Below are 144,179 nucleotides of genomic sequence, written 5' to 3'. Positions count from 1 at the left end.
TGGCGCCACCTATTGGATGGTAATACTGTGGAATTTATTGCCACAGATGACTGTGGAGGCGAAGTCATTGGGTATTTTTAAAGTGGAGATTGACGAGTTCTTGATTAGTAAGGGTTTCAAAGGTTATGGGGACAATGTGGTTGAGTGGGAAAGATAGATCAGCCATGATTGAATGGCAGAGTCGACTCGATGGGTCGAATGGCCTAGTTCTGCTCCTGTGACTGATGAACCCTTCGATATGGCTTTGGTCCTGATGGGACACTTTCCTTTGTGCTTTGTATGGTCATGCAGTTGTAACATAGAGTGCCTTTTCCACAACCCTGTAACTTCTTAACTTGCACTTGTAATCTGTGCCTCTGTCTCCCTTTTTCAGAAACCTCCATGTTGCAAAAGTTTTTGGCTCACACCACACATGAGAAAATTCAGTTATAGAGTCATTGATTCATACAGTGTGGAAACAGGCCCTTTGGCCCAACATGCCCACGTCAACCAACATACCCCATCTACACTGGTTCCACCTGCCTGCATTTGGCCCATATCCCTCTAAACATATCTTATCAAAAACTGTAAATTGAATGCAGAGATACTAATTGAAGCAGGAAAACGTCCTGGTTGATTAATCTCTGTTCTCTGTACTGGTTGAGACACATTTAAGTGAAATGGAAGTCAAATGAAGCGTTCGACATAGACACAAAGTGCTGGAGAATGCGAAGGGTCTTGACACAAAACATCACCCATTTCTTCTCTTCCGAGATGCTGCCTGTCCTGTTGAGTTACTCCAGCATTTTGTGTCTATCTTCGGTGTAAACCAGCATCTGCTGTTCCTTCCTTCCATGGGATCTACTGTGGAGGGAGTGCTGGTCTTTCTGCAGATAAGTGAAGGAACCCCCTGAAAATGAAGAGATGATAGTTATGGAAACATCAATATCCTTGTCCTTGTTGTAATAGATGTGGAAACATGTTTGTGCAGTCCCTTCAAGGAACAAGCTTCCCTTTGCAACCCCTCAATGAGTCAAATCAAATCAAGTTTATTGTCATATGCATTGGTACAGTGATGTGCAGGTGCAATGAAAATCCTGCTGGCTGCAGCGTCGTAGATCAGGCAACATACAAAAACATTATACATTAATTGCATATAAATCGCACATCAATCACACACAGATTGCACATAGTATTGCACATAAATTGCACACAAACTATACACAAAATTCCACACACATTGCACACATGTTACATCTAAATGGTACGAATCAGTGAAAAGACTGTGCATGATTACATTCAAGCCGTCCACAGTGTAGTTTAGTTTTGAGATACAGCACGGAAACAGGCCCTTCGACCCACCGAATCCGCACCTACCAGCAACCACCGCACATTAACACTATCCTACACATGCTTGGGATAATTTACAATTCATACCAAGCCAATTAACCTACAAACCTGTATGTCTTTGGAGTGTGGGAGGAAACCGAAGATCTTGCATAAAACCAACACGGTCACGGAGAGAACGAACAAACTCTGTACAGACAGCACCCGTAGTCAGGATTGGATCCGGGTCTCTGGCGCTGTGAGGCAACAACTCTACCACTGTGCCATCCTGCCGCCATGTACCGATGCAGGATAAAGGGAATAACATTTAGTGCAAGATAAAGTAGGGAAAAGTCCAATTAAAGATAGTCCAAGGGTCAGGTCCACTCTCGATTTGGTGAGAGGATGGTTCTGTTGCCTGATAACAGCCAGGAAGAAACTGTCCTTCAATCTGGAGGTATAGTTTTCACAAAAATATAGTGATTCCCACTCCATAAACTGAAAGAGGTTTGTGATTCAACGTGAATTAATACCTTTTTTTGGTTATATGTCAATTTTCCATCAGACGGCAGTAATTAATGACATATGAAAGATGGCTTTACTGACGTGTAAAGATGTGTATCAATGGAGTTTTAAAATAGGATGAAAATACTGCAATAGAATTGTGCAAGGAACTATCCATTTCGTGGAAACAGCAGTGCTTTGGACAATAGACAATAGACGACAGGTGCAGGAGTAGGCCATTCGGCCCTTCGAGCCAGTACCACCATTCAATGTGATCATGGCTGATCATCCCCAATCAGTACCCCGTTCCTACCTTCTCCCCATATCCTTTGGCTCCACTATCTTTAAGAGCCCCATCTAGTTGGACTTGGAGTTTAGAGTTGCTATGTTGAGATTTTAAGGTGAAATCAAAAGATTGCAAAGACCTTATATCTATGTCTTCAAAAGGTCTTAAATGACAACGTGATCCAAAACATTACCTTCAACAAGGCCAGCAGTGAGTCTTTGTTGACTGAACAAAAGACTGTTCAGCAGATACACGATTGTGAAATCTTGTTAGTTATAAAAGACATCCCTGTTGAATCCGTCCCACAACATAATATATGGGGAGCAATTTGTAGCTGTAATGATATGACTGCGGCAGTAATGATGAGATTACAGTCAATGCAGTAAAATGTGCAGAGGCTAATTTGTAACAGTAATGACACTGCTATTGGTAGGTCATCTTTAAATAACTGTACATATATTTATTAGCTCCCGCAATGAAGGTAACACCACCTGCCTCTTATCAATCATCCAATTGTGCCCATCTCTCGTTTAAGTCGGTACTTATTTGTGGCTCGGGTTTTGAGGACCTCAGAATTATTCATGATATTTCTCTGATTCTGCATGCTCAGTGCATGATTGGATTCTGAAGGGTGCTTTTCATATAGTTCTGGGTCACTGGCTAATGCTAAAGATCAGAAGTGACCTGAATTGCAACAGTTTTCCTGCACAGCTGTGGAAATGATCTGCAGATACCAGCAGGTTACTGAAGTCAGCACATTACATGATCGCCAGGTAGCAGACTTCCAGATTACAGATCTCCATGCAGCAGTCAGTTCCTGAAATCAGCAGATCATATGAGCAGCGGGGAGAACAAAACTGTCATTTTTAAACCAACTTAGTTCTGAACGTCTATTGCATGATTGTGTGTGTATAAATATATGTGTTTGTGTGCACATGTGTGTGTGCACGCAGACATGTATATGTGCATGTGTATGTATGTGTGGGTGTGTATGTTTATGTATGCTCACATGTATGTATATGAGCATGAGCGAGTGTTTGCATGTACATGTGTGTATATGTATGGGCAACTGTGTCTGAAAAGATAAGACATTTGATACAAGTGCAAAAATTATGTTCAACAATAAAGCTGTCTGTCCAGTTGGCACATTCTCCCTGTGATCGTATGGGCTTTCTCCGGGTGCTCCAGTTTTTTCCTACATGCAGGGAAGTGGGAGAAAATCCATGCAATCACATGGAGAACATACAGACTGCACCCACAGCCAGGATCGAACCTGGGTCTCTGGCGCTGTGAGGCAGCAACTCTACACTGCTGAGCCACTGTGCCACCCTGTAAACCAAAGATACTCAAAGATCTTTGCTGTAAACTAATCTGACCACAGAAACTACATGTAGATGTAGCTAAGTTTCACAACATGTTATTTGTTCTCATTTGATCAGTATGTTACCAAAAAGAAACTGTTACAAATGTGAAGTCTCAGTCCTCCAGTAATTGATTGTCGATGGAGTTTTTAATGATGTTGGTCAGGGTTTGCTTTGCAACTGAAATAGATTAGGGAATTGCAAGCTAACTTGTGACCAGCGCAAATCGGGTTTCTGTCACCTTTCCTGCTTAAATCTTGCTGGATTCCAATCTTTAAACCTGAACCTAATTCTTCAATTTCCTTTCACATCCCAAAGATGGATTAAATTGGATGCTCTAAATTATCCAAAATGTGTAAGGAATAGAATCAAAAGGGAGTTGATGGGCAGATGAGATTGAATAAATTGCAGGGCTTTAGGGAACATAATACGGAGATTATGTTCCCTAACAGGACAGAGAGGCCAGATTTGGAATGGGAGGGGGAGTTGAAGTGCTGAGCCACCGGGAGATCAGGTTGGTTAATGCGGACCGAGCGGAGGTGTTCGGCAAAACGATCGCCAACCTACGCTTGGTCTCACTGATGCAGATACACCTCCGCTCGGTGCAGTTGCAGGGAGAACGTACAAGCTCTGTTCAGACAGCATCCGCTGTCAGGATCGAACCGGGGCCTCTGGTGCCGTGAGGCAGCAACTCTATCACTGCACCACCCTGCCGCCCACCCTCCTGTATTTCACAAGCTGCGAACTACAGATGAATTTGACCATTCATTCTTCATGGGGTTGCCAAACTGTGTGCACGTATATACTGCCTCACAATTATTTTTAGTCTTCTCAGCTTGAGATGCTCATTAAAACGCACACCCCGAAGATTCCCATGCTTTGCACATTTGAACTGGTTGTGGAAAGATGTCCCCTGATAGTTAAATAAGCAATAAAAGTGTGGGTTAGTGTACGATACAGGAAGCAGAAAAATGCTGATGGAAAATAAATATAAAGTGCCTATTAGTGGGTGGTCAATTATTTTTGGAGATATTAAAAATAAACGGGCAATTTGAAACTTTAGAGCAAGACTATGCAGTGGCATACAGTGTGGGTAGCACGATGGCGCAGTGGTAGAGTTATTGCCTCACAGCGCCAGAGACCCAGTTTCCTGACTACGGGCGCTGTCAGTGTAGAGTTTGTACGTTCTCCCAGTGACCATGTGGGTTTATTCCGGGTGCTCCAGTTTCCTCCCACACTCCAAAGACATGCTGATTTGTCATAAGGTCATAAGGGATAGGGGTAGAATTAGGCCATTCGACCCATCAAGTCCATTCCGCCAATCAATCATGGCTGATCTATCTCTCCCCCTCTTAAACCCATTCTCTTGCCTTCTCCCCATAACCTCTGACACATGTACTAATCAAAAATCTATCTATCTCTGCCTTAAAAATATCCATTGACTTGGCCTCTACAGCCTTCTGTGGCAAAGAATTCCACAGATTCACCACCCTCTTACTAAAGAAATTTCTCCTCATCTCCTTCCTAAAAGAGCTTTTAATTCTGAGGCTGTTACCTCTAGTCCTAGACTCTCCCCACCATCCTCTTCATATCCACTCTATCCAAACCTTTCGTAATTCTGTACATTTCAATGAGGTCCCCCCCCTCATTCTTCTAAACTCCAGCAAGTACAGGCTCAATGCTGACACACACTAGGTTAATCTACTCATTCCTGGGATCATTCTTGTAAACCTCCTCTGGACATCTCCAGAGCCAGCACATCCTTCCTCAGATATGGTGCCCAAAATTGCTCACAATATTCCAAATGCTGCTTTACCAGCCTCAGCATTACATCCCTGTTTTTGTATACAAGCCCTCTTGAAATAAATGCTAGCATTGTGTTTGCTTTCTTTACTACCGATTCGACTTGCAAATTAACATTTTGGGAATCCTGCACCAGCACTCCCAAGTCCTTTTGTACCTCTGATTTCTGGATCCTCTCCCCATTTAGAAAAATAGTTTATAGTTTAATTGGCTTCTGTGACTTGTCCCTGATGTGTTGGATAGAACTAGTGATGGCAAGTCAGCGCAGACACTGAGCTGAAGGGCTTGTTTCCATGCTGTTTAAATTAAACTAAACTAAACTATGTTCTTTGGTTGATTTGAGGAACACACAAAGTGGTTGCTTCTGGATATTGACCACCCCCAGACAGTGACTGCTTCTTCGACAAGGTCCATCCACGAGAGTGTTTGGCATAGAATGGGAGTGACCCTGGACAATGACACATTTCAGAAATATTTATTCATGTACATGAATATGACAGGTCTAGAGAGATATGGGCCAAATGCAGGCAAGTGGGACTAGTGCAGATGGGACATGTTGGTTGGCATGGGCAAGTTGGGCTGGAGGGCCTGTTTGCATGCTGTATGACTCTTTCACTCTGTAATGAATGCCTGATGATGAACAGCGAGGAGTCCCAGATGTAGAGTGATTGTCGGTTCAGATCTTGAGCAGCCCTCGAGGAGATTTGCCCAAGAGTGCGAGAATCCATGAAGAGTAGTCGCAAGCGGAGAGACTTTAGACTTTCAACTTTCGAGATACAGTGTGGCAACAGGCCCTTCGGCCCACCGAGTCCGGACACACCAACGATCACCCCGTGCACTCGGACTATCCTACACACTCGGGACAATTTACACAAGCCTCAAACTTGAGATCGGCTGCCCAGGCACCACATTTTCAGCGGGACTTCTGGGGGGATTTCAAATGCTCTCTCGTAATTTTGTCTGGATTAAAGGACATGCTGGACGCCCAGTTTCCAGAAAATCGGTGGTGAACCTGTAGTACCGCCACCAGCAAATATAATTCCTCTGGTTAGTTGCGTTGTAGGTTAAGGAAATGATTTAGAAATTCTTCCCTCAGTTGATATAGTCTGTAAACATGTTACAGTTTACATATAAAGGAAATCATATCAAAAACTCGGTGAGATAAATTTTAATGCATGTAATCATCCCCTTACTTATTACGACCCTTGTCAACGTTGTCATGACTTCCCAAATCTCTCACCACGTTGCGAATCATATGGGGTAAAAAAACAAGCTTTACCTTTTGATCTTAAGAATGAAAAAAAAATCACTGGCATTGGTAGCGTTGGCATGAATTATTTATCAGATCGTCACTGACACTGAACACTTCTCACTTGATTATTCATTAAAAGTCGTCGGCACTAATGTGTAATAGATTACATCCAAGGCATTGTTGTGTGCTCTAAGATTTAAGCAGAAGCTGCTGCAGTGTACATTTAGTTAGGCTGGAGGAGATGTAATGCAGCCAATTTTCAATGTAACAGTTGGAAACTTGATCAGTTCCCTTCAGCCTCCTTTAACACTGTAGTTGCCCTGCTGCAGCTTCACATTAAACGAGTATCAAAGCTTGTCAAGTGTGTTTTATTGTCATGTGGCCCAAACAGAACAATGAAATTCTTCCCGTGTATGAAGGAACTGCGGATGGTGGTTTACACCGAAGATAGACACAAAATGTGGGAGTAACTCAACGGGACAGGCTGCATTTCTAAATAGATGTAATGGTGATTTCTGATCGAGATGATTCTTCAGACTGAGAGTCAGGGGAGTGGGAGGCACAGAGATATGGAAGGGTAAGGTGTGAAAATTGAGATATCAAAGACGATGAAAGTCAAGGAAAATGTAGAATAGATCATAGTTAATCATCACGGGAACATTACCATCTGGTTTGGGAATTGCTCTGCCAAGGACAAGAAGGCTCTGCAGAGAGTAGTGCGTTCGGCCGAACGCACTATGGGAACTTCACTCGCCCCCCTGCAGGAACTATACAACAGGAGGTGCAACTCCAGAGCAAATAAAATCATGGGAGACCCCTTCCACCCCTGCAACGGACTGTTCCAGCTGCTACGGTCAGGCAAACGCCTCCGTTGCCATGCGGTGAGAACGGAGAGGTTGAGAAGGAGTTTCTTCCCAGAGGCAATTTGGACTGTAAACGCTTATCTCACCAGGGACTAACTCTACAGAACGCTTTTCCTTCCATTATTTATTATGTAAAAGAATATGTGTGTTATGATTGTGTTTATAATTTGTTTGGTTGTTTTGTTGTTTGTCTTTTGCACAAAAGTCCGCGAGCATTGCCACTTTCATTTCACTGCACATCTCGTATGTGTATGTGACAAATAAACTTAACTTGACTTGACTTGAAAAAAGTTAGCTAGGGGATGAAGACAATGAGGCATATAAAGATAACATTTAATCAGATAAATTCTTACTTGCAGCTGCAAAACAGAATTTGTAAACATAGTACTCTGTAATGTAATACACAAAAGTAAAAGTTCAGTTTATAGACAGTACCCGTAGTCAGTCTTGAACCTGGGTCTCTGGCGCTGCAAGAAGCAACTGTACTGCTGCGCCACCGAGTGTGAGCAGGACTTGAAACCAATATGACCCTTGGAGTGAATTAAGCCTTATTGGGGCCTAGATAGAGTGGATGTGTAGCTCATGATTCCACCTACGGGAGAGTCAAGGACCAGAGGGCACAGCCTCCGAGCCTTACCTTTCAAAAGGAGAAGAGGAAGAATTTATTTCACCAGAGAGTAGTGAATCTGTGGAATTCATTGCCATAGCCAGCTGTGGAAACATAGAGAAATAGGCGCAGGCCATTCAGCCTTCGAGCCAGCACCGCCATTCAATTTGATCTTGGCTGATCATCTGAAATCAGTACCCCGTTTCTGCTTTTTCCCCATATCCCTTGATTCCTTTAGCCCTAAGAGATAAATCTACCTCTATCTTGAGGCCAAGTCATTGAGTATCAAAGGTTATAAGGAGAAGGCAGAAGAATGGGATTCAGAGGGAAACATGGATGCACCATGATGGAAGAGCGGAGCAGGCTCGATGGGCTGGAATGCTTATTTCCGCTCCTATGTATTCATTGGTTCAATGCTGCTTTATTGTCTCACGTGCAAAGTGCAAACGCACAGTGAAATACTCTTCTTATAAACAGTCCAGTGGAGTATTGCCATACCTCAGCACATCCCCAATTAGCAATTGTGTTGTAATAGTCCACTGATCAGTCCTGCATGCAGGCAATGCCATATTTTGGAGCCATTTCCCGTGTCCAGTCCACACCTCTAGTTGTTATGAGCTGCGTTTCTGCGGGCCTCCAGCCGTCGCTTTCCTTGGTTGACCAGCGAATCGACGTCTCTCTCCCCGCCCGTCTTCTTTGTGTCCCAGGAGGGGTCTCCCGCAGCCGACCTTGAAGGCGCGGTGGACCAGACCCAGGTTCCCTCGTCTCTCCTATGTCTCATGATTGGTTTTTTGATTAAATTCTATTTCACAGCACACAGAAACATTGTTGTGTGTGATAGAATTTCCAGGGTCAGGCGTTGAAATGCCTTATAATATAAAATCACACTCCTCCTGCATAAAGCTGGAGAACGTCTCATTTAAAACCACACTAACAGCATGACAATGACAAGATTTATTCACAGATGGTTAAAACTGTTGTAATTATTATCATTGTCGCTGAATTATGTCCAGTGTTTGAGGGTATATTTTGATTTATTTTTTAATTTATTCAGTGAATTTGAGGCTGGCTGCCGAGTTAAGGTTGACAGAAATATAATTACTTTGACCGTTTAAGCCTAATCGTCCACAATCCACGCACTAATTCTGTCAATCCGTTTCAGCTTCTGTCTTCCGACTGTTCTCGATTCTTGAAACTTAACTTTAGACTTTAGCGACACAGTGTGGAAATAGGGACTCAGGCCCTTCAGCTGACCATGTCTGCACTTGACCAGCGATCACGAGCACTATCCAACACACTAGGGTCAATTTACAATCTACAGAAGCCAATTAATCTACAAACCTGTACATCTGTGGAGTGTGGGAGGAATCTGAAAAAAAAACCACGGGGTCAAGGGAGAACGTACAAACTCTATACAGACAGTACTTGTAGTGAGGATTGAATCCGGGTCTCTGGCACTGTAAGGCAGCAACTCTACTGCTGCGCCATCATGCTGCTCATCAAATGTTTTGAATTGCAGCTTTGGTGAGACTTCCAGTGTCATTATAATTATCTATCTCAATCAGCATGCTTGCATTATCTGGTGATAAACATTAAAAAATTATCTTACCGTTTCAATTAATATGGTTTAAAATAATCTTCAGCATGCAATTTGGAGAAAGTCGACAGGTTTGAATTCCTGGCGTGCATATCTCTTAAGATCTTTCCTGGACTCAGAACATTGATGGAAATGCATCGACACGTCTACTTTGGTTTAACATACGTTGAGTGTTTGACGGCGCTGGGTCTGTACTCGCTGGAGTTGAGGATGAGTGGGACCTCATTGAAACTGACCGATAGTGAAAGGCCTGGATAGAGTGGATGTGAAGAAGGTGCTTCCATTAGCAGAAGTGTTTAGGACCAGAGGGCACAGACTCAGAACAAAAGGAGACGAGGAGGATTTTATGTACCCAGAGGGGGACGAATCTGTGGAATTCAAAGCACAGATGGGGGTGGAGATCAAGTCAATGAATATTTTGAAGGCGGATATTGACAGAGTCTTGATTACTCTGGGTGTCAGGGATTACGGGGAGAAGGCAGGAGAATTGGGTTGAGAGGGAAAGGTAGATCAGCCATGATAGAATGGCGGATTAGACTTGATGGGTCAGATGGCTTAATTCTGCTTCAATAACTTATGAACTTACTTTGTCAGAAGATTGTGGAGATTCTGCATGTCCTACTCTACACTATCGAACATCTACCAGAGTATGATTGAGAGAATACTGGTTGCCTCATGGCTTGGTTCCATTACTTGAATGCACAGGAGCGAGGGAGCCTGCAGAAAGTTGTCGACATGATCCAGCCCTGGTCACATCTATTGACCTCATTGATCTCACACCATTAAGGGGATCTTCAGGAAGCACAGCCTCAAAGAGGCAGCTGATAGCACCAGGGATCCACACCACCCTGGCCACACTATTAGCTCACTGCTACCATTGGGAAGAATGTACAGGGGCCTGAGTATTGTGACTTCCACACCAGTTTAGATAGATGCAAAGTGCTGGAGTAACTCAGTAGGCCAGGCAGCATCTCTGGAGAAGGACACAAAAAACTGGAATAACTCAGCGGGACAGGCAGCATCTCTGAAGAGAAAGAATGGGTTACATTTCGGTTCGAGACCCTTCTTCAGCATCTCGAGAACATGGATTTTATATTTGCATTCACTGTTCACTTCACATCCTTGTAACCCTGTCATTAACACATCTTCCCCAGCCAGCAATGGCCCATTATGGGCTCCACCCTTCCTGGGGTCATCTGTTGCCAGTCCTGATTTGTTCTAGCTATCTCTATCTTTAAGTCTGAAGAAGGGTTCTGGGTCGAAACGTCACCTATTCCTTCTCTCCTGAGATGCTGCAGCATTTTGTGTCTATCTTTGGTCGAAACCAGCATCTGCAGTACCTTCCTACATATTCAAGAACAGCTTCCTCCCCTCAACCGTCAAGCTCTTTAGTTCAGTTTAGTTCATAGCTACGGCATGTAAAAGGGCCCTTCGGCACACTGAGTCCGTGCCAACCACTAACACTATTCTACACACATTATGGACCATATAACAACCATATAACAATTACAGCACGGAAACAGGCCATCTCGGCCCTACAAGTCCGTGCCGAACAACTTTTTTCCCTTAGTCCCACCTGCCTGCACTCATACCATAACCCTCCATTCCCTTCTCATCCATATGCCTATCCAATTTATTTTTAAATGATACCAATGAACCTGCCGTCACCACTTCCACTGGAAGCTCATTCCACCCCGCTACCACTCTCTGCGTAAAGAAGTTCCCCCTCGTGTTACCCCTAAACTTCTGTCCCTTAATTCTGAAGTCATGTCCTCTTGTTTGAATCTTCCCTATTCTCAAAGGGAAAAGCTTGTCCACATCAACTATGTCTATCCCTCTCATCATTTTAAAGACCTCTATAAAGTCCCCCCTTAACCTTCTGCGCTCCAGAGAATAAAGTCCTAACTTATTCAACCTATCTCTGTAACTTAGTTGTTGAAACCCAGGCAACATTCTAGTAAATCTCCTATGTACTCTCTCTATTTTGTCGACATCCTTCCTATAATTGGGTGACCAAAATTGTACACCATACTCCAGATTTGGTCTCACCAATGCCTTGTACAATTTTAACATTACATTCCAGCTTCTATACTCAATGCTCCGATTTATAAAGGCTAGCACACCAAAAGCTTTCTTTACCACCCTATCTATATGAGATTCCACCTTCATTATTTATAATTTTACCGAAACCAATTAATCTCCAAACTTGTACGTCTTTTGCGTGTGGGAGGAAAATTCACGCGATCACAAGGAGAGTATAAACTCCATACAGACAGCACCTAGAGTTAGGATCAAACTCGGATCTCTGGCGCTGTAAGGCAGCAATTCTACCGCTCTACCGCTGCGCCACCGTGCTGCCCAACACTTGAACCACTCCGCACAACACGAACCCACCTCAGCAAAGATTGAGTAAATACTTTGGTTTAATTGCACTACCCACCTCAGCATGCACTGTTCTGGTTTCCTAATATTACTGATAATTTATTGTATTATTGATTATTGTGTGTTTATGTGTTGTGTTATTGTTTTAATGGGCTTGTAAAGCTGCAGCAAGCAAAACTGTCATTGTTCCATTCCGGTGAAAATGCCAATTAGACGCTCTTGGACTTGACTTAATCTGATTGTCATCTGCAAACTTAAAAAAAGGAAGAAAACAGGATTTAAAACAAAGTCTCATCCATTGGAACTGTGAAAGTCAAAATACCTTCTGTTCCTATGACTCACCCATTTTGCACTGCGTGATGGAAAGCTGTGAACTGCGGTTGAAATTGTAGTGCATTCATTTCAATCATACACTTTGAGGGGTTAAAACAGAAAATATCTAAATGCATTCAGTGGACAGAACGCATCTATGGAGAGCAAGTTGTCAAATTAATCTCTCAGTTCGGCAACCTTTTCCACTTTGGGTGCAATTTGTAAGTGCTTTTTGTCAAATTCCTTTACATGAACCAACAATTACAAATATTTATATATTTATTTTATGATGATAAATACCTCAAGGTATTTAATGATAAAGAAGGCGTGACACAGTGGCGCAGCGAAGGATGTTGCTGCCTCACAGCGCCGAGAGCCTGGTTCGATCCTGACTACGGGAGATGTCTGTATGGAGTTTGTACGTTCTCCCTGCAACGCATCAGTCCGTGGGGTAGAGGGACCTACCATGCACCCCCCACCATGATCCTACTTCTTGGGTGTCATTTTGATCATTGGTATCTCTTCTGATGGAAAAAATTATGTTCCCAAGAAAAAAACTCATTTGAACTATTTTTTTAACTCTTATTTCAATATGTCAAAATTGTGTTTTTTCACACTTTGTCCTCTTTCCACTGAAAGCCACATGAATGACAACTTTACCTTGGACAGGGACATGGATAGGGAAGATTTAGCGGGATATGGGGCAAATAGATGTTATTGGGTCTAACGTAGGTGGGGCATCTTGGTCAGCATGGACTAGTTGGGCCAACGGGCTGGTTTGCATGTTACACAAAAAAGCTGGAGAAACTCAGCGGGTACAGCAGCATCTATGGAGCGAAGGAAATAGGCAACGTTTCGGGCCGAAACCCTTCTTCAGACTGATCGGGGACGGGGGTGGGCGGGGACAATATAGGGAAAAGGGGGAGGAGCCCGAAGGCTGGGGGATGGGAGGAGACAGCAGGGGGGCTGAGGAGGAGGAGGAGACAGCAAGGACTAACAAAATTGGGAGAATTCGATGTTCATGCCCCCGGGATGCAGACTCCCCAAACGGAATATGAGGTGCTGTTCCTCCAATTTCCGGTGCTGCTCGCTGTGGCCATGGAGGAGACCTAGGACAGAGAGGTCGGAGACGGAGTGGGAGGGGGAGTTGAAGTGCTGAGCCACCGGGAGGTCAGCTTGGTTATTGCGGACCGAGCGGAGGTGTTCGGCGAAACGATCGCCCAACCTCCGCTTGGTCTCACCGATATAGATCTGCTGACATCTAGAGCAGCGGACGCAATAGATGAGGTTGGAAGAGATGCAGGTAAACCTCTGTCGCACCTGGAACGATTGCTTGGGTCCTTGAATGGAGTCGAGGGGGGAGGTAAAGGGACAAGTGTTGCATCTCTTGCGGTTGCAAGGGAAAGTGCCCGGGGAGGGGGTGGTACGAGAGGGAAGGGAAGAATTGACAAGGGAGTTATGGAGGGAGCGGTCTTTGCGGAAGGCAGATATGGGGGGAGATGGGAAGATGTGGCGAGTGGTGGGGTCACGTTGGAGGTGGCGAAACTAACGGAGGATTACTTTTTGTATGTGACGGCTGGTGGGGTGAAAGGTGAGGACTAGGGGGACTCGGCCCTTGTTGCGAGTGGGGGGTGGGGAGAGAGAGCAGTGTTGCGGGGTATGGAAGAGACCCTGGTGCGAGCCTCATTTATGGTGGAGGAGGGGAACCCCCGTTCCCTGAATAATGAGGACATTTCAGATGTCCTGGTGTGGAACGCCTCATCCGTGGAGCAGATGCGGCGTAGACGGAGGAATTGGGAGTAGGGGATGGAGTCCTTACAGGAAGCAGGGTGGGAAGAAGTGTAGTCCAGATAGCCATGGGAGTCAGTGGGTTTGTAGTGTATGTCGGTCAGAAGTCTATCACCTGCAATGGAGTCGGTCAGAAGTCTATCACCTGCAATGGACAGTCTGTATGGAGTTTGTAGGGCTGGTTTGCATGCTGTATAACCCTGTGACTCTGTGACAATTGCCTATTCTGTAAACTTTGTCTGGGCTGTATGATCTACGGTATTCAATGAACAAAGGGCAGCACAGTGGCACAGCTGGGGGAGGCGTGGGTTCAATCCTGACCTTGGGTGATGATGACAATGTGGAGTTTGCACGTTCTCTCTGTGAGTGCGTGGGTTTCCTCCGGGTGCTCTGGTTTCCTCCAGGTGCTCAAGTTTCCCCCCACATCCCGAAGGCGTGTGGGTTTGTAGGTTAATTGACCTCTGCAAATTGTCCCTAATGTGTTGGGAGTGGATGTGATAATGGGTTAACATAGAACTAGTTTGATCAGGCAATCGATGGTCAATTTGGACTCAGTGGGCCTGTTTTCCTGATCCTCTAAACTAATACAAAACTAAAAATGGGATACAATATATTTCACATATGTGTTGTCAAAAGACATTTTCCTCATCTCAATGATATCCTCTGGTGTATTTTATTAAAATAATCTTTTTTTTTTCTCGGGCTTCGCACTCTTTCTCAATTTTAATCCCTTGTGCTTTGGCAGCTGGCAAAGTTCTAAGCTCTTACATAGAAACATAGAAACATAGAAATTAGGTGCAGGAGTAGCCATTCGGCCCTTCGAGCCTGCACCGCTCAATATGATCATGGCTGATCATCTAACTCAGTATCCCGTACCTGCCTTCTCTCCATTCCCCCTGATCCCTTTAGCACAAGGGCAACATCTAACTCCCTCTTAAATAGAGCCAATGAACTGGCCTCGACTACCCTCTGTGGCAGAGAGTTCCAGAGATTCACCACTCTTAAATCAGTTCCCTGAACAGCTTTATCTCTCTCTCCCTCCCTCTCCCTCTCCCGTCTCTCTCTTTCTCTCTCTCTCCCTCTCCCTCTCCCTCCCTCTCCCTCTCCCTCCCCACCCCTCTCTCTCTCTCTCTTCCAGATTCCAGCATTAGTCGTTTTTGCCTTCATCTCTCTTTTTTTTTGCCGATCTTCCGTTTGAGATGCTCCATAAAACCTACTTTATTGACCAAGCTGTTAGACATTTTGCTTAATATCTCCTTACAATGCTCACATAATTTTTCCTCTTGTCCTCTCAATGTGATCTTTATGCACAAAAGAGCGAGCAAGTTCACTCCCATTACAGGAAAGATGTGAAGGCTTTGGAAAGGGCTCAGAGGAGGTTTACCGTTGGACAGACTTGGATTGTTTTCTCCAGAACATCAGATTCGACCCGCATTCCTGGTGCTGCCAGCATGGAGTTTGTACGTTCTCCCATGACTGTGTGGGCTTTCACCAATTGCTCCGGTTCCCTCCTATCCTCCAAAGACATGCAGGTTTGTAGGCAAATTGGCTTTCCTGGTGTATGGGGTAGAACTGGTGTACGGGTTGATCGTGGGTCGGTGTTTACTTGGTGGGCTGAAGGACCTGTTTGCACACTGTAACTCTCGACTTAACTAAACTAAACTAAACAAAAAATAACAATCTCAACATTTTCTCTGGCTCTCCATTTGCAAACATCGACTGTGGAAATCTCTTGTAACATTGCTCTTGATCAGATTCACACTTACTTTTGATATATTTTTGGAACCAAGTTGACTGCTATACGTTCCCATCAGACTGGTAGTGCTGCCTTTAAATTAATCAGATTGGAACAAATATGTTGGGGCCCTCCAACCACCCACGGCACGGTGGTGCAGCGGTGGAATTGCTGCCTCACAGCGCCAGAGACTCTGGTTCGATCCCGACTACGGGTGCTGGCTGTACGGAGTTTGAACGTTCTCCTTGTGGGCGTGTGTTTTTCTTCCGGATGCTCCGGTTTCCTCCCACATCTCAAATATGTGCGGATTTGTAGGTTAATTGGCTGCTGTAAATTGCCCCTCATGTGTAGGGGCCATTAATGGTTGTTGTGGCCCCTACATACGAGTGGGCCGAAGGGTCTATTTCCACAGTGTATCACTGAAGTAAACTAAATTACATCTGGCCTGACAGGCTGCAGCACTGCCTTTCAAATTATTTAAGGGATTTCAGCCAATCATCTTTTATTCTCAGAGAATAAAGCATTTCATATGCAGCTTACAATCTTTAAGTGTGACTTTTATACTTTGAAGATTCCTTTCCATTTTATCCATCTGGTCTATTATTTCCCTGCTGCCGACAAACATATATTTCCCTGGTGCAATGAAAATGCTGAGAGACTTTCTCTCCACATTTGCAGCGTGCCCATCATTTGCTTCCCCCTTCATTTGTGCTGCAGTTTCTTGGCTGATTTTGTGAAGGCACCTTCTAAGACAAGATTGCAAAGGGAACATCTCTTCCCACATCATCGTGCACCCATATCTTCTCCATCTCTGATCGTGTCGCCCTCTGTCGGTACAATAGTGCCCAAATTATCCATTTAATGCTTGGACTGCAATGCAAATCAGAGACCTTGTAAGTTGGAGAATAGGAAAACCAATGAATGGAAGGGTTCTCAAACTAAGTATTATGGTACGCAAAGCTTGGTTTACTCGGAACATGACAAGCTTTAGAGCAAATTCCAATGATCTTGCTGTCAGCTGGTTTAATCAGTTATAGAAAACTGCAGCTGAATTATTTCCAATATGGTTTTCACTGGTAAATGCACACTTTTACCCAGCCTAACCAATAATTTGTATGGGAAGGAACTGCAGATGGTAATTTACACTGAAGATGGACACAAAGTGCTGGAGTAATTCGGCGGATCAGGCAGCATCTCTAGAGAACATGGATAGGTGACATTCCAACCCAAAACGTCATCTCTTCCAGACCCGTTGAATTACTCCAGAATTTTCTGTCTATCAACAATTTGTGCAAATGTTGCCAGGATTCGCGGGCCTAGGCTACAGCGAGAGGTTGAATAGGCTCGGACGGTATTCTCTGGAGCGCAGGAGGACAAGGGGTGATCTGATAGAGGTGGAAAAGATCACAAGAGGAATAGATAGTCTTTTTCCCAGAACAGGGGAATCAAAAATCAGAGGACATAGGTTTAAGGGGGAGGGGGGAAAGATTGAATAGGAACCTGAGGGGTAAGTTTTTTACACAAAGGGTGGTGGGTGTATGGAATGAGTTGTCGGGAAAGGTGGTTGAGGCAGGGTCTATCACAACGTTTAAGAAACATTTGGACAGGTACATGGATAGGACAGGTGTGGTGGGATATGGGTCAAACGCGGGCAGGTGAGACTTGTTGCTTGGTTTGGGCAAGTTGGGCTGCGGGGCCTGTTTCCATGCTGTCTGACTTCAGGATTCTACATTGGGTGGGAGCAGTACCTAAAGTTTCAAAGCAAAATACCGCAGATGAGAGACAAATAGAAAGGAAATAAAAATGGACCTTGCTGGAAAGAGTTAGTAGATCAAGAGTGTGCGAGAGAAATAAAGAGAGTTAATGTTTGGGGTTAGTGATATTCTGCACCCAACCAATATATCCCTCAGAATGCAAGAGAATTTCTGAAAGTTAAAAAAAGTATTCGAAAGGCTGGAGTAGCTCAGTGGGTCAGGCCGCATCTTTGGAGAACATGGATAGGTGACGTTTTGGCTCGGGCCCACTGACTGATTATGGTAGTAGAGGAAAAGCAAGGAGGCGGTGGGGACAAAGCTTGGCAAGGATAGAGATACAACTGAGGGGGATACGTATTGTGATACCGGGGGGGGGGATGTGGATTGCAGGCTGTACAGATGGTTGGACAAAAGCTCAGAGATGAGACAAAACAAGGGGGATAGGGAGAGAATGGTACGTATTGTGATACCGGAGATGTGGATTGTGTACCAACAGCATTTGAGACAAGGGGAAGGGGAGAAATGGTTATGAATCCAATCGTGAGACAGGGTAAAGAGAGGACAAAAAGGTGGGAGGGGAGGTGTGGGGAAGAAGGGGGCGTTGATTGTACTTTAGCTACCCAAGATTGGAAAATTAAATTGTCATATGTTAGAATTTACCAGAGATGCTGACTGACCCTTTGGACTTTAGACTTTAAACTTTGGAGATGCAGCATGGAAACAGACCCTTTGGCCCACCAAGGTCACGCTGACCAGCGATCACCCTGTACACAAGCACTATCCCACACACACTAGGAACCGTTTTGAACAACTGATTAAAGCCAATTAACCTACAAACCTGTACATCTTTAGAGTGCGGGAGGAAACCTGAGCACCCGGAGAAAACCCACAAGGTCAGGGGGAACGTGTAAACCATGCAGACAGCACCCGTAGTCAGGGTGGAACCCGGGTCTCTGGCGCTATAAGGCAGCAACTCTACTGCTGCACCACCATGCCACCAAGATTACCCACATGGAATTTGAGGTGCTGTTCCTTTGGCAATAGCACGTGTATACCTAATTGACCTGGAATCCTCACATTATGACCATTACGAAGTCTCCACCCTACCTGACATATTCCCCCATGCAGAAAATGCTGTCGGATTTGTTGAGCTGTCGTTCATTTCGTCTGGGAATTAATAGCTTGTAAATAAATAAGGATCGGCCAGTTCAAGCCCAGAACAAAGAGGGAGCTGGCTTTTGGTGGGGGGGCACTAGGAACAGAGGGAGCTGGCATGGGGTCTCAAAAACAGAGGGACTCTAATAAGTTGTTTTGTAACTTTGTCAGCGTCAGATACCTGGCAACTCTTTGTGTACTTTGTCAGTTGTACGCAAAAACAAAGCATTTCACTGTACCTAAGTACATGTGACAATAAATTGATTCATTGACTCTTTTTAAAGAAAGCATGCTCTATTGAGGTGTGTTCTCTGTTGAGGCACAGCGGAAAATGGATTCAAGAGTCAAGAGTGTTTTATTGTCATGTGTCCCAGATAAAATAATGAAAATCTTACTTGCTGCAGCACAACAGAATATGTAAGCATGGGACACTGCAAACAATATGTTAAACGAGAGAGAGAAAAAAATCAGTGTGTATATACACACACACTCACAAGTGGGGCTCAGTGGAGAGATAACGATTGCTAAAGATAGGCACAAAACGCAGGAGTAACTCAGCGGTTCTGGCAGCATCTCTGGAGAAAAGGAATAGGTGATGTTTTGGGTCGACAGACTGAGAGTCAGGGGAGGTATAAGAAGATGTACAAATAACAAATGAATGAAAGGTACTGTATGCAAAAGGACAAATCAAAGCCAAAGTTTGATTGTATTCGGTAGTTCACTGCGCTGCTGAATAAGCGGAACAATCTTTCACAAAGACTGCTCAATTTCTTTTTTCATACGCTCACCATTCAACAATGGTTGATTAGAGATTTATCACAAGTGACCAGCTGAGTTCAAAAGCTCACAAAGACGTTAGCTTGGAAATGTGGGAAGACACATTTCATCCTGCCACTTGAGTATAAAGGAGATGACGATGGAAGTAAATTGGGCTTCAGAGGTTCATGAAGTAGACACATACTGTACATGGGATGGAGTGGAGGGAGAGGGCACGGCAGAGTTACTCATAGTCACTCTGCCATTTATTGCTGCAGTTACACATTATAAATTGAGCATGTAGAATAAATAAGCGATAGTTGGTTTAGTTTATAAATACAGCACAGAAAAAAAGCCAGTCTGAAGAAGGGTCTTGCAACGAAATGTCACCCATTCCTTCTCACTAGAGATGCTGCCTATCCCATTCAGTTTTTGAGTCTATTGTCATTTTAAAGCAGCATCTGCAGTTCCTTCCTGCACATAGAAAAAAGCCCCTCAACCAACCGAGTCTATACTGACCAATGATCAGCCATTCACACCAGTTCAGTCCTACACACTAGGGACAATTTACGGAAGTCAAATAACCTACAAACCTGTCAGTCATTGATATGTGGGAGGACACTGGACAAAACTGGTCACGGGGAGAACGCACAAACTCCGTACAGACAGCACCCAGAGTCAGGATCGAACCCGCGTCACTGGCGCTACAAGGCAGCAACTCCACTAGTGTGTCACCGTGCCACCTCAAAGCTTGGCTATAAAGCTCACTATCCCCTGTATGTTCTGTATTCATCCCAATGGCTGCTTATTTTGCCTCGGTCTTCAGAAGTCAATCCTTTCTTTCTTTCTATAAAACCAATATCTTGCAACATAATTGAAGAAAATTACTACCCTCGGTTATTATACAATCCCCCATAGCCTTTCACGTCAGCATTTCTCTTTGTATTGGGCATTATCACATTGAGAACTACCTTAAAGTACACTTTACTGCCTGATAGTGCACTAAACAAGATTATTGCATTTCATGGTATTAGCTGCTAATAGGAACTCAATGCTCTGTACTCTGATCCTGTGCCAGAGAAAACCAGAGTCTGTGCCTATGTGCTAAGAGAATGAGTTGGACTAAGTTCGCCTTCATCACATTGAATATAGAAGTTTGGACGTCATGTTGCAGTTATATAAGTCGTTGGTGAGGCTGCATTTTGAGTATTGTGTTCAGTTTTGGGCACCATGTTATAGGAAAGTTATTGTCAAGTTGGGAAGTGTACAGCAAAGGTTTACAATGATATTACCAGGCCTTGAGTATTTGAGCTGTAGCGAGAGGTTGAGTGGGCTGGTACTCTACTCCTTGAAGTACAGGAGGATGAGGGGTGATCTAATAGAGGTGTACAAAACCTTGAGAGGATTAGACCGGGTAGATGCACAGAGTCTCTTGCCCAGAGTCAGTGAATGGAGGATCGGAGGACACAGGTTTAAGGTGAAAGGGAAAAGATCTGAGGGGTAATGTCATCATGTTTTAGAACCAGTTAAACAGATTCATGAATAGGACAGTTTTGGAGGGATATGGGCCAAACATAGGCAGGTGGGACTAGTGTAGCTGGGACATTCTGGCCGGTGTGGGCAAGTTGGGCTGAAAGGCCTGTTTCCATGCTTGTATGACTATGTCTCTCAATGAGAAAGTGTTACCCGATCTATAAGAAACAGAAGGTGTTTATATCCTGCATATACACACTGCTTGTAGTGGTGGTGGGAGACAGATAGGAACGTGGCATTTAAGAGGCTTTTGGATAGGCAGGAGGTTATGCAAGGAATTGAGGGACATGGATCACGTGCAGACAGATGAGATTGGGTCTTGGCATCATGTTTGGCACAAACATAGTGGGAGAAAGAGCCTGTTCCATTGCTGTGCTGTTTTATGTTCTGTGCAGCAGGCAGTAAGTGGGATATGCATTATGTGCAGACAGATGAGAATTGGTCTTAGCATCATGTTTGGCATGTACATTGTGGGCCGACTAGACTGTTCCGATGCTGTCCTGTTCAATGTTCTCTGCAGGGGCCACCAAGTCATTTTCCAGCTGCAATGTGGCATGAACTTTTGGTTTCCTATGGCTTTTGCCTGTGGCCATTTGCCTTTTGCCTTTTCCTATGGCCTTTGCCTGTGTTTTCCACTGACCCTTCCTCAAGTTCCATGCGGCACAAGGGGCACCGACTCCATCCATTCAACAGCAGAATGGTGGTGCAGCAATAGAGCTGCTGTCTTACAGTGCCAGACACCCCGGTTCGATCCTGACTACTGGTACTGTACAGAGTTTGTACATTCGCCCAGTGAACGCGTGGGTTTCCTCCTGATGCTCCGATTTCCTCCCACATCCGTGTATTTTGCAGGATAATTGGCTTCAGCAAATTGTCCTTGGTGTGTAGGAAAGAACGAGTGTAGGGATGATCATCGGTCAGCGTGGATGCAGTGGGCTGAAGGGCCTAATTCCACACTGTATCTCTAAACTAAAGTAAACTAAACTAAACTAAACTAAATGACTGAATTGACTGAATGGCTGAGTTTGGAAGTAAAGGACGGACAACATTTTGTTTGGTCCCTCTTCGATGCTCAACAGTCATTACGAATCCAGCATCTGCAGTTCTGCAGATGGCGCTGTTCATTCTCTTGTGCCTCCGCGATCATTGATGTTACTGAATGTTTTAAAGCACCTGTCCCACTTGGGCGACCTAATACGCGAGTTCTGGCGAGTTTGCGCTCGACTCAAACTCGCAGCATGGTGGAAACGAGGTTGTAGGAGGTCTTCGTAACTCTCCGTCATGCTCGAGAGTGGTCTCCGCGTACTCGAGGCCTCAGTTAGGTCGCGGCGTTTTTTTCAATATGTTAAAAAAATGCCCACGAGTAAAAAAAGGTCGTCATGGAAAAAATCGATACTTATTTTACTCATACGTTTAGTCGTAGTAGGTCGACATGTTAGTCGTAGGTATTCAAGGGTAATCAAGGGTAGTCGAAGGTAGTCGTAGAAAGTCTTCATCATAGTCGAAGGGAGGTTGAAGGAGATCGAAGGAGTACGTCCTCACTCTCCATTATTCAGTCCAATTTTCCTGAAGTTAGTTGTAGCTAGTCAAAGCTGGTCTTCAACATAGTCGAAGGAGGTTAAAGGAGGCCTTCTACATAGTCGTAGGAGGTCTTCGACATATCAAACTGAGGTCTTCAGACTGAAGAAGGGTCTCGACCCGAAACGTCACCTATTCCTTCGCTCCATAGATGCTGCCTCCCCCCTGGGTTTCTCCAGTATTTTTATCTACCGTTGATGTTACTGATGCTTGTTTCAGTTTCCAGTTGGAATTAATATTAAATGTGTGGTTTGTGTTATCATGAAGAAGTCTGAAGAAGTGTCGCTTCCACCTATATTTGTTCCTCTGGCTTCACAGTTCCGACCTCTTCTATTATCTTATGTACAAACATGGAACCGCACGTGCTGGTTTACCAAGGAAAGAGAAATAGTGCTGGAGTAACTCAGTGGGTCGGGCAGCATCTGTGGAGAAAATGTATGGGTGACGTTTTGGGTTGGAACTCCATGTCACCCACCCTTGTTGCCTGACCCGCCAAGTTACTCCAGCATTTTGTCCCTAACTTCAATCAATTAGTTCCACTCTTGGCCATGAGGAAGTTATTGTGATTGTCGGAAACATTACCAGCAGCTATATAAAATAAACAGCAGTGCATTGTCTATTGACAGACGTATTTTGGCCAAATTGCATCATAAAATGGTTGCTTGAGGGTGCCATCCACTGGAACATTGGTTTATTAGCAATGCAACCTTGCTTAATGTGACATTGAATGGTTCAAGAATTGCAATTAATATGTATTCATAATTAGTGTGCAGCAGAAGTTGTATTGAACAGCCTGCTAAGGTGTTTCGCAGCATGTGTGGATGACAATTTATCTTAGTTTTACAAATATTTGGCCATAATTAAGCTACAGAATTATTTGATGAGGTCATGTATTTATACAAAGTGAATTGTAATGCTATGAAAATGCGCTGCAAATTTCATTGTATAACAATTAAAAGGCCGTATATGCATGATGGGACAAGTATAATTCTTTGCAAGGAAGGTATTTGACACGTTCTGTGTGTTTCGAAAGCTTTGAAAGGTTTATACTTCCAATAGTAACTGCACCAACCGCTGGTGAGTTGAGACCGAAGATACTATATTGACCTGAAGAAGAAAAAGCAAGTGAGTCTGAGGTTCCAATAGCAACTGCATTTCTCTTGTTTGCTTTGTAACCAGGTGCCAGAATGAAACCTTATCCATTGCATCCACTGTTCCAAATGTAGCTTTAAACTTTAGACTTCAGACTTACGGCACAGAAATAAGGCTTTTGGCCCACCATGTCCGTGCCGACCAGCAATCACCCTGTACACTAGCACCATTCTACACACTGGGGACAATTTACAATTTGCCGAAGCCAATTAACCTACAAGCCTGCACATCTTTGGAGTACAGGACGAAACCGAGAACCCGGAGAAAACCTACACGGTCACAGGGAGAACATGCAAACTCGGCACAGACAGCACCCGTAGTCAGGGTTGAACCTGGGCCTCTGATGCTGTAAGATAACAACCATTGCGCCACTGTGCCGTCCTAATTCTGCAATTGCTGTAAAGATTCTTCCTGAAGATGGGGACAGCCTCAAGATAGAGGTTAACATCAGCAGCTTACCATAATTGAGAAGGCAAGTATGTTTGCAAAAAGCATGCATCACTGGGACCAATCAAATGTGATATGATGTTAGCTTCAACAGGGGTTTCCATTGTCAAGGAATGGTGGATCACGGATCAACGATCACGTTTATTATATTTGACTGGTCTCACTGATGCTTTTTTAAAATAATTTGTTGTCGATAAGCAAGAACCAAGAGTGTTTTATTGTCACAAACATGGCTGAAATTCTTACTGTGCACGTATGTGATGTACGTATGTGATATATATATATATATATATATATATATATATATATATATATATATATATATATCACATACGTACACACCGACATACATATCTACACACTCATAAAATAAACAAACAGTAAGACTAAACCAATGCCCCCAAGTCGGCTTATTTGAGGTTGTAATGTTTAATAGCTTAATGGCTGTGGGGAAGAGGTTGCTCCTGGACCTGGATGTTAGAGTTTACAGGCTCCTGTGCCCTGCTTGCTGATGGCAGGGGTGAATTGAGTGTGGGGCCAGGGTGGTGTGGGTCTCTGATGATGCTGGCTGCATTTTTGATGCGGCGACTCCCGTAAATCCCTTCGATGGTGGTGAAGTCAGAACCCGTGATGGCCTCCCAGTGTTCACCACCTTTTGCAGTCTTCTTCGCTCTTGGGCATTTGAGTTGCCGAACCAGGCCATGATGCAACCGGTCACAATGCTCTCTGCTGTACAAAAGGCAGTTTGAATGCAATGCACTAGTCCAATGCTATGCAATGTCAGCATAAACACGAACACTGCCATCGCCAAGGCATGGTGGTCCATGGATCAATTGCTGATCAATGGGATTAGTGCAGATGCACACCTTGGTATTAGCCAAGGCATTTGTCGTCTGATGCACGATTCTCCTACTCTGGGTAAAAGACTGTGCATTTACCCTATTTATTCGTCTCATGATCTTACACACTTCCATAAGATCACTCCTTATCCTCCTGCGCTCTACGGAATACAGTCCTACCCTGCTCAACATCTCCCAACAGCTCAGGCCGTCGAGTCCTAACAACATTTTTGTAAATCTTCACTGTACCCTTTCCAGCTTAAATAAATCTGTCCTATAACTTGGTGATCAAAACTGAACACAATATTCCAAATGCGGCCTCACCAATGTCTTGTACAACGGTATCATAACCTCCCAACTTCTATATTCATACCTTGTCTGATGAAGGCCAATGTTACTATCCTAATACAAAATATATACCACTTCAGTATCACTTCAATTCTGTGAAATGGCTGTTCTTGCTTTTTGTAACCAAGACTGATTATTCGAATGCTGCTTAATCTGTGCTCACTCGGTCGTTAGTAGCTGTGTCTGGCAGATCAGCAAACCCTTGTCTGTGCTGAGTTTCTTGATCTCAGCATGAGTGGATGCTGAGATGTTACAAAAAGTATCAGTGCCCCTGAAATGGAGGAATGGGGTGGAGGGAGGGGGGGCTTATTTGGGGATAAATCCCACGTGGGGGAGTTGTGCCTTACAGCGCTTGCAGCGCCGGAGACCCGGGTTAAATCGGGTGCTGGGTATGGTGTTTGTACGTTCTCTCCGTGACCTGCATGGGTTTTCTCCAAGGTTTTTGGTTTTCACCCACACTCCAAAGATGGACAGGTTTGTAGGTTAATTGGCTTGGTAAATGCAAAATGTGTGTTGGATAATGTTAATATAAGTGGATCGCTGGTCGGCGCGCAACTGGTGGGCTGAAGGGCCTGTTTCCGCGCTGTATCTCTAAACTAAACTAAACTAAACTAAACTAAACACACTATAGAAGTTGGGGGGATCATGTTACACTTATATAAGATGCAGCATTTAGAGTATTGTGTTGAGTTTTGGGAACCATGTTATGGGAGAGATGTTGGCAAGCTTGAAGGGTTCAGAGAAGATTGATCAGGATGCTGCCAGGACTTGCCAGAGCTGTTGGAAGAGGTTGAGCAGGATGGGATTTTATTCCTTTGAGTGCAGCAGGATGACTGGTGATCGTATGGAGGTATAAAAAATCATGAGAGGAATAGATTGGGTAGAAGCCCAGAGTCCCTTACCCAGAGTAGAGGAATCGAGAACCAGAGGACACAGGTTTAAGGTGAGGGGGTAATGATTTAACGGGAGCCTGAGGGGTAACATTTTTACACAAAGGGTGGCGGGTGTTCGGATACGAGCTGCTGGAGGAGGTAGTTGAGGCAGGGACTATCGCAACGTTTAAGAAATGTAAAGACAGGTACATGGATAGGACAGGTTCAAAGGGATATCAGCCAATCGCAGGCAGACGGGACTAGTGTAGATGGTGCATGATGGTCGGAGTTGGCAAGTTGGGCCGAAGGACATGTTTCAATGCTGTAGGACTCTGTGACACTATGAGTGGACAGGAATCACAAGCAAAGAACCCCATGGTCAGAACAATATGTTTTTATGTACATGCGACTCTGCTGAAGTCAATTTATTTATGTTCATAAGTTGTGGGAGCAGAATTAGGCCATTCAGCCCATCAAATCTACTCCGCCATTCAACCAAGGCTGATCGATCTTTCCCTCTCAACCCCATTCTCCTGCCTTCTATCCATAACCCCATGACACCTTACTAGTCAAGAATCTGTCAATCTCCGCCTTAAAAATACCCAATGACGGCCTCCAGTGCCGTCTGTGGCAATGAATTCCACAGATACACCCACCCCTCACTAAAGAAATTCCTCCTCATCTCCTTCCTAAATGAACGTCCTTTTATTCTAATATTGTGCCTGCTGGTCCTAGAATCACCCACTAATGGAAACAATCTGTCCACACCCGGGGCGCATCAGGGGTGGCACGGTGGCGCACTGAGTAGAGTTACTGCCTCAAAGTGCCAGAGACCCGGGTTCGATCCCGACCATGGGTGCTGTCTGTACGGAGTATGTAAGTTCTCCCTGTGACTGTGTGGGGTTTCTCTGAGATCTTCAGTTTCCTCCCGCAGGTTAATTGGCTTGGTGTATGGGTAAATTGTCCCTAGTGTGTGTAGGATAATGATCGTGTGTGGGGATCGCTGGTCAGCAGGGACTCGGGGGGCTGAATGGCCTGTTGCCGTGCTGTATCTCTAAACTAGACTAATCATCCATTCTATCCAGGCCTTTCACTATTCACACCACACAGATGAATGTTGGGCGTCTGCAGCAGGAGTCCAGACACTGAACTCCACGGAAATGCTTGAATCAAAGACATGCATACAAACCCATCAGAGTCAATAACAGCATGGCCTTATAAATATTTACATCATGCTAATGAGCCATTACACCCCATGGTTTTGCTTGAATTTGTAGCTTTGATCCCCCTTTCATAGGTGAACATTAATTAAATATGTTACAGCTTATCGGGCTACTTGAGATGGGAGTCCGAGGTGAAGATTAGTGACACACACAGACACACAAATGAAGCGCAAATCCGTCAGCATCTTCTCAACATTTTATCTTAGCTTCTTGAGGAGTGAAAGGAGCCATAAACCCTAATTACAGTCGCACATCAAAATATATTATTCTTCCAATTAAAGCTGTCCAATTTCTAACGCTCTGACACTGATTGTTTGTTTCCATGTGAACGTATGTATGTTTTTATGCGTATGTGTGTACGAATGTGTACACACACACACACACACACACACACATACATATATATATATATATATATATATATAAAATCAAAACTAAATATATACTTATATATATATATATAATCTATATCAGTGGTTCCCAACCTTTTTTTGGCCATGCCCCACCTAATCACCTCTAAAATCATGATGCCCCCCCCAATGTGGCGATATATAATTCCTATCATTTCAATACCTTGGTTTAAACAAGCTTCAAAAGAACATGGTTCAATAAATAAGGTTCTCCTATGACCTCGTGCGCTTCGTGCGACGTGCATGAAGAGCGATGGCGCGGTGATTATGTAATAACTACACAATAAAGACATTTTTTACCCCAAAAAAAATATTTACTCAAAATAACATCTGAAACATAAACTACATATGTTTACCTGATGGAAAATCCAAAAAAATAAAAATCGAAAATTTGGACCCAGACCGCCTCAGGTGCATTCAATTGCCCCCCTTAAAAATCAAATTGCCCCCCTGTGGGGCGTACGCCCCACGTTGGGAACCACTGATCTATATCTATCTGTGTGTATGTATATATATTTTAGATACAGTCAATATCTTAGTTTTGACCAGATATACAGCGCGGAAATAGACCTTTCAGGCCACAGAGTCCGCACCAACCAGCGATCACCCCGTACACTAACAAGATCCCACACACTAGGAACAATTTTTTCCGAAGCCAGGTAACCTACAAACCTGCACGTCTTTGGAGTGTGGGAGGAAACTGCAGCACCTGAGGAAAATCCACGTGGTCACAGGGAGAACGTACAAACTCCATACAGACAGCACCCAGAGTCAGGATTGAACCCGGGTCTCTGGTGCTGTAAGGCAGCAACTCTACCACTGTGCCATTGTGCCGCCCAATATATGCACACAATTAACTTTTTGTTTTGTTTATTATATTAAGCAGAGCAGCCACCTCACTGCGATCTATTGAAAGTCATACCACAAGTCAACGTTTGTACACAAAAAGGGCGGCACAGTGGCTCAGCGGTAAAGTTGCTGCCTTACAGTGCTTGAGACATGGGTTCAATCCCGATTGTGGATGCTGTCTGTATAGAGTTTGTATGCTCTCCCTGTGACCACGTGGGTTTTCTCCGGGTGCTCTGGTTTCCTCCCTCTGTAAATTGTAAATTGTCTCTTGTATGTAGGATGGTGTTCGTGTGCGAGGTGATTGCGGGTTGGCGCGGACTCTATCGGCTGAAGGGCCTGTTTCTGTGCTGTAACTCTGAACTAACGTTTACAGAGTACTATGTTGTCATATTCTGTGGTGCTGCTGTAGGTAAGGATTTCATTGTTCTGTCTGGGACATATGACAGTGAAATACTCTTAACTCTGGACTCAACAGGTGTCAGTTGTACTCAGTGTTAACAGCTTGTCACTCTTGTTCCTCAGCCAGTGCAGTGATTCTCTGGATAAATGTTCTGGCGAGTGTGGTTCATCCCTGCAGATCACTAATTACTGGACCATGTGGAGCCATTTAAAGTCAAAGTTAGACACAAAATGCTGGAGTAACTCAGCCGGTAAGGCAGCATCACTGGAGAAAAAGAATAAATGCTGTTTTGAGTCGAGACCCGTTTTTTTAAAATCAGTTGGAGCTCCAGTAGGGAAGCAGTTAATGCTTGTGGTTCAACCGATAAGGAGGAACTAAAATGATTTGGCATTTTCCCACTTAGAACATAGAACAATACAGCACAGGAACAGGGCTTTTGGCCCACAATGTTTGTGCCAAACATGATGCCAAGTTAAACTGACCTCATCTGCCTGTACATGATCCATATCCCCCCTATTAACTGCACTTCCAAATGCTTATCCAAAAGCCTCTTAAATGCTACAATCGTATCTGCCTCCCTCACCACCCCTGGCAGTGAGCTCTAGGCCCCCACTACTCTCTGCGTAAAAATATTTATGTGCACATCTCCATTTAAACTTTCCCCTCTTGTATCTTACATAGAAACATAGAAAATAGGTGCAGGAGTAGGCTATTCGGCCCTTCGAGCCAGCACCGCCATTCAATATGATCATGGTTGATTATCTAAAATCATTACCCCGTTCCGGCTTTGCCCCTTCTTAAGGGGTTGGACAGGCTAGATGCAGGAAGATTGTTCCCGATGTTAGGGAAGTCCAGGACAAGGGGTCACAGCTTAAGGATAAGGGGGAAATCCTTTAAAACCGAGATGAGAAGAACTTTTTTCACACAGAGAGTGGTGAATCTCTGGAACTCTCTGCCACAGAGGGTAGTTGAGGCCAGTTCATTGGCTATATTTAAGAGGGAGTTAGATGTGGCCCTTGTGGCTAAGGGGATCAGGGGGTATGGAGAGAAGGCAGGTACGGGATACTGAGTTGGATGATTAGCCATGATCATATTGAATGGCGGTGCAGGCTCGAAGGGCCAAATGGCCTACTCCTGCACCTAATTTCTATGTTTCTATGTTTCTATGTCCCGATATCACTTCATTCCTTTAGCCCTAAGAGCTAAACATAACTCTCTCTTGAAAACATCCAGTGAATTGGCCTCCACTGGCTTCTGTGACAGAGAATTCCACAGATTCACAACTGTCTGGCGAAAAAGTTTTTCCTCTTCACCTTCTTTGGCAGCTAATTTGATGGAGTTTTGAGTTCACTCTTCAATGGGTGACTGACTGTGTGTGTCTTTGCACATGACAAAGAACGTAACTCAGGACATGTACAGCTCAGTTTAATACACTCAGTACAGCTCAGTACAAGTACAGCTCAGTACAGCTCAGTTACAGAACAGCTCAGTACAATACACTCAGTGCAGCTCAGTACAATACACTCAGTGCAGCTCAGTACAATACACTCAGTGCAGCTCAGTACAATACACTCAGTGCAGCTCAGTACAATACACTCAGTACAGCTCAGTTACAGCTCAGTACAGCCCAGTTACAGAACAACACAGCTCAGTACAATACAGCTCAGTACAGCTCAGTAACATGGAACAGTACAGCTCAGAACAATACAGCTTTGGCCCACAGTGTTTGTCATAAACATGATGTCAGGTTAAACAGCATCTCTGGAAAACATGAATAGGTGACGTTTCAGGTCGAGACCTTCTTCAGACTTCTGCAGAATGATCTCAAGCCAAAAACATTACCTATTCCTTTCCTTCATAGATGCTGCCTGACCTGCTGAGTTACTTCAGCTTTTGGTCTCTGCCTTCGGTGTAAACCAGCATCTGCAGTTCCTTCCTACACATGATGCCAGGTTAAACTGATCCCACCTGCCTGTACATGATACTTATCCCTCTGCTCCCTGCACTTGTTTATGAATCATTCTCATGATACCTGGAATGCTGTTGATGTCCACTCTGTCCTTTCCCTTCTGCTGCCACAATTTAGTTTAGTTTATTGTCATGTGCAGTGAAAAGCTTTTGTTGCGTGTTAACCAGTCAGCGGAAAGACAATACATGATTACAATCAAGCCATTTACACCGTATAGATACATGATAAGGGAATAACATGTAGTGCAAGGTAAAGCCAGTAAAGTCTAATCAAAGCGAGTCAGAGGTCACTAATAGGGTAGATAATATTTCAGGACTGCTCACTAGTTGTGGTAGAATGCTTCAGTTGTCTGATAACAGCTGGGAAGAAACCACCCCTCAAGTTCAAGTGAGTTTGTTGTCATGTGTCCCTGTATAGGACAATGAAATTCTTGCTTTGCTTCAGCACACAGAACATAGTAGGCATTTACTACAAAACAGATCAATGTGTCCATATACCATAATATAAATATATACACACATGAATAAATAAAGTGCAAATAACAGATAATTGGTTATTAATAATCAAAGTTTTGTCTGAGCCAGGTTTAATAGCCTGATGGCTGTGGGGAAGTAGCTATTCCTGAACCTGGTTGTTGCAGTCTTCAGGCTCCTGTACCTTCTACCTGAAGGTAGCAGGGAGATGAGTGTGTGGCCAGGATGGTGTGGGTCTTTGATGATACTGCCAGCCTTTTTGAGGCAGCGACGGCAATATACACCCCTGTATCTGAAGGTGTGCGTTTTCACACTTCTATACCGTTTGCCCTCAAAAGAATGTCTATAGAGAAAGACGTCTGCACCAGAATATCTCCCGGACAGATAGCAAGAACATGCGGCTTTCACTCATACTGCTCAGCTACTCTTCTGCAATTCCTGAAAACATTCTTCCGAAGGATTAGAACACAGTACAGCACAGGAATGGGCCCTTCGGCCCACAGTGTTTGTGTCACTGGGGAAGAAGAATGGGTGACATTTGGGTCGCGTCAGGTTTGAGGAAGGATCCCGACCTAAAAGGTCACCTGACTTTCATAGATGCTGCCTGACCTGCTCAGCTACTCAAGCACTTTGTGTCTATCTTCCTTGACTAAAAATTCCTTAAACCTCTTCACCGTCCCTTTTTTTTAACCTTTCCTAAATCCTCCTTTTAGCCTCCCTCAAGGAAAGCATAATTGCCGACAAGCAGCGCCAGAGACCTAGATTTTATCATCATTATGCCCGCTGTCTATGTGGCGTTTGCACGTTCTCCCTGTAAGTTTTCCCTGTGGATTTTCTCCAGGTTCCCACATCCCAGACACCTACACATTTGTAGGTCAATTGGCTTATTTCCATTGTATATTGTCCACAGTGTGTAGGATAGTGCTAATGTATGGCGTAATCACTGGTCGGCGCAGACTCGGTGGGCCGAAGGGGCTGTTTCCATGGTGTCTATCTAGTCTAAATACAGCCCCTCTCTGAAATCCTTACCAAGCATTCCAATTCCCACTCTCCCAGCATTATTTTGCATTCTGATGATATCTCCATGAAACAACTCGGGAATTTTATTTTTCCCCCCTAACAGTGGAAGTTTTTGTAAGCTTTCAAAGGCAGGTTGTAGATCTGAACCCATGTGGACTGTCAGCAGCTGTATAAAATTCAGTGCTCAATAGCCTGACTTGAAGTATTGCTGGAATAAACCGCCTAACATGGTAACACAGTCACTGAGGCATCAAAGTGTCTGATTGTGACACCGGGAAGCATTTTAGGACAAATTATTTTGACATGGTTTTTTTTCCCCAAGCTGCACAAGTGTAGAAAGATCAGCATATCTGAATGTGTGACTGAAATTTGCTAAAGGTATTGCCCATCAATCAGTGAACCAGGACATGTGAAGTGTCCAACTCAAACATATCGCATATTTGATAGAATGTTCTCCTAAGTTACTGTTTACTTTAGACTTTAGAGATAGAGCGTTGTTACAGGCCCTTCAGCCCACCAAGTACTCGCCGACCTGCGATCGTCCCGTATACCAGCAATATTCTACACACTAGGGGTAATTTACAATTTACTGAAGCCAATTAACCTACAAACCTGCACATCTTTCTGCACTCGCGATCGAAACAGCTCAACACCCTTAATTGCAAACTTGTGTTTGGGGGTCCGTTGAGATCCCGGACGAGCCCCCAATGTAAATAGCTTGTTCTAAGCTTCCCCCAGTCTAGTTTCAGTCAATAAGATACCAAGTCAAGCATTTGCACATCTAAACTTTATTTTGGAAAAACACAATAACAGTTCCCCACTACTCGACCTAACCACCGCGGGTTCGATCCTTGTATCTGCTTGGCCACTCCTCGTGCAAGCAGGGACACTCCAAAAGGTCACGCAGTCCCAAGCATTTTTCCAGAAGATCGACACAGGACCTCGTGGGAGCTACCTTTTATAGGTCCTCGAACCTTGAGAGTCCAATAACAGATATCGATTAATACTGTACATGATAGACACTTCACTAACCCAATAATACAATAACCAATACATTGTATTCAAATGGAGCTTCAGGAAGGAAGCAAACATAGCAACATTTGACCAGATATTCAAGAAACCTAGACAAGGCTCAACACTTAACCCAATCAACATCCAGCAAAGTAAAGCTTTGCAACAATATTTACAAAGTGTATGTGTGGTTAGCATTCACCCAATCTGTTTCATGCAATTTACACCTAATTGTAAGAATCTACAGTTGTCCCATTCTTTCCCCGCAACTCTTATCTAGGCTCCAGACAAGCTGGCACCATTCTGCAGCTTGACCCATGTCTGCAGAAGGCACATTTAAATTAACCAAATGGACTAGCAGCAGAGAAGCCTTTACTCAGTTTTAGTATCGTGGCATCTCCAATTTGACCAGAATTAACAATTTCAGATGAATTCTTGTGATGCAACACAGAGCTTCTTTGCTGACTCTTGGAATTTAGCTCAACCTCTGCAGAATCCCTGCGGGATGTGTATAATAACATGCCCTGTTTACATTTGGCTTGCCCTGGTGTATCTGCAAATGACTATTAGCTAAGAAACATGGTCGTTTATGTATGCATTAAATCAGATTAAATAGGATTAGATGGTTGAACCTTGCACTTACCATCTTACCTGCATTTATCAAGGTGAATTTTTGCTGAGCTCAACACTGGTTATAGCACATATAACAACTTTATAAAAAAGATCTCTGCCTTTGTTGTTTGACATAATCCAGTAGCTTTTCTGTAAGTGAGACTGACTGAAGCACAGGGAACTATGAACCTTCCCTCCCCCCTCCCCCCGCCACTATTCTACTATTCTACTGGCCAATGTACGGTCTCTTTGGTCGGCACGGTGGCGCAGCGGTAGAGTTGTTGCTTTACAGCGCCAGAGAACCGGCTTCGATCCTGACTGCGGGTGCTGTCTGTACGGAGTTTGTACGTTCTCCCTGTGACCATGTGGGTTTTCTCCGGGTGCTCTGGTTTCCTGCAATGCTCCAAGAACGTACGGATTTGTAGGTTGTTTGGCTTCATTCAAATTGTAAAATTGTCTCTAGTCTGTAGGTTAGTGGCAGTGTATGGGTACTACTGGTCGGTGGGCCACGCTGTTTGTCTAAAGTCACAAGTCTAATAAAGTGGAGGACTTAAGGGCAAGGCTGCTTTATCAAAGGGAGATCAAGGAATGCTGTGCAGTCTGTTTCACAGTGACATGGTTCACCCCCCAACTTCCCCAGACTCAACATTCCAGCCCGAAGGTATCTCCATCCATCGCATGGATAGAATAGAGGCATCGGAAAAAGGGAGAGGTGGGGGCATCTGCCTCATGGTAAACTCTTCATGGTGCTCAGATGTTGTAGGCCTGCCCAACTCCTGCTCCCCGCACCTGGAACACCTGCCGGTAAAATGCCGTCCCTTCCACCTCCAGAGGGAATTCACCACCATCATCATGAACACGTTCTACATCCCACCCCAGGCAGACGTCATCTAGCACTGGAGGAGCTGCACGCCGTGATCAACAAACACCAGATGACATACCCCAACTCCTTTCCTATCAGAGCTGGACTTCAACAAGGCCAACCTGAAGAAATCTCCCCCAAACTACCACCAGTACATGTGTCGGATGGAACTGTAGATGCTGGTTTAAACCGAAGATAGACACAAAAAGCTGGAGTAACTCAGCGGGACAGGCAGCATCTCTGGCGAGAAGGAATGGGTGATGTTTCCCAGTCCCTTACCAGTACATGTCCTACAGCACCTGAGGATCAGACACTATTGCTATTCCATCTTCAATGATGCCAATATCTCCATCACAGGTCCTGACCCAACCATCGATGGGATCTCTAAGAGGCACCATCTCAAAGAGGCAGCCAGCATCATCAAGGACCCACGCCACCCAGGCCATGCTTTCATTTCTCTCCTGCCATCAGGAAGGAGGTATAGGACTATAATCTTCTTGATTATGAAGGGCAACAAAGGTTACGGGGAGAAGGCAGGAGAATGGGGTTGAGAGCGAAAAATAGATCACCCATGAATGAATGGAAGAGTAGACTTAAGGGGCTGAATGAACTAATTCTGTTACTATGTCTTAAGATCTGAAAACCATACATTCAGATTCAGGAACAGTTCTTCCCAATGACTATCAGGTTATTGAACACCACAAACTCCATCTAAATGCCGAACAACGAACTGCTTTAGTTCGGCGTGCGGTGACACGGTGGCACAGTGGTAGATTTGCTGCTGGTTACAGTGCTTGCACTGCCGGAGACCCGGGTTCGATCCCGACGGCTGCCGTCCGTAAGGAGTTTGTGCTTCCTCTCTGTGACCGCGTGGGGTTTCTCTGAGATCTTCGGTTTCCTCCCACACTCCAAAGACGTACAGGTACGTAGGTAAATTGGCTTGATAAATGTAGAAATTGTCCCTTGCGTATGTAGGTTAGGGTTAATATGCGGTGATCGCTGGTCGGCGCAGACCTGTTGAGCCGAAGGGCCTGTTTCCACACTGTATCTCTAAACTAAACTACACTAAACAAAAAAAAGTTACACTAGGGTGTCTTTGGGCTTTGTTTTGTTTTTGCACTATATTAGATTTATTACCTGTATTCTCTTGTTTGCTTATTATATAATCTATTGATTACAACTCTGTTGTGCTCCTGCTGGAATTAAGAATTTTATAGTTCAGTTTTGGTGCATAATGGCAATTAAACACTCTTGAATCTCTCTTCTCTTTGAAACACCAGTGATTAGCAGTGGAAGGTACACAAAAAAGCTGGAGAAACTCTGCGGGTGCAGCAACATCTATGGAGCGAAGGAAATAGGCAACGTTTCGGGCCAAAACCCTTCTTCAGACTGATCGGGGGCGGGGGTAGGCGGGGACCAGAAAGGACAAAGGAGGAAGAGCCCGAAGGCTAGGGGATGGGAGGAGACAGCAGGGGGACTGAGGAAGGGGAGGAGACAGCAGGGGGACTGAGGAAGGGGAGGAGACAGCAAGGACTAACAAAATTGGGAGAATTCGATGTTCATGCCCCCAGGATGCAGACTCCCCAAACGGAATATGAGGTGCTGTTCCTCCAATTTCCGGTGCTGCTCGCTGTGGCCATGGAGGAGACCCAGAAAAGAGAGGTCGGAGACGGAGTGGGAGGGGGAGTTGAAGTGCTGAGCCACCGGGAAGTCAGCTTGGTTATTGCGGAGTGATTAGCAGTGGGTGCACTGTTTTGGAATGGATGCATCAGTTTGTGAAGATGTGCTGGTTGTGAATGATCAGACTGCTGTTGGATCACAGTGACCACCGAATGATGTTGCTTAAATGAATAATTTGGATTCTTTTCAGATGTTGAAAACAGACAGGGTCACTTTGCCAGAGTCCAGATTAATTTGCAATAATGGCATACATCCAGCAATCCTTCCCCATTCAGAACTATTTGTGATATGGAGAGCAGCTGATTCAATGTCATTTTCTCGAGCCTTACCACAGGGCAATGCAACGCATCGAAATCAAATTGAATGATTGAAAGGTTCACACCAGTTCTATGTTATCCCACTTTCTCCCATTTCCTGCACACTAGGGGCAATTTACAGAGGGCTGGTTAACCTGCAAACCCACGGTTCTTTGGGATGTGGGAGGAAACCGGAGCACCCAGAGGAAGCCCACGCGGTCACAGGGAGAACGTGCAAGTACCATGCAGACAGCACGAGTTCAGGACTCAACTCAGTCTCTGGCGCTGCGAAGCAGTAGCTCTACCAGCTGCTAAAAAATATAAGAGGGAGAAAAGATTTGTGCAATATCATGGAGTATATATTCGCGAAGGACTTGATTTTTTTTGTGAACTATAGCTGGCAGGTTCCATTAATTCCACATTATTTTTACAGTTATTTTTGTGCTCAAATGTAGCTTTGGGTCATAACATGTTGAATTAGCCGCTGCCTGATATGTTTGTTGAATAGATGGCCTGCACCAGGAAACAGCCTGTGGAAACAAATAAAATAATGCTGGGTGCCTCTTGGAAATCAGTGAGGTTTGTGAGACGGTCTCTGGTCTCCAAATGTATTTAAGATGCTCGTGCTATGGAGAAGCGAGATCGTCAATGACCACTGTTGAGCGGGAAGTATGGAAACTGGAGGAAAGTACAACAGAGCTAGCATTTGGGACAGGATATGGAGCGGAAGTGTTTAGTCTAAGGTGGTCACACAACTACAGTATGGGAAGGATGGCACTGAGCTGGAAATGGTGCCGAAAAAATTGAGGAGGATGTTTCGATTTTGGTTTATTTCAGTCATGTGTACCGAGGTGCAGTGAAAAGCTTTGTTTTTCATGCTGTCCTATCTGATAAGACTGTACATAAATATAATCATCAGACTCAAGTACAATAGGTAGAGCAAAGAGGAAGATACACTGTGCAGGATATAGTTCTCAGCTCTAGTGCACCAGTTCCAATCTTTTGTCTTCCCTACTTCCAGTCTTGGTCACATCTGACTTACCTGCCAGTCAACTTCCCCATATCTGGCTCCATCTATCACTTCAGTTTATTACTGTCACATGTACCAAGGTGTGTGCTGTCCAGTCAGCAGAAAGACTATACATGATTACAATCAAGTCATCGACAGTGTGCAGATACCAGATAAGGGGAATAACATTTAGTACACGATAAGGTCCAGTAAAGTGTAATTAAAGTTAGTTTGAAGGTCTCCGATGAGGTTGATGGTAGTTCAGGACCACTCTCTAGGATGGTTCAGTTGTTTGACAGCAGTTGGGAAGAAACTGTCTGAATCTGGAGGTGTACGTGTTCACACTTCTGTACCCCTTGCCTGATGGGAGAGGGGGGAAGAGGGCGTGACCAGGGTGAGAATGGTCCTTGATAATGCTGGTGGCCTTGCCAAGGCAGCGTGAAGTGTAGATGGAGTCAATGGAATGGTTTAATTGAGTTTGAGCTGTGAGTTTAGTTTTTTGTCACGTGTACTGAGGTACAGCGAAGAGCTTTTGTAGTGTGCTAACCAGTTAGCAGAAAGAAAATACATGATTACAATCAATCCATCCACAGTGTACAGATACATGATAAAGTTTAGAGTCTGGTTTGTGTGATAGTCTGGGTTGGATGGTGAATATTCAATGAAGGAAAACACATCAGGAAACAGGCCAGAGCTCCTCCAGCATCTGTACTTACTGTCATTGAGTCATAGTATGAAACAGGGTGGAAACAGGCCCAACCTGCCCACGCTGCTCAATGTCCCATCAATTTCCCTCCTGGGATAAATAAAGTTATATCCTATTGTATCTACATTAGTCTAACCTGCCTGCATTTGGCCCATATCCCTTTTAACCTGTCCTATCCATGTACCAGTTTCCATCCATTCAGGGATGTTCACGTCCTCAATACATGTTCTGGTGTACTTCCAGTTAACTGCAGCTTTTTGTTGCTTCAATATGAAGCAAAAAAAAAAATCACTTGACCTTCTCACTGAGTAGAACTATCAGAATGAATGTGTGACAGTGATATTATGTAGTACAGCTTCAACTCACTCTGGTGCTCTTCATTCTGTGGTGTGGGTTCAATGTCAGACAGTTGGGTTGGGGGTTTCTTTCTGACTGGACCAGTAGAATGCCACAGGGGTTGATTGCTGTTTTTGTTGTATACGTTCATGATTTGGATGATAATTTACTTTAGATTTTAGAGATACAGCACGGAAACATGCCCTTTGGACCACTGTGTTCACGCCGACCAGCGATCACCCCATACACTCGCACTATCTTGCACATCAGGGACAATTTTCCATTTTTTACAGAAGCCAATTAACCTACAAACCTGTAAGTCTTTGGAATGAGGGCGGAAAATGGAGCACCCGGAGAAAACCCACGCGGTCACAGGGTGAACGTACAAAATCCATACAGACAGCACCCATAGTCGGGATGGAACCCGGTTCTCTAGTGCTGTAAGGCAGCAACTCTACCGCTGCACCACCGTGCCACTAACAATGTCGTTAACATTGATAGTAGTTTCGCTGTTGCCACCAAAATTGGTCGTATAGCAGACAGTGAGATACGATATCTATGTTTACAGCAGCATCTAGATCTGTTGGGAAGGTAGGCCAGGAAATGCCACAAGTAATTGAGCTGACAATTGTGAAATGTTATACTTTAGTATGTCAAGCTCCGGCAGAACATCCGTAGTAAATGGTCCATATCTCGAATGAGCTACCAGATGAAGCTATGGCATTGGATGCAATTACAACTCTTGATAGGCTTTTGAATGGATATATGGATTAAAAAGGTTTATAGGTATGGGCCAAATGCAGCTAAATGGGAATATCCAAGTAGCCAACTTGGGCGGCACAGATGGGGTGAGCCGAGGGGCCTGTTTCCTTGTTGAGTCCCTGAATGAATATGAGTGAGTAACAAGAGAGAATGTAGGAGAAAGCTCAGTCTGTCAGTCAGCATCTGTGGAGAGGGAAACAGAGTTAATGTTTCAGATCAAAGATCATTCATCAGGACTGCAAATATAAGAAAACAGCAGTGTTTTAAGGTGCAAAGAGGATTTACTGGAAGAAGAACAAAATAAATGCCTGTTCATCTTTTCCCTGGAATGTTTAGTCTTGAAACAGACCCTTTGGCTCACCAAGTCCACGTCGACCAGCGATCACCCTAAACAAGATCTATCCTGCACACTAGGGACAATTTCCTGGAGCCAATTGACCTTTAAACTCACACCTCTGGGGATATGGGAGGAAACCGGAGCACATGGAGAAACCTCACGCGGTCACAGGAAGAACGTGTAAACTCCACACAGACAGTAACTGAGGTCAGGATGGAACTGGGATTTCCAGCGCTGTGGGGTGGTTGTTCTGCTCCCTGTGCAGCTTTGCCCCGTATTAGGTGGCACAGGGATGCAGCTGGAAAAGTTCTCTCTGCAGATGCTGCATGGTTTGCTGGGTATTTTCAGCATTCTTTTATGTTTCCTATTACCAGCAACTGGTGTGTCCTCTTGCTTGGTTTCAGTCTTTGTTTTCTTCGTTATTCTGGTCTTGTTTACAACCAGTAGTGCATCACTCGGACGATCTTGTTATCCGTCTTCTCAAAGACTGAGCTCATGATGCATTGATGGTAAAGCCATTGATTAATAAATGAACAAGGCCAGATAAATATCAAGAATAACAAAAGAAACACGTTAGAACTGAACGAGGGAATACATATGTGGCTGGAAGTATGGAATAACAAAAAAATGCTGAAAACATTCACCTGATTATTTTAGTTCAGAGTCACACAGAAACAAACGATATGGAGGTAGGCCCTTCAGCACCTTGCCCACATCGACCAACATACCCCATATGCAGTAGTCCCACCTGCCTGCATTTGACCCATATCCCTCTTAACCTATCCTATCCATGTACCTGTCTAAATGTTTCTTAAGTGTTGTGATAGCACCTGCCTCAACTACTTCTTCCGGCAGCTCGTTTCATCCACCCACCACCCTTTGCATAAAAGAGTTACCACTCAGATCCCGATTCAATTTTCCGCCCTTACCTTAAACCTATGTCCTCTGGTTCTCGATTCCCTAACTCTGGGCAAGTGACGCTATGCGTTTACCCAATCTATTCCTCATGATTTTGTACACCTCTATAAGATCATCCTTCATCTTCCTGCGCTCCAAGGAATAGAGCTGTAGCCTGCTCAACCTCTTCCTGTAGCTCAGGCCCTCAAGTCCTAGCAACATCCACGTGAATCTTCTATGCACCCCTTCCAGCTTGACAACATGTTACCTATCACATGGTGCCCAAAACTGAACACAATACTCACGTTTTACTCACAAGAAAAAATGTGGCCTCACCACCATCTTATATAACTGCAACATAACTCCAACTTCTAGTTTATTATTGTCACATGTATCGATGTACAGTGAAAAACTTTTTCTTGTGTCCTATCTAGTCTTACCTAGACTACCATTATCCGATAGGTAGGCGGCGCGACTCTCGTCAGCAGCGGCCTCTGCAGCCCGTCCGCGTTTTTATTATTTTCTGTCTATGTTTCTATGTAGTTTTTGTTATTTTTTGGTGGGGTGTGTGTGTGGGGGGGGGGGGGGGGGGGTGGGGGGAGGGAGGGGGAAACTTTTAAATCTCTCCCTGCACGGGAGACCCGACCTTTTCTTGTCGGGTCTCCGTTATCGTTGGGGCTGCAACGAGGAGCGGCCTCCAACAGGAGAAGACCGGGGACTCTTGTCTTGACGACTCACCTCACCGTCGTGGAGCTGGCCGAGTCCGGAGCGCTGCTGCTGCTGCGGCCCGACCTCCGGAGATTCGGAGGCTGCAACTGCGGGTCTGGCGAGACGGAGGCTTCAACTGCAGGTCTGGTGGACGGCGGGAGGGAGACCACTTTTCAGGGCTCCTGCAACGGCGACTTCTCCCGCCCGAGTTGCGGGGTCGAAGAGCTCCTGGAGCGGGGCCTGACATCACCGCCCCGCGCGGCTTGGAATGGCCGCGGGACTCTGTGAGCGCACGCCGGGGGCTCCAACGCCAAGACCCGGTGTGCGACCTCGCACCACCCGGCGTGGCTTTAATGGCCGCGGGACAATTGCCATCGCCAGCCGGGGGCTTTGACTTTGACTCTGACATCGGGGGGGGGGGGGGGGGGGGGGGGGGGAGTGCAGTGGAGAGATAAGTTTTTTTGGCCTTCCATCACAGCGATGTGATGGATGTTTATGTAAATGATGTTGTGTCTTGGGTCTATTTGTTTGTAATGTAATGTATGGCTGCAGAAACGGCATTTCGTTTGGACCTCAAGGGGTCCAAATGACAATTAAATTGTATCTTGTATCTTGTAGTCAGCGGAAAGACTATACATGATTACAATCTAGCCAGCCACAGTGTCCAGATACAGAAGAAAGGAAATAACGTTTGGTGCAGTAAGGTCCAATTCAAAATAGTCCAAGCGTCTCCAATGAGGTAGATGGTAGGTCAGGGCCGCTCTCTATTTGATGATACGATGGTTCAGTTGCCTGATAACTGCTGGGAAGAAACTGTCCCTGAATCTGGAGGTGTGCGTTTTCACATTTCTGTACCACTTGTCTGGAGAAAAGGGAGAACTGGGATCCTTAACATAATAGCTCTATTGGCATAATGGGTGTACAGATACTGGTTTACGCAGAAGGACACAAGTTTCTGAGGTAGCATATGTGGAAAGCATAAATAGGTGCTTACAGGAGGTTTGTTTCCTGAGAAATTGGTCCTTATCACGAGTTTCTATAACGTGAAGCCTGCTCATCTGCTCAGGTTTAGTTTAGTGATACAGCCGGAAACAGATCCTTCGGCCAACCGAGTCCATGCCGACCAGCGATCTCTGTACATTAGCACTATCCTACACAAATTATGGACAATTTACAATTTTACCAATCCAATTAATCTCCAGCCTTCCTTCACCTTACCTTGGACACATGGATCGTCCAGCGAACTGACGTACCTCTCCTCGCCCTTCCACTTTTCTGCTTCAGGGCGCCTCCCGCAGCCGACCTCGAGGGCACAGTAGGCCAATCCTCGGTTCCCTCTCCTCTCCTTCCAGCCTCGGTTTAACCGTGACCTTTCATTTGCCTTCCCATCAGATTTGACCTCCCAAGGTAGTCCTCAGACCACTTAGATAGGATGAAAGCAATTTGTCAACTTTAATTTAGGAACGGTATGAAACCTTGTAAGCCAAGGCAAGTTTGTAGACTTTGACTAATATTGAGTGAACTAATACTACATTTGAAAAAAAATAGTGAATTTTGTTCTCGCTTTACAGCTCCTGCCCACTCACACTCTGTGACGTGTATTGAAAGCTATTTTAGATTTTTGAATAGGGCAATGTGACACTTTGTCAGTGAAGGCTGAAACCAGTGTTGATCTTGGAACTTTTCTGTTCTTCTTGTGTGGTGTAGATGGTCACATCCCCCCATGGTTGGAGTATCAAAGCAAGAGGGCATTGGTTGAAGGCAAGAGGATGAATATTTACTGGGGGTTAGTGTGGAAAAGATTTCACACAAAGAGTGGTTGATATCTGGAATTTGCTGCCAGAGGAGGTGGTAGAATCACATAGGATTACTCAGTTTCAGAGGTATATAGACTTGAGTAGGCAAGGGACAGAAGAATGTGGAGCTCACACAGATAAGCGGGATGATTGTCAATGAACAAATAGGTTGACATGGCTAATTTGGGCTGAAGGGTCCATTTATGTGCTGTACGACCCTAGCACTCGACAAGTGGCTGACTAATATCCTATTGCTATGGAAAGTTTTAAAAACATCACACATCAGATTCTGCAGGGTGCCATCTTTGATATCAAGTGCTTCTTTTGCCATCTTATTCACATCTGATGTTCTTGTAATTAAAATGAGTATGTAAGAGATAGAAGGCATTGACTTCAAAGCATAATTTTAATTCCCATAATTTTACCAAGGCAAAGTTGCAGAAAGCAACAAAAGAGGCTTAGTCCATTAATCCCTTTAATATACTTATTCTTAATAAATAAGATTATGTTAACTGCAGTTGAAATTGCTTTCTTTCAAGCCTATGCTGTTTCAGAGACAAATGTGCATCTTAGACTGTTTTTGTATTTTTAATCTCATCTCTCACTATGTCATTTTGAATGGATGAAGACATTTGAAGGAGTTTTTGAGCAGTGTGTACAGTACAAAGGAGTGAGCATAATACTGTTGATGAAGAAGAAAGAGGTCATAAATTTGTCCAGAATGTTATCACCAAGTTTAATGTGCATCCCTTTAATAGCATGTAAATAACTCAGGATTCGCGGTGAGGATGTGATGGGGCTCGTGTTGGGAATTGTTTTGACATGTAGGTTGTTTCATGTGGTCCTGTCTTTATCGCCTTACATCAGAGAACTTGGCCTCACACTTTCCTTCAATTGTGCTTGGTGACTTAATAGCATAGTGGCGCAGCGGTAGAGTTGCTGCCTCACAGCACCAGAGACCCAGGTTCAATCCTGACTTTGGATGCTGCCTGAGCGGAGTTTCTACATTCTCTATGTGACGGCGTGGGTTTTCTCTGGGAGCTCCGGTTTCCTCCCGCACTACAAAGACGTGCAAGTTTGTAGGTTAATTGGATTCTATAATTTGCCAAGAGGGGGGAAATGTCAATCAGAATATGTAAAAATGTAATCAGTGTAAAGACAACCACATATACACATATATATACCCGCACATATACACACACATCTACACACTTCCAAGATCGGATTTTTAATAAGTATATGATGATGACTAGGCAAAAAATATAAATATAAATAATGATTTCAAACGTTTCCCTTTCCATCTGTCTCTCTTTCTTGATCCAATCTTACTGTCACTCGCATTTTGTTTTCTGTATCCAACTTGACCTTTTGTTTAGTTTAGAGATACAACATGGAAACAAGCCCTTCGGCCCATTGAGTCCGTACCGACCAGCGATCCCCACACATGAACAGTACCCAACACACAATTTTACAATTATACCAAGCAAATTAATCGACAAACCTGTAAGTCTTTGGAGTGTGGGAGGAAACCGGAGCACCCAGGGAAAACCCAAGCGGTCACAGAGTGAACATACAAACTCAGTGCAGACAGCACCCGTAGTCAGGATTGAACCCGGGTTACTGGCACTGTAAGGCAACAACTCTACGGCTGTGCCACTGTGCCGCATTTCAATTCAAGCTTTCCCCTCTCTGTCAGTCTATTGTTTATTCCTCAGTGTGTCAGGTGTAAACACTGAATTCTCCAATTTTAGGTAACCACCTCTCTGCCCATACTCTTCCTTGTACCAATAAGACTCAGCGCAGAATAATCAAGGGTAGCAGTCTCAATTGACTTTTCTCTTCCCAAACCACAGTGAACTAAATCCCTCTGTGCTCTGATTTTCCTGGCTATGAAGCAAACCCTCCAAGCTGAAAGATAATGAAACCAGAGATGACACAGAAGGTGAGCGTTTGAAGGCTTCGCTGAAGTTTAGAAGGATGAGGGGATATCTCATTGAAACTTACCGAACTTACCGAAACTTACCGAACTGCCTGGATACAGTGAATGTGGAGAGAACGTTTCCACTAGTGGGAGAGTCTTGGACCAGAGGGCACAGCCTCAGAATAAAAGGATGCACCTTTAAAAAAGAGACGAGCAGGAATGTCTTTAGTCAGAGGGAGGTGAATCTGTGGAATTCATTACCAAAGACAGCTGTGGAGGCCAAGTAAAGGGCTAATTTTAAGGAAGATATTGGCCGATTCTGTATTAGTAAGGGTGTCAGGGGTTATGGGGAGAAGGTAAGAGAATGGGATTGTGAGGGAAAAGATTGTAGATTAGCCATGATTGAATGGCGGAGTAGACTTGATGTAGTAAATGGCCTAATTCTACCCCTAGAACTTATGAAACCAGCCTGGAAGCCAGATGTACAGCTGCTGCAGGTCTGGGCTTTAGATGACAACTTCCACTGCCCTCTGGGCATGATGGTGATTAATTTTTATCTTTGAATAAAATCATTCATCATTTTGTTTTTAAATCTTTCCCTGGTGTAGAAAATGCATTGTGATTTTTTTTGTTCAAATTATCATAGCAGGACACATTTAATTCCATGTGGAGTTAAATAGTCTTTATGGAGCACTTCACAGCTTTGTGCTTTACATCAGTTTAGTTTAGTTTAATTTAGTGTAGTTTAGAGATGCAGTGTGGAAACAGGCCCTTCTGCCCAACGAGTCCACAATGACCAGTGATCAAACATTAGCACTATCCCACACACGGGACAATTTACAGAAGCCAATTAACGTACAAACCTATACGTCTTTGGGATGTGGGAGGAAACTGGAGCACCCAGAGGAAACCCACTCGGCCACAGGGAGAATGCAGAAACTCTGTACAGGCAGCACCCATAGTCAGGATCGTTCCAGGGTCTTTGGCACTGTAAGGCAGCAACTCTACCGCTGTGCCACTGTGCCACCTAACACCAACTACAGTTACACTTACAATTTTACTAAATGCTAGCAGCACTTGCAGTATTATGTACAGTTACATAGAACATAGAACCATGTTATAGGTGGCACCGTGGTGCAGCGATAGAGTTGCTGCCTCACAGCGCCAGAGACCCGGGATTGATCCTAATTACGGTTGCTGTCTGTACGGAGTTTGAATGTTCTCCCTGTGACCGCGTGGGTTTTATTCGGAATCTCTGGTCTCCTCTTACACTCTAAAAACGTGCAGGTTTGTAGGTTAATTGGTTTCTATAAATTGTCCCTTGTGAGTGGGATTGATCTAGTGTACAGGGTGATTATTTTTTGGCATGGACTCGATGGGCTGTATCTCTAAAATAAACAGTACAGGACAAGAGCAAGCCTTGTTCTGCCTCTTCTGAAGTCAACAATCATTGTGATTTACACTGAGACTCTAGTGCATGATGGTTTGCGTTCGATGTCAAAGGGACATGATGTTGTTACGTTATGAAATTCTGACAGATCTGCAGTTGGATGTCATTGGGACCATTTGCTTCCATACCAGGGAGAGCAAAAATAACAGAGAAATAGCTTGTGGCAACTTCAGTCAAGACCGGAACATTGAGCTCAAATGGAAGACTCATAGCAGGTTATTTGCCCAGACCAGTGGGTGCAGTTGGCGGTTAAGAGCTGAAGGGTTTATTGAGCAACAAAGTGAGATATGTAATGAGACATGACAACTGCAGAATTAAGGAATTGAGATATTCAGCGTTGATTTTTTATTAATTTTGTGTTTGTCACATCTCATTTCATTTTTCCACTTCTCCCTGTGGCAGTCCAAAAGATCTTTTGCAAGAAACACCATCTGATTTTTAACATCTTTGACTTTTCATGTTGTGAATGTCTTCAACCAGACAGCGTTCCATGAACTGAAATTTGCTTGTCAGGTCTCTGGTTTACAGTGCCTGAACCCAAACTGTTCATTTCCTTGACTTCAGACTTTAAGTGATAGCTTGTTCATTTATTCTGCAAATTGTTCCTCTGATCAAGAGATTGCATTTTAATCAATTGCGATGGTTGATGTTATGCTTGATATACTTCGCCTGTTCACATCTTTCAACTGAAGCTAATGATTTTATTTTCCTCATTTTTATTTGTTATTGGTATTGATATTGGATTATTACTGTCACGGCATGTGATGCAGTCAAATGATACGAGACATGAATACAATCACGGAATACGGCGGCAGAGTGGTGCAACGGTAGAATTTCTGACTCAGCGCCAGAGACCCTGGTTCGTTCCTGACTACAGGTGGTGTCTGTACAGAGTTTGTACATTCTCCCACGTGGGTTTTCTCCGGGTTTTCCGGTTTCCTCCCGGCTTTGGCTAATTGGCTTTGGTAAAATTGTAAATTGTCCCTAATATATAGGATATTGTTAGTGTGCGGGGTGATCGCTGGTCGACACAGACTAGGATGGGCCAAATGGCCTGTTACTGCACTGTATCTCGAAAGTCGAAAACAAAGTCGAAAGTCAATACATAAGTGCAACAGAAAAGATTACCAGAGTGGTACAGTTCAAGCATAACAGCTACAGAGAAAGTGCAGATAAAAAAGTGCAGGGACGGAGTGAGGTAGGTTGGGAGATCGGGACTACACCCTTAGCTTACATGGATTTAGCATGGACGCTTTGTCTGATTGGTCACAACAACTTCTTTTGTTCATTCAAAGACGAAAGCTAACATTTTGTATAATCAGAGCACATCTTTCCAGGTTCAGAGATGTGAATAAATTGGGAGAAATTACTTTAAGAAGTCAAAGAATACCATGAAATAAGGTGGGTTATGAACAGATGATTGACAGTTGGTATGGAGTGGGTGGGATGAAGGTCTTGTTTCCAAGCTGTGTCTTTCAAACGAACAGCAATTTTTCCACTTAAACGCCCAGAAGGTAGTTTGATGACAAAGTGAATGAGGAGATAAATCATTTGGAAGTCCAATTCCACCATTTGAAAGGGAAACAGAACTTTAAAATGTTCCAAAATGAGAATCTCACAATTACATAGTATGGGCAGGAACTGCAAATGCTGGTTTACACCGAAGATAGATACAAAGTACTGGAGTAACTCAGCCAGGCAGCATTTCTGGAGACCAGAAATAGGTGATGTTTCGGGACGAGACTGTAGAAGGGTCATGTCCCAAAACATCATGTATTCCTTTTCTCCAGAGAGGCTGCCTGATCTGTTGAGTTACTCCAGTAATATCTATCTATATATGTATCTATCATAGAACAGTACAGTATAGGAAACAGGCCCTTTGGCCCACAATGTCTGTGCCGAACATGATGCCAAGATAAACTAATCTCCTCCACCTGCATTTAATCCATCCATTTTCCACCTATATCATGTGAACTTTAATTAAATTATCCTGCTGGGTGCTATCTCAACGAAGATATCACATTGTGGCACCAACAAGTGTAGAGGTACTTGAAAAGCAGGAGGAGATAGCACTGAAGATAGACATAAAGTGTTGGAGTAACTCAACGGGTCAGGCAGCATCTGTGTAAAAAAGGGAATAGGTGATGTTTCGGGTGGGAACGAGAATGCACCATATGGATCAAAGCACTCCAAATGTTTCCAATACTCTTCTCCCGATTTTTAGTTTCGAAGTCAAAATTGCACCATTAAAAACTGAGACCCTCACTCTGGGACCAGGTCTGTTCCTAAAGACACGAGAAACCGAGAAGATACATTAAAAAAGAGCGGCAAGTTGGAGCCACAGTTGAGTTGCTGTCTTACAGCACCAGAGGCCCGGGTTCCATCCTGATCTCGGGTGCTGTCCGCGCGTAGTTTGTATGTTCTCCCTGTGACTGCGTGGGTTTTCTCTGGGTGCTCTGGTTTTCTTCCACATGCCAAAGATATGCAGATTTGTAGGTTAACTGACTTCAGTAAATTGTCTCTAGTGTGTAGGAAGGGACTAGCGAAAAGGTGAATATGCTGGCTGGTCGATGCAGACTCAGTGGGCCGAAGGGCCTGTTTCCATGCTCTATCTCTAAACTGAACTAAAATGAGATCAGAAATAGCATTGAGCACTGGGAGTTGGAGGGTCGGGGAAGGAACCAGTTAGAAGAAATAAATTACAACTGAAACTTCTATGTTTTGTTATGATTGACTAACTTCGAAAATGTAAAATGTACAGAAATCGGTTATTCGTGTAAGCTCTCCCAAATTATTGCTTTCTCAAAATTCAGTAATGTAACAATGTTTGGTTTCAACGAGGGAAGTATATTTATAATTGACTTAATTTGCATGTACATTATATCCAATTATCAAAATTTATTATGTCATTTGTCTTACAATTGTGCTTTCCATGTTTTACAATAATAAGTTTAGATTTATTGCTTTGGGTTATAAGAGAAAATCTATTTTTGAATTAATTTACGTGACTAAGTATTCTGAATGAACAATTCCATTTTTATGTAATTTGCATGATCAAGTAGCAAAGTGTTTGAAGTTTTTGCAAGGATTGCACACGCACCCTGATCTGAAGGCAGAAGCCGTCAAAGCAGGCAAATTAGTCTTTAATGCAGTCTTAAATTTAATTAACAGTTGCAGTTAAAATTTTGGTGAGCTTTCCGAGTTCAACAATGCAACATGGTTTTCTTTTATCTCCCTCTCATTACAGCGTAAGATGGCTGGGTGCCAAGATAGAGGAAAGGATTTAGCAACTGCTTTGTGGTTGTTCTGTGATTTTGCAGCCTTGGTTAATATTTATTTAGAGTTGAGAGGCACAACATAGAAACCGGCCCACCGAGCCCACTTTGACCATCGATCAATCACGCCTTCACACTGCTGCAGCAACTCTACCGCTGTGCCACTGCGATGCCCCTGGGATTTGGGAGTCGTGACCCAAAAGTGCCTTGTGGGATAATATAACACCAGATCAGGGGTGACAGACATGGTGGCACAACAGTAGAGTTGCTGCCTCACAGCGCTTTCAATCCCAACTGCCGGTGCTGTGTGTACGGAGTTTGTACGTTCTCCCCGTGGCTGCGTGGGGTTTCTCTGAGATCTTCGGTTTCCTCCCACACTCCAAAGATGTGAAGGTTTGTAGGTTAGTTGGCTTGGTATAAATGTAAAATGTAAAAGGACTTGGTGGAGGGCCCGTTTCCGCACTGTATCTCTAAACTAAACTAAACAATTAGCTAAATCACAAAATCTGTGCCAATCACAATAGCACTTTAAATTAATCCCATCTGATTACACGTGGCCCATTTTGATCCACTCTCTGCCTGATAATGTGCGTGTCTAAATGCCTCTTAAATTTTGTTTCGGAAAGAACTGCAGATGCTGGTTTAAATCGAAGATCGACACAAAATGCTGGAGAAACTCAGCTGGACAGGCAGCGTCTCTGACGAGAAGGAATGGGTGACGTTTTGGGGTCGAGACCCCACTTCATACTGATCTTGTTATCGTATCTCCTTCTTCCGATTCTCCTGGCACCTTCCATGCCCTGTGTAAATCAAAAACTTGCTTTGAACACCTCCTTTAAACTTTCTCCAGTGGTGCTGCCTGTCCCACTGTTACTCCAGTACTTTGTGTCGATCTTTGGACAGAGTTGGATTGTTTTTTTCAGGAATACTGGCGGCTGTGGGAGACTTGATAGAAGTATAAGAAATTATGAGATAGGGTAAGGTCGGCATAGATAGGGTAGGCAGTCAGAACCAGGGTGGAAAAAACTCAAATACTAAAGGGCATAGCATTAAGGTGAGAGGCCAAAGTTTAAAGGGGATGTGTGGGACCTGTTTTTCCACAGAAGAGTGCCTGGAATGCACTGCCAGGGGTAGTGGTGGAAACAGATACAATAGTGGCATTTAAGAGACTTTTGAATAAGCAGGGATATGGAGGGATATAGAAACATAGAAACATAGAAATTAGGTGCAGGAGTAGGCCATTCGGCCCTTCGAGCCTGCACCGCCATTCAATATGATCATGGCTGATCATCCAACTCAGTATCCCGTACCTGCCTTCTCTCCATACCCTCTGATCCCCTTAGCCACAAGGGCCACATCTAACTCCCTCTTAAATATAGCCAATGAACTGGCCTCAACTACCCTCTGTGGCAGAGAGTTCCAGAGATTCACCACTCTCTGTGTGAAAAAAGTTCTTCTCATCTCGGTTGTAAAGTATTCCCCCCTTATCCTTAAGCTGTGACCCCTTGTCCTGGACTTCCCCAACATCGGGAACAATCTTCCTGCATCTAGCCTGTCCAACCCCTTAAGAATTTTGTACGTTTCTATAAGATCCCTCTCAATCTCCTAAATTCTAGAGAGTATAAACCAAGTCTATCCAGTCTTTCTTCATAAGACAGTCCTGACATCCCAGGAATCAGTCTGGTGAACCGTCTCTGCACTCCCTCTATGGCAATAATGTCCTTCCTCAGATTTGGAGACCAAAACTGTACGCAATACTCCAGGTGTGGTCTCACCAAGACCCTGTACAACTGCAGTAGAACCTCCCTGCTCCTATACTCAAATCCTTTTGCAATGAAAGCTAACATACCATTCGCTTTCTTTACTGCCTGCTGCACTTGCATGCCTACCTTCAATGACTGGTGTACCATGACACCCAGGTCTCGCTGCATCCCCCCCTTTCCCAATCGGCCACCATTTAGATAATAGTCTGCTTTCCCGTTTTTGCCACCAAAATGGATAACCTCACATTTATCCACATTATACTGCATCTGCCAAACATTTGCCCACTCACCCAGCCTATCCAAGTCACCTTGCAATCTCCTAGCATCCTCCTCACAGCTAACACTGCCCCCCAGCTTAGTGTCATCCGCAAACTTGGAGATATTGCCTTCAATTCCCTCATCCAGATCATTAATATATATTGTAAATAGCTGGGGTCCCCAGCACTGAGCCTTGCGGTACCCCACTAGTCACTGCCTGCCATTGTGAAAAGGACCCGTTTACTCCTACTCTTTGCTTCCTGTTTGCCAGCCAGTTCTCTATCCACATCAATACTGAACCCCCAATGCCTTGTGCTTTAAGTTTGTATACTAATCTCTTATGTGGGACCTTGTCGAAAGCCTTCTGGAAGTCCAGATACCCCACATCCACTGGTTCTCCCCTATCCACGCTACTAGTTACATCCTCGAAAAATTCTATGATTCGTCAGACATGATTTACCTTTCGTAAATCCATGCTGATTTTGTCCAATGATTTCACCACTTTCCAAACGTGCTGCTATCCCATCTTTAATAACTGACTCTAGCAGTTTCCCCACTACCGATGTTAGACTAACTGGTCTGTAATTCCCCATTTTCTCTCTCCCTCCCTTCTTAAAAAGTGGGGTTACGTTTGCTACCCACCAATCTTCAGGAACTACTACAGAATCTAAAGAGTTTTAAAAGATTATTACTAATGCATCCACTATTTCTGGAGCTACTTCCTTAAGTACTCTGGGATGCAGCCTATCTGGCCCTGGGGATTTATCGGCCTTTAATCCATTCAATTTACCCAACACCACTTCCCGGCTAACCTGGATTTCACTGAATTCCTCCAACTCCTTTGACCCCTGCTATTTCCGGCAAATTATTTATGTCTTCCTTAGTGAAGACGGAAGATGGATTATGTGCAGGCAGATAAGGCAGACACCATGGGCCGAAGGACCTGTTATTCAGTCCGTCTGAACCTACCTGATCTCCCGGTTGCTAAACACTTTAATTCTCCTTCCCATTCCCACACTGACCTTTCTGTTCCAGGTCACTTCCATTGTCAGTGTGAGGCTAAATGCAAGTTACTTTTTTGCATATCTTTCATTCATTTTTCCACATCATCATCTATATCTCTCGTTTCCCTTTCCCACGACTTTCAGTCTGAAGAAGGGTCTTAACCTGAAATGTCATCCACTCCTTCTCTCCAGAGATGCTGCCTGTCACGCTGAGTTCCTTCCAACACATTTCGTCCTGTTTATGTGCAGTACTATTCAATGGTCTATGTACGATCATGGTCCTTACTGTGATGGGCAGCCTTTGCTGTATTGCATGTTAATCAACAGCAGCTAAGGATTAATTCCACCTTGTTAATCTCAATTTTACCTGAAGAAGTCCTGAAAAAAAACCCCAAATACATAGAAAAGTACAGGCCCTTTGGCCCCATAATGTTTGTGCAAACCATGACCCCAATTTAATCTAATCCCAATTTAAACTAAGCCTGTTCATAAAGAGCACTCCCACAGAAGTAAACGCGTTCACAAATGCAATCCATAGGGGAATGCTGTAAAAGCCCTTAATTGTCTGTGATCCTTATTAGTGGGCCTGTAAACGAGTTAGCCTACAATGGGAGATTAGTCCATGTCAGTAAGGCAATCGTATCCAAGGTTTATTTATCTTGCAACTAAATAGGCTCAGTGGCAGAAATGTTGTCAATTAAGATCCTCAAACCTAATCCTCCCGGGTCATATCCTGGACTGCTGGCTTGCACCTCGAGCAAGATTATATTTCTGTTGCAGTGTGTATGATTAGTTGCTGATTTTAAAGTATCCTGTTGATGGCTAAAGCTGACTCAACCCTTAGCATTTCATCTTTCCTGGTTTTTATCCTTCTTACTTCCGGAGCAGAGCTGCAGAGATTTCCTTTGGCCAGGTACAGAAATTGGATAGAATAGAAATTCCAAATGTCAAGGGTATTGTCCATGTTTAACAGAACAGTGAGATTCTTAATTGCTGCAGCTTAACAGGCTCAACACAATAACATGCAGATAATGTGTAATAATCAAAAAACCATAGATTAATGACAAATAATACTATTTAATTGCCATTTACTATTTACCGTTTACCGTTTAGTTACTATTTACTATAATAAGACCACAAGAAATTGAAAAGAATTGTGGACGCAGCCCAGACCATCACACAAACCAGCCTCCTATCCATTGACTCCATCTACACCTCCCACTACCTCGGCAAGGCCAGCAGCATAATCAAGTAGTCATAGAAACATAGAAACATAGAAATTAGGTGCAGGAGTAGGCCATTCGGCCCTTCGAGCCTGCACCGCCATTCGATATGATCATGGCTGATCATCCAACTCAGTATCCCTTACCTGCCTTCTCTCCATACCCCCTGATTCCCTTAGCCACAAGGGCCACATCTAACTCCCTCTTAAATATAGCCAATGAACTGGCCTCAACTACCCTCTGTGGCAGAGAGTTCCAGAGATTCACCACTCTCTGTGTGAAAAAAGTTCTTCTCATCTCATCCCACCCAGACCACTCCCTCTTCCAATCAGAAGAGGTACCGAAATGTGAAAACGTACACCTCAGGGGCAGTTTCTTCCCAGCTGTTATCAGACACTGAACCATCCTATCACCAACTAGAGAGCAGACCTGAGCTACTATCTACCTCATTGGAGACCTTTGGACTATCTTTAATGAGAATTCACTGGACTTTATCTCACACTAAACGTTATTTCCTTCTTCATGCATCTGTACAATGTGGACGGCTTGATTGTAATCCTCTTTAGTCTTTCCAATGACCTTTGATAACAGATGTCTAGATACAATATGCATATCAATTTAATTGTATTTAATATTTAGCAAATTGACAATGTTAACATGGTTGTTGTGGTGTCCTTTGCAAGTTCATGTCTTGCCACGGAACTCTCATCCTTAAATGACTTTGGAAAGAACATGATGGTTGTTAAGCAACAGGTTAAACAGTTGCAGGAGTAGATAGAAATGTTACAATTTGTTCAACCGTGGTCTTAGTGATAGGTAGTGTAGACTTGTGGTTCCAAATGGTCTCCGCCTGCCCCAAACCTGTATATTCATTAATTTTGTAAATTTGTATTTATATGCTTTTTCTCCCCCCCCCACACCACACCCCACCCATGCCCCCGAGGCTCTTTCTGCCGTGAATCCAACCTGCAACAGGATTGGTGGTAGGAATCCGTCAGGTTTCATGAGTTGCGATTTTCCATCTGGTATTGCCATTTCAAATGCCCTATTGCCATTTGCAAAGAAGTCAGTGATTTTATGGAGCTAGGAGAGAAAGACACCACAATGAAATAGCAATAATCAATAGCTTTATTGCTTGGAAGTAAATGGATTTTGATTGAATTGGAGATTTTAAAATTATTGATTGAGAGATGACAATCAGAGCAGTTTGTGCCTTTCCCCAATCTTAACATTACTCCCTTCTCAATCTCTTTCCCTCACCGCCAGACAAATTAGCACTTGATGGATTCTTAATTATACTGTACTGTGACCTCCTTGACAATAGAATCACAACTTCTGTGTTTACATGTTCTTTGTCTCTTAACCAAATAAATGATAGGAGTAGAATTAGGCCATTCGGCCCATCAATTCAACCCAGCCATTCAATCATGGCTGATCTATCTTTCCGTCTCAACCCCATTATCTTGCGTTCTCCCCATAACCCCTGACACTCGTATTAATCAAGAATCTGTCTATCTCTACCTTAAGAAATACCCAGTTGTGCTGCAGCAAGTAAGAATTTCATTGTCCTATCTGGGTCATAAAACTCTCTTGACTTGAATCGGTATAACGTTTTATTTGCAGATGTATATGAACTATTTTCCAGTGGAGCTGTTATGTAATAATTATTTCCAATTGTTCCCTTTGTTTAGTTTAGAGATACAGCATAGAAACAGGCCCTGTTTCCTCTGGGTGCTTTTTCTCCACTGTGGGGTTTCTCTGGGTGCTTCTGTTTCCTCTCACATCCCACCTGTGGGGCTGCAGACAAATTGCCTTTTTAAGCCAGAAATTGATAGATTCTTGATTAATAAGAATGTCAAAGGCACCCTTTGTATCATTCAAAATCAAAACATGTTAGAGTCTTAGGTTAGTTTTATTTAGTTTAGAAATACAGTGAGGAAACAGATCCTACAGAGACCTCACCAGCCAACGATTGCCCGTATACTAGTTCTATCCTACACACTAGGGTCAATTTACAGAAGACAATTAACCTACAAACCTGCACGTCTTTGGTGTATGGGAGGAAACGGGAGCACCTGGAGAAAACTCACATGGTCACAGGGAGAAGGTACAAACTCTGTATAGACAGCACCCGTAATCGGGATTGAACCCGGGTCTCTGGTGCGTAAGGCAGAAACTCTACCGCTGGGCCACCCAGCCTGTCTATATTTAAATAACTAGGCTGAATTACACTTTAAAAAACAAATGGGTATATTAAATATAAACAACTATGCATTTAGTGAGAAAGGAAGGTGCCCACTTTCTCATAGGGTTTGTAGATCAGTCTGAAGAACAGTCTCGACCCGAACGTCACCCTTTCCTTCTCTCCAGAGATGCTGCCTGTCCCGCTGAGTTACTCCAAGTATTTTGTGCCCACTTGGACATTGTTTTGACACCAGATCAAGGATAGATATGTTTTGACATTCAACGGAGCTGTTTGCTTCAAGAGGCAGTTGCATAATGAAAGAACTAAGTTGCTATTGACGTATCTGGAACAGCTATTGTTGTTTTTCTGGCTTTGTGGCTTGCTGCGCCAGTGGGGCAGAAAGCAATAGAATTGGAACTAGAATTACTCTGGGATTCATTAATAATCCTGACAATGCGGCCCTCTCCCCTGAAGCTATATGTGAGGTATTGTTCATTTTGTTTCCGAGGAGACACGCATTGTGGAGACTTCACGGTAGAAAGAGGATAAATGCGATGGTAATTAACTTAAAAGAATTTCAGCATTGTGTACTTTTTAGCAATAATGACGTATAACTCCAAGTCACTGAAAAGCACAGCAGATGTGACAAAGTGATATTTTCACTACTACTACCTGCAAAACAATTGTGTGCTATTTTCTGAGAAGACCTTCCAAGAAGCAATGCAAAATAATTAGAACCATAACATGTTTTGAAAGGACTTCTAGTTTCTGATACTTAACAATGGAGTTGTTACCATTGGGGTCCAATGGGGTCTGCAGAAGGGTCCAGACCCAATACGTCACCTATTACTTTTTCTCCAGAGATGCTGCCTGACCCACTGAATTATTGCAGCGCTTTGTGTCTGTCTTTGGTAAAACCAGCATCTGCAGTTCCTTAAGGGCCTGTCCCACCATACGAGGTAATTCAAGAGCTCTCCCGAGTTTAAAAAAAATCAAACTCGTGGTAAGTACGTAGAATGTAGGTAGCGGCTACGTCAGAGCTCGTGGATGTCACGTGGCGGCTCATAATGCTACTCTGGAAATGCGGTAACTCGTGAAGTATTTCAGCACTGTTAAAAATGTCCACGAGAGCCCCGAGTACCTACGAATGGCTATTACCGTAATTCTCCGAGTTCGAATCAGGGGAAACTCGGGAGAACTCTTGAATTACCTCGTACAGTGGGACAGACCCTATAGATAGACACAAAGTGCTGGAGTACCTCAGTGGGCCCAGCAGCAGCTCTGGAGAAAAAGGATGGGCGACGTTTCGTGTCGGAACCCTTCTTCAGACTGAAAGTGGAGCTCACAGAAATGCTGTTGGAGAGAGAAGGAGAACTTGTTCAAAGTTGTTCAAAGTTGGAATGCTTTGAGGAGATTTTATAGTGGAGCAGACAAAATATGTGGGAATGTGCAGATACTGGTTTACCTGCTGTTCCTTTCTACACAATGCAGTTTTTTTCTTGTTATTTTTATACAGCGCCAGGGATAAGATGTGTTTCATTCAACGCTAAGATACGTCCCGAGCTCCGACGCACTCGCTACGTGCATTCTACATACTTAACACAAGTTTGATTTTTTTTTTTTAACTCGGGAGAGCTTTTGGGTCAACTCGTATAGTGGGACAGACCCTTTATTTCCCTGCTCTATCTCGAAACCAAAGACTGAACGAAATTCCCTTTTCTCTCTGGATGTAGTGATCTGCCGATTTCAATATTTAAAACTGGCATACTGCTGTTTCAACTGAGCCAATCGCACGTTAAAACATTAAAGGCTCTTTGGCTTTATAATTGAAGCAACTTTTATGACACATAAGATGTTTTTGGGCTCCCTCGTGAATTTTATTTCATAACACGGTGCAGTAAAGTGCCTGTATTTTATGGTCTTCTGTTGTAGGCTTGATGGTTCCACTGGGAGTTTTGTAAATGTAAGAAATATAAATATAAAGGTCACTTGGGCACTTTGCTTGATCAATAAAGGCACTGCATTATTATTAATGAGTGCCAAACATCATATGTGCTTTTGCAGTTCATAACTGCCAGAGCACACCTCTTAAAAAGCAGTGATTTGGAATTACTCTGGTTTGACATTTAATAGAGAATAGTTGCAAAAATCAGCGAGGTGTTATTTCCAGTTGATGCTATTTATTTCAGAACAAGGATTTGGGCAGCAAGGCAGCGCAGCGGTACAGCGCCAGAGACCCGGGTTCGATCCTTACTTATGGGAGCTCTTTGTATGGAGTTTGTATGTTCAAGTTCAAATTCAAGTCAGTTTATTGTCATGTGTACCTGTATAGGACAATGAAATTCTTGCTTTGCTTCAGCAGACAGAAAATAGTAGGTATTGACTACAAAACAGATCAGTGTGTCCATATACCATAATATAAATATACACACACATGAATAAATAAACTGATGAAGTGCAAATAACAGATAATGGGTTATTAATAATCAGAGTTTTGTCCGAGCCAGGTTTAATAGCCTGCTGGCTGTGGGGAAGTAGCTATTCCTGAACCTGGTCGTTGCAGTCTTCATGCTCCTGTACCTTCTACCTGAAGGTAGCAGGGAGATGAGTGTGTGGCCAGGATGGTGTGGGTCTTTGATGATACTGCCAGCCTTTTTGAGGCAGTGACTGCGATAAATCCCCTCGATGGAAGGAAGGTCAGAGCCGATGATGGACTGGGCAGTGTTTACTACTTTTTGTAGTCTTTTCCTCTCCAGGGCGCTCAAGTTGCAACCAGTCTGCATGCTCTCTACTGTGCACCTGTAGAAGTTAGTTAGAGTCCTCCTTGACAAACCGACTCTCCGTAATCTTCTCAGGAAGTAGAGGTGCTGATGAGCTTTCTTGATAATTGCATTAGTGTTCTCAGACTAGGAAAGATCTTCAGAGATGTGCACGCCCAGGAATTTGAAGTTCTTGACCCTTTCAACCATCGACCCGTTGATATAAACGGGGCTGTGACGTGTCTGGATTTTCACTGGGTCATTCCTGTGCATTGAAATAGGTGAGGAAGGCAAATGCAACCAGCCAGGGTACCTTGCACAATGTTTTTGTAGTCGTTTATTACATTATTCAGTGACAAGCTGGAAAAAGGTGCAGAGAAGATTTTCGAGGATGTTGCCAGGATTTGTGGGCCTGAGCTATAGGGAGCACTGTTGAGCAGGCTGGGACTCTGTTCCATGCAGTGCAAGAGGATGACATGTGATCTTATAGAGGTGTACAAAATTGTGAGAGGAACAGATAGGATAAATGCACGTCTTTCACCCAGAGTATGGGAATCGAGAACCAAAGGACACAGGTTTAAGTCATAAGGTCATCAAAATAGTAGAATCAGGACATTCGGCCCATCAAGTCTACTCTGCCATTCAATCATGGCAGGTACGATCACAACATTTAAGAAACATTTAGACAGGTATATGGATAGGACAGGTTTAGAAGGTTATGGGTTAAAAGCAGACAGGTGGGACATGTTGGTTGGCACTGGTAAATTGGGCCGAATGGTCTATTTCCACTCTTTGACTAAGACTATGCTTCTTTGTTCGAGTCCACACACAAGATTAGAAGTTGTTCAGCCAGAGCTGAACACACATCTCGGCATCTGCAGACAATGATATCTGGCTAGTGCTTCTTGTGTGTGGTGGTGGAAAGATTAGTGGAAACAGGGCCGCGGCAAAAACGGCCTTTCCTTGACTCCTATGACTATGCTGAATCTCTTTAAACATTCAAGAAAGTGGAGGTACTGCAAAAAACCTTCTCCGTGATTGCATCCATAAGCAGGGCCCAGGACAGGGCATCTGACTTTCAATTTCGGCTCTCTTGCATTTGAAATTTTTCCGAAGTACATATTCTTGAAGGAATGTCTGAGTATGTTTAGATTTGTGCAAGAGTTGAGGTGCTGTTGTTTTATTTGTGCTGAAGAGGCAGCATTCGTGGCTCATTGATTCAATTACATTCTATTAGTTGCCATGAAGTGGAAAATTAAACGACGTCTCCAAAAGATGTGGGAACTGCAAGTCTTTATGAATGCAAAGCGGAATAGAATGTCCTTTGCTATTATGGGCACAAATTCATATGAAATAGGTTGTTTTATGTTTAATCAGTGAACACGAGTCGAGTTAAATATTGGGAGGCAGAACTTTCAAAGATCAAGACAAAATAGCTAATTTCTCAGAGAGGAGAGATGGCCATTTGAAATGTTAAATTATGGACCAAGTCACGGATTCGCAGCGGTAGAGTTGGTGCCTAAAGGGGCTGTCCCACTGCGGCGACCAAATTTGCGAGTTTAGAAGAGTTTGCCCTCGACTCATACTCGCAGCATGGTCGACACGAGGTCCTAGGAGATCTTTTGTAGCTCTCCTTCATGCCCGAGAGTAGTCCCCGCGTAGTCGAGGCCTCAGCTTGGTCACGGCTTTTTTACAACATGCTGAAAAATACCCGCGAGTAAAAAATGGTCGCTAAGGAAAAAAATCGTAGGTTTAGTCGAGGTAGGTCACAGTAGGTGGGCATGCTATCCTAGGTAATTGAAGGCAATCGATGGTAATCGAAGGTAAATCTCGTTGAGAAAAAAAGAGGTAAGTAACATGTTAAATGCCTGCTAAACTTTATTAAACGTTGTCTGGCTTCTTAAAAGTGTCTCCACTCTTTCTTCCCCTCCCCCCCCCCCCCCCCTCTTTCTCCCCTTCTCCCCCCCCCTCCACGCCCCCCCCCCCCCCCCCGCTCTCTAAAGGACTTACCGTTACTGTGCAGCCGTTTATCTTCCCCTTCATCGCGGGTGTGAATTTCAGACAACGCTCCCCCGCTCTCCCTGGCCCCCGCCTTTGCGATGTGTTTGTGTGTGTGTGTGTGTGTGTGTGTGTGTGTGTGTGTGTGTAGACGGTCGATCCAGCTTGTGGTTTCATCGCTGACGGTCGATCCGGCGAGGTTTTTCAGGCGTGCCCTCGAGCTTGAAGGTCAAAGCCAGTCGCTGAAAAGTCGCGTCAGTGGGACAGGCCCTTAACAGAGCCAGAGTCCCAGGTTCTATGCTAACTATGAGTGCTGTCTGTACGGAGTTTTTATACATTCTCCCCGTGACCTGCGTGGGTTTTCTCCGGGTGCTCCGGTTTCCTCCCACATTCCAAAGATGTACACGTTTGTGGGTTAACTGACATCCATTAAAAAAATTGTAGATTGTCCCTGTAGAATAGTGTTAGTATGCGACGATCGCTGGTCGGTGTGGACTTGGTGAGCTGAAGGGCCTGTTTCTGCGCTGTATCTCTGAACTAAAAGCGAAACCAAACCAAGTATGGCGCCATTTCCAAAGTCCAGTTCTCGCTCTAGGTATTAAGAGCGGTGCCCGTTCCAGGCGAGCCCCAGGCTGTTGCGGGTCTCCAGCCGTTGCATTCTCTGGAACGTGTGGATCGACCAGCGAACCGATGCCCTCTCCACACCTGTCCACCTTTGTGCCCAGGGGGAGCCTCCCACAGCCGAACTCGAGATTTTGTGAGGCCAGACTCCGGTTCTCTCTCCTCCCCTCTTGGCCTCCTTGTCTCCCGTCAGGTCTGTCGTCGTTGCCGGCTCCTTCACCCTAGTCTGGCCAAGCAGGGGCCAACTCACTGGTCTCCCCCTTCCAGGCCACTTTCCACTGGGTCCTACGAGCAGGGACATGCTCAACAGCGCCTCCTGCAGGCCGCGATCCATCGGGTCTTGTGTTCGGCTATGGGGGACCGGCTCGGCACCTCCCCTTTGCAGGCCACTCCCCTCTGGGAGCTTGAAGATTCAATGTCAAAATAAGGGGCTGGTCATATAAATCTGATTATGTGTGTGGACATTCCTTCCTTCAGGAGAGTGCTCTCTGAAATTCTCTGCCCCTGAAGATAGTGGAGGGTAGATCATTGTAGGTGTTTAAAGTGGAGACTGATAAACATTTGAAAGATTGAGGAATTGAGTGTTATGGGGAACTGGGACAGAAGGGGCCACACAAGTGGCTTTCTCATTTGTCCACTTTCATCTCAACGACGCATTTGTTTCCCCACCATGAACCCATAGTCCACCCCTACTTATTCTGGATGTCCCATTTTTCTTTCCCCTCTCTTGTACCCCCCGACCCTCCCCCGGCTCAACATTTAATTTCCCAATTTCCTTCCTTACCAGATTCCACACCCTTTGTTCATAGTCTTACAGCGTAGAAACAGACCCTTCTGCCGAAATTGCCCATGCTGACCTACATGCTCCATCTACACTAGTCCCACCTGCTTGCATTTGGCCCATCTCCTTCTGAACCTGTCCTATTCATTTGTCTTCTCCACTTACCACCACCATCCTTAGCTTCTATCTCCACGCATCTCTCCCTCACCTGCCCCATGCACCAATCCACTCTTCCTTCCCTGGACCTTCCTATCCTTCAGTTCTTCCTCCGCACCCTTCCCCTCACCTCGTTCTACCAACTATCTCCCCTCGACTCCATCATTCTGAAGAAAGAAATGTTGCCAGTCCATTTCCCTCAGCAGATGCTGCCTGACCTGTTGAGTTCCTGCAGCATTTTGTGTTTTGGCTCAGAAGGGGAGTTTAGGCCAGTGTCAATCAGCCATGATTGTATCGAATTTTGGGACTGGCTTGAGGGGTCGAGCGGTCTATTCCTGCTCCTAGTTCCTTGTGTTCCTGTGTTATATAGGGGGCACAACAGATCGATATTGCAGCTGGATCAATATTAAATTAAATATTGATGCCAGATACATTGCATGTGTGGGTCAGAACTTGCCAAAGGTAAAATGAAAGATATCAACAGATGTCTATTGCATCGGGAGTCTTGTTCTTTTACCGTGTGAAGTAGTGCAGACAGGGTAATGGGAGGGAGGGAGGGAGGACAGAGGTCTTTGCTGATCGAAATGGCTGCAGATTTTGGTCCTGGTCTGATTTCATTTGCCCAGTACGACTCAGAAATGGAGACACAAGGGACTGCTGATGTTGGTTCACCAAAAAAGGACACGAAGTGGTTGAGTTACTTCGAACTTAAGGCAGCACCTCTGGAGAACATGGATAGGTGACGTGTTTGGGTCTCAAGAAGGGTCCCGACCCTACATGTTCTCCAGAGATGGTGCCTGATCCACTGAGTTATCCAGCACTTTGTGCCTTTTCCGGGACGGAAGAAGGTCTTGATCCGAAACATCTTCTATCTGTGTTCGCTAGACATGATGCCTGACCCGTTGAGTTACTCCTGCACTTTGTAATTTCTTAGATTAAATATGGTGGTTGAAATAACAAAAGTGATCACTTTCACGTTCAATACTTTGAGTTACTTATGTAAGGAGTTAATACAAGTGACACGGGCGCGGCAGCCTTGCCAGCAGCTTGTCCCTCATTTCATCCTTTTGTTATTTTTTTTAGTGTGTCAAAAGTATGTTTTAAAAGATTTCTTAGATTTTTTATGTGGGGGGGAGGGGAAACTGTTTCCCAGTCACTTCCTGGTCGAGGATGTGTCTTTTCCCGAGTCGCATCTCCGCCCCTTCCTCGCGATCTACCAACTGGATTGGCGCGGCCTTTCCTGTCGGAGACTAGCCAGAGCTTCAGCAGCGGTGCGGTATTGAATGACCATCGCGGAGCGGGACGATGCCTTACCAGGGATCACCTGTTGAAGCTCCGGAGTGTTGGGCCTGCTGCTCAACACTGTGGAGCTGTGGTTTGCAGAGCTTCCAGCCTCGGGCAGCGCTGGCATTAACATCGCAGAGTCCTGTGATCATTTGCCGAGGGTCACCAATGTTCGAGCTCCATCCAGCTCGGCCTGTGGGCCGGGAGCCACAGTCTCCGGTAGGAAGTGGCCGATTCGGAAACTCCAAGCGCTGAGTGTGTTCAGTACAGAGACAACGAGCGCTGAGTGTGTTCCAACGTCGGAGTTCCATATCCCGGCGAGAGGGCCTGACACCTGGCCACCGTAGCGACGACTGCGGAGGGCTCAAAGGCCCCAACCAAAGGGGAACAAAGAGGAAGATGAATGAACTTTATTGCCTTCCCTCACTGTGGGAAACGTTGATTCCGTTGTGTGGGGATGTTTTTGTTGAAGTCTATTGTGTATTGTGTTCTTTTTTATACGTATGGCTGTATGGTAACTCAAATCTCACTGTACCAATTGGTCCATTTGACAATAAATGTAACAAACTTGAACGAATACAGTCTGAAAACGTTGTATCTGAAGAAAGGTCCTGACCCAATGTTTTCCAGAGATGCTGCCTAACCTGTTGAATTATTCCAGGACTCTATATCTTTTTTTACGGCTCTGGAATGGACAGGGTGGCTGATGGGTGAGAGCACTATCATTTAACAAGGACCAACAAGTTAGCATTGACAATAAAGCAGGCCAAGGAGAGGGTCTAAAATCTACCTCTTTGCATTCATGTGGAAACAAAGAACTGCCGATGCTGGTTTATACTGAAGATAGACACAAAGTGCTGAAGTAACTCATCGGGTTAGGCAGCAACTCCAGAAAAAGAGGATAAATGACGTTTTGGGTCAGGACCCTTCTTCTGACTGAAGAGGCTGAAGAAGGGTCCCGACCCGAAACGCCACCTGTTTTCTCTGGAGATGCTGCCTGACCCGCTGAGTTACTCTAGCATTTTGTGTCTATCCTTGCATTCATCATCAATGTACGTAAAAAACCCAACTGGGGTTGGTGCTGGGCCCACAGTCATTTGATATCTACATTAATAATTTGGATGACAAGGTGTTTAATATTGTTACTAAATGACACTAGATGTTTTTCGATGAAACAATAATTAGTGGTACAGTGGACAGTGTGGAAGGATATGTACATTTACAACAGAATCTAGATCAGTTGGGAAGTTGGGCCAAGGAATGGTTCTCCAATATTTCCTCCCACACTCCAAAGGCATGCATGTTTGTAGGTTAATTGACTTCTGTAAATTGTCCCTGGCATATTGGATAGTGCTAGTGATCGCTGGTCGGCGCTGACTCGGTGGGCTGAATGTCCTGTTTCCATGCTGTATCTCTAATCTAAACTAAACTAAAGGTTGAGCTGCAGATGAGGCTGTTTACTTCACTTCTATGCTAGGCTTTGGTAGAATTATAACTGACTTCGCTGGAATGGGGAGACGAGAGCGGTGGAGGGATGAAAGGAGCAGGTAAGCGGAGGATTGCTGTTAAGCTTGCAGCTAAAATGGATTGGCTGAAATAAACTTCCCTTTGGGTTCTGAAACAAATGATTATCTAAAGAGATTTATCAACTAATCTTAATTGTGAATTAGTAGAGCTTGTACATTCTGGAGTTTAGAAGGATGAGAGAGGATCTTCAAGTTCAAGTGAGTTTATTGTCATGTGTCCCTGATAGGACAATGAAATTCTTGTTTTGCTTCAGCACACAGAAAATAGTAGGCATTTACTACAAAACAGATCAATGTGTCCATATACCATGATATAAATATATACACACATGAATAAATAAACTGATAAAGTGCAAATAGCAGAAAGTGGTTATTAATAATCAGAGTTTTAACCGAGCCAGGTTTAATAGCCTGATCTTATTGAAACATATAAGATTATTATAGGTTTGGACACGCAAGAGGCAGGAAACATGTTCCCGATGTTGGGGGAGTCCAGAACCAGGGGCCACAGTTTAAGAATAAGGAGTAAGCCATTTCGAACAGAGATGAGGAAACACTTTTTCTCACAGAGAGTTGTGAGTCTGGGGAATTCTCTGCCTTAGAGGGTGGTGCGGCCGGTTCTCTGGATGCTTCCAAGAGAATTCTCTGCCTTAGAGGGTGGATGCGGCAGCAGTTCTCTGGATGCTTCCAAGAGAGAGGCTAGATAGGGCTCTTAAAAATTGCGGAGTCAGGGGATATGGGGAGAAGACAGGAACGGGGTACTGGTGCTGTCGGTGCGGAGATTATACATTCTGCCTATGACTGTGTGGGTTTTCTCCAGGTGCTCTGGTTTCCTCCCGCATTCCAAAGGCGTACAGGTTGGTAGGTTAATTCAGTGAAATTGTAAACTGTCCCTTGTGTGTGTAGGATGGTGCTCGTGTGTGGGGTGATCGCTGGTCAGTTTGGATTCGGTGGGCTGAAGGGACTGTTTGTGCTGTATCTCTCTAAAGCCTTTGATAGAATTGTCCCTAGTGTGCAGGATAGTGTGACGATCTAAAGTGTAAAGCGTGTAATTCTAAAAATTCCTCATTTTTACAAAGCAAATACCTTTTAGGCAAAAGTGTCGACCCAAAACATCACCCATTCCTTCTCTCCAGAGATGCTGCCTGTCCCGCTAATTTACTCTACCTTATCTACCTTTTAGACATATCAGTCTTCTCCTTACTGATATTCTGCAAACACATTATTTCATTCATAGACACAAAATACTGGAATCAGGCGTGTTGGGTGTGGAGGAGTCAACTGTGCGGGTCAGGCAGCATCTCTGGAGAACATGGAAAGGTGACGTTACGGGTCGGGAACTTTCTCCAGAGATGCCACAGACCCTCTGTTACACCAGCACTTTGTGTCTATTTTTGGTATAAACCAGCATCCGCAGTTCCTTCATATTCCAAATTGTTTCACTTTATTTCCTCTACTCGTTGTCCCCCTCACACTAGACCTTCTGTCCTTGTTATTAATGAAGCAGCAGGTGATTCATCTCATGATGCAACACAATGGTAGTCAGACGAAATGTCCGTAAAGAGCCTGTCCCACTTAGGCAATTTTTTAGGCGACTGCCGGTGATAGTCACAGTCGTAGCGGGACGCTGAAATGAACCCACCCCACGACAAGCTACCACCTAGTTGAAGTCAAGCTATGACAAGCTACGTCAAACAATGACACAATTCCTCGCGACTTGGGACGTCCACCCATGACCACAGCTACGACAACCTACGAAAAAATCTTGAGAACCAAAGCTTTTACAACAATTGCTCATTAGGCTGTTAACCTATAGTTCTTACAATCATATCATACAATTTATTTACTCTGAAAATCTTTTGTTGCGTGCTTTCCAGTCAAATGTACAATTACAATCAAGTTGTCCTCAGTGTGCAGATAAAGAATAAGGGGAATAACATTTATTGCAAGATAAAGTCCGATATAAGATTGAAACATGGAACTGCAAATGCTGGTTTATCTCGAACTGCTGGAGTAACTCAGCGGGCCAGGCAGCATCTCTGGAGAAAAAGGATGGGTGACGTTTCGGGTCTGGACTTCTGATGGCCGTCCCCCCCCCCCCCCCCCCACCACAAAAAATCAGTTTGAAGAAGGGTCTTGACCTGAAACGTCACCTATCCATGTTCTTCAGAGATGCTGCCTGACCAGCTGAGTTACTCCAGCACTTTGTATCTTTATTAGATTAAATATAGTGGTTGAAATAACAGGTGATCACATTCATATTCAGTACTTTGAGTTACTTAGTGGTTTAGTGGTTAAACATGGAAATCCAAAAACTGCTGTTGTTAACTTCCAACTAATCACAAACAAGACTTTTTTAATCACCAAGAGATTAAATTGCACAAATAAGTAGATAAACATGTAAATGTGGAAGCTGCTGTCAATTCTGCCACAGGCTGCACTGTTTTATATTCCTCTCCGGAATGCACTGAACCATTTGTAATGCAAGGTAATGCAATGAAATATTTACATTGCAAAATTCCCTGAAAATGTTAAACTTGGTTACACCAAGTTTAAGTAAGTTATCACTACAGCTGCAACTTCTTAAACCTAAAAATAACCAAAATTTTATATGTGGATAGTAATTCTTTCAAAGAACCTTTTCAATTTTTGTGTCTCTCATTTTGAAAACCATGTTTGTGATATTTCATGTATTATTTCCTAATATAGAACCATTCGACCCATCGAGTCTACTCTGCCATTCAATCATGGCTGATCTATCTTCCTTTCTAATATGGAGAGATAGATCAGCCATGATTGAATGGCAGAGCAGACTCAATGTGTCGAATGGCTTAATTCTGCTCCTATGATTTATGAATTTATGAACTTATGACAGTATTTTTCAATCTTGACCTACCTGTGTTGCACCACTATGCTGCTGGTAACCATCTCTTGATTTTTAAACAAGCTAGATCTGCAATGAATCCAAAGTAAAACATTGTCTGATGTGCGTTGTATATTTTATGGAGGAATCAAAGATTATCTCAGTCACAGTGACATCATTTACACTTGTTATGTGGAGAACTAATATTGGTACAACTCTCATCTTTATTTTCTATTTCAAAGTGCAGAAAGCAAGAAAGGCCATACAGTGGCACAATGGTAGAGTTGCTGTCCAACAGCACCAGAGATCCGGGTTCATTCTTGATTACGGGTGCTGTCTGTACAGAGTTTGTATGTTCACATTGTGAATGTGCAGGTTTCCCCCGGGTGCTCCAGTTTCCTCCCACATCCCAAAGACGTGCAGGTTTGTAGGATAATTGCCTTCTGTAATTTGACCCTAGTGTGTAAGATGCAAAAGTGCAATAACATAGAACGAGCGTGAATGGGTGATCGGTGGTCAGCGCAGACTCGGTGGGCTATGTCTCTAAACTAAACTAAACTAAACTAAACTAAACTAAACTAAACTAAACAAGTGTGTCTGATGAGAGGGACGAGAGATACAGTACTGTGTTCTTGCCTTGAGCAAGAAGCATTGCTCAGTGGTAGACTACAATATAAAGTGTTGATTTTACAGTTCCCCTAAGGCATCGTGCATCAAGACCAAGTGTGGTCTTCAGCCAAAATTGGTGAGGGAAGGGATGATTTCTCTCCTGTTAATGGAATCATTGATGGGAGGAGAGTAGAGAAAGGTTCAAAAGACTGACATGTCAAGCATGTCTAACACTGCGGGCGGAGGGTCTCAGATAAGAAAGATGGACTAATAAGTTACTTTCAAACAAAGCTTTATCATTATACCTCTCACAAATTAATATCAAATAGTTTCTGTGGGAAACACAGTTCCTGCAGTCCAGTCTGGTAACATCAGTCTTGGAAATCTTTAGACTCTGATCTTTAGACTTTAGAGATACAGTGTGGAAACAGGCCCTTCAGCCCACCAAGTCTGCGCCGACCATGATCCCTGCACACTCACACTCTCCTACACACTAGGGACAATTTACAATTCTACATAAGCCAATTAACCAACAAACCTGTCGGTCTTTGGAGTGTGGGAGGAAACCGAAGATCCCAGAGAAAACCCATGCGATCACAGGGAGAACGTACAAGCTCCATTCAGACAGCACCCGTAGTCAACATCTCTGGTGCTGTGAGGCAGCAACTCTACCGCTGCACCTCTGTGCTGCTCACTGCGTGTATATAATAGATACATTTTGTGCTCATCATCTTTTCAGATTTTTAAGAATAAAACTATACTTGAAAAATTCAAAGCATTCCATCAAGCAATACAACTTAAATGCAACTCCTTGCTTGGTTTTGAATTTGTAGTTGTTAGATTAGATTTTTAATAAGATACGAGGCAGGATGCGCTGAAACATTTCCGAAAGTGAATGCAATGGAGACTGCTCACCTTGTGATCCCCATTCTCCAGTGTACTCTGTGTAATCATAGCCTTCAAGTCAGTCCTACCAGATCGTTCCGCGCAGGCCTTTGTTTAATATATACCTTGAAGCCTGGAGTGGATGGAAATCCAGATTGCATTTCCGTAGGGGGAAGAAAAATGCACTGGAATTAAAAGATCCAACGAGGTGATTGAATGTAAACTTTGGACGAACTCTCCGGTTTATTAAGTCAGAAATTGTACCAGCTGGTGATGGACTGAGGAAGATACATCTGGATACCACCCATATTTAACTCTTGCTTTACGCCAGGCCAGTGAATTGTAACAGAAGCTGATTTAGCTTAGTTTAGAGAAACAGCGCGGAAACAAGCCCTTTAGCCCACCGAGTCCGTGCCGACCAGCGATCCCCACACATTAACACTATCCTACACACACTAGAGACAATTTTTCAATTTTTACCAAGCCAATAAACCTGCAAACCTGGACGTCTTTGAAGCGTGGGAGGAAATATGAGCACCCGGAGAAAACCCAAGTGTTCCCGCCACGGTGCTCCGGTTTCCTCCCATCCTTCATGGACGTGCAGGTTTGTAGATTAATTGGCTTCTGTAAATTGTAAATTGTTCCTAGTGTGTAGGATAGTGCTTGTGTACAGGGTGATCGCAGAGTCAGTGGGCTGAAGGGAAAATTGACAATCTGGGCTAATTCCAATTGACCAGAAGGCACAACCCCAGAATGGAAGTATTTTATTGTCATTGGTCCCAAAATGGAACAATTAAATTCTTACTTGTAGCAGCACGCTAGATATGTAAACATAGTACTCTGTAAAGGTTAGAATGGAGATGATGCAAATGGGATTGAGATTAAAAAAAGATTGAATGGCAGAGTAGACTCGATGGGCTAAATGGCCGAATTCTGCTAGTATGTTTTATGAGTGTGCATTTGGCCCATAGTCGTCTAAATTCTTCCTATCCATACTTCTGTCCAAATGTATTTCAAAATCAGAATAACATCCATTTCTGCAGCTTCCTCTGGCAGCTTATTCCAGATAAGGAATATCTTCTGAGCAAAACGGTTGCCCATGAGTTTCCTCTTAAATTACTCCGCTTATGCCTTCTGCTTTTCAGAACCTCTCCCCCCCCCCCCCCCCCCCCCCCCCCCCACCCCCCCCATGAAGGAGACAGTGAGCGTTCACTTTATCCATGCCACGCATGATTTTGCACACCTCAATAAGGTCACTCTGCAGTCTCCTCCCTGCTGAGAAAAAAGTCCCAGCCTATCCAACCTTTCCCTATAACTCAAATGCACAGGTCCAGGTGAGAGTGATGGAGAAACCAAGGCATGTTTTGAATGAGAGAGCACGGTATATTCTGTACAGCTCACTTGTGTTACCGTATTTAGATTACTGTGTGGAAGTATGGGGAAACACCTACAAAACCACCTTACAATCACTAAGCACAACAACAAAAAAGAGCTATTCGTATAGTAAACAATGTAGGATATCACAAACACACCAATATACTGTATTTAAAATTACACACCTTAAAGATTAAGGATCTGGTAGAATTTAAGACTGCACAAATAATTTATAAAGCAAAAAATAAACTGCTACCTGTAAACATACAAAAACTGTTCAAAGACAGAGAGGGGGGTTATAACTTTAGAGGGAAACTAAACTCGAAACAGCATTATGCTCGGACCAATTTAAAAAGTATGTGTATTTCCATTTGTGGGTTGGTTTTGTGGAATGGTCTTGACGAAAAGATTAAACAAAGTATGAATATAATGCAATTTAAAAAAATGTACAAAAGATATATCTTTGAAAAGTACAGTAATGAGGAAGGAGAATGTAAATCTCACAGATGTTAATGGTGTTTGTTCTTTTTGTTCTTTTCTTTTTTTGTTCTTTTTTTTTAATAGCTTGATTGGAGTAGTTTTATTTGAATTGTTTGTTTAGTTTATTTTATTGAATTTTGCATTTGTTAATGGTGAAGAATGGGGGTAGGACTTGACAAGCATAGGCTTCTTCCTATCCCTTTTCGAACGAGTCTAATGTGTATTATGTACAAATTGGCTTTTGATTTTCTAATTTATGTATGCACATATATGTTATGTATGTGTGTATATGTGTGTATATATACATACGTGTATATGTGTATATATGTATATGTGTATGTGTATATATGTATATGTGTATGTATGTGTGTATATGTATGTATGTATTGTATGTGTATGTATGTGTGTATATATGTATATATATGTATATATATAATTTTCCTTTTATTTATTCATTTCATCTTTTCTTTTCTTCTTTTTTTTAATCGTTCGAAATAAAGATATCATTCACCATTCATTCAGAGTGGCACAATGGCGCAGCGGTACAGTGAAATTTGAGTTACCATACAGCCTTACCAAGTGAAAAGCAACAATGCACACAGCCACATGAAATAAAATGTATTATAAACATCCACCACTGTGGAATCCACATTCCTCACTGTGATGGAAGACAATAAAGTTCATTCATCTTCCTCCTTTGTTCACCCGTGTTCGGGGCTTTTGAACCCTCCACAGTTCGCCGCTGCCGTCGGTCCGATGTTCAAGCTCTCACGTCGAGATGATCGAAACTCTGGCATCGGGACGGATCGGAACACTCCGCGTCGGAGCTTCCGAGTCGGCCACTTTGTAGCGGAGATCGCGGCTTCACGGTGTTCACAAGCCCCGCGACCGAAGCTTCACGGTGTTCACAAGCCCCGCGATCGAAGTACTTTTGCTGGTGATCCTCGACAAAGGATCGCCCGCTCTGCGATGTTAAAGTCTGCGCCGCGCTTGCAGCTTGAAGTTCCAGGCCGTCCTCCAGGAAAGGCGGCACCACTCCATGTTGTTAGGCCGCAGGGGGGGGGGGGATACGACACGGAGGAAAATCACATCTCCGTCGAGGTAAGTCACCCGCCCCAATTCCCTATATAAAACATACCAAGAAACATTGAAACATCCATTCAAGACTTACTTAAAAATATAGAAACAGAGAAGGGACGAGACAGACTGTTGGCGAGGCGAGGTTCAATCCTGACTTAGGGCACTGTCTGTGTGTGGAGATTGTACATTCTCCCTGTGAGCATGTGGATGTGGAAAATGGTGCCAAGCATGGCGCCTCTTGTATTCAGGCCCAGTAAACTATTTCTGTACAATTACTAATCACGGATGGTACGGTGATACTCTACTGGGCTGATTGTAAGAAAGTAATTTCACTGCACATTTGCATTTTGCACATGTGACCACAAAGCACCATGGAACAAGACAATTTGGGTTGATCACATCACTTTTGAATCTGAAATGGGTTTGACATCAGATGGGATTAGGATATGAATTAGATGTTTGTCTTGCTGCTTGTGACAGATCATTGATAATCGTAAGAAACTCAATAGCCAGTGAATCCATTGGGATGAGCTGGAGAACCGAGTAAAGATGACAATGGATTTTGTTTCTCACATCAGATTACTAGCTGATTAGTTTTTCACAAACTACCAACCAACACGTTGAAAAAAAAAAACAAATAAACACATCCTGTTTTCATTCTCAAAATATGATGAATGATTTCTCAGTTAATCATAACATAGCCACATAAACCCCCAATACAAATAAATCCACAAAAATGGACAAGGTCTGTAAAAAACTGGAAGATGTTTTTGCAACCACAGTTCCAATCCAATGCCTCCAATTGCGTTAATGTATAAGGAAGTGTTTTACTTCCTCAAAGCAATGTGTAATGCCTGTTTGCAGATATTTGTGATATAGATATAGATAGATAGATAGATATGCCATTTATTGTCACTATACATGTACAATGAAATTAAAAGCTGCTCGTACTCAGTGGATACATATAATTTAGTACAAAAAACAAGAAACAGAAAAACAAAAACAGAAGGGAGAAGGGGGGGGGGGGGGGGGGGGGGGGGGGGGATAGGTGCACAATTCTGCGGCGCTATATACATATATACAGATGGAAGTCCGGGTGTTGGGCTGTGAAGTCAGTGCATGTGTGAATTTAAGAGTAGTTATAATTTTCGGAAAGCAACTATTCCTGAGTCTATTTGTCCTGGATTTGATGCACTGATATTTTGATATTTTGCAATGTTAGTTGTTTGGACTTTAGACTTTAGAAAGATACAGCGTGGAAAGAGGCCCTTTGGCCCACCGAGTCCACAGTGACCAGCAATCACCCATACAATAGCACTATCCACCACAAGCTGAAGCCAATGTACTAACAAACCTGCACGTCTTTGGAATGTGGGTGGAAACTGGAGCACCCGGAGAAAACCCTCGCAGTCACAGGGAGAATAAGCTTTTACCAGGTGATAAGTTAAAATGCTGGTGTCTTGAGCAAAACACAAAGTACTGGAGTAACTCAGCAGTTCGGGCAACATCTGTGCAGGGAATGGTCAGACGACGTTCCGAGTCAAGGTCCTTCTTCAACCTTGAGGCTGCAGAAGGGTTCCGACCCAAAACATTGGCTGTCCATTTCCTCCACAGAAGCTGCCTGACCTGCTGAGTTTAGACATTACTCTAGACTTTAGTGATACAGCATGGAAACAAGCCGTTTTGTCCACCGAGTCAGCGCCGACCAGCGATCACCCAGTACACTAGCACTATCCTACACACTAGGGACAATTTTTACCAAGTACCATTAACCTAAAAAGCTATACGTCTTTGGAATGTGGGAGGAACCCAGAGCACGCTGAGAAAACTCATACGGTCACAGGGAGAAGGTCGAAACGGCGTACAGTCAGCACCCGTGGTCAGGATTGAACCTGGTTCTCTGGCGCTGTAAGGCAGTGACCCGACTGCTGTGCCACTAGGCGCTGGAACTCCCATCACTTTGTGTTAAAACACTTTTCCTATGAATTGTTTCTGGCAAGGTGTGCTGAATGAATAAATAGCTTTTCCTCTGAATTGATTTTGTCAAGTGGAATCATTAATCAGACATAACTTTCTGAGCATTAGCGATACTAATTTTTAACAATTTTATTATAGGTTATTTCTCACCACTATGGGGCCGTTAATCCACAGAGACCATCATAGAACTCAGGCAACGTGGATAATAATGAAATGTTAACTGGAGCCATCAGTGGGAAAAGCTTCTGAGTTTAGATGTGACATGCATTTCATATATTTCATGAGGATTTATTTGCACCAATTACCATTTGCTTCAGTCTCGCTATTTAATGCCCGGTAATTGCCCAACGGCAAGTTCAACATTCAGATAAGTGTAACAAATTAGATGTGCAGTGTGTTTTTATTGATAGAGTCAGGGTAATCCAACTTAATGGTTATTGTTATTTGCCTCAGAGTCGGCATGTAGATCAGAAGTGGGATAACACAAAAGGAGAGATTTTTGAGGGACTCCGGGGAATTGTGTGTGTGAGAAGAAAGACCATTGCAGGAGATTCACTGTTTAGTTCACTTTAGTTTTAGATATGCAGAGTGGAAACAGGCCCTTCGGCCCACCGAGTCCTCGCCGACCAGCAATCACCCCGTACGCTAGTTCTACCCTACACACTGGGGCCAATTTACAGAAGCCCATTTAACCTAGAAACCCGCATGTCTTTGGACTGTGGGAGGAAACTGGAGCGCCCGGAGAAAACACAGGGAGAACGTACAAACTCCATACAGACAGCACCTGTGGTCAGGATCGATCCGGGTCTCTGGCGCTGTAATGCCCCTGTCCCACTTAGGAAACCTGAATGGAAACCTCTGGAGACTTTGCGCCTCGCCCAAGGTTTCCGTGCGGTTCCTGGAGGTTTTTGTCAGTCTCCCTACCTGCTTCCACTACCTGCAACCTCCGGCAACTACCTGCAACCTCCGGGAACCGCACAGAAACCTTGGGTGTGGTGCAAGGTCTCCAGAGGTTTCCGTTCAGGTTTCCTAAGTGGGACAGGGGCATTAGGCAACAACTCTACTGCTGCACCACTGTGCCGCCCCCTGGTCCCAATGTGTTGTTGAGGAATGATTCAGAGGAGATGACATTATTCAATGTGGTAAGGTGGCTACGGGACTCTCTCATGACAGCGTTATCATCGCCCAGAGACTGCCTGATGTGAATATATCTCAGCATTCATTTCCCTTAACCTCAATGCTGCCCGTGTCCCTTTATTTTAGTGTGAATCGCCTCTTTACCTGGAAAGGAACATTGTGCCATTTTCACAGGGCTTCCCCAGTTCAGACTTGATACTGGTAGGACAATCAATCAACAAGTATCCAAAGTTAGTTGGGTTTTGGAGAGCGTTCATAAAAAAACCCCTCCACTGATAACTCTACCTCCCACACTGATAACTCTACCTCCCACACTGATAACTCTACCTCCCACACTGATAACTCTACCTCCCACACTGATAACTCTATTTCCCACACTGATAACTCTGGTTGACAACAATCACAGCCATATGTTCATGTTACAGGAGCAGAATTAGGTTATTCAGCCCATCGAGTCTACTCCGTCATTCAATCGTGGCTGATCTATTTTTCCCTTTCAACCCCATTCTCCTGCCTTCTCCCCATAACCCCTGACACCAGTACAAATCAAGAATCTGTCCATCTCTGCCTTAAAAATATACACTGCCTTGGCCTCCACAGCCTTCTGTGGCAAAGAGGTCCACAGATTCAACACCCTGTGACTAAAGACATTTCCTTCTCATCTAATTTCAAAAGGTACGGCCTTTTATTCTCAGGCTGTGGTCTCTGGTCTTAGACTCTCCCACTCACAGAAACATCCTCTCCTCATCCACTCTATGCAGGCCTCTTTTCCTGTTGTGTTGCATCACAACTTGGTTTGCGAGCAGCTCTGCCCAAGCCCACAACAAATTGCAGAGTTGTTGATGTAGCCCAGTACATCAGGCAGACCAGACTTTCCACCATCAACTCCATCTACACTTCATATTGCTTCAGTAAATTACTTGGAGTTACTTGGAGTAATTCTGTTGGTCAGACAGTGGCCAAATAATCAAAGAAGGACACACAGTGCTGGAGTAACTCAACCTCTGAAGAACATTTATAGATGACATTTCGGATTGCAACCTTTTTATAGACTGATTGTAGTGGGTGGGACCTGGATTCAAAGGTTTCAGCTGCAGGGAGAGGTTGGACAGACTTGGATTGTTTTCTCTGGAGCGTTAGATGTTGTGGGGAGACCTGATAGTATATTAAATTATGAGAGGCACCGAGGGCCTATTCATAACTAGAGGGCATGAATATAAGTAGGGTGAGAGGGGTAAAGTTTAATGTAGATGTGCAGGGTTTTTTTACATAGTAAGTGTTTGAGGCAGATACTATAACAACATTAAAAGTCATTTGGACAGATACATGGATAGTAATGTTTTAGATGGATATGGGCCAAATGCAGGCAGGTGGGACTGGTGTAGATGGGACATGCTGGAGGGCGGGGGAAGGTTGGGCCATGGGGCATGTTTTTCTCTCCACGCTGTATGACTCTGACTCCGACTATGATTCTCTGAATAAGTTGATGGAACAATAATTGTCCAGATTCGGGTTGTCCTACTTTATATGGTCAGGGCATAACTGGGCAATATTTGACATTGCCAGAAATATAAGTGCAGAGGTACGGCTTGGATAGAGAGGTGTGATCAGCAGAGATGGTTTGGCTTAGAGCCCAGCTATTATTGAGTCCGATCACCCATTGCCTTCTTCAGAGCACTTAGCAATTGTGGAGTGATCGAAGTGGATGCAGACTAGTGTCTGTGATAATGGGACTCTTGGAACGATTGATCAGTCAGCACTTCTGGGTGAAGGCGGTTGTAGATCATATTAACTTTTTCATTCACGACCTGGGCTCTGCAATTGTTGAGGTTAAGCAGAAATCACACAAACCAACCTCCCTTCTATTGACTTCATCTACATTTCACGCTGCCTCGGCAAAACCACCAGCATAATCATGGACCAGTCTCACCCCTGGTCACTCCCCCTTCTCCCCTCTCCCATCAGGCAAAAGGCACAGAAGTGTGAAAACGCACACCTCCAGATTCAGGGACTGTTTCTTTCCAGTTGTTATCAAGCAACCTATCACCAACTAGAGACCGATCCTGACCGGCAATCTACCTTATTGGACACCCTCAGATTATCGCACCCTAAACGTTATTCCCTTTATCCTGTTTCTGTGCACTGTGGACGGCTTGACTGTAATCATATACAGTCTTTCTGCTGACTGGTTAGCACACAACAAAAAAGTATTTCACTCTACCTTGGTACATGTGACAATAAACTAAACTAAAAATGAAAAAAATAATATTAAATAAACATATTGCACTCCAGTGTGCCAGAGATGCAATTTATTGACGTTTTGTTGTGTGGGAGCTTGCACTATGCAGATTAGTAGCAAACTCAGAATGGGTGTCTTTTATCTACTGTATGTCTCAGTCAGTGAAATGTCTATTGCTTTGGATTTCAAATTCAATACCTAATTACACCCGCCAGATTCTCAGTGTGGATTCCACACATTGCCTGTGCTGATGTGTGCATGTTGACTTTTTCACAAGTCTATTTCTGTTTATCTCAGACATCAACTTTTGATCAAAGAGCAATCCATCCTCTCTGCAGTCCTAATAATTGAAAAGCTCAAAAATCTTTATTGCCTTTAACAAGATAAATGAAACAAGATATATCTGCTGTGAAGTTTGTTTGGTTCAGATGGGCTGCGACTACATCTTTGTGTTCAAATGCCCATTAAGCTTCTCCAAGAAATAACTTGCTTCAAGATCTTTGGGCTCCCTTCGGGGATTTTTTGAGTTGCTCCCTATCCCATGCAAGATTTAAAATAATTGGCAGATTTCTCCTCCTCACTGCTAATATTGTTTTCTAACCACGTAATCTTCAGCTACTGTTGATTGATTTTATCTCCTTTGATTCGTGTGAGATCTGTGCTCTGGTCTGCATTACACCTTGATGCAATAGAGGGACAATGCTTCCCATGGCGTAAATGGCAGCCACTTGAAAGCATTGTATTATGCAGTGCTCAATGCAATGGAACAATGGCCCACAGAGTCCACGCCAAAATGCGAACACCCCATACACTACACACTGGGGACAATTTACTAATTGTACTGAAACCAATTAACCTGCAAACCTGCGTGTCTTTGGGATGTGGGGTGAAACCGGAGCACCCAGAGAAGACCCACGTGGTCACCGGGAGAACAAGCAAACTCCGTAAATGTAGCACAGGTAGTCAGGATTGAACCCTGGTCTCTGGTGCTGTAAGGCAACAACTCTACTGCTGCATCACTGTGCCGCCCATGCGCCACTGTGCCGCCGATAAATCTCTTGAATAAATCTTTATGTCACATTTAATTGCCAATACACATCTCTATTCAGAGTTCCAGTCAATTAGCATCCAACAGTTCAAATCTAAATGAATCCCATCCAGTTGATCTAATTTTTTTGAAAGGCACAGCTCCAGGGTATTCCAAGAACCCTGAGCAGATTATTCCTGCTGCAAAAGTCAGCTCAGTGGAACAAATGCAAATACTGCAGCGAAACTGAGCTTTGGAAAGTAAAAGATGGATTTGATTGAAGTAGTTCAGAGATGGTTACTCATTGTGACAGAGAAGGCGTGTGATATCGCAGTCAGAACCTTTCTCCCAGGGAGGAAATGTCAAAGATTAGAAAGCAGAGCTTTAAGGTAAGATGGGGCAAGTTTTTTAGACAGAGAGTGGTCGTTTGTGCTGCTAGGGGTGTTGGAAGCTGATGCAATAGTGGGATTTAAGAGGCTTTTAGATAGGCACTTGGATATGCAGGGAATGGATGGATATGGATCAAGTGGGCAGCAAAGAAGCACATAGGTAGAGATTTGTCCAGCAAATTTCTGCTTTTCATGTATATATCCAATTTCCTTCACTTTCCTTCACTTCCTTTAATACCGATTATTTTCCTTGATTCGTTCAGATCAAAATCTCTGATTCGTTCAGATCAAAATGAGAATCTGAATCTGAAAATGAGCGGGAGAGCTGCTGCCTCACTGCGTCTGAGACTCACGTTCACTTTTTGTTTAGTTTAAGTTCGTTTATTATTGTCATGCATATAAAGGAGCATAATGTGTTTTTTTACTATTAATTTTTCTTTTTTACTTTAGTTTATTTCATTATCACGTGGACCGAGGTACAGTGAAAGCTTTTTTCGTTGCATTAGGTCATAGGAATAGGAGTAGAATTAGGCCATTCGGCTCATCAAGTCTACTCCGCCATTCAATCCTGGCTGATTTATCTCTCCCTCCTAAACCCATTCTCCTGCCTTCTCCCCATAACCCATGACACCCATACTAATCACGAATCTACAGTGCCCTCCATAATGTTTGGGTCAAAGACCCATCATTTATTTATTTGCCTCTGTACTCCACAATTTGAGATTTGTAATAGGCCTGTATTGCAACCATCTTTAGCTTATGCTTATTTTGGCAACTAGTCCCCTTCAGTTTTCTCTTCAGCATATCAAAGGCCCGCTCAATTGGGTTTAGATCGGGTGTTTGACTTGGCCACTCAAGAATTGACCATTCTTTAGCTTTGAAAAACTTTTTCGTTGCTTTAGCAGTATCTTTGAGCCCCACCGCAGGGCGTGTACTTAACATCAGAGTCGAGCCCTTGCCTGGGATTGCTCCAACTGTGGCCTGCGGACTTTACATCGAGAGCTCGCAGTCACGGGAGAGGCTGGTCGGGGCTGGGCTCGATCACCCGGCACGAGGGAGCTGACATCCCCCTGTTGCAGGAGCTGATCGCCCCGATGCGGAGGGCCAAATTGCCGCAGGCTACGGGATTAATATCGTACTGTTAATGGAGCGCTTGAGGCCCCCGACCGCGGGAAAGCAAAGAAGGGAAGAGATTTGAACTTTTTTTTCGCCTTCCATCACAGTGAGGAATGTGGAGGCATCACTGTGGTGGATGTTTATGTTAAAATGTATTTTGTGTGTTCCGTGCATTTTATTTGTGTGACTGACTTGGCAAATGAAATTCCTCGTAAGTTGCAAAACATACTTGGCTAATAAAGTATTATTGTGATTGTGATTGATTGTCTTGCTGTAGAATGAACCGCCGGCCAATGAATTTTGAGGCATTTGTTTGAACTTGAGCAGATAGGATGTATCTATACATTTCAGAATTCATTATGCTACTACCATCAGCAGTTGTATCAACAATGAAGATAAGTGAGCCAGTACCTTCAGCAGCCATTCATGCCCAGCCCATAACACCCTCACCACCATGTTTCACGGATAAGGTGGTATGCTTTGGATCGTGGGCAATTCCTTCTCTCCTCCATACTTTGCTCTTGCCATCACTCTGATATAAGTTAATCTTCATCTCATTTGTCCACAAGACCTTTTTCCAGAACTGTGGTTGCTCTTTTAAGTACTTCTTGGCAAACTGTATACTGGCCATCCTATTTTTGCGGCTAACCAGTGGTTTGCATCTTGTAGTGTAGCCTCTGTATTTCTGTTCATGAAGTCTTTTGCGGACAGTGGTCATTGACAAATCCACATCTGACTCTTGAAGAGTGTTTCTGATCTGCCAGACAGGTGTTTGGACATTTTTCTTTATTTTTTGAGAGAATTCTTCTGTCATCAGCTGTGGAGGTCTTCCATGGCCTGCCAGTCCCTTTGCGATTTGTATAAGCTCACCAGTGCTCTCTTTCTTCTTAATGATGTTCCAAATAGTTGATTTTGGTAAGCCTGAGGTTTGGCTGATGTCTCTAACAGTTTTATTCTTGTTTCTCAGTCTCATAATGGCTTATTTGACTTTCATTGGCACAACTTTGGTCCTCGTGTTGATAAACAGCAATAAAAGTTTCCAAAGGTGATGGAAAGACTGGAGGAAAAACTAGGTGCTGAGAGCTCTCTTATACCTGCATTAAGGAGACAATTAAACACACCTGAGCAATTACAATCACCTGTAAAGCCATGTGTCTCAAACATTATGGTGGCCTGAAATTGGGGGACTATGTATATACATAGCTGTAATTTCTACACGGTGAAACCAAAATGTATAAAAATGGCCTTTAATAACATCTGACATCATGTGATTTTTACTATTACAAATTTCAAATTGTGTACAGAGGCGGGTCTTTGTCCCAAACATTATGGAAGGCACTATATCTATCTTTGCCCTAAGAATATCCATTAACTTGGCCTCCACAGCCTTTTGTGGCAATGTTATCCAGTCAGCAGAAAGACGAGTGCGCAGATACAAGATAAAGGGAATAACGGTTAGTTAGGTTCGAGCCTGACGATGGGTTCTGTCTATGTGGAGTTTGCAATGTCTCCCTGTGACCTCGTGGGTTTTCTCCGGTTGGTTACTTGTCTTCTGCAAATTGCCCATTGGGTGTAGGATGTGAAAGTGGGAGAACAGGGAACATGAGTGAACGGATGATTGATGGCGGTGTGGACTCAGTTGGTTCAAGTGTCTGTTTCCATGCTGTATCTCTAAACTAAACTATACTAACCTCCTTGGAAAATAAGATCCTGCACATTGTTCTCCTGGATTATTTTTGACGATCTTAAATATATGGTTATCTTACCTTGCTTTTGGTCGGCCTCTTGATTTTTGACTAAAATTATGAGGGGCATAGATAGGGGGAGATAGTCAGAACCATTGTCCAGAATTATAAATGGAAATTTATTAGTCAGTTCTTTTTTTTAATCAAACTATATACATTTGTCAGAAACAGCGTGGAAACAGGCCCTTCAGCCCACCAATTGAAATACCAGCAATCACTAGTTCTATCCCACACAGTAGGCAACATTCACAGAAACCAATTAACCAACAAAACCTGCACGTCTTTAATATGTGGGAGGAAACAGGAGGAAACCCACATGGTGACAAGAAGAACGTACAATCTCTGTACTGACAGCACCCGTAGTCAGGATCAAACCCGGGTCTCTGGAGCTGAAAGGCAGCAACTCTACCGCTGCACCACTGGGCCGCCACACAGAAAGATAATTTGCCTTTGATTTTGTAAAATTTTAAAAGCAAGTTGGCAAAAAGTTCAATTCCCAAAAAATCTATCCCTGGTCAGTAGTGTGAAACACGACAGGTTGACATTGACTTCACTGAAATTTGATTACAAAAGTAACGTGGAGCGCTCACCCAAAGTAGTGCAATTAATGCATTGGAGATGAGCCGCCGGGAACGTACATATAATTTACAAAAAAATGCTGATAGAATTATTGATAAAAATGAATGCAATAGTGGTTTGGCGAAACAAGGTAAAAAATCAATTTGACTGGAGGCAATGTACATTGATATTATTGTTGGACTCGTTCAAAGTCAGGTCGGGGGGAGTTCCCTTCGCCACGGGGAACATGTAATCCCGTGCTACCTGCTCCATAGCCGGATAGTCGGCGACTAAACCGTCTCCCCCACCTAGCTTGTTAGGTGAAGAGGGGACTGTGGACCCCCAGCAGGACCAAAAACAAGATCTGTCAAAGGGTAGATGAGCTCCTAGTGAGCAAACGGCCATCCACACTTCAGTAGAAGTTGTGATCACTGCCGTACACAGCATTGTAAGACACTGTGCCCATTGATGGTTTCAATGATGATGATGACTCATTCAGACAAGGAGTTAGATAGATTCAGTAATATAAAGCTATGTCAAATTAGAAGGACCATTGACCAATATTCTACTTAATTCTGTTGTACAAGAGAAAGAGAAGGATTGCAAATTGCTTGAACATCCTTTAGTCTTAAGGAGATTTGATCGATCTTGTTGTATCCAGCATAAATTGGCCTAAATTTTCAGGTCTTTGCTGACAGTTCCACGTACAGCTGCTGGCATTCCACAGCATAAACCCCACCATGTTTTGAAGCTCTTGTACAAAGTTAGGTTTTCTTAACTCGTTGGCTAAACTTGGATTGTTTCTTCTGGAGTTCCGGAGATCACATAGGAACAAAGAAAATAGGTGTAGTAGGCCATTCAGCCCTTTGAACCAGCACCACCATTCAATATGGTCATGGCTGATCATCCAAAATCAGTACCCCGTTCCTGCTTTCTACCCATATCCCTTGATTCCGTTAGCCCTAAGAGCTATATCTAACTCTCTCATGGGGTTACGGGGAGACCTGATGGAAGTACATAAGGTTTAGTTTAGAAAGATACAGTGTGGAACAGGTCCTTCAGCCCAATGAGTCCACACCGACTGGTGATCACCCGTGCAATAGTTCTATCCTACAGACTGCAGACAATTTACAGAAGCCAATTCACCAGATGCTGGTTGATACCAAAGATAGACACAAAGTGCTGGAGCAACTCAGCGGGTCAGGCAACATCTCTGGTGAAAAAGAAAGGGTGACGTTTTGGGTCGGGACCCTTCTTCAGACTCAGAAGCTTCTTGCATGTGGCTTCAGTGGGCTATTTCTGTTTGTTAATTAAGAAATTAACTAATTTAATTAATTGGGGATAGTGCTTGGACATGGCTATACTTCACTGAAGTGGATGCAAAAAAAGAATTTCACTGTCCATTTGCACACATGATAATAATAAAGAACCATTGACCATAGACCCCACCTGAGCAGATACAGGTATGGCATGTGTTACCACCATGGTTCTTCAATGAGGAGACATGGGTCATGAATGTGGAAACTTAGACCAAACCGATGGACATCGCTCATGACCAGCTGACAACGCTTGCTGCCGGAGTCCTTTTCAGTGTTTCCAAATATCTCTCATTTAAAATTATTAATTGTAATTATATTCAAAAACGCATGAACTAATGTCTGATATTGGTTTATTGCAGTCACATGCCCCGTGTTACTGTGAAAAGATTTGGTTTGTGTGCTATTCAGGTAAATCATGTCATTCATGAGTAACTCAGCACGATGAGTTTGAAGCTGAGGGTGGAGAAATGAATTTATCAAGATCCCCAGCTACAAACAGACCTAATGGTGTGATCTGAGGTTGGATTTGTGTATATCTGACCTGAATCTGTGCCTGACTATGGCGTTGCATTGTATCCCTCTGTTCGTTCTCAGTTGGCTGTCTGATAGTCAAATGATGTGGAAGGGCAACTTCTACTTTTAACAGTTTCAAAGTAAATAACTTAAACTTTGGACACAAAATGCTGGAGTAACTCAATGGGTCAGGCAGCATCTCTGGAGAGAAGCAATGGGTGACATTTCAGGTCAAGACTTCTTCCGACAACTTCAGTTAGAAGAAGGGTTCCAACCCGAAACGTCACCAATTCCTTTTCTCCAGAGATGCTTTACCCAGCCTCTGAATAACAACCAACATAATCAAAGACTTGTCCCATCCCAGTTATTCCTTCTTCTCCTTGCTCCCGTCAGCAGAAGGTACAGAAGCTTGAAAGCGTGCACCATCAGACTCAGGAACTGCTTCTTCCCCTCTGTTATCAAGCTTCTGAATAATCCTTCTATCAGATGGGGTACTGACTGATTCACCTCTACCCCAATGCAAACATTGGACTTGTCTATGGAACTGCTGCACTACAATGCAGAGGAATATGTTCTGCATTCTAGATCCTGCACTTTAATTTATCTATTGTACTTGAGATTGACTTGATAGTATTATCTGATCAAGTTGGATCACATGCAAAACAAAGCTTTTCTTTGTACCTCAGTGCACGTGATAAGAACAAACCTAAACATCCTTGTCAATCTTTTGTGCATCATTTCCACCTGAGCGACTTTCTTCCTGTAGCTACTGAACCACAATTGTACACAGTACACCATATGCTGCTCGGTTCCTTTCAATTACATCAGCTTTAAAGTTTCTCACATCCCTTGTGAGGGATGAGATTAAATTCTCCAACGGTGGGTGTGTGGAACCAGCTACCGGAGGAGGTAGTTGAGCCAGGGACTATCGTGACGTTTAAGAAGCACTTAGACAGGTACATGGACAGGGCAGGTTTAGAGGGCCAATGCAGGCAGGTGGGACCAGTGTAGATGGGGCATGTTGGGCGGTGTGGGCAAGTTGGGCTGAAGGGCCTGTTGCCATGATGCATGACTCTATTACTCTCAGAGATGTGTTCGAATTAGATTATTATTGCCCATGTTTCGCGCACTCACCTCTCGTAAATATTCCTGTGATAGGTAAACCTTTCTAATTTGAAGTAGCAATGTCTAAATTAAACAGAGTCTTACAGTCAAGGCATCTGCTGTGTTCGTACTTTAGAAACCGGTTAAAGTAGAAGCTATGTATAGGAAGGAGCTGCAGATGCTAGTTTATACCGAAGATTATTATTATTTTTTTTTTAATTTTAAATTAGGTGGAGGAGTAGGCCATTCGGCCCTTCGAGCCTGCACCGCCATTCAATATGATCATGGCTGATCATCCAACTCAGTATCCCGTACCTGCCTTCTCTCCATACCCCCTGATCCCCTTAGGCTTAACTCCCTCTTAAATATAGCCAATGAACTGGCCTCAACTACCCTCTGTGGCAGAGAGTTCCAGAGATTCACCACTCTCTGTGTGAAAAAGTTCTTCTCATCTCGGTTTTAAAGGATTTCCCCCTTATCCTTAAGCTGTGACCCCTTGTCCTGGACTTCCCTAACATCGGGAACAATCTTCCTGCATCTAGCCTGTCCAACCCCTTAAGAATTTTGTAAGTTTCTATAAGATCCCCTCTCAATCTCCTAAATTCTAGAGAGTATAAACCAAGTCTATCCAGTCTTTCTTCATAAGACAGTCCTGCCATCCCAGGAATCAGTCTGGTGAACCGTCTCTGCACTCCCTCTATGGCAATAATGTCCTTCCTCAGATTTGGAGACCAAAACTGTATGCAATACTCCAGGTGTGGTCTCACCAAGACCCTGTACAACTGCAGTAGAACCTCCCTGCTCCTATACAGTGATGAATGCTGTGGTGGATGTTTATGTTACATGTTGTGTCCTGTTTATGCATTTTATTATTTTGTTAACCCATCTTTATGCTTTGTATGGAACTGATTTTTAAATTATGTAAAGCACTTTGGGGTCAATGAAAATTGACTATAAATGTGCTATATAAATAAACTTATTATTATTATTATTATTATTATTATTATTATTATACTCAAATCCTTTTGCAAGATAGACACAAAATGCTGGAGAAACTCAGCGGGACAGGCAGCATATATGAATAGAAGGAATGGGTGACGATTTGGGTCAAGACCATTTTTCAGACTGGTAAAAAGTCTGGTCTGTGTGATGGACTGGGTGACTCCACAACTCTCTGCAGTTATGTGCAGTCTTAGGCAGTGTTTTCTGTTGTGCATCAGTAGAGCTTTGTATGAAATAATGACCAGGATCAAGGTTTTAGCTTCAAGGAGAGACTATATAGGCTGAGGCTTTTTTTAAATGGACATGTTGCATTGCAGCATCCACTGAGCAGAGGTTGGACCATGTAGAATCAAAGAACTGTAGATGCTGGTTTATACCAAAGATAGACACAACGTGCTGGAGTAACTCAGGGGGTCAGGCAGCATCTCTGGAGAAAATGGAGATGAAGAAAATTCAGACTGAAGAAGGGTCCTGACCCGAAATGCCACCTATCCTTTGGCTCCGGAGATGCTGCCTGACCCGCTGAGTTTCACCAACAATTTGTGTCTATCTGAGATTGGACTATACCTGGAATAATACCATGTGCTACTCTGGGCACCACACCCCATGAGGTTCTTGTTTGGTCTTGGAGGGGAGTGCACTAACCATTTGTCAGTATACCTCTGGACTTCAATAATTGAATTACATCACAATTACAGAGAATAGATTCATTTTATCCCATGTCATGTTTTTGTTGTAATTTGGTTGTAATTTGTGAGATTTGAAGAGGAGCGGCACTGTATGGAATTCGGGCGGCACGGTGGCACAGCGGTAGAGCTACGGCCTTACAGCACCAGACACCTGGGTTTGATCCAGATTACGGGTGCTGTCTGTACGGAGTTTGTATGTTCTCCCCGTGACCTGCATGGGTTTCCTCTGAGGTCTTCGGTTTCCTCCTACACTATAAAGATGTACAGGTTTGTGTGTGTGTAGGATAGGTGTGCAGGGACTGCTGGGCGGTGTGGACTATGTGGGCCGAAGGGCCTGTATCTCTCAACTAAACTAGGAACTGAGAAAATGGATAGAGATAAATTATTTCTGTTGATTCGGCAAGCCAGACTATTTGAAGGTAAATTAGGAAACACTTCTAATGTGAGAGAGGCTTGGAAGTGCCTTTGCAAATGTGATTTGATGCAAGGTCAATGACTAATTTGAAACCTGGCTCTGCAAGTTTTTCATTAACTCGCGATATTATGTTATGTGGGAAAACGGATGATTTTTGCAGTCAGATCACAGATGAGTCAAAGGCAGAAGAAGCTTGAAGTGTTGTTCGAATGAGAGAGGAAGGGAAAAAACCCAGCCAAACTTAGAACGGAACAATATGTAGCTAATTTTACACAAGGGATCATTTTCGACTTTAGACTTTAGAGATACAGTGTGTATGAGGTCTGTACGTCACCACATCTCTCCTATCCAAGTTCTTGTCCAAATAGCTTTTACATGTTTTTACTGTCATTGCCTCCACTGCCTTCTCTGGCAGTTTAATTTAGTTTAGAGATACAGCACGGAAACAGGCCCTTTCCCCCACAGACTCCATGTTGACCAGTGATCAACAAGACAATAGTTCTTTCTATCCTACACATTAGGGAAAGCTTACAATTTTACTGCAACCAATTAACATGCATACCTGGACATCTTTGAAATGTGAGCATCTGGAGAAAACCCACACAGGTTACGGGGAGAATGTAGAAACTCCGTGCAGACAATGTCCATAATGAGGATTGAACCTGGGTTCCTGGCACTGTGTGTAACACCTCTACCACCGCACCACTGTGCTACTCCCTCGGATAAAAAAAAGTAGAGATATATTCAAATGCTTTGCAATGTCATCTTTGATAAAAATGCTTTAATGTGCACGTTTTTGTAGTTTATGATAACATAGTGGGTGTGGCTCTTGGCATTAATTTCATCTTGTTGATATCCAAGCTCGCTTTATCAGCTCAGTGTGTGAGGTGAAAACATGAAAGCCCTTTGGCCCACAGAGGCTGTGGTTTTCTGACCCCTGCTGTTGTCCTCAGGATTACAAATGTAAGGACGCATCAGGAAGAATAGAATTATAGACTTGTATTCCTTTGGCATCAGTCGATCTTTTCAAAATACTGCTTAGATGTCTGAATTGGCTAATGCATTAATTCATTAGTTTTAACTTATGGGGACAGGCAAATGTGACCTGCCCAGAATGTGAACTTGAATGGCACAGATAAATTGGGCGGAAGGGCTAGTTTTCACGCTGTATAACTCTCTGATTCTATAGCTTAAGTATGATGTGAGAGGACGTCTGGACTGCTCAATGGTTCAATGGTGCTTTTCTTGTCACATGTACAAACGCACAGTGACATTTTAATCTTTTTGTCTCACCCCTTGTGTGTGCTCATCTCTGGCCTTTGTCCATTCATCTGCCTATCTAAACCCCCCTCGCCTGTGACCTTCCACGCTTTGTCCTACCGCCCCCTCTCTTCTAGCTTTCTTCCCCCTCCACCCTCTGCAATCAGTCGGAAGTAGGGTCCCGACCCGAAATGACACCTATCCATGTTCTCCAGGCATGCTGCCTGACCCGCTGAGTTACTCTGCAGTTCCTTGTTTCTGCAAAATAATGAGGGTGATGTGAATAAAACATCAAACATCTTTTGGGTGCACAGCAGGGTAGATGTAGAGATGTTTCCACACATGGGAGAGCTGGGTTAGTGAAAAGATTAGGGCTTTGAACTTACTGCTGAGGATGGTGAATCTCTGGAATTCCTTTCCCCAACGTTTTGTGAAGCCAAGATTATTGGGATCATTTAACGATCATTATTTGGGAAGATTAAATTTAAGATCTGTCAATCCAGACAAAGATTTTAAGTAGCCCGTCTTTAATGTCAACCCACAACATTTGTGCTGAAACATGATGCCAACTTAAACTAATCTCTGCCTGTACGTGATCAATTTCTCTCCATTCCCTGCAAACGCTGAAACACTCTCTTTTGGGCAGTGAACATTTGGGTAGAGTTAATAGAGATGTCAATTTTTTGGTTCATGGTAGGAAATAAACTGTTTACACAAACAGATTGAGATCCAGACAAAGGGCAGTTGACACAAGGCTACTGTAAGAAGAGATTTTATATTTTGTGTGCGAAGAACTGGGATGCATTGTGCAAAAGGACTGTGGCAGCAGATGGATTGAATTAGATGTAGATTTTAGAGATACAGCGTGGAAACAGGCCCTTCGGCCCACCGAGTCTACATCGGCCAGTGTGCCATGTCCCTCAAAGTTTTAGTTTGAGCTTAATTTATTATCACATGTACCGAGGTACAGTGAAAAGCTTTTGATGCAGGCTGACCAGCTAGTCAGCAGAAAGACAATACATGATGACAATCAAGCCATTTATAGTGTATAGATATACGATAAGGGTCTCGACCCGAAACGTCACCCATTCCTTCTCTCCAGAGATGCTGGTTGACCCGTTGAGTCACTCCAGCATTTTGTGTCTACCTTCGATTTGAACCAGCATCTTCAGATCTTTCCTGCATATGATCAGGGAATAATGTTTAGTGCAAATGATAGCCAGCAAAGTCCAATCAAGGATAGTCCGAAGATTACCAAAGAGGTAGATAGTAGTTCAGGACTGTTCTCTGTTTATGTTCAGTTGCCCGTTAGCTGCTGGGAATCTGGAGGTGTGCGTTTTCACACTTCTATTCCTTTTGCCTGATGGGAGAGGGGATAATAGGGAATGGCTGGGGTTCGACTCATCCTTGATTATGCTGCTGACCTTGTTGAGGCAACGTGAGGTGTAAATGGAGTCAATTGAAGAGAGGTCGGTTTATTACCACTCTTGAAATTCATCCGCTTATTTTAGTGGGGGTTATTTTAATCACAGTGATCTCCAGATCAAGTCGACTGCTCCAGGTGTTTCCACTTTTGCTAAGGGTATGATTCTAGTATGTTGTTGAATGTCTCTGCCACGGGCTCATGCCAGAAACACACATTGTTGCAGCATATGACAATGCTTTGGTGCCTCTTTCCCAGAGGAAATGTATCGGGAGATCATGATCTTCAGGAAGATTAGCCTATTTATAACTTTGTTTCTATGCTGCTGTTATTGACTATTATTCCAGTCTTCGAATCAACCTCACAAGCTTCTCAGTTGCATCCATTTGCTTCCAAGTGGAAGACTGATCAGCGCATTGTGATTGGTCTGAAGAAAGATCTCGACCCAAGCATCATCTGTCCTTTCCCTCCACACGTGACCTGACCAAGTGTTGAATTCCTCCAGCACTTTGTGTCATGCACTACCTGTTCAGGACAAGGAGGATAAGGCCGCAACTGCCAATTTTGGCAAAGGGTGGAACGTTGTGTGAAAGGCTTGGATGGATAGTGGATGTTGAGAGGATATTTCTACTAGTGGGAGAGTCTAGGAACAGAGGGCATAGCCTCAGCATTAAAGGACGTTCTTTCAGGAAAATGAGGAGAAATTTTTTTAGGAAGTGGTTGGTGAATCTGTGGAATTCTTTGCCACTGAAGGCTGTGGAGGCCGTTAATTGATATTTTTAAGGCCGAGATAGATAGATTCTTAATTGGTACAGGTGTCAGAGGTTATGATGAAACATAGAAATATAGAAACATAGGAAATAGGTGCAGGAGGAGGCCATTCGGCCCTTCGAGCAAGCACCGCCATTCATTGTGATCATGGCTGATCGTCTCCAATCAATAACCCATGCTGCCTTCCCCCCATGTCCCTTGATTCCACTAATCTAAACATAGAAAGGCAGGAGAATTGGGTTAGGGGGAGAGATAGATGAGCCATGATTGAATGGCAGTGTAGACCTGATAGGCCAAATGGCCTAATTCTGCTCCTATCACTTATGACATGACCGCCTCTGCATAGCCTTTCCATTTGCTCCGACAGTTTATACTTTTTCTGAAGGCATCTTACAACACAAGGGAATATTGCACAGAAGATCATTACTCACTTTACTGCTTACAGTTGTGAAGTTTAAAGAACAAAAGCAAGCTGCTGGTGTATCGCAAGCTGCTGGTGTATCGAGGACTCGGTGGGCCGAAGGGCCTGTTTCTGCGCTGTATCTCTCAGGTCTGAAGTGAAGTCTGAAGTCTGAACTGGCAAGGGCTTGAAGGGCGAAAGAACATTTCTCCTTTGCTGTTATTCTTCTTTCTATGCAGGTTTGTCAAGGATTCAATGGACAAGAATGAAAATGTAAAATTATTTCTTAGTCTTGAGACGGCTGATACAATGTGATTTTTGGCTTGCAGGAAGTTAAATTGATTTTATTGTTCCACTGGATGTGCAGCACAGGATTCTGTAAATAGATGCACGCTGGGATGGTTATCCTTCTTTGGATTGCTCATCGATGACCTTTTCAGCCACTTCTGAGCAAAATTTTTCTGGCATTGAGTTGAAGAAGCTGATGGTGATAGATAAGAATATGCCCCCAGTTCTAAAGATGCTGTGCTTCCAAATAGTGCAAAATTATCTTCAAACCGTGTAGCTGCAGCCAAATGCAGCATGTAACCAGGCACTGGATGTACATCTAAAGTCTAAAGCACGGTGCATTTGATCAGCATTTCCCCTCTTGAGATCTTGGTTCTCAGTGCCTCCTTCAGAAACACTCTTCATTTCTTTGGCTGTTAGAGGCAACAAGCTAGTTGAAGAAGGGTTTTGGCCCGAAACATTGCCTATTTCCTTCGCTCCATAAATGCTGCTGCACCCGCTGAGTTTCTCCAGCACTTTTGTCTACCCAAGCTTGGGAAGAGCTTTGATGTGGGTGGTCCAGGACAAGTTGCTGGTGCAACCTCCCTTCCATTGACTGCATCTACACCATGCTGCCTTGGCAAGTCCAGCAGTATAATCAAGGATGAATTGCACCCTGGCCACTCCCTCTTCTTCCCTCTCCCATCGGGCAAAAGGTACAGGTGTGAAAACGCACACCAGATTCAGAGATAACTTATTCCCAGCTGTTATCATGCGACTGAACCGTCCTACCTCATTTAATAATTCTACCTCATTGGAGATCCTCGGACTAACAATCTTTGATCAAACTTTACTGGCTTAATCTTGTACGAAACATTATTCACGTTATTCCCTTATCCTGTATCTGTACTCTGTGGACACCTCGATTGTAATCATGTATTGTCTTTCCGCTGACTGGTTAGCACGCAACAAAAATGTGTCTCGGTAAACGTGATAATAAACTAAACTGAACTAATATTTGAATGATGAAAACACAGGAACGGGATATTACCCCGAGTGTGAATTGGAAGCCGCAGCCCAGCAGCATGAACGAGATCGCGACTCTGTGCACGTGATTGTTTTACGCTGATGCTGCTTGGCTGCAAAGGTTTCTTTTCCCCAGCAACAAGGAATTAGAACCAGCTGGATCCGGGGTGAATGTAATAAAGATAGATTCGCTGCCTGCTTCAGATTAGTAGTTTCCTCCATACGACATATCACCAGCTGACTGCTCTTTTTCATTTTCAAAATGGACAATTTCTCCTCTCATTTTGGGGAGATTGATTTTCGTAATTAACGGGGAGGGTGTTGGGTTCGGATACGTTGGAGTTAGCCAGCTTTTTTCCCAGCTTTGTTAAGTATGCTGTTTAAATCTAGGTAGAGTTTCACAGGTAATGAATTCAAAGTCGAAACAATGCATGGTTTCCAGCCTGACATTTATTCTCTTTTCTGTGTCAAGGACATAGTTTTTTTCCTCGAAATTTCAGGACAGTGCCTGCACTTGAATGGTGAGTGTGAAAATGAGTGTCGGATTTGTGGAAGTTGCAATCAGCATTTGGCAATGGTCTGCATTCTCTGCAATATTCAAAACAACACAAAAGTGGGTCAGGCAGTATCTCTGGAAGACATGGATAGGTGACGTTTCGGGTCAGGAACCTTCTTCGGACTAATTTTAGTCAGGGGAAGAAAGTTGGAAGATGGAGGGGGTGGGGGCGATTCCCCAGATGGCAATGTCGGTCACATTGGAGGCTGAAGAGGTTTAGCTTAGGTTACAGATACTGCATGGAAACAGACCCTTCACACCAACTGAGTCCATGCTGAGCCTCAATGATCCAGTTGCTATGTTTAGTGTCTGGTTTAATTTAGTTTATAGTCACGTGTACTGAGGTACAGTAAAAAGTGGAAATATATTATGTGACCACATTCGAGCTATTTACATTGTACAGATAATTGATAAAGGGAATAACATTTATTGCAAGATAGCTCAGTAAAGTCTGATCAAAGATACTCCTAGGGTCTCCACTGAGGTAAAGAGAAGCTCAAGACCGTACTCTAGTTGTTGATATAATGGTTCAGTAGCCAGATAACAGCTGGGAAGAAACTGTCCTTGAATCTGGAGGTGTGTGTTTTCACACTTCTATAATTCTTGCCTGATGGAGGAAGGGGAAAGAGGGAGTGGCCGGGGTGCAACTCATCCTTGATTATGCTGGTGGCCTTGCCGAGGCAGCGTGAAGCGTAAATGGAGTCAGCGGAAGTGGAGTTGATTTTTGTGATGATCTGGGCTGCCCGTTTTGTAATCTCTTGCAGTCTTGGATGGAGCTGTTCCCATACCATACTGTCATGCATCCCGTTCACACTAGTTCCATGTTATCCCGCTTTCTCATCTACTCCCGCCACCTTAGGGGTAATTTTACAGAAGCCAGCCTATCAAACTGCCCATCCGCACATCTCAGGGATGAGTGAGTATACCGGAACAACCTGGAGAAAACCCACCTGGAGAATGTGCAAACTCCGCAAAAACAGCACCTGAGGTCAGGAGTGAACGCAGGTCTCTAACACTGTTAGGCAGCAACTCTACCGGCTGTGCCAATGTGCCGATGCATGAAAGAACAAACAATACATCGACCATAGTCAAGCCACTGGGAGCAGCATTTGTTAGATAGCCTAGAGCCATCTACCTGCTTTACAAGATTGTCTACATTATCAACATTCTTCCTTGCCTGTGAAGTGCTTTGGAACATGCAAGGGATGGGCAACGTGCATGTCAGGTTTGGGACACAGCAGGGAAGCGAATGTTGAGAGCTTAAAATTTGATTGTTCTGGTTTGCAATTCATAATCACACCTTTGAATATATCTTCAGCCTGGAGCATACACTCTTCCTTCCCCCATGGGCTATTGGCTGCCGTTTGATCACCTTGATTGGCAAATTAGTCAGCTTTTACATGCAGCTTTCATCATGTTAATACCAGTTCTCCAGTTAATACCTGAGCCAGGCAGTTGTACATCTAATTTGTTTTCCGAACACTGTGCAGATGTTGTTTTTCAAATACTCCAGAGATTGGGTCGAATAATAGTCATAAATGTGAAGAGAGAGTTTGAGGTCAGCAGTAGAGCTGCTACCTCACAGCACCAGAGATCCGAATTCAAACCTGTCTGTACGGAGTTTGCACGTTCTCCCTGTGACCATGTAGGTTTTCTCCACGTTCTCCAGATTCCTCCCACATTCCAAAGACATACAGGTTTGTAGGTTAATTAGCCATTGTAAATTGTAAATGATCCCTGGTATGTGTAGGATAGTGCTAGTGTACAGGGTGATCGCTGGCCGGCGTGGACTTGGTGGGCCGAAGAGCCTGTATCTCTAAAGTCTAAAGTTTGTGAGTGAGTCTCCAAAACATATCATATAACCATATAATAATTACAGCATGGAAAACAAGCCATCTCGGCCCTTCAAGTCCGTGCCGAACACTTATTTTCCCCTAGTCCCATCTACCTGCACTCAGACCATAACCCTCCATTCCTTTCCTGTCCATATAACTATCCAATTTATTTTTAAATGATAAAATCGAACCTTCCTCCATCACTTCCACTGGAAGCTCATTCCACACAGCTGCCACTCTCTGAGTAAATAAGTTCCCCCTCATGTTACCCCTAAACTTCTGTCGCTTGGATTGAAATAGAAATGAATTAAATTAAGGGCCGATTTTATTTGCATTACTATTGGGTTTATTAATCTATTGAATTTGTGGACATTATATATTATCCATATTTATTGTGTCACGGGCCTTTTTCTGCTGCTGCAAGTTAGAATTTCATTATTCCATCATCAGTACATATGACAATTAAGTACAATTGACTCTTGAAAAGCTTTATTTGCATGCTATCTGGTCATATCCATATACAGTACAGCAGGGTACACAAAATACTGGAGTAATTCAGCATGTCGGGCAACATTGCTGGAGAACATGGATAGGTGATGTTTTGGGTTGGGACCTTTTATCTGACAGGAACCCGACACAAAACATCATCGATCCATGTTCTCCAGAGATGCTGCCTGACCTGCTGAGTTACTCCAGCACTTTGTATCTTTGTTTTTTGTAAACCGGCATCTGCAGTTCTAGGTTTCTCCATAAGTACAGCAGGAAATGCAAATTGAAAATTGTCCCCGGTGTGTAGGATAGTGCTAGTGGACGGGGTGATCAGCACCTGGTATCTTTTTTTTGTAAACCAGGATCTACATTTCCACGTGTCTACATGAGTACAGCAGGTAGTGCAAATTGTAAATTGTCCCTAGTGTGTAGAGAAAGAGGAAAAAACACCAGAGTGAGGAATGTAGAGCTGTTAAGTGGATACATCTTTGATAACATTTTTCCTGATGTGAAGATACACACATCCCCAGTGTGAGTGAGCTGAGTAATTCACAGCTACTGCTCTGTTGCCGAAGGTATCCCTCGATGAGCTGGTTGTCGGTCTCTGCTCTGTTCCTTCCCTCTCAGACAACAGCAGTAATCTCATCGGAAGCCAGGCAGAGCAGAGTTACTGGAAGCGTCTGTTGTTTGTAAAGAGATTCTACATTCCTAAACCACTCTGTGTAGCAAAGTTCTGCAGATGCTGATTTACACTAAAGGCGCAAATGGCTGGAGTAACTCAGCGAATCAGGCAGCATCTCTGGAGAAAAAAAAATAGGTGACATTTCAGGACGGGACCCTTCTTCAGACTCAAGTCTTCTTCAGAGTCTGAAGAAGGGTTTCAACCTGAAACGTCATCTATTCCTTTTCTCCAGAAATGCTGCCTGAGCCACTGAGTTACTCCAGCATTTTGTGCCTAGGCCACTTTTAATGGGCCAGTTGAGAAGTATCTACTGTGGGACAGATCACGTTTTGTAATGCCACCTCTCATTCAATGTGGGTGGGGGTGAGGTTATACTCTCGAAAAGCAGAGTGCGACTCAAAAACATGAAAATGAAGCACATTTCTGCCATGAGAATGTGTGTAAATGGTGGGACAAAAGTCACATAAATGTCTACATCACACAATAAATAGTTAATTTATGACTGCCATTGTTCCTTTTACCTTACTCATCGATAAAAAAAACAGTGAAGAAAAAACAACAAAGGCATCTTACATCAACATTGTTTTTACAAATCTCTTTTTTAAATGTAAATGCGAACACTTCATAGACTCATAAGAGTTATGCAACGTTGAAACAGGCCCTTCAGCCCACTTTGCCCATGCTGACCAACGTGCCCCATCAACACTAGTCCCATCTGCCCTAATTTAACCCAATCCTATCCATGTACCGGTCCAAATGATTTTTAAACATTGCGATAGTACCTGCCTCAACTACCTCCTCTGGCAGCTAGTTCCATATACCCTTTGTGTAAAAAAATTGCCCCCTCACTTTAAACAATCTCTCCCTCCCTCCTCCCTCTCCCTCTCCCTCCCTCCCCTCTCCCTCCCCTCTCCTTTCTCTCTCCTCTCCCCTCTCTCTCTCCGATTCTCCCTCCTCCTCTCTCCCTCTCCCTCTCCCTCTCTTTCTCTCTCCCTCTCTTCCACCCCTTTTCTTTATCTATCCCTCTCCCTCTCCCTCTCCCTCTCCCTCTGTCCCAGACTCTCTCCTTGGGATAAGTCCAGTGACGGATCCAATATGAAATCCTTCATGCTGTGGCAGGACTGGTTGCCTGGGAAACCGTGCCACACTACACGAGTGAAAACACTTCATTGTGCCCCCACTGCAAACCACCACTCTTGGCAAGAGAGAAAATTATTCTGCAGTTTTCTGAGAGCCTAAAAGGCAGTTGTACATCACCTGGGAAGAGGAAGGTGTGATATAATGACAAGCTGCTGTGAAATCCTTTTTCAGTACTGTTATTGATTGGAAATAGTCCCCGCTTTCTGTCTGAGGAAGGATCCCGACCCGAGACGTCATCTATCCGTGTTCTCCTGAGATGTTGCCTGACCCTCTGAGTCACTCCAGCACTCTGTATTAGGTTCTTTTTTTTTAAAGATATAGCCTGAGAACAGGTTCTTCAGCCCACCGAGTACATATCCACCATCAATCACCCACTCACATTAGTTCTATGTCATCACACTTTCTCACCCATTTTCCACACATTAGGGCAATTTACAGAGGCCAATTAACCTAGAAATCTGCAAATCTTTGGGATGTGGGAGGAAACCAGAGCACCTGAAGGAAACCCACGGTGTCACAGGGAGAAAATGAAAAGGCCGTACAGACAGCACCCGAGGTCAGGATTGAACCCGGGTTTCTGGTGCTGTGATGGAACAATTCTACCAGCTGTGCCATTGTGCCGCCGACTGCCCTAAAGTATCGTCCACACCTGCTTCTCTGTTGATCACATGTTTCTCAGTTGTGATGAAGGGTGTCCACCCTGAAACATTAACTGTTGCTCTTTCTGCAGATGCTGCCTGACTTGCTGAATTTTCCCAGAATTTTTTCATTGTTTTTCCCAGTTATTCAGCCTCTTAATTTTGTCTGTACAATTTTGACCCATGCCTTTCCTTGTACTCTTTTTCATTTACTGAGCTATCGAGAGAACTTGTGGTGGAGTGAACAAACTGATTGGTTAGTGACTTAAGGGCCTGTCCTACTTGGTGATTTTTCCGGCAACTGCTGTCGTCATCTCAGTGTCGCCAAAAGATTTTGAACATTTCAAAATCCAGCGGCGACAAAACAAATGTTGCGACACTTGAAAAAAACGCGTATCAATAATCGTCATCACGCCGCGTCACCGCCGCACCACGCCGCAAATTTTTCGATGACCTGGTACGTCAGTCAATGTTGCCGGCAGTCGCCGAAAAAAATCGCCAAGTGGGACTGGCCCTTTACAAAGACTCTGTGAAGTCAGTCTCAAGAGTGCAAAACACACTGTAGTTTTATCTCTCATCCAAATTGAGTGTCATAGAAACATAGAAAATAGGTGCAGGAGTAGGCCATTCGGCCCTTCGAGTCTCCACCGCAATTCAATATGATCATGGCTGATCATCCAACTCAGTATCCTGTACCTGCCTTCTCTCCATACCCCCTGATCCCTTTAGCCACAAGGGCCTTCGACTTGGCTCACTTGCAATGGATGACCATGGGCTTAGACTATTATTTTAGTTATTATTTAGTTTAGTTTTGTTTATTGCCAAGTGTACCAAGGTACAGTGAAAAGCTTTTGTTGCATGCTAACCAGTCAGCGGAAAGACAATACATTGATTACATTCTATCCATCCCAATGTACAGATACAGAACAAAGGAAATAATGTTTAGTGCACAATAAAGTCCAGCAAAGTCCAATGAAAGATAGTCCAAATGTCTCCAATGATGTAGATGGGAGCTCAGGATTTCTCAGGAAACTCTCCAGTTTGTGATAGGACAGTTCAGTTGCTTGATAACAGCTGGGAAGAAACTGTTCCTGAATCTGGAGGTGTGCGTTTTCACACTTCCCCAACGGCATAAGGAAGACTCAAGGGCCTTATCAAGAGTTTGGGAAGGTTTGGACTTCATCTCTTGAAGCATAGGCAACTAGTGATGATCTAATCGAGGTGTGTAAACCCATGAGGGGCCATAGATAAGGTGAATGCACAAAGCATTTTGCCCAGGGTAGGGAAATCAAGAACTAGATGACATAGGTTTAAGGTGAGAGGGAAAGATTTAGTACGAACCTGAGGGTGAACATTTCCACACAGAGGGTGGTGGGTGTCTGGGGCTCTGAATCTGTGGAATTCATTGCCACAGACAGCTGTGGAAGCCAAATAATTGGGTGTTTTTAAGGTGCAGATTGACAGAATCTTGATTAGTACTGGTGTCTGAAGTTAAGGGGTTAAGGTTGGAGAATGGGGTTGAGAGGGAAAGATAGATCAGTCATGATTGAATAGCAGAATAGACTTGATGGGCCAAATGGCTTATTCTGCTCCTATAACTTATGAACTTAAATGGGCAGGCACAGGCAAATAGGAAGAGCTTTAACGGGGCATGTCGATCAACATGGATACGTTGGGTTGAAGTGCCTGTTTCCATGTTGGATGACTCTACGATTCTTACAATGAAAGATTGTTTCGTAAAAAAACAGTTGTGCTTTGTGTCTGTTTTTGGTGTTAAGTATTGTAGAGATGGATTTGATTAACTTAGTAACCAACACAATAATCAGACAAGCAGACAACACATGTAAATATTCGTTTGTAAGAATGTTATTTCAATGGGCAGATTTCCAAGTTGCGTTTTGACTAATTGGTACACCTCAACAATAAACCACTCCATTTATATTTCCTTTGATTTGCATTCAAAGACAGTGCAAATTAGTCAAATTCCAGATGGTGCCAAGATCGGAGAGGCAGCAGATTGTGAGGAGGCAGAGTGACAAGTATATAAAAGGGCAAAACTATGGCAAATTAAATTCAATGTGGTCAAAGTGAAGCTATGTTCAAAAGAAGACAAACTATGTCCAGCGCATTTAACATGTAACGTTAAGGTTGCTCAATTGAACAGGTGCAAACAGATTTTTTTGGTTTGCTCAGATTAGAGATACCGCGTGGAACCAGACCCTTTGGCCCACTGAGACCGCGCCGACCAGCGATCACCGTGTATGCCAGGACTATCCTATACACTGGGGACATTTTACCAAATCACCCAGAGAAAACCCACACGGTTACAGGGAGAACGTGCAAACTCCGTACAGACAGCTCCCCTAGTCCGAATCGAACCCGGGTCTCTGCCGTTGTAAGGCAGCAACTCTATTGCTGTGCTACTGTGATCCAACACCTATGATCCCCTTAAACAGACCAGCCATTAACAACATTTTTACAGCATTGGACTAAATAACCAAAACGCTATGGGATAGAAAAATACAGGATCTAACAACAGGGCAGCACGGTGACGCAAGGATAGAGTTGTTGCCTTACAGAGCTTGCAGCGCTGGAGACCTGGGTTCGATCACGACTACGGGTGCTGTCTGTATGGAGATTGTACGTTCTCCCCGTAACTGTGTGGGTTTTTTCTGAGATCTTCAGTTTCCTGCCACACTCCAAAGACGTACAAGTTTGTAGGTGTACGTGTAAATTGTTCCTATTGCATGTAAGATAGTGTTAAGGGGCTGTCCCACTGCGGCGACCTAATCTGCGAGTTTAGACGAGTGGTCTTAGGAGGTCCTATGAGGTCACTAGAACTCTCCTTCTTGCTCGAGGGAAGTTCCCGCATACTCGCGGCCTCAGCTAGGTTGCGGAAAATGTTTAGGCATGTTGAAAAATTTTCCACAAGTAAAATTTGGTCGCCGTGGTTCTTTGTGTAGTGGAGTGGAGTCGCTATTTAGTTACGGGCTGTCGAGGGCAGCCGTAAGCAATCTCCTTCGCTGACCGGGCATTTTGATTGGCTCATTGGAGTTTTCAGGACCAGGGAAAACCGACCGGTGGATATAATACCTCCTAAACTTTATTAAACTTCTCCCCCCCTTCTCCCCCTGCTCTCCCCTTGTCTCCCCTTGTCTCCCCTTCTCTCCCCTTCTCGAGTCTAGACCCTTGGACTATCTTTAATTGGCCTTGACTGGCCCTTATCTTGCACTAAACATTATTCCCTTTATCCTGTATCTGTGCACTTTGGACTGCTTGATTGTAATCATATTTCGTTTTTTCACTGACTGGATAGCACAACAAAAAGCTTTTGACTGTACCTTAGTACACGAGACAATAAACTAACAAAACTAAACTGAACTAAGGAGAGCACTATCTGCTAAGTATCATGGACCTTAATCATAGAACCCTATTTGTACTGCATCAAGTCCGTGAAAGAGTAATTCAACAGGTTTGCTGGCTTGTTCCAGATCGCACAACAACACAAATGCAGTTAGAAAAGATAGTGAGAGACACGGTGTTCGATCCTGACTACGGGTGCTGTCTGCGTGGAGTTTGCACATTCTCATGTGTCCGCCTGGTTTTTCTCGGGTGCTCCAGTTTCCTCTCACATCCCAAAGACGTACAGGTTTGTAGGTTAATTGGCTTTGGTTAAAAAATGGTAAATTGTCACTAGTGTGTAGGATAGTGTGCGGGGTGATCGCTGGTCAGCGCGGACTCAGTGGGCCAACGGGGCTGTTTCCACGCTGTTTCTCTAAACTAAACTGAACTAAAGATGTATTTTATGAAAAAGGTATATTCACAAGGTATCGATAGAATTATGGAGAAAGACATTCCGTAATGAATTAAGAGTCAGCTCACTCTGGATGTGACCACTTTGGATAATTAATGTAAGTTGACTCTGAAGAACAAAAAATCTTTGTACAACAATGAATTTGAGGACAACGAAAGGCAGTGAAGAGTTTTACAAAGAGAGAAATAAATAATTGTAAAATTAAAGAGGAATATGATCCCAAGGATGTAATACGAAAATTATTTAATTTTGACTTGCTAATGTAATGTATATATATTTTATATATATATATGGAGGAATTTCTTTAGCCTTTAGAATTTCTTTGGAGTGTGGGAGGGGAAAGCGGAGCATCCGGAGAAAACCCTCACGGTCACAGGGAGAATGTGCAAACTCAGTACAGATAGCACCCATAGTCAGTATCGAACGCGAGTCTCTAATGCAGCAACTCTACCGCTGAGAAGCTTTACTATAGTTGAGTTCGCCCCTTCTGCAGGTCTGCATCGACCAACGATCACCCGTATACTAGTTCTATCCTGCACGTTGGGGACAATTTACAGAAGCCAATTAACCTACAAACCTGCACGCATTTGGAGTGTGGGAGGAAAGCGGAGCACCTGAATTAAACTCAGTACATTTAGCACCCATAGTCAGTCCGCGAGACCAATGCAGCACAGTGTGCTAAAATGGCGCCCTCAGCTTGATTTCTTTTGCATAAAGCAGGTTTATTTTTAATTAACTTGCATGGTGCTTGATAATATAATATTAATCACGTGAGGAGAGGTGAGAGCAAGAGATAGTCTTCCATTGTGCTGTAGTTAAAATTAAAACAGAAAACACAGTTCTCAAAGCGAACTAATTATCTCCACTTTTTGTTGATATTTTGAAAAGGTCATTGCTAATGGCTCTCACATTTGAGACAGGTTCTAATTCCTAAAGCCTTCGAGACAGAGAGAGAGAAGTAATTAGTGAGAAAGACAGACACATGGTTCTTCCTTCATTTGAATTTGCATTGGTTGAAATATTTCAAGAGGTGAGATCAGGAAAGAGTTTAGTGATAAAATTGACATTATAATAAAAGGACTGAGAGGGTGACACGGTGGCGCAGCGGTAGAGTTGCTGCCTCACAGCGCCAGAGACCCGGGTTCGAACTTGACAATGGGTGCTGTCTGTACGGAGTTTGGACGTTCCCCCTGTGACCTGCGTGGGTTTTCGCAAGGTTTGCTTTCCTCCCACACTCCAAAGATGTGCAGGTTTGTAGGTTAATTTGCTTGGTATAATTATATATTGTCCCTCGTGTGTGAAGGATGGTGTTAATGTGCGGGGATCGCTGGTCGGCGCGGACTTGGTGGGCTGAAGGGCCTTTGTCCGTGCTGTGTCTCTAAACTAAACTAAAGGAAGTGATTATCCTGCAATGTGGATGTCATTTAGTCCAACACTGGTTGCCTACCTGTAAAAGCCCATGAGGAGATGGACCATGAAGCATAAGATGACACAAAGCACTGCCTGACTCGCTGAGTTACTCCAGCATTTTATGTCTTTCCTTGGTAAACCAGCATTGTTCATTGTTTCTACACCTATCAGGATGTTGTCCGTCGACCACAGCTCGGAATTCAACACCATCATCGTCTCCAAACTTATCGTTAAACTCAGAACTGGATCTCAGCTGATACAGAGATAATTATATCCTTAACGGTTCCTTGGCAGACCACAATCAGTACAAATTGGCAACAACACTAACAAAACAAGGAACTGCAGATGCTGGTTTACACAAAAGGACACAAAGAGCTAGAGTAACTAAGTGGGTCTGGCAGCATCTCTGGAAAACATCGATAGGTGACATTTCGGGTTGGGACCCAACAGAAGAAGAATCCCAACCCAAAATATCACCTATCCATGTCGTCCAGAGATGCATTCTGACCGCCGAGTTACTCCAGAACTTTGTGTCTTTTTTTTGGAAATCAGCATCAGCAGTTCCTGTGTCTGCACTCTGTATCATGTTGGACATCCCCACAATAGGATGTTGGATAGGATATTACAAGACAGTGATGATGAATGAACGTTAACATAAGTCTTAGAATGATATGTCCCTTGGAGGGAATAATGGAAGTGATTTTGATTCTCTCTGCATGCTGCTCCTGCCCTCTTCTGCATTGTACGTGGCTAGGTTGAGGGCACTGCCAAGCAAGTCTTGATGAAGTCCAGTTCCCTACATAATGCAACTTTCCAGCAGTGGCGAGAGAGTGAATGTTTAATAGAGTCATAGAGTCATGCAGCGTAGAAACCGCTCCTTTGGCCCAACCTGCCCACGGCGTCCAACATGCCCCACCTAAGCTAATCCCAGCTGCCCACCTTTTCCCATATCCCTCCAAACCTATGCTATCCATGTACCTGTCCAAATGTCTCTTGAGCATTTTGATAGTACCTGCCTCCACTACATTCTCTGGCAGCTCATTCCATAGACCCACCACCCTTTGTGTGCAAAAGTTATCCCTCACTTTAAACCCATGTCCTTTGGTTCTCGTTTCCCCAACTCTGGGCAAAAGAATATGCGTCTACCCGATCTATTCCTCTCATGATTTTATACACCTCTATAAGCCCTTCCCTCATCTTCCTGTGCTCCAAGGAATAAAGTTCTAGTCTGCTCAACTTCTCCCTATAGCTCAGGCCCTCACGTACTGGCAACATCCTCGTAAATCTATTCTGCACCCTTTCCAGCTTAACAATATATTTCCTAAAACATGGTGACCAAAACTGAATGCAATACTAAATGTGGCCTCACCAATGTCTTGTACAACTGTAACATGACATCCCAACTTCTATACTCAATGCTGATGTGGAGACTAACAATTCATTCAAGCAAGCCATCCCATCCATAGTGTTGCTGGACTGCTTGAGAATTCCTGAGAGCTGCACGAGATCTAAGTACTCGGACGTCACACTACTGGCTTTGCTTTGTAGATAATGGAAATGTCTTTGGCAATCTGGATGCTGTTCACTTCACAAAGAACAGCCAGCTTCCAACCATCTCTTGTGGTCACAGTAGTTATCTGGCTGGTCCAGATAATTTCAGGTTCATTGTTTGTTCTCAAGACAACTCAGATGGACTATCTAACGATTGTCATTATGAAACACTGCTCATATTCTCAACTGAATCTTCACCAAATGTTGTATGTTGGTTTGCTTTCTACCCATTGGCCTTCACCAGTCAAAGTATTGTATAAAAGATGGAATGGGTGACGCTTTGGGTCGAGACCCAGCTTCAGACTGGTCACTCTGATCAGTCTGAAGCGATGTCTCGACCCGAAACGTCACCCATTCCTTCTCTCCAGAGATGTTGCCTGTCCCGCTGAGTTTTGTCCGGTATTAGAGTCAGAGGTTTCAAAGGTTTCAAAGCCTTTTGTGTTCGGAATTGGTCACTCTGTTATCGGAAAGAAGTTGTTAAACTGAAAAGGGAGCAGAGAAGATTTACGAGGATGTTGCTAGCACTTGAGGGCCTGAGCAAGAGGGAGAGGTTGGAGAGGCCAGGACTTTATTCCTTGGAATACAGGAGGATGAGGGGTGATAAGTGGAATAGATTAGGTAAACGAGTAGGGGAACTGACGACATAGGTTCAAGGTGAGGGGGGAAAGATTTAATAGGAACATACAAGGCAATTGTTTTTATACAAAGGGTGTTAGGTGTATGGAACGAGCTTCCGGAGGAGGTAGTTGAAGTAGGTACTATCACAATGTTCAAGGAGCATTTGGACAGGTACATGGATAGCATAGGTTAAGAGAAACATGGGGTAAACGCAGGCAGGTTGGACTAGTGTAAATGTGGACAGATGTTGGTAGGTGTGGACAAGTTATGCCGAAGGGCTTGTTTCCACGCTGTATGACTTCAACCGCCCCGACGCAGGGGCTTCAATCGCCGGCTGCGGGGGCTTCAATCACCCTGACAAATGGTTCGACTGCCCCAACCGCGCGCGGGAGAATAAAGAGGGAAGATGATTGGACAGTGAGGAATGTGGGGAATCCGCTGTGGAGGATGTTTATGTTAACGTTTATGCAGTTGTGTGTCTTGTTGGGTTTTTTTGTATGGCTGTATGGTAATTTACATCTCACTGAACCTTAATTGGTACACATGACAATAAATGACCTTGAAAACCTTTGACTCGATGACTCTATCTCAGCCAACATTATGAAAAAATAATTATCTCAATTCTCAGTTGGGGGTTTACATTATTTTAATATTAGAACAGCAGACTAATTAGGTGAAAAGTGGTTTGCTGCATCTTTTTAATATTCCAAAAGAAGCCAAAATTTACTCTTGCAACTAATTGGGCTATTATTGTTCCTAAATTATGTGCTGATGCAATGTTGACATTGCAGATAGTGTTAGAATTTGTTGTCTGTACCTGATTCTTACCTTGAACTCCAGATACAGTGAAGAGCCATGCGTGTGGCCAAGTCTGGAGTCGTAGCTTGACGAGACTGGGTGAGGAGGGTTGAATGCTGTGATGCACTCTGATAAATTGCTTTCGACAGCGCATCTGTAGAAGTTGGTGAGGGTTGATGGGGACATGCTGAACATCCTAAGCCTTCTAAGGAAGTAGAGGCATTGGTGTGCTTTCTTGACCATTGCTATGATGTGGCTGGTCCAGGACAAATTGCAATTGATATTCATTTCTACGAATCTGATGCTTTTGACCATCTCTGCTTCAGCACCGTCATTGCCTACAGATGTGTGTGCACAGCTTTGCCTCCTGAAGTAAATCACAATCTCCATTGTTATTGAGGGAGAGATTGTGGTCTTAATATGCGGCCCACTACAGTCTTCTCGTCTGTGAACTTAGACGCCAGGATGCTGCATACACTCCCCAATGCGCTGATGTTTAGTATTAGAAGAATGAAGATGTTGGATAAAAACAGACATCCAAGATCCCCTTGCACCATGGTACTGCTCATGACTATAGTCATACTAGACCAAGTGGGACCCGTTGGGCCCCGTTCCCCCAATGCAATATTCCACCACTCACCCGTTCCTCCAATGCAACCCGTTTCCACCACTCACCCATTCCCCCAACACAATATTCCACCACTCACCCATAGCCCCCAACTGCGCAGGCTCAGCTCATTCCCCTCATCCCCCAACACTCCCTCCCTTTCACCCTCCCTCTTCTTTCCTTTCTCCTCCTCTCCTCCTTCACTCCCCCCTCACCTCTCTCTCCCTCTCCTTGCCCCAACCCTCACTCCCTCCCTCCCTCCCTCCCTCCCTCCCGAACCCATCTCCACTCCCTACCCCCTCCTCTCCATCTCCCTACTCCCCCACTCCTCACCTCTCCCCTATCCCACTTCCCCACTAAACACAATGTTTAAATAACACTTTTCATCCTCCCCTCCCCCACTACCTCTCTCTTCTTCCAACAATGCAACAAATCTCTCATTGCACTGGACGTAACACTATTGACGGACACAGTTTATGTAAATGAGATCCCATTATGATGTCATACACTGCTAACTGTGAGTGGATCACTGGTGAGGGGAGTTTATGTAAATGAGATCCCATTGTAACGTCATAGCTGCTAACTGCCAGTGGAGTTTTGTAAAGAAATTGTGAATAACTTGTAAAATATGACATCAATCTGAACGAAACTTGAAACTCAAGACCACAGGACAATGGTGAGTAAGGTGGTCGAAACATTGTAGCACTATCGTGTAGCATTTTGGCGCAGTTCAGGGCGTGGCGGACATGCATGCACACGCACACACACAAGATGACAGTTTTAGTAATATTTACAAGTGCGACCCGTTGGGCCCTGTTCCCCCAACGCAATAGTCCACCACTCACCCATTCCACCACTGCAACCTGTTTCCACCACTCACCTGTTCCCCCAACGCAACCCGTTCCCCCAACACAATATTCCACCACTCACTGATAGCCCCCAACTGCATAGGCGTGGCTCATTTCCCATCATCCCCATGTCAGTAGGAGGGGGGTCGTCCTCAAGCCTTTTTGTCCATAGTTGGAGTCTGGTTTCTTCCCGTGATGCTATTAGGGGCTGGACATGGCTGAGAAAGCTTCTCCTGGACTTCAGCCGTTGGGCCGGGGGTACACGTCCGTAGAGGAGGTGGCGTTCATCACTAGTGGCCTTGGTCATCTCTACTCGGCTGGCGACTTCCCGTCTCACATCAGCAGGGGCAATGCCAGCGAGGAGGTGCAGGTTGTTTATGTTGGTGGGCTTCAAGCAGCCAGTGATTGAGCGGCAGGTGTTATTCAATGCTGGGTCTAGTTTCTTGGCATGGGATGATCTCTCCCAAACAGGACACGCATACTCCGCAGAGGAGTAGCACAGGGCCAGAGCAGTAGATCTTAATGTGTGTGCTGTGGCTCCCCATTTGGAGTTGGTCAGCTTCCGGAGGATGTTATTTCGGGAGTTAACTTTCAGTTTGGTGGTTTTGACGTGTTCCTTATAGGAGAGAGTGCGATCCAGTGTTACACCAAGGTAGACAGGGTTGGTGCAGTGCTCAAGAGGTGTTCCAGACCATGTGATGTTAAGGGGTCTGTTTGCTTCCCGGTTCCTGAGATGAAACGAGCAGGCTTGGGTCTTTGCAGGGTTTGCGTGTAGGTGGTTGCGCTCGTAGTAGAGGTGTAGCTCATCTAGGGCTGAGGAGAGATTCGCTTCTACAGCTTCAAACGTACTCTCTTGGGATGTTACACAGAGGTCGTCGGCGTGGATGAACCGCTCAGTGTTCTGGTCAATTGGCTGATCATTGGTGTAGATGTTATATAGTAGTGGAGCCAGCACACTACCTTGAGGCAAATCATTCCATTGTCGTCGCCAGCGACTTTGCTTGTTGTTAAGGACAACATAGAAGCGCCTATCTAACATCAATCTGAATGAAACGATAAAAACACACCAGAAGACAATTGTGAGTATGGTGGTTCAAATATTTTTGCACTATCGTGTATCATTTTGGCATAATTCAGGGCATGAATCACAGACAGACACACAGAATGACTCACTAGCAAACAAGATGAGTTATACTAATGGATCCGTCACATGGGAGGCCTGGTCCCCCAACACAACCCGTTTCCCAACCCAATGTTCCACCAGGGGGTGCAGTCCTGCATGGGTATGGCTGCCCAGCCTGCAACTGTCCGTTTTTTCACCTCTTTTTTTTAATTTTCAGTGAGTCAAAGTGATTTGTTTCTGGAGCTCTAGTCTTTTTTATGTGGGGGAGGGGGGGGGGGGGGGGGGGGGGGGGGGGGGGGGGGGTAAGGGGGAAACTGCTTATCAGGGTCCCTAACTGGTCGGAGAGGCGGCTTTTTTCCGGGGAGCAACTTCGACCCGTCCTCGCGACCTACCAGCGGGTCTGGAGCGGCGTTTCCTGTCGGGACCAGCCAGAACCTCGGCTTCGGCGGCGGCACAGCGCTGGAGCGCTATCGTGGAGCGGGTCGATGCCTTGCCCGGGTCGCCGCGGTGGAACTCCGGTGAGCTGAGACCGGCGATAAAAAAAACATTGTGGAGCTGTGGGTCTGTGGAGCGGCCAGCCGCAGGCAGCGGCGCTGAACTTTACATCGGGAGCCTGGGATCTCTCGCAGAGATCGCCAGTGGTGGAGCTCCATCCAGCGCGGCCTGTCGGCTTCGGAAGCCGCGGTCTCCAGTTGGGAAGCAGCCATTCCAGGTTTCCCATGCCGATGTGAGGATTCTCCCAACGCTGGAGAAGGGCCTGGAACATCGTGCCTCTGTAAAGGTGACTGCCGAGGCCAAAATAGGCCCGACTATGGGTGGACCAGGGGATGGGGATGGGGATGGGGACGGAACATTTTGCCTTCCCTCATAATGGGAACCATTGTGGGGGGATGTTTTTTATGTTTAAATGTCTTTATTATTGTTATGTCTGTATTCTTTTTTATGTGCTGCATTGGCAATAAACATTTCACTACACCAATTGGTGTATGTGACTAATAAAGAACCTTTGAACCTTTGAACTCACCTATTCCCCCAATGCAACCCGTTCTTCCAACGTAATAGTCCAGCACTCACCCATAACTCCCAACTGCGCAAGAGTGGGAAATTTCCCTTTATACTCCTTCCCTTGTTAAACTTTAAAAAAAAATCCAATTGCACTTGTACTTGCTGCCAGGACTCATTGTCCTAGGATTTGCAACATTGTAGTGGGCAGGGCTACAATCGCATTGTGACATTATAGCTGTAACTGCCACTGCAGTGTTCAAGTCATTTTTATCAAAGTGGGGTTTTGTAGAGTTAAAAATGTGAATAACTTGTAAACTATTGGCTTGGGGTAAACGTAAAATTGTCCCTGGTGTGTGTAGGATAGTGTTAATATGCAGGGATCACTGGTTGGTGCAGACTCAGTTAGCCGAAGGGCCTGTTCCGTGCTGTATCTCTAATCTAAACTAAACAAAAGGAACTGTAGATGCTGAAATCTGGATGAACAGCAGTTCAGGCAGCATCTGTGGAGGGAATGAATATGTGTCGGGACCCTTCATACAGATTCAGGAAAAGAGTCCCGACCCTAAACGTCGCCTGTCCATTCCCTCCACAGATGCTGCCCGACTGTCTGAGTTCCTCTGGCACTTTGCTTTCTCTTTAAGGTTACTGTCGGTTTAAGCTAAACCTCCTGCTGTCCTTTTGAAGTAAGTGCCCCAGGATGTACAGTATTACCTCATTAAAGACATAACGCAAATGAAAGTTGGTCTCACTGATATATGGAGTTAGATTATCAAAGTGGGCATTGCCTTATGAATAAAAGAATAGAATAAGTGCTTGGATAAGATCATGTCAGGTAGATAATTTTGGAGATAACGTTTCATTTTGGCACCATCAGCATGTTATATTTTAGTCTTTTAACCTTTGCTTGCTGAATCCTGACTCAAATTGTTTAGTTTAGTTTAGAGATGCAACGCGAAACAGGCCCATCAGCCCGTTGACTCCGCACCGACCAGCGATCCCGGCACACTAGTACTATCCTACACACACAAGGGACAATAGTAAGATTAAACAAGCATACCAGTTTGAAGTTTGATCTGTATTTTATGAGCAGTTACGATGAGGGATTACGTGAAGACCCCGTCCAGCACGCATGCGCGACATACTTCAAAGCAGCGGTGTGGAATCACAGAAACACAACAATAATTGAAATAAACATAGTAAAGATAAGGAGAACTGAGATACCAGTTGATCTCTATAATTGAGGGTGGGAGTGGAGGGAACGTAATTCCTCATCGTAACTCCTCATAAAATACAGATCAAACTTCAAACTGGTAAATAAGTGACTATTTTACTTCGGAGTCACGTGAGTGACTACGTGAAGATTTTAAAGCTCTGTGATTTCAAACCGTGTAACAGTCCATACTTCACTCGCTGCCAAAGTCATTCAAGGGAGGAAGTATGTTATCGTAATCAAACATGAATATGTTTGTAAAACAATAATGGTATTATTTGGAAATAATAACAAAGATATTAATGCTCCCCCCGGGCTTAAATTATATTTTTTGCAGCATCTAAAATTCTCCCTGCAAGTGAAACAGGTTTTATTAATGGCTTGTTGTGGAATGTTTGAAAAGTTCTTTCCATGGACCACCCCGCTGTTACCAGGGTAGGTCCAATGGCACGTCCATTCTGTTAGCCGCCGACGTGGATGCTGCCCTGGTGGAGTGAGATGTGTAAATATCAGTATCCACTCCAACAGCTTCCAATACCTGTTTGAGCCATCTAGGGATGGTTTGACTCGGTACCCGACCCAGTGGCGTTTTTGTGGCTGACCCATCGTGCTTTTTGTCTCCCTTGGGAATTTTAGGTTGTGTTTGATATATTGTACAAGGTGAGTCATGACACATAACGGGGGTCAGGTGGGTACGCCCCGAATTCCATAATGAGTCCTGAAGTTCCTGGTCTACTCTGTTTTACCAGCTCCTGAATGGTGAATGTTATTTGGTCTGATGTTACGACCATATTGTCCAGTCTGAGTAGGTAAAAGGACTGGACCCTTATGCTGAGACTAAGCCATCAGCATGGCCGTATACAGGGTAGCTGTTTCCAGAGTGAGGGATCTTGCTGGTGGCCATCCCTTAGGCATGTCAGGACAACGCTAACATCCCAGATCTTGGTATATCTAGGTCTAGGGGGTTTTGAATTGAAGGTACCTCTCATCAATTTGGCCACCAGTGGATGAGAACTTATGGCCTGTTTCCCTGGTGCCTGTCTTAGATAGGCTGACAGTGCACTTCTAGCACATTTGATAGTACTATAGCTCAGACCTTCATCGTGGTGAAGGCTGGCCAGGAACTCCGGTACATAGATATGGTGGTTGATTAGTAGGTTGTCTCTGTTCTCGAGCAGTATGTTCCCCATTTTCTTATACTGGAGAGATATTGTTTCTTGGTGGAAAGTCAGTGAGATGTTGTCATCGTGTCCATGGTCCTATTTGACAATCCCAGGCCCAGCAAAAGGTCTTTTTGGAATCTGCAACCCAGTAGGCTTATTCTGTCATGGCATGGGTGACTTTGCCTGATACAGGGTGGATCAGTAGATCTGGTCCGCTGGGAATGGTCATGAGTTTCAATGACCCTGTCAAGGACCACTGGGAACCATGGCTGTGTAGGCCAGTCGGTTACTACCAAAAAGCCCTACGCAAAGTTTATCTGTATTTTGCGTAGTACCTGACTGATGAGGCAGAAAAGGGGGGAAAACATAGAGATTATTTCCCCCCAGTTTAGTGAGAATGTATCCATCGCCGCTGCCTCAAGGTCTGGTTCCCAAGCGACATATATCGGTACGTGGTGATTCAGTCGGGATGCAAAGAAATCGATATCTGGTGTTCCATATTGCTTTGTAATTTCAGCAAATACTTTGGGGTTTCACATGTCTGCCACTGTATTTAGATTACCTGGTAGGTAAGTTGCTGATAGCCAAATATGTTTGTCGACACACCATTACCAGATTGTGTTGATCAAATTATCACATGATATCGATTTTATCCCGCCCATGTGGTTAATATAGGCCACCACTGTGATATTGTCAATTTGTAAACGAACATGCAAATGGTGCACTTTTGAACAATATGCTTTTAACCCATAGAACGCACCCAACATTTCCAAATAGTTTTTATGTCCAGTGTCTGTAGTAGTGATGATTCTGGATTAGTCCATCTACCACCTGTTCTGGATATGGGATATTGACAAATGTTGGGACTGGAACTATGCAAAATGTTCTCTTTCCATCATTATGTCTGAAAATAGGCAATTTCACGGTTCCGTCAAAGGACCTGCATGTTGTTTAAAACGCTAGCACCTTTGCTCTAATGCAAAGGTCCAAGCTAAGTAGCTGGTAATGCTGCTACTAATTTCCCAATTACTCTTGCCACTTGTCGAATGGTTGGTCGATTGTTAACCATTAATTTATTACAGGTTTGTGCCAATTCTGCTGACTTTTCTTTTGGCAACGTTATAGACATGTAGACTGAGTTAATTGTGAATACCAGATAGTCCATAGTTGTGGATGGTGTCAACGTAGATTTATCTGGATGTAAGCCCAAGGTTAAATAAGTTTCTAGCAGCTAATGCTGCTGAATTAGCTAATTCCATGGTTTTGTCTATAATGAAAATATCATCGAGATATGCCATGACAATATGTTTCCTTAATAGTGTCAGGGCTGGTTTTAATAACTTGGTAAACAGTTTTGGCTCATGTTAGACCATTAGTTAATAATTTGTACTGCCATAGTTACCCCATCCAGGTAAATTGTTAGGTGTCTATGATGATCTTTATGAATGGGTACTGAATAGTATGCATCTTTTAAGTCGATGCCTGCCATAAAGTATCCTTAGGAAATCCATTGTTTGGCAGTTACAAATGTTTTCCATTAAAGTGTGTATACCTGACGAAAGTATTCAATGTGGTTAAGTCAATGTTGATGCGACATTCACCATCTTTTTTTTTTTTTTTTTTGTTTTAGTAAATTTAATACGAATTCCAAAGGTTCATGTTTAGATTTCTCTATGATCCCTTTGTACGTAACTTCTCCAATTCAGCTTGTCCCTCGTGTTTTCTTTTTAGTGAGAGGGTAAAACCCCTTTGGGGTGCATGCTGAACTGGTGGCAAGTTTTCTTGAATTAATTCAATTTTTATCCTTGAATACTTTTTGGTATATAACTACCAAGTGTGATAGTTCTTCATGCTTCTAAAACAGGTGTAGTCTCCCCCCTGTTAGCACAATTCCCCCACCTTTTATGTGATGGTAGGAACCAGACCCACCTACCTCCACTGTTGTTTGGTGATGTGTTCATTTCTTCAGTTTCTGGTTTCTTGTCTGTCGGGGTGGTGCTGTTGGGGGTGGCACATTTTCCATGGGGCCCGTTCTGTCCCGAAAGACTTTCGGGAATGGTATGCGGGCCCCGAGCTTTCACCAGTACCATGAAGTAGACGCCTACTGGTGGATGCGTAGAGGTACTGCCGTCTGGGGTTGCGTGGTTTGCTCGTTCCAGGTCCTGCCCTCATGAGGCCAAATGCCTTGGATTCTTTGTCCAGATTTTTTGGCTTGTTCTGAGGCCGGCGTTCTACACAGTCCTGCGAATTTTTGGGGTTGAGGGCAGGACTTATGAACTCCTTCCGGAGGTTGTTAATCACATACTGTGTAGCACAGTAGAGTCAGGGTGTTTTGTCATGTCAACCCTGTCCATGGAATGAGCATTTGAAGTGATAGCCGACGTCAGGGGTATCAACATTTTTTGCAATTTAAGTTTTTGGCTTTTGATACCCTGCTCAATGTACCCCCAGTAATGGTAGGAATATTGAGCAAATGCAATTTTGGGGAGGCGTGATAAGGTCCAACGCTTCATTGACTACCTGTCTTGGAGAGGTTTAAAGGACAGGTAGTAAGCTGGCCGCCAGTTTAGGCTGTAACGGCCATCCCGCTCGTGGTGTTGCCACGTAGCCGTTCACCACTCCCAGCAGCTCTCCCTGGTCCTGTACCTCAAGCATACTCCCGGTTTCTTCAGCCAGTGACCCCTGTTCTTGACCAGCCCAGTCCTGGTCGCCAATGCTCCCCTCTGTTGAGGGAGATGCAATGGCCAGTGCTGTTAGTGCACTGGAGCGGGAGTGTTTGTGCTCCCTTGGCGAGCTTGCCCCATCTCCCGGAACAAGTCTCGCTGGAGCATTTGTCACATGAGCCTTTCCATAAGGCTTGAAATGGTCACCTTTTGTCGCTCTCGGGCGGTGAGTCTACCATGCCGGGCTCGTCTGAGTGAACCGGCCGGTCTCACTTCCGTTGTGCCTTACATCCAGCCCGCTGCGGTTGTTTGAGCTGTGCTAGCGATGCTGGGCATGGCTCGGAATGCTGTCGGTGACTGTGGACCGCAGCGTTGTACGGTCCAGGTGCCGCCGGTCGCCCCCCACTGCTGGAACCCTCCTGGTCCATTGCAGTCCGACGGGAACGACCTTCCATGGTGTTTTCCCTGTTCATGTTCCTATTTAAAAATAAAACAGAACAGGGTTTCGAAAACACCATGTCCTCAGAGTAAGTTTGCTTACCTGAAGGTCCGTTTTCAAATTGTTGCGGGAGAGCTCATACTCCTGTCCGTCGTTGTGCACTGCGTGAGATGCTATGTTGCGCATGCATGCTGGACGGGGTCTTCACTTAGTCACTCATGTGACTCCGAAGTAAAATTTACAATTTTACCAAGCCAATTAGCCTACAAACCTGTACATCTTTGGAATGTGGGAGGAAACTGAAGCACCCGGAGAAAACCTATGCAGGTCACGGAAAGAACGTATCAACTCCATACAGACAGTACCCGTAGTCAGGATCGAAGAGGATACAAAGAGTAGGGATTAACGGGTCCCTTTCAGAATGGCAGGCAGTGACTAGTGGGTTACCCCAAGGCTCAGTGTTTGGACCGTAGTTATTTACAATATACATTAATGATTTAGATAAAGGGATTAAATGTAACATTAGCAAATTTGCACATGACACAAAGCTGGGTGGCAATATGATCTGTGAGGGGGATGCTATGAGGATGCAGGGTGACTTGGACAGGTTTGGTGAGTGGGCAAATGCATGGCCGATGCAGTTTAATGTGGTTAAATGTGAGGTTATAAACTTTGGTGGCAAAAACAGGAAGATAGATTATTATCTGAATGGTGTCAAGTTGGGAAAAGGGGAAGTACAACGAGATCTGGGGGTCCTTCAGTCAATGAAAGTAAGCATGCAGGTGCAGCAGGCAGTCAATAGAGCTAATGGCATGTTGGCCTTTATAACAAGAGGAGTTGAGTAGAGGAGCAAAGAAGTCCTTCAGCAGTGGTACAGGGCTCTAGTGAGACCACACCTGGTGTATTGTGTGCAGTTTTTATCTCCAAATTTGTGGAAGGACATTCTTGCTATTGAGGGAGTGCAGCGTAGGTTTAGGAGGATAGCAGGACTGTCATATGTTGATAGAATGGAGCAGCTGGGCTTGTATACTTTGGAATTTAGAAGGATGAGAGGAGATCTTATTGAAACATATAAAATTATTGAGGGATTGGACACGCTAGAGGCAGGAAACATGTTCCCGATGTTGGGGGAGTCCAGAACCAGGGGCCACAGTTTAAGAATAATAGGTAGGCCATATAGAACAGAGATGACGAAAATCTTTTTCACCCAGAGAGTTGTACGTCTGTGGAATTCTCTGCCTCAGAAGGCAGTGGAGGCTCATTCACTGGATGCTTTCAAGAGAGAGTTAGATAGAGCTCTTAAAGATAGTGGAGTCAAGAGATATGGTGAGAAGGGTGGAACGGGGTACTGATTGTGGATGATCAGCCATGATCACAGTGAATGGCGGTGCTGACTTGATGAGCCGAATGGCCTACTCCTGCACCTATTGTCTATTGTCTTTTGAACTCCGGTCTCTGGCACTGTAGTGTCCTTATGTGTGCATTTTAAATGCCCACTTTGCATATGTAGTAAAAAAAAAATTAATCGAACAGAAGTTATGGAATGGTCTAAGTTTTAATGTATGGAGATCTTGGCACCAATTTCTCTTTAAAACTAATGTTGATACTGAAAGGAAAGTCATGCAAAGATATTATTACTCACTTTCAAGGATTTGCTTTTAATGTACAATTAATTTCTCTTTTGAGAACCTATTAGGATACTATGTCTGGCAGGGATATGGATGGATTTGAAAATGAGTAGTGAGAAATGACCCATTTGTGGTCGGCTTAAGATCTTTGAAGAGGAAAGCATTTTGAATTGAAATTCATCTTGGCTTTCAGAATGATTTGGACACTGCTTCAGTGATAGAAAATTAAATCCTGAACCTGATGGACAATTGATTTCACTGATGTTTAAGACCAATTGTGTACCACTGGTCAAAATAATTCTGAAACCTTTTGTACAAAATTGGACATAATTCTGTGTTGAATACACTTAAACAAGGCCACCCTATTTAGATTATTCAGCTTGCACCTCAGTGGTATAGTCGTATGGGTTAGGAGTAGAATTAGGCCATTCAGCCCATCAAGTCAACACCATTCAATCATGGCTGATCTATCTATTCTAACCCCGTTTTCCTGTGTTCTTCCCAAAACCTCTTGACACCTCTACAAACCACTGCCCCCCCCCCCCCCCCCCCCCCCCCCCCCCCCCCCCCACTCCCTCTCCCCTTCCTCCAAACTATCTTGAGAGATAGATCAGCCATGATTGAATAGCGGAGTAGACCCGATGGGCCAAATAGATTAATTCTCTAATGTTATGAACATGATCATTAGGGATTATTCCAGTCTCATATGTCAAGGTTTTGTGCTTCAATTATGTCTCATTGACTCAAACTAAATGTAAAACATGAGGTGTGAAGTTCTACATTGTTTGATCATTCACTCTAACAAGGTAACGACCTTACAGTATTTATTAATGTTCCGCAGTTCTGTTAGATATAGGTGCGTGATTGGAAGCATGTTGTGTTGGGCAGCACGGTGGCGCAGCAATACAGTTGCTGCCTTACAGGGCCAGAGACCCGGGTTTGATCCTGACTACGTGTGCTGGCTGTACGGAGTTTGTACATTCTCTTTGTGGCTATGTGGGTTTTCTCCAGGTGCTCTGGTTTCCTTCCAAACTCCAAAGATGTGCAGGTTTGTAGGTTAATTGTTTTTTGTGAAATTGTAAATTGTCCCGAGTGTGCAGGACAATGCTAGTGCACATCTGCACATCTACATAGTATACAAAAGATAGAATACTTGATACATCACGTGACCATGCTTGTGGTAGAAGCAGAGTTGTATTAGCTTTCAGCAAGCAAGCCAGGTCAAAATTGTGCCCAAATATTTTGAAATATCAGCGTCTAAGAAGATAACAAATATGATCACCAGGTTTATTCAAAACCAGTTAAATGATAAATTCTTTGTGATACCGAGAACCTTTCTGCTGTTAACTCAAAATTTCAAAATGCAAGTTTAAAGCCAACTGCACATCTACAAATCTGAATGCATCCCACGCTGTTTTTCTGCAACACTAAAAGCTTTGAGCAATGCAACAGAGCCTGTTTAGGAGGCACGTTTGCCAGTAAGCAAGAACAATAAATGCTTTTATCATTAAATATTTACAGATGGGGAAGCAAATTTGTTCCAATTGAATTCCTCCATCCAGAATAAACCCCAGAATTCTCAAACTGATACATCTAATTGTAGAAACAAAGAACTGCAGATGCTGGTTTACACCAAAGGTAGACACAAAGTGCTGGAGCAACTCAGTGGATCAAGCAACATCTCTGGAGAAAAAGGATGGGCGACGCTTCCTGGCAGGGACCCTTTCCAATCTGAAGACGGGTCCTGATCCCATATGTCACCCAGCCTTTTTCTCCAGAGATGCTGCCTGACCCACAGAGCTATTCCAGCACTTTGTGTCTATCTTTGTTTCTTAAACCATTCCAAGCCTTCAAAATTTTGGAAATTACATCAAGTGCGACTCACAATTTGTGTACATTATGATATTAATCCAAATACCTCTGTGACTATTCTGAATTCATGGTCTCATTCAGTTAATGCAACCTATTGATTTAATCTTCAGTAGGTTTCCAGATATATCTTTTCGGTGTCATTTATTTCAGTCATTCGGATAGATTTGCTTAATATTCGACCTGTCTTCTCTTAACTCAAGACATTCAACATTTCTTGATTAGAAAGGGTGTCAAGGGTTATGGGGAAAGGCACGACAATGAGTTGAGAGGGAAAGACAGATCAGCCATGATTGAAAGGTGGAGTAGACTTGTTGGGCCAAATGGCCTATTTCTGCTCCTATAACTCATGAACAGGATCATTAGGGATTGTTCTAGTCTCATACAGCAAGGTTTCGTACTTGTGTCTCAGCAACCAGAATTGAATGTAAGGTAGACAAAAATGCTGTAGAAACTCAGCGGGTGATGTTTCAGGTCGAGACCCTTCTTCAGACTATCATTCGGATACATCTGAAGAAGTCTGAAGTCTCGACCCGAAACGTCACCTATTTCTTCGATCATAGATGCTGCCTCACCCGCTGAGTTTCTCTAGCATGTTTGTTTACCTTCGATATTTCCAGCATCTGCAGTTCTATCTTAAAAGAATTGAATGTAAAACATGAGGTGTGAAGTTCTACATTGTTTGATCATTCACTCGAACAGGTTAACAACTGCAATGTTCTGCGGTTTTGATAGATACTGTATGTGATATTTCCATGACTGGAAGCACATTGCATTGGAAAGTGAGTTCAGGGCAGCACGGTGGTGCAGCGGTATTCCTTACAATGCCAGAGACCCGGGTATGATCCTGACTACGGGTGCTATCTGTAGGTTTGCACATTCTCCCCGTGACCCCGCGGGTTTTCTCTGGGTGCTCCGGTTTCCTCCCACATTCCAAAGACATGCAGGTTTGGAGGTTAATTGGCTTCTGTAAATTGGCCCTAGTGTGTCGGATGAAGAATTTGCATGCCTGTGGGAGGTGAAGTTTCATTAGCTTAGAAGTTATTATTGGCAATTATCAGGAGCAATGCTCCTAAATGCACATACTCGGTGCGCCAAAAGGCCTGTTTCACACTGTATCTCTAAAGTATAAAGTCAGTGCCAGTGTGTGTTTGAGCGACTGCTCCTGGGTTTACACTGAGACAAAAAGCACGGAGCCAGTGCAGGTCTTTCAATCGCACTCATGACTCCAATCTCAAATAAGCGTATCTTATGTTTGCATCGAACATAAAACAATACAGCACAGTAACAGCCCACTAAGTCTGCGCCGAATAACATGCCAAGGCAAACTCTTCCCATCTCCTCCATGTGATCTATACACCTCCATTCCCTGCATATCCACGCACCTATCTAAAAGCCTCCTAAATGGCCATGTTATATCTGCATCCACAATCACCCCTTGCAGCACGTCCCTGGCATCCACCACTTCACCCACCATGCTCTGGTTTCTTCCCATATCCAAAAAGCACGTGGGTTGGTAAAGATATTTGTCTTTAGTGTGTAGCCGAATCATCATTGAATGTGGGCTAGCGGATATATTGAAGTAAAACAAATAATCTCAGGGATGATTGGGTAAACATATGATGAACGTTTGACGCCACTGGGCCCTGTACTCACTGGAGTTTAGAGTGATGAGGGGGGACCTCAGTGAAACTTATTGATTAGTGAAAGGCCTGGACAGAGTGGATGTGGAAAGAAGGTTTCCACTAGTGGAAGAGTCTAGGACCAGTGGATACAGCCTCAGAATAAAAGGGCACATCTTTATAAAGAAGGACAAATTTATTTAGTCAGAGGGTGGTGAATCTGTGGAATTCTTTGCCAAGTCATTGGGTATTTTTAAATGAAAGATTGACTACTAAGGGTGTCAAGGGTTATGGGGAGAAGGCAGGAGAATGGGGTTGAGAGGGAAAGATAGATCAGCCATGATTGAATGGTGGAGTACACTCGATGGGCTGAATGGCCTCATTCTGCTCCTTTGAATTATGTATTTATGAAACAAATGGGATTAATGTGGGATTAGTACTAATAAAAATAAAGGAGGAAGACTGACGGAACTTTACTGCCTTCCATCACAGTGATCGCTTTGGTGGACGTTTATGTTAAGTTCTATCGTCTATTGTGTTCTTTTATTTGTATGGCTGCATGGTATCTCAAATATCATTGTACCTTAATTGGTGCATGTGACAATAAGTGTAACTTGAACGAACTTGAACTAGACCAGAGGCCGGAGGAGGGAAACAGTAACAACGGCTGCCATAGGTGAATAACGAGGCCAGTAGAAGAGGAGAGGTCCTCGAGGTCGGCTGTGGTAGGTGCCCCCAGGGAACAAAGATAGACAGGCAGGGAGAGGGACGTGGCTTCAAGGAAGGCGATGGCTGGAGGCCCGCAACAGCCTGGGACTAGCCTGGAACTGCGTACCGTTTGGTCTCCAAATCTGAGGAAAGACATTCTTGCCATAGAGGGAGTACAGAGAAGGTTCACCAGACTGATTCCTGGGATGTCAGGACTTACATATGAAGAAAGACTGGATAGACTTGGCTTTATACTCGCTAGAATTTAGAAGATTGAGGGGGGATCTTATAAAAACTTACAGAATTCTTAAGGGGGTTGGACAGGCTAGATGCAGGAAGATTGTTCCCGATGTTGGGGAAGTCCAGGACAAGGGGTCACAGTTTAAGGATAAGGGGGAAATATTTTAGGACCGAGATGAGAAGAACTTTTTTCACACAGAGAGTGATGAATCTCTGGAATTCTCTGCCACAGAAGGTAGTTGAGGCCAGTTAATTGGCTATATTTAAGAGGGAGTTAGATGTGGCCCTTGTGGCTAAAGGGATCAGGGGGTATGGAGAGAAGGCAGGTACAAGGTACTGAGTTGGATAAGCAGCCATGATCATATTGAATGGCGGTGCAGGCTCAAAGGGCCGAATGGCCTACTCCTGCACCTATTTTCTATGTTTCTATGAACTGGCACCGCCCATAAGAGCTGGACCGTGCACTTTGGAAATGGCGCCAAAACATGGCGCCTCTTGCACGCGGGATCAGCACACTTCCTAATCGTGGATCAGGGGCATGGCAATACTCTACTGGATTGTGTGTAAGATAAAGAATTTCACTGTGTTAGCACTTCGCACATGTGACAACAAAAGCACCATTGAACCATAGGTGGTTAATGGTCAGCACCGACTAGATACCTGCTACATCTCTCTGTGACTCTGTAACCAATGCTACAGGCCAGCGGGTGGATGGATGCTGCTGCTACCATTGCTTGCGTAGCTTTTGATTTAGAATTCACACAGTGATTGCACTTGAGACTGCTCAGACTGCTTGCTGTAGGGCAAGAACATAGCGAGGAAGGCAAGTGAGAACAAGTAAATGCAAAAAAACATTCCGCAATCATGTAATGCGCTATTAAGGCAATCCTCTAAGTAATTACTTGCAGTTTTATTTTTAAACCAAGTTGCACTGATGTGACCAAATGTTTATGAGTTGCAATTCTCTCTTTGAAGATGCAGCGTCTTAAACCTATCGCCTTGTGCACATTGGTAATATTTTATTTAAAACAAAATGCAAATTTAAGCATGCAAATCAGTGGAGCTAAAGCAGCTTACATTGTTAATGTAGCCCTTGATTGCTCATGTGCAATTAATGGGCCATCTCAAGCTCCCTTTGTGCATATGACCCTCTGGCTCATGATTCATTTTGGCTTTCTGCATCTTTTCTTTCCAGCGAGATTACTCAGTGTGAGGGGAGCACTGAGCACTCTGGGAAAGACGAGACAAGAAGCATACTGAATTCATATTAAAAGTCATTGCAACCAGTCATTTTCTTTGCATTTGGATCAACGGGTGGCTTTCATCAGGTGAAAACTACCTGGTATTCCCTCTTTAACCCAAAGAACTTTGCTTAGGCAATTACCTGAAAGGTAAAACCTCAAGAGGATTAGAATATAAAAACGGGGATGTAATGCTGAGGCTTTATAAGGCACTGGTCAGACCGCCTTTGGACTATTGTGAGCACTTTTTCACCCCATATCTGAGGAAGGATATGCTGATGTTGGAGAGGGTCTAGAGAAGGTTTACAAGAATGATCCCAGGGATGATTGGCTTTGCATATGATGAGTGTGTGACGGCACTGGGCCTGTACTCGCTGGAGTTTTGAGGAATGAGGGGGGACCTTACTGAAACATACAGAATAGTGAAAGGCTTGGATAGAGTGGATGTGGAGAGGATGTTTCCACTTGTGGGAGAGTCTAGTCCAGAGGCCTCAGAATAAAAGGACATTCCTTTACGAAGGAGATGAGGAGGAATTTATTTAGTTATAGGGTTGTGAATCTGTGGAATGTTTTGCCACAAAAGGCTGTGGAGGCCAGCATCTGCAGTTCTTTGTATCTGCTTGGACTCACCGGCATGTTTTCAGATTGCCTCCTGAGCTCCTTTGTTGTTATTATTCAATAGCTGGTGAGCAAATTGTGGCATTTGAAAAGATGTAAGAAATGCTTCAGAAAGCGCTTGGAATATACGTAGTTTAATTACATGATTGAATGGAATGCTTTATTGTCACATGTGACAAGGCACTGTGAGACTCTTTGTTTGCATACCCAAGCTATACGGCCACCTGCGGCGCTGACAAAGTTGCAAAGTATGCCGGCTCTTCCTTTGTCCCTTCCTCCTCTCCCCCCCCCCCCCCCCCCACAGCAGTTGCCCCATGCTGGCTCCCCATTGTCCAGTTAACGTATAAACCGAGATGGAGTGAATGCCTGCGGTTCCAAGCTGCTGTGTTCTTCCCTATAACTCAGAAAGATGTGGATTCAAGTCCCAGTAAAGGGACTGTCCCACTTTCACGACCTAATTCACGACCTTTTTTCCTCATGGACATTTTTCATCAGGCCCAACGAGTACCTACGACTAGCATCATGACCTACCTACGGCCTACCTAGGACCTCCTGCGACCTCGTGACGACCATGCTGCAAGTATGAGTCAAGGGCAAACTCGGCAGAGGTCGTGAATTAGGTCGTGAAAGAGGGACAGGCCCTTTACAATCCTGCCGTCCTATGCTGGCACTAATGCCCTGAACATCCGGAGGTCAGCTGATAGGAAAGAGTCAAGAGCCAAGTGTGTTTTATTGACTTATGTCCCAAAACGGAACAATGAGATTCTTACTTTCAGCAGCACAACAAATATGTAAACATAGTACTCTGTAATCACCATAATAAATAACAACAACAAAATTAATAATGTAATAAAAAGGAACTGCAGATACTGGTTTATACCAAAGATGGACACAAAGTGCTGGAGTAATTCAGTCAGCCAGCATCTCTGGAGAAAATGGAGATGTGATATTTTGGGTCGAGGCCCTTCTTCAGCTTGAGGGTGGTGGTGGACAGAGAGGGTGGAGAGAGACAGGAGGGGGGGGGTGGACAGAGAGGGTGGGGGTGGACAGAGAGGGTGGGGGGGGACAGAGAGGGTGGGGGGTGGACAGAGAGGGTGGGGGGGAGTGGACAGAGAGGGTGGGGGGGGGTGGACAGAGAGGGTGGGGGGTGGACAGACAGGGTGGGGGTGGTGGACAGAGAGGGTGGGGGGTGGACAGACAGGGTGGGGGGTGAAGACAGTCAGGGTGGGGAAAGAGGAGGTAACATTTATTGCAAGCAGAACACAGGGGCTGGGGGATGGACAGAGAGGGTGGGGGAGGGAATGGACAAGTGATTTCTGGTGGGGGGAGTGGACAGAGAGGGTGGGGGGTGGACAGATAGGGTGGGGGATGGACAAAGAGGTGTGGGGGTGGACAGAGAGGGTGGGGGGTGGACAGAGAGGGTGGGGGGTGGACAGAGAGGGTGGGGGTGGACAGAGAGGGTGGGGGATGGACAGAGAGGGTGGGGGTGGACAGAGAGGGTGGGGGGTGGACAGAGAGGGTGGGGGGTGGACAGAGAGGGTGGTTGGTGGACAGACAGGGTGCGGGGTGGTGGATTGAGAGATGATGGGCTGATGGAGGCAGGTAAGGGTAAAGTGGATCTTGAAGACAAAGTCAGGTGGGTGAAAGAGGAGAAGTAACATTTATTGCAAGCAGAACACAAACTGCTGGAAGGATTCAGCAGGCCAGGCAGCATCTAATGAGGGAATGGACAAGTGCCATTTCTGGTCGGGAGTCTTCTTCGGAGTGAATTTATTGCTATATTGATCTTTATGGGGTGGCTGGCGATTTATAGTGTTATTTGGTTTTAATTATCAAAAAAAAAGTTTGTGTAATTACTTGTCAAGACCTCGACTGTCTCTTTTGTCATTGCATACAAAGAGATTTAGGGAGAATGCTGATGAGTTTTCATTTTCAAAGTCTTCCGAATGACATAAACGATGCAGTCACCCCACTTTAATATGTGAAAGGTTATTGCCACCAATTAGATCAGTGTGGTACATGGAAAGGCATAGGTTGAGTTGAAGACGGCAATTGAATTGATGCAAAGTTTTATTGTTTGGCTCCAATTAAGGCTTTTTTTGTGAATTTGCAAAGTTATTCAAAATCCTGTGCAAAATTTAGTTTAGTTTATTTCTTTGAGTTTAGTTTATTGTCATGTGTACCGAGGTACAGTGAAAAGCTTTGCTGTGTGCTCTCCAGCCAGTGAGAAGACTGTACATGATTATGATCAAGCCATCCACAGTTTTTAGACACAAGATAAAGAGTATATTATTTAGTGCAAGATAAAGTCAGATAAAAGATAGTTCAAAGGTCTCCAAAGATGTGGATGGTAGGTTGGGACCGCTCCGAAGTTGGTGTGCCGATGGCTTTATCCTGCCCCTTCTCTCTTCCAGCTTTCTTCCCCCCCCCCCACCCCCATCCCCTCCCCCCCACCCACCCGTCTCCCCTCACAATCTGTCTGAAGAAGGGTCCCTACCATGTTCTCCAGTGATGCCAGTTTAGTTTAGTTTATTATCGGCACGTGTACTGAGGTACAGTGAAAAGCTTTTTGGTTGCGTGCTATCCTGTCAACAAGAAGACTACGCATGATTACAATCAAGCTGTCCGCAGAGTACACATACAGGATAAAGGGAATGAGCAAATGCTGCCGTTGGAGTCGAGGTGTAATAGAGTGGACTGAATATAATGACAGATTGCAGATCCGCTTCATGGGCCAGCACGCAGAGAGTCGACTGGCTTGGGCCCTACCTTGGGCTGTTGAATCAAAACGCTGAATTCCAACACACCAAACTGATTGCCACCTCAGCCTTCTCCCCATCGATCGCACACCCCTGCCCCACACCCCAAGTGCCATTGTTTTCAGGTCCTGCTAATTGTATAGTTTAGCTCAGCTCAGATTAGTTTAGTTTAGAGAGACAGCGCAAAAAAAGACGGTTCAGCCTTCCTTGTCCGTAGCAACCGAGCCAACAACACTGTCCTCCACACTGGGACAATTTACTATTTACAGAAGCCAATTAACCTATAAACCTGTACGTCTTTGGAGTGTGGATGGAAACCGGAGTACCCGGAGAAAACCCACACAGGTCACAGGGAGAACGTACAAACTCCGCACAGACAGCACCCTTGGTAAGGATCGAACCCGGGTCTCTGACGCTGTGAGGCAGCAACTCTACCGTGCCGCCCTCTAATTGCTTTGCTGCTGGGATTAAAATCTGCAGCCATCTCTATACCTTCACTCAGGCTTGTCGCCACTGTAAACTGTGAAGTGGACAGTACATAATGGAAATGAAAAGTACTGTAGCTACCCACACATTGCTGGCAAAGCCCGTCTAGTAATTCGTCCACATTTATTTGAAAATCTATGACTATACATGACAAATTAATCAGAAGAGAAGCATCAAATTGGTAATTACGAGAGCCAGCGTGGTATTTACCGACACACATTATTCCATGAGCCTGTTCCCCTGCTGTACGACTCAACATGTATGTCACGACCCCAATCGACTCCAGCTGCCAAAGTGTCCTGTTGAATAATATGGATGGAGTTTGCACACATTTTGGAGAGGAAATCATTCTGTAACCTCCAGGAGAAACATGATCAGCTGAAAGCTGATGGAAAAATGCTTCAAACCTACCAGTTAAATAGTTTATTCTAAGAAGGTCGCTGATGACTGATTTTTTTTTTCCCTCTCTCGCTGCCCCTCTCTTCTTTTGAGTTCAGTTTACATAGAAACATAGAAAATAGGTGCAGGAGTAGGCCATTCGGCCCTTCAAGCCAGCACTGCCATTCAATATGATCATGGCAGATCATTGAAAATCAGTTCCTGCTTGTTCCCCATATCCCTTGATTACGTTAGCCCTAAGAGCTAAATCTAACTCTCTCTTGATACATCCAGTGAATTGGCTTCCACTGCCTTCTGTGGCAGAGAATTCCACAGATTCACAGAGTTTAGTTTATGAGCTGAGTTTAGTTTATGAGATGAGTTTAGTTAATTGTCACATGTACGGAGATACAGTGAAAAGCATCAGTCAGTGGAAAGACAATTGTGTCTTTTATAAAGTATTTTATAAAATATATTCTGCTCAACTTTGCCTCTGCATTTTCTGCCCTATCCAATCCAATTTTAATTTAATGAGGAGAAACTACAGAATGGGTTTAAGGTGAGGGAGGAAAGATTTAATAGGAACCTGAGGGTAAAATTTTCACACAAAGTGTGATGGGTGTATGGAAGGAGCTGTTGGAGGAGGTAGTTGAGGCAGGTACTATTACAACATTTAATAGACATTTGGACAGGTGCATGGATAGGACAGGTTTAGGGGGTTATGGGTTGCAGGCAGGTGAGACTAATATAGATGGGACATGTTGGTCAGCATGGGCAAGTTGGGCTGAGGGCCTGTTTTCAAACTATAAGGTTCTATGACTATAATAACGGAAAGATCGGCCAATTTCATGACTTTGGGTCGTTGTGGAAAACTGCTCAACCAGTAATGTTCATTTGAAATACCCGGGTTTAGTTTAGTTTATTATTGTCATGTGTACCGAGGTACAGTGAAATATATTTGGTTGCGTGTTATCCAGTCAGCAGAAAGACTATACATGATTACTATCAAGCCATTCACAGTGCAGAGATAAAGGATACAAAATTAAATTTAAAGATATAACATTGAAGTCCCATAAAGTCTGATTAAAGGCAGTTAGAAGTTCTCCAATGAGGTTGATTAGATGTCAGGACCGCACTCTAACTGATGAGAGGACCATTCAGCTGGGAAGAAACTGTCCCTGAATCTGGAGGTGTGCGTTTTCACACTTCAGTACCTCTTCCCTGATGGGAGAGGGGAGAAGAGGGAGTGGCTGGGGTGCGACTGGTCTTTGACCTGTTTTGTTTTGAGTTGATGTGATGTATAAAATTTGGTGCCTACCTTTTGCATCACGAGCTCCCCTAAACACCACTATTGTTGCTCCAGCAGGAAGGACACAAGATTAATTGTGCACGTGGTAACGTTTTCAATCACAAAAAGATTATAATTGGAATGGGGATATTTTGCTCAAGTGTGCACTATCTTCATGTAGGTATGGTCCAGCTAATCACCGCCCCCTGCACACCAACCAATTGCTAATCATTGCCTCTTTTCTTATAGTCGTATATGTGTATTCTTTACATGTACCCATCCATTTCCCTGTTGAATGCTGAGATGCAATAGGTCTCACTCCTCCCCCAGCAGTGCTACCGCAGAACCTAATCTCTTCACGTGTGAAACAAAAATACTCCCCTTGTCAATTTAATTTTTTGGCAGATCACCTTCACTTATTGTTTAAGAAGGAACTGCAGATGCTGGAAGGTAGACAAAAGTGCTGGAGAAACTCAGCGGGTGTGGCAGCATCTATGGAGCGAAGGAAATAGGCAACATTTCGGGCCAAAACCCTTCTTCAGACTGATGTAGGGTGGGGGGAGGCGGGTAGAAGAATGGAAGAGGAGGAGCCAGAGGGCTGAGGGAGAGCTGAGAATGGGAAGAGACAATAGGGCTACCGGAATTTACATCGGTGAGATCAAGCGTAGGCTTGGCGATCATTTCACCGAACACCTCCACTCGGTCCGCATTAACCAACCTGATCTCCCGGTGGCTCAGCACTTCAACTCCCCCTCCCATTCCGAATCCGACCTTTCTGTCCTGGGCCTCCTCCATGGCGAAAGTGAGCACCACCGGAAATTGGAGGAACGACACCTCATATTTCGCTTGGGCAGTTTATACCACTGCGGCTTGAACATTGACTTCTCCAATTTCCGATAGCCCTTATTGTCTCCTCCCCTTCTCAGCTCTCTCTCAGCCCTCTGGCTCTTCCTTTCTGCTTCCTTCCCCCCCCCCGCCCCACCTTGCATCAGTCTGAAGAAGGGTTTCGGCACGAAACGTTACCTATTTCCTTCGCTCCATAGATGCTGCTGAACCCGCTGAGTTTCTCCAGCACTTTTGTCTACCTTCACTTATTGTCTCCCAGCTCTTGGTCTTCCCATCAATGGAGCAGATTCTCTTGATCTACTCTTGATGATTCATGACTCTAAATATCTCAACCAGTTTTCAACCCAGCGGTATGAACGTTGATTTCACCAATTTCCAGTAACTCCTGCACTGCTTCCCCCTCACGTTTTCTCCACCCTCCTCCACCACAATCGTCCTAGTACTTCCACTGTTCACATCCTTGTATTCCTACTGTTAGCACATCTTCCCCAGCCAACAATGGGCCATGATGGACTCCACCCTTCCTGAGGTCATCTGTTGCCGGCCCTGTTTTGTTCTGGCCTTCTCCATTTTTCAGTCTGAAAAAGACCTTCTGAATGGCGGTGCTGGCTCGAAGGGCCGAATGGCCTACTCCTGCATCTATTGTCTATTGTCTATTCTTACTGGACTGTTGGTGCAGATCGAGAAAGTTTGTTATAATGGGAAATTCGAAGATCCCCATCCTTATTTTGCAGTTATGTCTTCTGGATATACTGTGATTATTTCAATATTCCATTTATGCCAAGCTCCTTGCATTGAAGAAAACAGAAAATACAGGCACAGAAAATAATAGTTGGAACAGAAGAGGAAGGGGTAAACAGTTCGCTAATGTGGAGCCACATATAAGTGGGCAGCCTGTAATTTCAGATGCAATTTGTAAGCAATTTTGAAGCAATTTGAGATTATTTAACACAGCGGCCTCCAGCACATCCTCCCTCAGGCAGTTAGCAAATGGATGTGAGTTAGTCCAGCACTTAGAGCTGCAGCTCTTCATTTATGAATGTCTTGGACAATCTCCCTTGGCATGTCACATTCTTTCCATTGCATTGGCAATGCCCCTGATCATCATCCCACCAGCACTGGGAACTGCACAGCTCTGGCTCAGCCCTCGCTGGAGTTTAGAAGGATGAGGGGGCTCTCATTGAAACTTATCGAATAGTGAAAGGCCTGGATAGAGGGGATGTGGAGAAGGTGTTTCCACTCGTGGGAGTGTCGAGGATCAAGGGCTTACCTTGAAGGGCCTGTCGCACTTGGCTGTCATTTGCGAGCCATTTACGCGACCTTGTTTACGTGACCCTACACTAAACCGGAAAGTGCAAAAGTGAATTGATGCTTCACTTGCAATGACTGCTTGGGTCCTTGGATTGTGGGTAAGGAAGTGGTTAAAAAGACACATGTTGTATCTCCTACAGCTGGATGAACAAATGACATGAGAATGGGTGCAGTTGGTAGAAATGGAAGAGCAAACCAGATAAGTGATACAAAATGCTGGAGTAACTCAGCGAGACTGGCAGCATCTCAGGAGAGAAGAAATAGGTGAAGTTTCGGGTCGAGACCCTTCTTCAGACCCGAAACATCATCCATTCCTTCTCTCCAGAGATGCTGCCTTTCCCGCCAAGTTACTCCAGCATTTTGTGTCTATCTTCAATTTAAACCAGCATCTGCAGTTCCTTCCAACAGATTAATTTAGTCTGCAGCTTGCTACTTTTCATTCACCTCTTTTTTTGAATAGGGGCATTACATCTGCAGTTTTCCAATTGCTAGCACCACACAAGAAACTGGAACATTTTAGAAAATCACCATAAATATCATAAACTGGGTAAATATCATAAACTGGGTATTCAAATGACGTCACGCTCTCCAGACGGCTGTGCTGACGCATAAAGACGCGTGATGACGCGCTCGATAGTCGTGCGTCAGTCACTATCATCGTGTCACGTAAATGACGGCCAAGTGGCCCTTTAGAAAGGAGATGAGGGGGAATTTCTTTAGTCAGAGGGTGGTGAATCTGTGGAACTCATTGCCATGGACGGCTGTGGAGGCCAAGTCATTGGGTAATTTTAAAGCGGGGATTGACAGATTCTTGATTAGTAAGGGTGTCAAAGGTTACGGGGAGAAGGCAGGAGAATGGGGTTGAGAGAGGAAGATAGATCAGCCATTATTGAATGGCAAAGTTGACTCGATGGCCTATTTCTGCTCCATTGACATGATATGAAATTATGAAATGCCCACCAGAAGTTGTGATTCTTAGTCAGTCAGAACTATTTTCCCAGGGTGGAAATATCAAATACTAGAGGGCACAGGTTTAAAGTGAGAGGGACAAAGTTTAAAGGAGATGTACAGGGCAAATTTTTTTAAACAGAGGTGATGAGTGCCTAGAACACGCTGCCAGGGGTGGTGCTAGAGGATGATATCAGAGTGGCTTTTAACAGTTTTGGACAGGCGCGTGGATAAGCAGGGATCGGATGGATATGGATTATGTGCAGGTAGATAAGAGTTGGTCTTGGCATCGTGTTTGGCACAGACATTGTGGGTTGAAGGGCCTGGTCCTGTACTGTTCTATGTTCTATATTCTATGCTTATTTTCATTCGCAAGTCTAAAGGCAACTCATGGTTTTGTTACATACTATTTGCATTGTCATCGGTTCTCCAGAAAATAATGTCCATGAAATAAATGCTGACAATATTATTTCTCAGTAATTAACTCAGCAATACCACTCAAGTTACAGCACTTTTTTACAATCACTAACCCCACAGCATAAATGCAGATAGATCCCTCATTTAAACGAAGGCAAGTGACCCACGAGACTTGCTATTTATGTTCATATAATTAATAGTACCAAGGATTAAGTGATTTGTTATTGACTGAGTATATTTTTATGATTGATTTAATGATTGGTCAAGGTGCCAGGGACATGGGTGTAGAAAATGCTTTATTGGCTGCTGTATATGTAATATTAGCTTTCACCAATTTAAATAAAATATTAACCTTCAAATTAAAATCTGAATATCGGAATTTTCAGAAGTATCGCTCCTTTGCCAACAATACCTTCTAAGCTAATGCCCTTTCACCTCTAACAGGCATCCAATTGCCACACCCTACACACCAGGGGCAATTTACAGAAGCCAATGAGCCTGCAAACCTGTGCGTCTTTGAGGTGTGGGTGGAAACCGGAGCACCTGGAGAAAACCCACGCCCTGAACATGCAAACTCTGTACAGACATCACCTGTAGACAAGTTAATTGGCTTCTGTATATCATCGCAAGTGTGTAGCATAAAACTAGTGCACAGGTGGTCGATGTTTGGGGCGGACTTGTTCCCCAAATCCACGCTATATCTCTCCAAACTAAACGGCTGGCATCTGATCAATGAGATGGCAGTGTTGCCTTGTTGACTCTGGTCCAAAATGGTCTGTAGATCTGTTATCATTCCACTCTTGCAGAAGCGGAGTGAGCAAAATTGTTCTGAGCGATTGCTTGGATCTAACTCATGGGAGAAGTCGTTTAAATGACTCCAACTGTTTATTCTATTCTGATAAAACTAGTGATTGCCAGTTGGGAAAGCATTATTGTTCTGAGCGATTGCTTGGATCAAACTCATGGGAGAAGTCGTTTAATCTCCAACTGTTTAGAATGAGAAGATTGCCAGTTGGGAAAATGAATAAAACTGTTTGGGCTTCTACTCTGTAGATGTCCTGTGGGGTAAAACGTGATTAGAATGTTTCTCTGGTCAGGTTAACTTGGAATCAATATCTTAAGAAAAAACTTGAGGCTACTTTGAGCGGTGACCTGTTGCGGTGTATAAAAGCATGTAGGGAATAGATAGAGTGAATACTTTTATCAAAGGACGGGGGAATCAAGAACATATGGAGGTATCTTTAAGAGTATGTTCAAGATATAATATAAACTTGAGGGGCAACTTTTTCACGCAGAGTATGGAAGGTATGTGCAACAAGCTGCCAGAGGAGGTTTTTGAGGCAGATACTACAACATTGAAAAAACACTTGGAGAGGTACATGGATAGGAAATGGTTAGAAGGATGTAGGCCAAACGCGGGCAAATGGGACTAGCTGAGTCGATGGGGCATCTTGGTCGGTATGGACGACTTGGGTGAAACGACTAGTTTCCGTGCTGTATGACTGTCTGACCCCATGGCTATACTGAAGTCTGTGGTGAACGTTGTTGCTTCTGCCAAAGGTAATGAAATTCCCAAACTCGAAAGGCGGAGATGTGAAAACATTATATGGGCAATTCGGAATTCAAGAGTGACAGGTATTGGTAATGAAAAGTAAGTTAGTTAGTTTAGTTCATTATCCTGTGTACCGAAGTACAGTGAAAAACTTTTTTGTTGTGTGCTACCTCGTCTCCAGTGTATAGACTATACATAGAAACATAGAAAACATGGAAAAATAGGTGCAGGAGCTGGCCATACGGCCCTTCGAGCCAGCACCGTCATTCAATATGGTCATGGCTTATCATCTAAAATCAGTACCCCGTTCCTGCTTTTTCCCCATATCCCTTGATTCCTTTGGCCTCTCGAGCTAAATCTAACTCTCTTTTGAAAACATCCAGTGAATTGGTCTCCACTATCTTCTGTGGCAGAGAATTCCACAGATTCACAACTCTCTGGGTGAAGAATTGTGTTCTCATCTCAGTGCTAAATAGGCCTACCCCTTATTTGTTGATTTTAACATGAGTTTAATGTATAGACTACATGAAATACTCCACATGATTACTACCAGTCCATTGTGTACAGATACATGATAAAGGGAATAGCGTTCAGTGCAAGATAAAGTCCATCAAATCCGATTAAAGATAATCCAAGGGTCTTCAAGATGGTACGTCAGGACCACTCTCTACTTAGTGATAGGATGGTTCAGTTGCTGGAGTGATGATTCAGAATCTGGAGGTGTGTCTTTTCAAACTTCTGTACCTCTTGCCTGATGGGAGAGGGGAGGAGGGAGTGACCAGGGTGAGACTGGTCCTTGATTATGCTGGTGGCCTTGCCGAGGCAGCGTGAGGTGTAGATGGAAATGGGAGTTGTGATCTTAAGCTTCTCCATCTTTAGTTCTTGGCACTTCCTGCTAATCCCGCTTGTGAACTTAATGTAGGAAAGTACATTCGATCTGCTCTCGAGTAAGCAACAATTATTCCTGTCCTATTCATGTCTTCATTGAGTTTTGAGATTGCAGCCTTTCTCCAGCATTGCTCCTTTTGCAGTCTTTTTTTCTGTTTTACTTATGTGAAGGAATTGATTTTTAAAAAGCCTCTCTTCGAAGAGCAGAGATGACAGAAGCTTAACAATGCTAAGGTTTTAAGTGGACCATTACTGTTACTAGTATTGGCCGTGAGTGGTTCAAATAAGATAATAATGCTGCTGCAAGACATGGGTAGCATCAGGTGTACTGATAAAGGCCAAGTGAAATTTGTGTTATGCAAGTGGGATGGCAGCAGTAGAGTTGCTCCCTTACAGCGCCAGTGACCAAGGATTGATCCTGACTACGGGTGCTGTCTGTACACAGTTTGTACGTTCTCCCCGTGACCACGTGGGTTTTCTCCAGGTGCTCCGGTTTCCTCCCACATGCCAAAGACAAACAGGTTTGTAGGTTAATTGGCTTTGGTAAAATTGTAAATTGATCCTAGTGGACGGGGTGACGATGGTCAGCGTGGACCCGGTGGTCTGAAGGGCCTGTTTCCGCACTGCATCTCTCAAATGTAAAGCAAGATGACAAGTAAACTTCTTCTTGTGTATGGCGTGCACAGCCTAAAGTTGTAGGGCAACTTGTTCTATTTGATCTTATTTGATTGTGCACACCAGGTTGATTGCATTTGTTGAAACGTGAAGGACCACGACCACGCTCCTGTTTCCAACCATGTCCCAAAGATGTGTGAGTTGGTAGGCTAAATTGCCCCATGTAAATGGCCCCTAGCGTGTAGGGAGTGGATAAGAAAGTGGGATAACATAGAACCTAGTGAATGGGTGGTTGCTGGTCGGCACAGACTCAGTGAGCTGTAGGGCTTATTTCCACACTGTATTTCTAAACTAAACTAAATTAAGCTAAACTAAAGTAACCTAAACTAAACTAAGCTAAACTAAAGTAATATAAAGTAAACTAAAGTAAACTGAACTAAACTGAACTAAGCTGAGCTAAACTAAACAGAGTGATTAGATCGACCACAGGCAAAACAGTTTAAAATGAGTAGCCACATAATTATAATGGGCACAAAGGCAGGGTAGTGACTCGGTATTGCCTGCCCAATGCAGGTGACACGGAGCTGCTGCCTCACAACACCAGAGACCCAGGATCGATCCTGACCTTGGATGCTCTCTGTGTGGCGTTCTCACTTTCTACCCGTGACTGGGCATGGGGTTTCCTCAGGGAACTCCGGGTTCCTACCACATCTCACAGACGTGGGTTTCTAGGTTAAATGGCCCTCTGTGAATTGCCCCCTAGTGTGCAGGGAGTGGATGAGAAAGTGGGATAATATAGAACTAGTGTGAATGGGTGATCACTGGTCAGCGTGGGCGGAAGGGCTGTTTCAATGTCTAAGCTAAAAAAGGACATGGAAGTGATCGAATACCTTTCATTTAACCAGACGTCTGAAGCTCTGACAACACTGATAGAGGAAGAAAATTAGTTAACATTTCAGGTCGATGAAGGATCATCAAGCTGAAATGTTAGGAAGGAACTGCAAATGCTGGTTGATACTGAAGACAGACACAAAGTGTTAGGGGTAACTCAATGTGTCAGGCAGCATCTCTGGAGAAAAAGGTTGAGTGATGTTACTGGTCATGTCCTTTCTTCAGATCCTTGTTTTCCAGAGATGATGCCTGAGCGGCTGAGTTACTCCTACATTTTATGTCTATCTAAGCTGAAATGTTGACCCTTCCTCTCTCTCTCCCCGTGGATTATGTTTGATCTGCTGGATTTTTCTGATTTGAACTCGAGGATATGAGAAAATCAAGTTTCATCACAGACCATTCTGTCTCGGTGATTTCTCGATTTTATATTGTAATTAGGCCAAAATGGACAAACAGATGGCGAGTTTTTGAAGGCACTGGGCCTGTACTCGCTGGAGTTTAGAAGGATGAGGGGAACCTCATTAAAACTTAACGAATAGTGAAAGGCCTGGACAGAGTGGATGTGGAGAGGATGTTTCCACTAGTGAGAGAGTTTAGGACCAGAGGCCATCGCCTCAGAATAAAAGGACAAATAAAAAATGTATTCTGTCAGAGGGTGGTGAATCAGTGAAATCATTGCCTCAGATGGTTGTGGAGGCCAAGTCAATGGATATTTTTAAGGCGGAGATTGACAGATTCTTGATTAATCTCAGGGGTTATGGGGAGAAGGCAGGAGAATGGGATTGAGAGGGAAAGATAGATCAGCCATGATTGAATCATGGCCAAATAACCAATTTCTACTCTTAGAATTTATGAACTTATGAAAGTAATTTCTGAACACACATTACCACATGTACTACAGTGAATGAAGACACTAGTTTGCCACCACAATATCAAGGACAGTTAAAGAGGAACAATAAATACGCATTCGTAACTGTCACTGTATGTTGTATGTAACTGTCATTCACATGTCATGTTGTTAGTTGTGGGCGGAGCACCAAGGTAAATTCCTTGTATGTGAATACTTGGCCAATAAACTTACTTATTTACTTACTTACTTACTTGCCTTGCATACCCAAAAGTATATTTTGCAATGGGCAAAGAATAGTCTGGTTAAAATTAGTCACCTCACATTTTGGGCACCAGTTTCCTGCCATTGAATTGAGAGTTCAATATCAAGAAACAGAAGAAAGGTTTAAAATTCAGCAGCACTTTTCATGAGTTTTGTCAAAGTTATTCACATCAATAGAAGCATTTTTTTCCCTCGTGGGGAAGTCACTGTTGTGGACAAGCCAGCAATGCAATTTTTGAAATGTTGCTGGAGGTATAAATATGTGCGTGGATGCCAGGGATAACTACCATCTTCTTTGAAACAGGGCTGTCTGATCTTAAAACATCTACTTTGATGAGTGCACTTGGGTTATTGTTTAAGAGGAAAAGCATGGGAATAGCTGGTGCTGAGAATCAGTTTTGGACAAACATCTACACAAATACAGTTCAATGCAACTTGGCCTGAATCAACTCATGTTCTAAATAAATCCTGGATGAGGGGTGATTCAGATTTAGAGCTACAGCACAGAAACAGGCACTTCAGTCCACTGAGCCTGCGCCGACCAACGATCACCAGGACATTATTTAGCAATGTTAAAACATTTTGAGATGTTAAAAATCAAATAATTTATCCCATCAGATAAAGCATAAAACAAAGTTTAATTTGACACCTAATTCACTTTCATATCTTCAGTATTAAAAAAGTTATGGCCATTTTCATACTCGGAAATTAGCATCTTGTTCCCTATTGCTTTTCCATTGACTTAACACAAAAGCTGTGATTGAGGACAGTCAAAAGCCCATAACTTTCTTAAAAATTAAGAGAACTGAAAGAAATGTTCAGTTATTATAGATTGAAGCATTCTGAAACAAATATGAAACAATCTTATTTAGATGACTTGAAATTAAAGCATATAATTAGTTAGTTACGTAATTGTAGCTAATTACAAAATTAAATTACTAGATCTAAACATCTATCAATTTCTTAAGAATAGATTAACATTTTTAAATAGCCTAAGTGTCCAAATAACATTCACACAAGAATTCACAATATAACATAATTTTTAAATCTCATTGTCATGGATTTATAGGCCAAATGGAAGGAATTTAATGTACCTGTAAATTAATGGCCATTTAAATCATCTTGCGAGTAGGTTTTTCTGGAACGCGATCCTTTGGAACGTTGCGGTAGCAGTGAATTTAAACCCCATATCGGCAGGAAAAATACTGCCGGTTCGTATGGGGAAAAAAATCACCGTTTCGCAATGTAAAATGTGAATTAAAGGCATCTTAAGGAGCACTTTTATACATAAAATAAACGGCTTTCATTTACCTGTCCCGTACCTGAAATTCGTCCCCGTTGTCGGCATTGACGGCTTTAGAAGCTGATTTTAAAATTACTCCAGTGCTGAACTTGTCGGGCGATTTAAAAAAAATCACTGAAGGTAAGTATTGTAACATACCTACATTATTTTTATCCTGCACACAAGGGACAATTTACAGAAGCCAATTAACCTATGAACCCGTACGTCTTTGGGATGTGGGAGGATAAAGGAGAACCTGGAGTTAACCCATGTGGTCACAGGGAGAACGTACAAATTCCATACAGACAGCACCTCTAGTCAGGATCGAACCCGGGTCTCTGGCGCTGTGAGTTAGCAACTCTACCACTACGCCACTGTGCTGCCCACTGGGCAGTGGAAGTTACCCATCAGAGGCATGATATGCATTGATGTTTCTTATATCTTGGACCTCTTCTAGTCCCTGCAGCAACTGTGCACAGCCTTTTGAATTCACTTTTGTCCGCTGGAAAGTGTAGGTCTCTCTGGCAAAGAGAAGATCTTTATTTCTTGACACAACTGAACTACATCATGCATGCAAATCATTCCTTTGGAGAACATGGATAGGTGATGATTCGAGTCAGGAGCATGTTGCCCAACCCGAAATGTCACTTCTCCATGTTTTCCAGATATGCTGCCTGACCTGCCGAGTTACTCCAGCACTTAGCCAACTTGCCCACACCGGCTAACATGCCCTATCTACACTAGTCCCACCTATCTGTATTTGGCCCTCTAAACCGGTGCTATCCGTTGACCTGTCCAAATGTTTCTTAACGTTGCGATATTACCTGCCTCAACTACCCCCTCTGGCAGCTCATTCCATGCACCAATCACCCTTTGCATGAAAAAGGCACCTCTCATATTCTTATTTAATTTTCCCCCTCACATTAAACCTATGTCCTCTTGTTCTCGATTGCCGTACACTAGTCAAGAAACTCTGAACATCTACCTGATTTATTCCTCTCATTTTATACCTCTATAAGATTACCCCTTAAACGCCTGTGCTCCAAGGAATAGAGACCAAGCTTGCTCAACCTCTCCCCATAGCTCATGGCCTCGAGTCCTGGCAACAATCTTGTAAATCTTCTCTGCACCCTTTCCAGCTTGACAACATCTTTCCCATAAAACTGAACACAATACTCGAAATGTGACCTTGCCAATGTCTAATACAACATGACTTCCCAACTTCTATACTCAATGCTCTGACTGATGAAAGCCAATGTGCCAAAAGCTTTTCTCACCGCCATATCTACCTGTGATGCCTGGATTTAACAACGACTCGTAAATCTCAATGAGGGCTCCTGCAATTTCCTCTCTAGCTTCCCACAGTTTCTTCTGATATATCTGATGTGCCTTTTCTTGTAAACCAGCATCCGCAGTTCTTTGTGTCTCCTTGCAGGATGGCTCAGCAGGAAGCAGAAAACAAGGCCTTTGGCCAACTTGCCCACACTGGCCAACATGCCCTATCTACACTAATCCCACCTATCTGTATTTGGCCCTCTAAACCGGATAGCAGTCTCATCTTAGAGTCAGCCAAGATGTAGAAGCAAAGAACTGCAGATGCTTGTTTATACCAAAGATAGACCCAAAGTGCGCTGGAGAAACTCATTTGTTTCTGCCTTTAAATCTGCATTGCTAACAGTATCTTAAAATTGTAGACAGGAACTGGAGATGCTGATTTATATCGAAGATATACACAAAATGGTGGAGTAACTCAGTGGATCAGGCAGCATCTCTGGAAAAAAAAAGGATGGGCGACGTCTTGGGTCGGGACAAAATGTCTGAAGAAGGGCCCAGATCCGACCCAGTCAGCTGTCCTTTTCATTCTGGAGATGCTGCCTGACCCGCTGAATTACTCCAGCACTTTGTGTCTATCTTCAGTAGCTCAAATGTTATCAGCATCATTCCATGAAGGCTTAATAAAAATATATCTGCACATCAGATGTCGATACAAAACCACAAATCAATTGGTCTTACAAACAAAGTCTCCTACTATCTTCACACTGGTAATGCTCGAAGGGGAACAAGAGAGACTGATGGTGTTCATAGCTTTGAGCACTATGAAAACCAAAAGGTTATGCTTGTTTTTTGCACATCAAGTAATTTTCAGTGCTCTCACCACGTGCCACAAAAAAATGTTGTTTTATTCTGACCTGAGGCTGTGTAGGGATCAGCAGCACACATACAAGGGTTGTTGTTAACCAATAATCAGCTTGCTGAACACAACTTCTATAATCTGCTTCTGACAAACAGTCGGGGATGACAACTAGCCTCCAGGGGGAGCTAGTGGTCAGAGCACAGAGCTCCGATCACCATTGTGGTTGTCAACATAAGCCCAGGAAGAGAGCTGTCTACTCGAGCACACAATTAAATAAGTGGAGAGCTTCACCTGAGTTGAAGAGTGCACAAAGCAAAACGGCCTTCTCTACAGTTTTCCCTAGCAGTTCGATACTGGGAAGCTGCCTGACCAACCGAGTTACTGCAGCATTTTATATCTATCTTCGGTATAAACCAGCAACTGCTGTTCCTTTCTGTACATTTACAATATTTTTCAGACATCTTCCTTAACAACTCATGAAACGGATTCTTAGGAGGTCGGTGTTCATGTCATTGGAGCAGGATTAGGCCATTCGGCCCATCGAGTCCACTTCGCCATTCGATCATGTCAATCTAGCTTCCTTCCAACCACATTCTCCTGCCTTCTCCCCATAGACTTTTACACGCTTACTAATCAAGTACCTTGTGTGTCCCCCCCCCCCCCCCCCTGTAAAAATACCCAAATATTTGGCCACCACAACCGTTTGTGGCAATGAATCCACAGATTCACCACCTCCTGACTCTCGAAAATCCCCCTCATCTACTTTCTAATAGTGCATACTTATATCTGGTCCTAGACTCTCCCACTTGTGGAAACATCCACTCCACATCCCTTCTATCCTGGTCTTTCACGATTTGGTAAGTTGCAATGAGGTGCCCCCTCATCCTTCTAAATTTCAAAAAGTGGAAGCAGGCATTGTTGTTTAGATCTGCACACTGGCTGGACACTAACCCAGCCTCCATTCTTTCCTTGTGTTAGTTATTTTGATCAAGTGGTGAGAACAACATCAGTTAATGAAAATAATCAAAGCTATTGCACAAAAAGACACAAAATGCTGGAGTAACTCAGCGGGTCAGGCTGCATCTCTGGAGGACATGGATGGGTGACGTTTCGGTTTGTGACCTTTCATTGTGTCCATTTGCATATTAACCAGTGTGAGATTCAAAAATCACAAATGCTCTTGAGACAAATTCAGACAAAGAAGTGTTTTTATTAATTTCATATTCTGCAGAATAGGTGTCTCTCCTCTGATGTCCCCTGGAGGCACAAAGAAAATGGAGATGCTTTCTATCTTTATACCCTTCTTCACTGTGGTCACTACCTCAGGTCTCCCCATCGAGTTTCGTCCAATCATAAAATAAAGCCCACATTCACACGAGAAAGTCCAGGAATGTCTCGGACCATTTCCTGACGTCAAGACTCCCAAGGCCTTCTGCTGAAGTTGTTATCTGTTTGCTACTTTTTATCTAGAATTTCTCTCTGTTCTGTATATTGTTACTTTATTCTACTAGCAGTCTGGCTTCTGCGGATAAGCTCATTTCTTTCTAAGTTATATTTTTCAGAGTTCTAGTATAATTCAATCATCCCTATTAACCCTTCTCTCACACCAGCATCTGTGATTCTTTGTTGCAACAAGGCTTTCACAGCTGTTTTTGGAACATGGAGAACTACACCATAGGAACAGGTCCTTGGGCCCACAATGTCTGTGCCAAACACAATACCAAGACAAACTAATCTCGTCTGCCAGTATGTGATCTATATCTCTCCATTCCCTGAATATCCATTTGCCTAACTAAAAACCTCTTAAATGCCACAACCGTATCTGCCTCCATCACCATCCCTGGCAATATGTTCCAGGGACATACTGTGTTTTTCTCTGTGTAAATGAAAACTTGCCCCACACATCTCCTTTAAATTTGGCCTCTCTCATCTTAAGTCTATGCCCTCTAGTATTTGACATTTTCACCCTGGGGGAAAAAGCTTTAGACTTCCTTTGTGTTTACTTCTGTGTTTAACTCTGTGTTCAAGTCTGTGTTTGCTCATTTCAACATCCTCGTGGAGCCATAGAGCACGGAGACAGGACCTTCAGCTCCCCCATTACCCAAAGTCTGTCCCCATCACAGGGAAGAACATACAAACTCCAGAGGCACAGTGCCAGAGATCAGGATTGAACCCAGCTCACTGGATAAAGGTGGTTTGCCAAAAACACGACAATCGGTGCTGCCATTTTGCATGGTTGTCAGAGAAGCTTTGGATGGATCAATCAATGGTGTCGTCCTCAATCCCTGCAGACATTTGGTATCAGTGGAAAATTGAACTGAGTTGCAACACATTGCGGCACAGAACTGATTGCAGAACCTGACCCACTGAGTTACCAGCACTTTGAGTCTTTTCTTGGCATAAAGAAGGGTCCAGACCCGAAATGTCACTTACCCATCTTCTGCAGAGATGCTGCCTGACCCACTGAGTTACTCCAGCACTTTGGGTCTTTTCTTGGATTTAAAGAAGGATCTCAACTGAAAACGTCACCTATCCCTGCTCTCCAGAGATGCTGCCTGATCAGCTAAGTTACTCCAGCAATATGTGTCTTTTTCTTTTGCAGAATTGCAAATCGTGCCAAAATTATGCATTAATGTTCATGTACAGAGCAAAATATGCCTCTGGATGTAAAATTCCAGAACGACTCATTTTGACCTTGCTGAGGCATGTAAATATTGACTACACTTCATGAAAAGAGGTTGAACTCTTTACTGTGAGCGGGGGAGTAAAAACTTTTTAGTGAAATGCAAAGTCTTGGAACATAAAGAACAGAATATATAAACATTATGAATTTTATATAAATAGGGAAGAGATTTCTGCTGAAATTGGCATTTCTGCAGAGATATATCGGCTTAGGTGTCATGTCTGTGACAGGAATCCCACACAATGCTATTGCAAGAATATTAACCTCACTCACAGTTAATCACTGTTGTTGTCCTGACATAAATCTGCTGTTGGAGGTTTCCCCCTTCTGCTCTTGTGTCCTCCCGCATCCCACAGACAAACAAATTGATAGGTTAGTTGGTCACTATAACTGTTGCTGGTGTTTAGTTTAGTTTAGATGTATAGCATGGAATCAGGCCCTTCGTCCGCACCCACCAGCGATCACCCCGCGCATTAACACTATCCTACAATTTTTAATTTATACCAAGCCAAATAACCTACAAACCTGTACGTCTTTGGAGTGTGGGAGGAAACAGAGGATCTCGGAGAAAACGCACGCAGGTTACGGAGAGAACGGGCAAACTCCACCCATAGTCAG

This window comes from Leucoraja erinacea, chromosome 5 (assembly GCF_028641065.1).
Source record: "Leucoraja erinacea ecotype New England chromosome 5, Leri_hhj_1, whole genome shotgun sequence".
Classification (NCBI taxonomy): Eukaryota; Metazoa; Chordata; class Chondrichthyes; order Rajiformes; family Rajidae; genus Leucoraja; species Leucoraja erinaceus.
Note: the sequence above shows the minus strand (reverse complement) of the source record.